At 41.2% G+C, this 121,787-nt stretch overlaps 10 protein-coding genes, 1 long non-coding RNA gene and 1 pseudogene across 13 annotated transcripts; 6 read left to right on the top strand and 6 right to left on the bottom strand.

The window, feature by feature from the left end:
* Nucleotides 1–344: 344 nt before the first annotated feature.
* LOC104428843 (receptor homology region, transmembrane domain- and RING domain-containing protein 1) lies at nt 345–4,882 on the bottom strand. The gene is given in 6 exon segments (XM_039303966.1): nt 345–1,112; nt 2,696–2,793; nt 3,225–3,380; nt 3,382–3,621; nt 4,117–4,374; nt 4,475–4,882. Coding segments are annotated over 6 exon segments (897 nt in total). The 5' UTR covers nt 4,596–4,882; the 3' UTR covers nt 345–1,088.
* A 4,868-nt stretch (nt 4,883–9,750) lies between these two features.
* On the top strand, nt 9,751–14,192 carry LOC104422770 (oligopeptide transporter 7-like). 2 transcript variants are annotated; one of them, XM_039303851.1, is made up of 7 exons: nt 9,751–9,909; nt 10,024–10,296; nt 10,445–10,772; nt 11,521–12,090; nt 12,617–12,872; nt 13,039–13,221; nt 13,415–14,192. In XM_039303851.1, exons 1-7 carry the CDS (start codon nt 9,864–9,866, stop codon nt 14,027–14,029), a joined length of 2,271 nt encoding a protein of 756 aa, XP_039159785.1. In that variant the 5' UTR covers nt 9,751–9,863; the 3' UTR covers nt 14,030–14,192. The 2 variants fall into 2 exon arrangements, with proteins under 2 accessions (XP_039159785.1, XP_039159786.1); XM_039303852.1 differs by having other exon boundaries at nt 13,437–13,551.
* Nucleotides 14,193–22,423: 8,231 nt separating this feature from the next.
* LOC104422771 (oligopeptide transporter 7-like) lies at nt 22,424–26,833 on the top strand. 2 transcript variants are annotated; one of them, XM_039303585.1, is made up of 7 exons: nt 22,424–22,556; nt 22,668–22,931; nt 23,080–23,407; nt 24,176–24,745; nt 25,269–25,524; nt 25,692–25,874; nt 26,072–26,833. In XM_039303585.1, the coding sequence occupies exons 1-7, from the start codon at nt 22,511–22,513 to the stop codon at nt 26,684–26,686; spliced, it is 2,262 nt and encodes a 753-aa protein (XP_039159519.1). In that variant the 5' UTR covers nt 22,424–22,510; the 3' UTR covers nt 26,687–26,833. The 2 variants fall into 2 exon arrangements, with proteins under 2 accessions (XP_039159519.1, XP_039159520.1); XM_039303586.1 differs by having other exon boundaries at nt 26,094–26,231.
* A 4,020-nt stretch (nt 26,834–30,853) lies between these two features.
* Nucleotides 30,854–35,472, top strand: LOC104428840 (oligopeptide transporter 7-like). The gene is made up of 7 exons (XM_010036396.3): nt 30,854–31,059; nt 31,167–31,436; nt 31,592–31,919; nt 32,631–33,200; nt 33,865–34,120; nt 34,288–34,470; nt 34,668–35,472. The coding sequence occupies exons 1-7, from the start codon at nt 31,032–31,034 to the stop codon at nt 35,280–35,282; spliced, it is 2,250 nt and encodes a 749-aa protein (XP_010034698.3). The 5' UTR covers nt 30,854–31,031; the 3' UTR covers nt 35,283–35,472.
* Nucleotides 35,473–36,216: 744 nt separating this feature from the next.
* LOC104422769 (protein NUCLEAR FUSION DEFECTIVE 4) lies at nt 36,217–39,111 on the top strand. Its single transcript, XM_010035197.3, has 3 exons — nt 36,217–37,042; nt 37,218–38,029; nt 38,165–39,111. Exons 1-3 carry the CDS (start codon nt 36,734–36,736, stop codon nt 38,655–38,657), a joined length of 1,614 nt encoding a protein of 537 aa, XP_010033499.2. The 5' UTR covers nt 36,217–36,733; the 3' UTR covers nt 38,658–39,111.
* A 1,704-nt stretch (nt 39,112–40,815) lies between these two features.
* On the bottom strand, nt 40,816–44,336 carry LOC104422768 (thaumatin-like protein 1). Its single transcript, XM_010035196.3, has 4 exons — nt 43,710–44,336; nt 43,221–43,601; nt 42,306–42,594; nt 40,816–41,783 (listed from the first exon to the last, which is right to left on the bottom strand). Exons 1-4 carry the CDS (start codon nt 43,780–43,782, stop codon nt 41,513–41,515), a joined length of 1,014 nt encoding a protein of 337 aa, XP_010033498.1. The 5' UTR covers nt 43,783–44,336; the 3' UTR covers nt 40,816–41,512.
* A 17,427-nt stretch (nt 44,337–61,763) lies between these two features.
* Nucleotides 61,764–63,569, bottom strand: LOC104428850. Its single transcript, XR_005546826.1, has 4 exons — nt 62,940–63,569; nt 62,685–62,846; nt 62,275–62,581; nt 61,764–62,139 (listed from the first exon to the last, which is right to left on the bottom strand). It is a non-coding gene; the product is annotated as an uncharacterized LOC104428850 (long non-coding RNA).
* A 19,915-nt stretch (nt 63,570–83,484) lies between these two features.
* LOC104423983 (thaumatin-like protein 1) lies at nt 83,485–85,514 on the top strand. The gene is given in 4 exon segments (XM_010036395.3): nt 83,485–83,658; nt 83,820–84,084; nt 84,086–84,523; nt 84,686–85,514. Coding segments are annotated over 4 exon segments (906 nt in total). The 5' UTR covers nt 83,485–83,597; the 3' UTR covers nt 84,828–85,514.
* A 10,298-nt stretch (nt 85,515–95,812) lies between these two features.
* Nucleotides 95,813–97,936, bottom strand: LOC104423982 (annotated as a pseudogene).
* Nucleotides 97,937–99,778: 1,842 nt separating this feature from the next.
* On the top strand, nt 99,779–101,234 carry LOC104423981 (pathogenesis-related thaumatin-like protein 3.5). The gene is given in 4 exon segments (XM_039302987.1): nt 99,779–99,839; nt 99,998–100,543; nt 100,546–100,654; nt 100,802–101,234. Coding segments are annotated over 4 exon segments (957 nt in total). The 3' UTR covers nt 101,043–101,234.
* A 696-nt stretch (nt 101,235–101,930) lies between these two features.
* Nucleotides 101,931–103,521, bottom strand: LOC104422765 (thaumatin-like protein 1). The gene is given in 6 exon segments (XM_010035195.3): nt 101,931–102,364; nt 102,367–102,436; nt 102,602–102,834; nt 102,837–102,898; nt 102,901–103,308; nt 103,461–103,521. Coding segments are annotated over 6 exon segments (903 nt in total). The 3' UTR covers nt 101,931–102,295.
* Nucleotides 103,522–104,765: 1,244 nt separating this feature from the next.
* LOC104422764 (serine/threonine-protein kinase/endoribonuclease IRE1b-like) lies at nt 104,766–106,509 on the bottom strand. Its single transcript, XM_039303168.1, has 4 exons — nt 105,888–106,509; nt 105,633–105,794; nt 105,223–105,529; nt 104,766–105,087 (listed from the first exon to the last, which is right to left on the bottom strand). The coding sequence occupies exons 1-4, from the start codon at nt 106,031–106,033 to the stop codon at nt 104,950–104,952; spliced, it is 753 nt and encodes a 250-aa protein (XP_039159102.1). The 5' UTR covers nt 106,034–106,509; the 3' UTR covers nt 104,766–104,949.
* Nucleotides 106,510–121,787: the final 15,278 nt, after the last annotated feature.

Below are 121,787 nucleotides of genomic sequence, written 5' to 3'. Positions count from 1 at the left end.
TTATGTGATGACTTAGGAACCGCATTTTGTTTTTCTAATTAAAACTTTAATTGGAATATAATAACCTAACTTCAATATTATTTTCTAGAAAAAAAAAACATTACTGTAACTATTTTAATGTGGATTACCAGTATCCAGCTTAACAAAGGATAAGGAGTTGGTGATCTTCCTAGCACAGGGAGAAAAACAGGGTGGCGCTGCAATGCTGAGTCACGTCCAGTCAAGGCTTTTCGTTTGACAACGATAATGTAATTATCTGTAAATTGTCGGATCGTCTATTGGTCCTTCCATCAAATTTCGCTCTGGCATCCACTTCATGTCAGCACGACAACGTTTCATTTTCGTGAATTAAAATTACGTGTCATAGATGTAATGCACTAAATCTTCATAAACATCCACTTTGCCAGTCGTAGGAGACTATAGTGATAGAAGATCTTTTGATTTTTCATTTGGGACCATCTATCTGATGATCAACGGCATGAACAAATATATACAAGGAACTAGGCATGACAAGGTCCTAACTTGAAGGGACAAGATCAACGTCTCAGCTAGAAGCTCAAAGGTCGTGAAGGGACTTTGCCGCCGCCGCCGCTACCAAGAGGATTGCCAAGCTTCAACTCAAAGCAGCATCTTCAAAGAGAAGACAGAGAAGATCCCATAAGTAGAGCGCACCGACTCATTTTGAGCCTGAATAAAGGGAACCTGGAGAAGAAAGGAAGTATGCGGGAAAAAAAAATTTGGAAATGATAGACGAGTAACACCATATCTGAATAACACGAGTTGGGCAAAGCATCACTTGTCAGGGATCAACTTGTAAATCCCGCCTGCTCTAACATAGTCTGAGAATTCGGGATCCACAAATCACAAATCAACTTGTTTCACAGTCAGATGCATCAAAAAGGCAACTTGCAAACTATGGGGGCCCTTAGTCATGGTGGGAGCTTTTGTGTTTTACCCAAGCTCCTGCATCTGACGGTGGAACGAATTCACTGCCATCCATGCACTTTAAACGACAAATATTTCTAAAGGATGCATCTCGTACCTGATATTTCCAATAGCAGAGCAAATCAACATTTTCCTTCTTGATTCTAAAGCCCGGTTTCTCGCTGTGTCTGCAAAACACGATTAACTTTAAACCTCGATAGACTTATGTGCCGGTCTTGAAAATTTTGAACAATTTTTGACCATGCGATCATTGAAAAAATTTCTCCATACATATTAATCCATCAAAATAACTATTCCCTCAATGCACAAGGGTGGCAAGCAGATACGTCTCAAACACCCCCCATCTCCATCCCCACCCCGCAACTCCACTCTAAAACCAAAGAAAAAAAAATCACTTTTAAACTTCCAAAGCCTATCAAAAAAGAATATAGAGAAGTATCTTTCTTTTAATTTCCTTGAATGTATCTTCTTTTTACTTGGCCCCTCGTTCAAAGAAACTTCCATCAGCAAGTAATCCTCTCTCCCTGTCTGAGAAGCTGTTTGGATGGAGAATATCCTATCACTTCTCTATGGCATAACTGTAATGCAGCCCATGGACTTTTGACAAATTACACAGGCACCCATCCATTTAAGAAAAACCCATGCGTTGCTCCCATTGATACTTCAGATTTCCATCTCTAATGCATATCATTCTGAAAAATTCCTACTGCATGTTGCGACAATTAGATTTGCCTTGCTTCATGATGTATCTATCTAACAAATGAAAGTTTTCCAAAAGCAGTTTGTAGTGGATTTAACTGCTCCCTGACACAAGTTTCTCATGTCTTCAACAGAAGACTGGTATTAGTCAACGACAAAATCAGCACAAGCAGAAGGGCTTATATTATATGCCACTATCACAGTGCCTACTAGTACAAAACTCACAATGTTCCACAATTTTCTTCAGCAGTAGTACTATCTAGCACCCAGCATAACTTTGTAAGTTACAAGGGTCTCCGTCTTCAGCAAGGAGTTGCTCGCATGGAATCTAATGACTAGAGGTCCTCTTTACTCCACAAGGACAAACTGTCAAATGCAGACAGAGATGCTTCAAGTAAACATCTTAAGTAGGTCAACTGCAGCTCTCAAATGCTTCTCGATTATCATAAACCTTGTACTATCAATAAACCCAGAGTACTTTGCTATACTAATAAGGTATGCCTCAGGCAAGATCGACCTCATGCAAACAATGATGCCAACTGGAAGAAGGCCCACCCATCATTAAAGCAAGCTAAGGATTGGTGTATTTAGCAATTATCTTAACTTCATCGTAAAGAATTGTCCATCACATGCAAGCATAATACCAAGTGCAAGTTTGCCCATCTTCATAACACATGTCTAAGTCTGTATTGGTACAGGAACTCCTCACGTACATGCAGATGTATCCACGGAAACATCCCCACTCAGGAAAAACTATGTAAGCAATTATGCGCCTCTATGACCATACTGAGCATCTTTTCAATTTTCACACATGATCCTAAACAACAACATAGTTTCGGCAAATGAATTAACCATAATGAGAATGGCCATAGAAGCAAGCTTCCAGTTGACTTATTCAAGACAATAAGATAGAAATATGCAATTGCAGATTGTGTAGTTGCTCAATCAGCATGAGGCCATCATAGCATTGTGAATCCTTCTATAAACATTGGAAAAACTGCAATGTTTATTCATCAAGATACAGCAACTAAAAGAGGCTCTAGAAAGTTACCTCTTGACATGCTCTCTTGGTCCTCACATCATGCTTGCACACAGGGCAGAACAATCCTCCCTTCTTCAGCCAAGACTCCACACAGCCCAAATGAAATTCTGGATGGAGCTCTCGAAGTTAGAGAAGATTATATATGCTGGTTATCTTACTGGGAAAGAAGCGCAGATAAAACAATGTTTCCCCAAAATGACATATACCAATGAAAACCTTTTCTGAACAATTTGGGCGTTGAATTGTAACAAAGAAACTGGTGATACCACTTCCATAAGGATGTCATATAACAGTACGAGTCTCAATCCTTTTCCTTAACCAATTTGTAATTACACGTAAAGCAAATCACCCAAGTATCCTAAAGCATGATAAATCCATGAGGGCTTAAGGCTTCTATTGTAATTTCAATTAAAATGAATGCAGGATGCTCAATGAAGAAATGGGAACTGTACTCTGACCGGGTTAAAATGTTAAACCATAAATTAAGTTTCTGCAGAAGGGGCACATAAAACAAGCAAGAAAGATAGCCATGTTGTACCGTGTTGGCAAGGAAGGGATTTAAGGATCTCTCCATCTTTGTAATCCTCGAGACAGATGGCACAAACTTCCCTAGTGTACTTGTCACTACTTTGAGCAGAATTGAAGGCAAAGCTGGGAAGTTCTGCCACGATTTTATCATCTACATGTTTTACATGATGCGTTCTTCCTTCGCCAGTACAGCAATCGTCTTGGAACAAACAAGGTCAAAGCCAATATGCCAAATATTACAATAAGGGAGATGAAAGATATAGCCAGCACTGTCCAGCCTGTTTCGACACGAGTTTCATAAATGCAGCATTCCCCAGTTCCAACTTGGGCATGCTCCTTTAGACTTTGACCGGCTTCATTCGAAACGAAAACTGCAGGAATCGTGATATCCTTGGGATCAACCATCACTGCACGTTAGAGAATGTACCATCAATCGATAATTTGAGTAACCATTTAATGCTTATAATGTTTCTAGATATTTATGCCCCTGGACTGTCCAGCATTTATGCAATAACATTAACCCAGAATGCCAATCTAAGCTCATGACACAGCACGAGGGACATATCTTTGCTCCTTATTCTCCCAACAACACAAGACAATGATCTTCTGACGGCACAATAAATCTTCCATTTAAGAGAACTGAAGGTACCAGGAAATCTAATCACGAACAGCAGATCAAATTCACCATCTTGGAGCTTTTAAGCCTTGTATGAACCAACCGAAAATGGAAAAAATGAAAAATTAATTGAGCTCAACTAGGCGAAATGATCCCACAAAGGACGGTCATGGTCAAGCATCAGCACATACACCAATCAACTCATACTAAATCATCATCGAGCAGTTGGCCGACAAATAAGCATAAACTGGTCATGGAAAAGCTCAAAAGGACAAATGCGACTCACTGTACACCAAATCGACCTTCTCGCGGTCATCGTAAACAATGACCGCGCGGAAGCCGGCAATCTGCGCGTTCACGATCTTGTCCTGGAACGAGCAATTGCCCCTCACGATCAACGCAAACCTCATCAAATCGGTCCCGTTCCCGTTCCCGTTCCCGTTCCCGCTCAATCGAACGCCGCGGCGGCGCAGCGCGGAGCAAGCGTCCGCGGGATCGGCAATCTCCAGCGCTCCGCATATCCCCTCCTCGCCCACATCTACGGCTGCGAAATTGCGATAGCAGATAGAGCTCAGGAAAAGGAAAAGGGCTCTCCATCGCCGAGTCAACCCTAGAGAGAGAGAGAGAGAGAGAGGAAGAGATACCGAATTTGGCGGGAAGGTCGTCGAAGGCGGAGGGCTTCAAGACGACGGTGGCCGACGACCTTCCGATCGCCGAGCAGCAGCAGCAGATGGCGAACGCGAGGCCGACCAACGCCTCCCTCATCTCTCTTCCCCGACTCTCTTGACACTCTCTCTCTCTCTCTCTCTCTCTCTCTCTCTCTAGCGTGCTATGTCGCTCGAGAAGACCACCACCCGGCGGCAGCGGAATCCGGTGCTGTCGCCGGTTCGGACGTGTCGTGCGCGAGAAGGAGCAGCGGCAGCATCAGCATTATCGATCCTCCGGAGGCGGTGGAGAGAGAGAGGCGGCGACCTCGACATCCTCGGCCGCCACGTGCCCCCGTGGGCCGGGGCTCCATCCTCGCGGTGACGTGGACGGCGGCGCCCCCCGAATTTGGGACTGGCTCCGGGTCCCGATTCCGTCGTTTCGGGCTGAATTACCAAAGTACAAGCTGGGACATTTTTTTTTTTTTCCTTTTTTTTTTTTTTTATGTTCCGTTGTATTATGTATTCGATACACGTATATCAAACACGAAAACCCAACTAATCTTGTTTTAAACTGACCTCAAACCAAAAGAGTACACTAGTTTGGGCCAATTCGACCCTGTTTGGTTTGACTTTCCCAAGAGTCTTTGGGAAAAATATTTTTTTGTTTGGTAAATATTTTTGAAAACTCATTTGCCAAATATGAGAACTGAATGTTGGGGAGGAGCTGCTTTGAACATTGGCATTTTGAAAATGCAATTTTCACTGTTCATTTTCTTCCTCGCCTGATAGACGGGCTTCTTTGGCAACCGCCGCTGCCGCTTGGGGGTCGTGTGTCCTCAGTGACCAACGATTGGGGTGGCGCAAACCACGACCTTAGGCAACATCACCTGGTGCACACAAACCAGGTGATGTTGCCAAATCTGACCTTAAGCTGCCAAATCTGGCCTCTGCAACCTTAGCCGACGGCGTCGCCTAAGGTCACTGTCATTTGAGGCCACGCCCCTAGGCGACCAAATCTGGCCGTCTGGCAGTTGGCCAGCGATTAGCCGACCGCCCGATTTGATTTTCATATTAAAAAATAAAATAAAATAGCAAAAGCCCATTACAAATATGGGTTTTGCCAAACAATGTAATATTTCAAAAAATCCCTTTACTTCAAAGATATTTGTATTCTCTCAAGGGCATTTCCCAAAGTCAAACTAAATGGGCCTACTCTTTATATAATTGACACAATCGTAGTCATTTAAATGTATAATGAGATCAACTTAACTAATGACGGTGATAGTAATATGACAGAAAAATACTTAATTTGTACACCGACAAAAATTGAAACAAACCACAAATTGGTCATTTGACATGAATTTCAATCACAATCGCATAGGCAAATTTCAAACACAAACCGTCGATTTTATGGTTTTTTTAGGATTAATTATGCACTTGCACTTTTTAGTGAAAAAAATGATGCGTGGGCCGATGATGATGGATGCATTATGATGCTTAATATTTGTTTATAATAGCTATCTGGAATTGCAATTATTGATGACGTAAGATTGAATCTAGACTTGTTCCAACAATAAATTGAAAAAAGCGTGGAGGAAACCGAAAAGGATGAACCCCGTTACACCAATTATCATGCCCACAGTAAATGCTCGGTTTTGCACATGTAATGCAAATGCGCATAATTGATATGCGACTTCTCGATATCACACCGATTAAATAATTTAACAATAATTTCTGTTGACCCTTAACATTCACTATTTCGAAATTTAGAAAAAAAAAAAGCCAAATTACATATTTCAAACAAATCATAAAGGGTTCTTTACCAAAAAAAAAAACAAATCATAAAGGGAGCAATTTAAATTTATAAAGGGATCGCATCAAAACCACAGGCACGTGACGAATAGGGCCTTAAGATCAGGTCTAAACCCTCACCTAAACTCACTCGTCATAAAAAAATTTTGTTCACAAATCTCGAAAATAAGGTTGGACTTTCTCACTAAATGCCATTATTCAAATCTCTCCAAAAATCTATTCGGCCTCGCAGGCTGCCCGTCATCAGGTTTAGCGGCGGCCATTGTCAATCTAGAACCTTTTCCGGCTTAATTTTGTAATTCAATCCGTGATCTCCAGTCCAGGGACGAACTAGCGGGACCATGGATCGAGCGGCACGTTCGGCCTTTCCAAGCCAACTTCGGCTCAAAAGGCAAAATGCACTGGGCTTAAAATCCCAGGGTGATATGGCTTGAAACGTTTCAATGATTTTTTTTTTAATTACACAAGACAAGCTTGGATAATAACTTAGATCCAATTTATATGGTTGTTTTCATTGATTATATAGCGAATCTATGCATGTAATGAACTTAGTTTGGATCATAAGATTAAAAGCATATGAGTCTGCTCGCTTTTGACAGGTCAAATTTTGCTTTGGTGCAAGTAGGTTAACTGAATTAGAGGACTTCTGACATTTTTATAAATAATTATTTCTTTGTTTTTCAAAGCAAAATATAGTTTCTTACGTGAAAATACAGATTAAACCGGCTACAGATAAAATCGGCTATTTAAAACAAATAAAGAACAATCTATTATCTCAAACGCAAGAAAGGGTTGTTTTTTTATAATTACAAAAGCGATTTCATCTATCGATAACTTTATGCTAATTAAGGAAAATTCTGATGCATCGTTTTTTTTCTTCACTGTGGAATTGAAAGAAATTCCCTAAAGCGATCTTGAAGATCACTTGGAAGAAAAGGTTGTTTAGATATTGTGCTTTCTTTAAACAAAGCTCGTCTTGTAAGTAATATTTACAAAATTATAAAAATACATGAATTTATCGATGTTCCAATTTTTTATGCTAAAATTCACGTAATTGTAGTACTTTTCCTTTTATGTTCTCCTTTTTATATCATCCTTTAAATATGTCTATGATGAAAATAATATATTGTGTGGTCATTCGACTTTTTTTTTTAAAAATAACAACATCAAAACATATTTATTTTATTCATGCCAATCCGTCAATATATTAAGTTTAACTATATATTTTACAGGTGAAAAATATTATAGAATAATAAAGTATAAAAAGTGTAATCTCGGACATGATAAATGTTATTCAAAGAAAATTATGTGATACCCGATCAAACGTCCCTTTAAATCAACAAATGTTCAAATAAATTGAAGGGTAGATGGCTCAAATGGTTAATGAATTTTATCTCAATGTGTAATGTGATAATTAAACTTTAAACTACCCAATTTGCAATGCCATTCCTGAATTTTTATTATGTTCAATGTATTATCTATAATTTTAATACATGTTTAATTTAGTTCAAAGATTATATTAAAATGATCAATGTTATTTCCGAATTTAAATTAATGAAAGGACAATATTAAGTTTTTCATAAAATTTGAAGACTAAATTGAACATAACCAAAAATTTTGGGGGTCACAATTAAAAAATTGAAAGCTTAGGATTACATTGCATCTTAAATCAACATTTATGGACTAGTTATGTTGTTATTCCTAAATCAAAAATATTAAAAAATATATATTTAGGGAAAATTCCAAATAAGGGAGCGAATTGCTCTCGTTTTTTTAAATAAATGTCTGAAGTGGATCATATCTCAAATAAGAGCTTGAAGTGCCTATGTTAGTCTCAAAGAAGAGCTTGAAGTGGTTGTCAGAATCGTTTCAAATAAGAGCCCAAAGATAGTCGATCGACAAAATATTCCCACCAATCGAGGACATTTTTGTCTAAATACAAGTTAAATTAAAATTAAATTAGATTAAAAAAAAAAGACGTGTGCTACTACCCTATCGCTAGTGGGGTGACGGCAAAGGCTAGTGGGGTTGCTAGCTCTTAAGCGAGGGTCTGTGAGCCTGAGAGTGGCGACCCTTTCCTAAATCTAGGCAAGGGAGAGGGTTGTCAGCCCTTGCCCAATGCCTCATACCTCTCCTCGAGTTTGGGTGCATTAGGTGAGCGCTGCTAGGCCTACCCAAGGGGATCTAAGAAAAGGTTGTTGCCCTCTCCCCCTTTCGGTGAGGGTTGTCGGCCTTCGCAACCACCCCATCGGTGATGTGGTGGTAGCCACAAGCGTGAGAGAACATCCTCCCACCTGTGTTATCCTTAATTTATTTTTTAATTTTTTTTAAAAGAAAAAAACATAACAAAGAAAGAAAAATTTTAAAAAATTTTAAATTTTAAAGACAAAATTGCCCTCCATAACCAGTGAGTTGAGGCCCTTTTTCAAGACTGATATAGACACTTCAGTCTACTTCACATTTTTATTTGAGAAAAAAGATAGCACTTCAAGCTTTTATTTGGAACAAGATCTATTTCAGATTTTTATTTAGGGTTAATACCCTAAAAAAACCTCAAACTGGTACATCTGTGACAAATTTACTCAAAACTATTTTTTTGACCGCCAAAAATCCAAAACTAGTATACTTTTGACAATTTTACCCCAAATTGGTACACTCGTGACAAATTTACCCTATGTTAGTTTTCGTTAAATTTTATTGTCAAATTATTAAGTTAAATAACATGTGACAATTGACTGAAAAACTAATTTGGGATTTTACGATTTGTTTGTCATAGTTTACATTTTTTGTGATTTTTTTTATGATATTAATCCAATTTAGCGAATGGTATATTTATCACAAATTTATCAATTTTGGGTTTTTTGCGGTCAAATAAATTAGTTTGGGATAAATTTGTCACAAATGTCTTAGTTTATGATTTTTTTGGTCAATAGGGTAAATTTATCACGTACGTATAAGTCAGGATTTTTTATGGTAAAAAAAATAGTTTGGGGATAAATTTGTCACAAATGTCTTAGTTTTGGATTTTTGGGGTATTAACCCTTTTATTTAAGAAAGTAATAGCATTTCGGGTTTTTATTTAAAACAAGATTTATCTCGAATTTTTATTTGAGAAAGTGAGAGTATTTTAGGCATTTATTTAGAATTTTTCATTTTATTTGCATCCAAAAGTCTTTTGATATGTGGCAGCTAAAGCCGACAGAATGTCCGACAATAAAAAAAGAAAAAATCCGACAAATGTATTTCGCACTCAAGAGCGGGAAAATACATTCCCTCTTCCGGAAACAGGCAAAATTCCAATCGGACTCTGGTGGGCCCCAGCCGTTGACCAGTTGCGAGCCGTTGATCGAAAGATCCGTATGCGGAGCGATACTTCACGCAACGGCCGCGATTCCACCTCCAGATCCCCCTTCATCCGGGCGCCCCCGCCGACGTCGCGAATCGAAGATCCAGCGGCCAGCACCAGAGGCGCCGGTCGTCGCGAGGTCAAATCGGAGCCGTTCACGATCAACACGGGACGGGTCCTTAAAATGGCGGAAATCTCGGAAGCACACTGGAGCGCCACCGACGAGCCATGGCCACGTCCGCGAGCCATGAAGAAGGCGCCTCGGCTCCGCTCAGTTAAGATTCGCTCTCGCATTTTCTCTTCTCTCTTTTCACTTTCCCTCCAACTTTCTCGCGTGATTTTCCCTGACCGGAAAGCCTCTTCTTCTTCTTCTCCTCCTCGTGAGCAGTCCGGAAGGAGATCGGAGCTCATGGCCCCTCCTCGTCGGCGGCGGCGGCGGCGGTGGGGCTTGCCGCCGGGGGCGGGAGCTCCCCGATCGAGCAGGTCGCCCTCACGGTCCCGGAGGAGGACGACCCGTCCCTCCCGGCCGTCACGTTCCGCACGTTCGTCCTCGGCACCCTGGCGTGCTCCCTCCTCTCCTTCCTCAACCAGTTCTTCTGGTACCGCCGCGAGCCTCTCTCCGTGACCTCCGTCTCCGCTCAGATCGCCGTCGTCCCTCTAGGTAGGCCTCGAGCTCGAGCGCCCGATAGTCTCCGAGCAGATCGAATTTGACCTCTCGAGACGGAGTTGCGATCGTATGTGATTTGCGTCTGTGATGTTTGCTGCGGAGTTTGGTTTGACATTGGACTGATGAGAGTGCCTGGCTCTAGGTCACCTTATGGCCGGAGTGATCACGAAGAGAGTGTTCTTCGAGGGGAGCAAGTGGCAATTCACGCTCAATCCGGGGCCGTTCAACGTCAAGGAGCATGTGCTGATCACGATCTTTGCCAACTCGGGTGCCGCCACCGTCTACGCCATTGACATCATCAGCGTGGTCAAGATCTTCTACCGGAAGGAGATGTCGTTTCTTGTGGCGCTGGTCGTCGTCCTCACGACGCAGGTCTTGGGGTTCGGCTGGGCCGGGATGTTCCGGCGGTACTTGGTGAAGCCCGCCGCCATGTGGTGGCCCCAGAATCTGGTGCAAGTCTCGTTGTTCAGGTGCGTCGATCGTGCGTTCATTGGCAAGTATGTTGTTTGCTGAGCATGTTTTGCCTCGAATTAAATTCACAATTTCTGGAATTTTCGTCAGGTCATCGTTGTTTGTCCCTCATCAGTTTTTGGCAAAAGTGAACTTGTTTCAGGCTACTTTTCTTCCATTTACATGTTGATGATGCTGTGCAAAGTAGTCTAAATCACTGAAAAGAAACAAGATGAAAGAAGACAGGCTGATATCTTGTCTTTTCTTTTCTGTTTCTGTTCTAATGAATTTATTCTCTACGATCTTTAACGTCATCTTTTCCCTTTCCCATGTCTTGATTCCTTCGGTCGATTTGTCTGCACCCGATTTTAGGGGGTACTACCATTTAAATGCAGTTGATAGCTATTGAAGTTTCAAACTCACCCAGTTTAGAGAGTTTTTTAAGTCTCAGTTTACTTCACTTCTCTTGCCATGCTGCACGAGTGTACATACAAATATAACCAGCAAATATGTCTATTGTGTTTGATTTATGGTGTCAAAGCTTCACGGTTGGGAACTGCAATCTCCAAAAAATCATTTATATATATAGTAGGCATGACTTTTTGCGCATGAAGATGACTACATCTTAAGTTTCTGCTGTCTTGGTAGACAAGGAGTCGGGCAATGACATTGCTTTGTTAGCCTTCAATATTTGTTTCGTTCTCTTTTCTTTTCATAGTTTCTCATACAACTCGATGTGATTATGGTTACAACTGTTTACAAATGCAGAGCACTGCACGAGAAAGAGCAGAGGCTTAAAGGCAGATTGACGCGGAACCATTTTTTCCTTATAGCCTTTGTCTGTAGCTTCAGTTACTATGTCTTTCCAGGTTACCTCTTTCCAATGTTGACCTCTCTTTCCTGGATCTGCTGGATATTCCCCGCTTCAGTTGTAGCTCACCAGTTGGGTTCTGGACTCCATGGTCTAGGGATTGGTGCAATCGGACTCGACTGGTCCAGCATCTCCTCTTATCTCGGTAGTCCACTGGCTAGCCCGTGGTTTGCTACTGCCAATATTGCTGTTGGTTTTGCCTTTGTCGTGTATGTCATCACACCATTTACTTACTGGCTCAACATATACAGATCCAGGACTTTCCCAATATTCTCAGATAGCCTGTTCACATCTTCGGGACAAAAGTACAACATCGAGACTATCATAGATGAACACTTTCATTTAGATGCCGAAGCATATGAAAGAGAGGGTCCTCTTTATCTGAGCACCTTCTTTGCTGTGTACTATGGCTTCGGCTTTGCCTGCCTTACTGCTACTGTTGTTCATGTGTTCCTCTTCCATGGAAAGTAAGTTGCATTCTTCTTTTACATCGTTATGTGCTGCACAATTGCTTGCTATTCATTGACTAAATGTGAGGAGAAGCATATGGTTTAACTTCTCTGATGTGGCTGCAATCATCTGCCTTGCCAAGTAAAACTCAATCATAAATTGTTGGCAGTGAGTTTTTGTTTTGTATCGCATGAACAGAAGGCAAGTTCTTTGTTCATGTATCGGCATTATTTTGGTCACTTCTATGTCCCATGTCTTATCAATGTAAGAACAATAAAAGAAGAAGCCAAGTCAACTAGTCAAGTCGTGCTTCAGTACTTTGGAGATCTGTGTTGAAGTTGTCTGGTCCCCAGACGCATGATTGGCCTTGTAGGAGTGTGTTCTTCCTTTGTTGGTTAAGTTCTGCTACGAATTACATTATTCTGATATGACACCACACCTTTTAATTGAACGGAGTTATATGGTTGTTGCCAATCCAGTTGAATTCCAATTTCTTATTTACCATGCTCAGATAGATGATCTAGTATTATGCTATTGTTTTAGAGAAATATGGCTGCTGAGCAAGTCTGCCTTTAGTGAGAAGAAAATGGATATACACACTAAGCTCATGAGAAGATACAAGCAAGTCCCTGAATGGTGGTTTACTTGTATTCTTTTGGTAAATATTGCGGCAACCATATTTACATGTCAGTATTTCAAGGATCAGCTTCAACTACCGTGGTGGGGTGTTCTGCTAGCATGTGCTCTTGCCTTATTTTTCACTCTTCCTGTTGGAGTCATCACTGCAACGACAAATCAGGTGCAGATCCATCATGTTTAAAGCATATGTTATATGAGTTGATTAGATTGTTTTTCTATACAGTAGAATACATAAACATGCAGGGCAGTGATTACTTTGTACTATCTGCTATTACTCTAAGCTTAATACTTTGCATATCCTCACAAGTTCAACGCCTGTTGGCCAGACACCGGGTTTGAACGTAATCACAGAATTTATCATTGGGTACATTTACCCAGGATATCCAGTTGCGAACATTCTATTTAAAGTCTATGGGTACGTCAGTATGAAGCAAGGGATCACATTCTTACAAGACTTCAAGCTTGGGCACTACATGAAAATTCCTCCTCGAGCGATGTTTATGGCACAGGTTAGTCTCTTGTCTTTCCTTGTCCGTGATAAGCGATAGAACTAAATATATTAGTTTGATGTGTTCCTGGTAAGGGGGGAAAATGTCCCAGAAACTAATCTCTGTACACTCGAAATCTGCCTGAAATTGTTGCAAGACCGGTCTTTTGTTCTTTTCCCTTTCTTGCTTAAGGCAAGAATTGATCTTCTATCAGGTGGTCGGTACCATTGTTGCAGCATTAGTGCATCTCGGAACAGCGTGGTGGCTTATGGATATGGTCCCTGACATTTGTAACCGGGAGCTGCTTCCGGCAGGCAGTCCGTGGACTTGCCCCAGTGACCATGTATTTTATGATGCTTCAGTCATCTGGGGTCTGATCGGGCCCCGCAGGATATTCGGAGATCTCGGCCACTACTCTGCCATCAACTGGTTCTTCTTGGTAGGGGCCATAGCTCCTTTCATTGTCTGGCTCGCGCACAAGGCCTTTCCGGACAAGGAGTGGATTAAACTCATCACAATGCCAGTGCTCCTTGGTGCTACCTCACACATGCCTCCAGCTACTGCTGTTAACTACACCAATTGGATCATCGCCGGATTTTTGTCGGGATTCATTGCCTACCGATACTATCGAGGCTGGTGGAGTCGCCGTAATTACGTACTGTCGGGTGCACTCGATGCCGGGTTAGCCTTCATGGCCGTCCTCCTGTACTTGTGTTTGGAAATGAAGCATGTCAGCCTCAGTTGGTGGGGTGAAGATCCGGATGGATGTCCATTAGCCTCTTGTCCTACGGCCAAGGGGGTCGTCGTAGAAGGCTGTCCGGTCTTTTGATGCGAAGAATCATTTCAGGTGTGGATTTATGTAGTTTGTGGAAATCCATTAGGTGCAATTCACGCGCGGGTCTGTTGTTTATCTTGTGGATAAGTGAAGCTGTGAAGTTTGTGACCGAGAAATCGTAAAATTCACAATCATCATCATGGCTACTCTTTCGCAACTCTCTTGTTTACTTACGGTGATGGATAAAACAGTTCGTCTCTAGGTTTTACCCTAGAAACGGGCTTCTAATTTCCCGGGTAAAACCAGCCGGTTCTTGGTGTAAACTAGGAAACCGAACCTGCCAAGACTCGTTTCTTATTTTTTAAATCGGGAGCTGGACCAGTCCCCGTAAACCAACCTTGAATCGATTGGGTAATGCCAGTTCGGGCCAGTTTCTGAGTTGAGCTGTCCTAATTGTTTGCCCTTACTCTCTGCATGACCAACCCAATCATAATCATATCCACATAATTGGTGATTATGATAAATGATTATGATAATACGTAAATTAAATATTTATAATAACTTCTCAATATCGACATCATGATATGATAGATAGAAAATGTTTAATTTGTATGACGACAAGAATTGTAACTAACCACAAAATGGTCACTTGACATAAATTTCAATTGTCGTCTTGAATATAGATTCATACATATCAACACGAAAGGTTGTGTTATGGTATTTTTAGATTTAATTAAGTACTTTTTAGGAAAAAAATGTTGCGTGTTAGTCCCTGGGATCTTGAAATACAATTGTTGATATTGAAAGGTTGAATTTGTGCTTGCTTAACCAATTAATTGAATATGGCGGTTTGTATGAGTGATGGGAATGCACGTAATTGACCCATGACTTCTCAACAGCCCCTGCTAAAACCATTCAGCAATAACTCCTTAGGCCCTATTATTCACTATTGTGAATTTTTATGCAATCAAATCACATGTTCCAAACGAATCATATGCTGCACAATTTACGAATCATATGCTGCACAATTTAGACTTTGTACGAAAAAATGATATCAAAACCTCGTGTCTATGATGAGTAGGGTGTTAAGGTCAAGTCTAAACTTTTGCCTGACCTGAATTGTCGTGAAATTTTTATTCACAAATCTCGAGATAGAGTTGGATTTTCTTGCTAAATGTCATTGTTCGGGTCCATCCAAAATTGTCTAAGTCTAGCAAACTACTTGTGCTTAGGTCCAGCGGCGGGCATTGCCAAGATCGATAGCGAATCTCGGACCTTTCAACATTTATATAAATAACCTTTTTTTTTATGAAAGCAAAACATAAATTTTCACATGAGAATACAGTTTAAATGGCTTTTGCAAAATCGGTTATTTAAGAAACTACAAAGAACATAATCCATTATCTCGAAAGCAAGAAAAACTTATTTTTATAATTAGAAAAGTGGTTTCGTCTATTGATAACTTTGAACTAATCGAGGAAAATTTTGATGCCAATGGAACGCTAATTTCTTCTATTTAAGATGATGTGTTATTTCCTTCTTGATAGTGGAATTGGAAAAGATTCTCTAAAGCCATCTCCAAGATCACTCGGAAGAAAAAATTGTCTCGATATTTTGCTCCTCTTTTTTTTTTTTTCAAAGTTCGTCCTGTAAGTAATACGTTTAAAATTATAAAAAAAATATATGAATTTATCAATATTTATACGAGTAGCTTGTTTTCACTCTTTGAAGTTCTCCTTCAGGTTCATATTCCATAACCTCCTAAACATTTAATGCACACAAGGAATTCCAGCAACAAGTTACGATGTATGACGGAGATGAAGTTAGACAATGCACCAGCTTAGGATTCTTAAGGATTCTAAAAAGGAGTATCTTTTAGCCAACAGAACACCTGCTAAGACACTGCAACCCCGTGGTTCACATTACGTAACGAAATCACTGTTTTCATCCCACGTCAATATTATAGACCTGGAAAAAGAATATCATGGCACTCGAGTATTGAGTAACAGCAATAAGTTATCTCACCAAGTTTATTTCGCATTTCCTCCACAATATCATAAATCTTTTTTCAACAGGTATTTGATAAATCATATTTATAGATAGCCTCTGCTTTCATCAATGCTTCTGGTATACCCTGCGATGCGCCAAAGAGAAGTGGCAACCTAAGCATGCAAAATCAGTTACGAGCAAAAACAATCATCTTCTTGCGCTCATAATTATATCCACTGTAGCTGACTTTTTTTATGGGAGGTAATTACATGAACTTTCCGCCCAGACTTTTTCAACATAGTTCTCGATCTAACTGTTACTTCATTTCTACTCTTAATAAGTCTTGACACGAATTATCGATCATGAAACCTGGAAATTCATCTTAATCTACAAAAGGTGAGACGGTGTTTAGCTTGCAATAAGCTTCAACCCATATAAGCTTTTCTCACACCATTATTGAATATTTTTTATGTATCTTCAAAAGAGGGAGAACGACCGAGAAAAGCTATGCGGATAAACGACGAAGGCCTTTGGAATTCCAAGTAGGTGATCATGTACTTCTTAAAGTGTTGCCAATGAGAGGAACATCGCATTTTGGTGAGAAATGAAAGCTGAGTTTCAGGTATGTTGGACCCTTTGAGATTTTGAAAAGAATAGGGACCTTGGCTTATCATTTAGCATTGCCGCCCAGTCTTGGTAGGTTCATAATGTGTTCCGCGTATTCATGCTAAGGAAGTATGAACTAGACCTGGCACACATACTCAGTTATGAGGAAATTAAGGTTGACGATAGAGTGTCATATGTTGAATAGCCGGTTTGAGTTGTTAACAAAAAGGAGGGAGTGCTGCGCAACAAGGTCATTTCCTTAGTCAAAGTCATATGGCAACACCATGGTACTAAGGGAGCAGCCTAGGAAAGTGAGGATGTAATGAGACGCTAGTATCCTCATCTGTTTGAAGAGACGAGTAATTTTGCAAATTTTTAGGATGTAATTTCTTTAAGGGGGAGGATTTGTGACATCCTTGATTTGAACCCTATCTATGGAGTGGAATTACGATGGTAATCGACAGACCATGGAAAAGCAAGTAAAGGCCACTTTAGAATGAAAACTCAATTTTTCATTAGTAAATCGCAAAATTTTGGAAAAGTGGAAACAGGTTGAGAGCGAGGAGCCACAAGAACTCAAGCCACGAATAGGCACACTAGGCCATCCAAGCGCACGAAGCCATCCAAAGAGGAAATGACCAAAATGCCCTTAGTCTAGCCAATAATTGAAGAGGCAAGAAGCAATCCTAGCCATTGATCTTGGATGAAGCACATGGCCTAATGGAGGGCCAAGATGTGTTCTTGCTCCTCAAGTTTGGAGCAATGATGGCTTTAGGACAATAATTCAAGGGGCATAAAATGTATTGGCCAACTTCACTTCCAAGTTTTCTTCTTTTTCCCACATTTCCCTCATTTCTCTCTCTCTCTCTCTCTCACCCCCCCGGCCAAACCTCTCCCTCCATCTCTCTCCTTCACCTCACAAAAATGATGCGTGGGCCGATGACGATGTATGCATTATGATGCTTAATATTTGTTTATAATAGCTATCTAGAACTGAAATTATTGATGATGTAAAATTGAATATGGGCTTGTTTCAACAAGAAATTGAAAAAGCGTGGAGAAAACTGAAAAGGATGCACCCTGCTATACAAATTATCATGCCCACAGTAAATGTTCGGTTTTGTACATGTAATGCAAGTGCACATGATTGATATGCGACTTCTTGATATTGCACCGATAATATAATTTAACAATAATTTCTGTTGACCCTAACAAATTTTACAACAAATTAAATTACATATTCCAAAAAAATCACAAACAGAGCAATTTAAATTTATGAAGGGATTGCATCAAAACCACAGGCATGTGACGAATAGGGCCTTAAGATGAGGTCTAAGCCCTTGCCTAAACTCACTCGTCAAAAAAAAAAGTTGTTCACAAATCTCGAAATAAGGTTGGACTTTCTCACTAAATACCATTTTTCAAATCTCTCCAAAAATTTATTCGGCCTCACAGGCTGCCCGTCATTAGGTTTAGCGGCGGCCATTGTCAATCTAGAACCTTTTCCGGCTAAATTTTGTAATTCAATCCGTGATCTCCAGTCAAGGGACGAACTAGCGGGACCTGGATCGAGCGGTACGTTCGGCCTTTCCAAGCCAACTTAGGCTCAAAAGGCAAATGCACTAGGCTTAAAATCCCAGCCGATCATAGTAGGCCATGGCCCAGGGTGATCTGGCTTGAAACGTTTCAATGATTTTTTTTTTTAATTACACAAGACAAGCTTGGATAATAACTTAGATCCAATTTATATGGTTGTTTTCATTGATTATATAGCGAATCTATGCATGTAATGAACTTAGTTTGGATTGTCAAATTAAAAGCATATGAGTCTGCTCGCTTTTGACAGGTCAAATTTTGCTTTGGTGCAAGTAGGTTAACTGAATTAGAGGACTTCGACATTTTTATAAATAATTATTTCTTTGTTTTTCAAAGAAAAATATAGTTTCTTACGTGAAAATACAGATTAAACCGGCTACAGATAAAATCGGCTATTTAAAACAAATAAAGAACAATCTATTATCTCAAACTAGGGGTGTGCATGGTCCGGGCGGGCGGTTTCCGACCTAGAACTGGGAACCGCCCGTTAAGGACCGGTTCCGAAAAATTGGAACCGGGATCCACCCTTTTGTTGCATGGATCCACCCGGGAATCGGACTGCCGGTTCGGTCTGGTTCCCGGGTGGATCCATGGAACCGATCTTAACACGAAACAATTTGGGTTTTCAACATAGAACGGTCGGGTCTATGAGTTGGGAAGGAGGGAAGGAGGTCTATGGTCGGGTTTTCAACATAGAACGGCTGCGAAACAATTTTGGTTTCCAAGTTTTGAGCTCTGAAATTCCAAGTTCCAATCTCCAAAAACTAAAACAATAATTAATAGATGATTGCTCAACATTAAATAACAGTCAGCTACACGTGAATGACAAAAAAAACTAAGTGTAGTGGGGAAAAAACCCTCAAGATGACTCATAGGGTACCTCTACTTCCAGCAAGCATGCCACCAGCAGCTGATATCCGCCTCAAGTATTCTTGTTGTCTGAGACTAGCTGGAGATGTTAGACAGGAAACAAGCTGCATTTGCTCTGGAGTAGACTCCCCCAAGTCCACATTCTCCACAGTCAACTCTTGAGTATCCAAATCACCCTCGGGAGTTAAACTCTCACTCTCCAAACCCCTCACATCACGTTCTGGTGCAGAGAATCTGCAAATGACTCCTTGAATCTCTCCGCTATCCATCATCGATAATGGATCTACCTCGTAATCTTCACCAACATCTGCCATTGTCGACTCAATTTCCATGACTTCCGGAGGTGCAACAATAGAAGTCGCAACATTTTGGGGGCCACATTTTCTGCCAGAAAATCTGTCCATTGAAAGAAATCACAAGCTCCATGTCCCTGTGTTCAAGCCAACACAAGTTAAATAAACAACATCCAAAAGTGCAATCTTGTGAGTACCACATTTTCCCACGACCCTGAGCATAGAATTTACCGATGATTAGACATACAAAAAAAAAAAAACACAGCAAAAGGGAAAAGCAACCCAGGATTCTGCAAATTCAAGCATGAGCACCGTTGAAGACAAAGCACCAAGATGAACAACGATCGATTCCCAAAACAAAGACTCGAACTTCACTACGTTCCAACCTATTGGGTAATCGAACCGAAGTACAAGTTTGCAAGCGGACGATGAATCGAGAGGCAAGTTGGAAGTCGATGATCGTACCTTATTGAGTGACGGAAAAGGGGGCTCGATCGAGATGGACAGCAGAGGTGGAGGAGCAGCAGCTGTGGCGGGTGGCGATCGGCGCGAGGGGGCGAATAGCAGTGGCGGAGGAGCAGCGGCGGCGGCGTCGATGCTTGGGGAGGAATCGAAGATGAAGAGCGAGCGAGGGGGGCGCAGCGGCGAGGGGGCGGATAGTGGAGGCGGAGGAGTAGCGGCTGTGGCGGGTGGCGACCGGCGCGAGGGGGCGGACAGCAGCGGAGGAGGAGCAGCGGTGGCGGCGTCGATGCTTAGGGAGGAATCGAAGACGAAGAGAAGAGGCGAGGAACCGAGAGAGAGAGAACCGAAGACGATGAAAGCGAAGACGAAGGGATGAGACGCAAATGTAGGGTTTCGTTTAGTATTTTTTTTTTTTAATATTAAAAGGTTCCGGTCTGGTCCGGCGGGCGGGCGGGCGGATCCGCCACGGAACCGGGAACCGGACCGGTTCCCAAAAATTGGAACCGTGAACCGGACCGGTTCCCTCAAGAACCGCTGGTTCCGAGCGGTTCCGGTTCGGTTCCGGGCGGTTCGGGCGATTCCGGGTATTTTGCACACCCCTATCTCAAACGCAAGAAAGGGTTATTTTTTATAATTACAAAAGCGATTTCATCTATCAATAACTTTATGCTAATTAAGGAAAATTCTGATGCATCGTTTTTTTTCTTCATAGTGGAATTGAAAGAAATTCCCTAAAGCCATCTTGAAGATCACTTGGAAGAAAAGGTTGTTTAGATATTGTGCTTTCTTTAAACAAAGCTCGTCTTGTAAGTAATATTTACAAAATTATAAAAATACATGAATTTATCGATGTTCCAATTTTTTATGCTAAAATTCACGTAATTGTAGTACTTTTCTGTTTATGTTCTCCTTTTTATATTAAGTTTAACTATATATTTTACAGGTGAAAAATATTATAGAATAATAAAGTATAAAAAGTGTAATCTCGGACATGATAAATGTTATTCAATGAAAATGATGTGATACCCGATCAAACGTCCCTTTAAATCAACAAATGTTCAAATAAATTGAAGGGTAGATGGCTCGAATGGTTAATGAATTTTATCTCAATGTGTAATGTGGTAATTAAACTTTAAATTACCCAATTTGCAATGTCATTCCTTAATTTTTATTATGTTCAATGTATTATCTAGAATTTTAATACATGTTCAATTTAGTTCAAAGATTATATTAAAATGATCAATGTTATTTCCGAATTTAAATTAATGAAAGGACAATATTAAGTTTTTCATAAAATTTGAAGACTAAATTGAACATAACCAAAAATTTTGGGGGTCACAATTAAAAAATTGAAAGCTTAGGAGTACATTGCATATTAAATCAACATTTATGGACCATTTATGTCGTTATTCCTAAATTGAAAATGTTAAAAAAAAAATTATTTAGGGAAAATTCCAAATAAGGGAGCGAAGTGCTCTCATTTTCTTATATAAATGTTTGAAGTGTATCGTGTTTTAAATAAGAGCTTGAAGTCTCAGAGAAGGGCTTGAAGTGGTTGTAACTATTTCCAATAAGAGCCTAGCGTAGTCGGTTGACAAAATGTTCCCATAAATTAAGGACATTTTTGTCTAAATACAAGTTAAATTAAAATTAAATTAGATTAAAAACCAAAAAAAGAAGGACATAGGCTACTACCTTATCGCCGGTGGGGCGACAACAAAGGCTAGTAGGGTTGCTAGCTCCTAAGCGAGGGTCTGTGAGCTTGAGGGTGGCGACCCTCTCCTAGATCTAGGCAAGGGAGAGGGTCATCGATCCTTGCTCAGTGCCTTAGACCTCTCCTCAGGTCTGGGGGCACTAGGTGAGGGTTGCTAGGCCTACCCGAGGGGATCTAAGAAAAGGTTGTTGCCCTCTCCCCCTTTCGATGAGGGTTGTCGGCCTTCACAGCCACCCCATTGGTGATGTGGTGGTGGCCACAAGCATGAGAGAGCACCCTCCCACCTATGTTTTTCTTTTATTTATTTTTTAATTTTTTTGAAAAGAAAAAAAAACATAACAAAGAAAGAAAGAAATTAAAAAATTAAAAATTTTAAAGACAAAATTGCCCTCCGCCTTTTTCAAGACTGATTCATACTTTTATTTGAGAAAAAAGATGACATTTTGAGTTTTTATTTGGAATAAGATCAATTTCAGATCTTCATTTTAAAAAGTAATAGTATTTTGGGCTTTTATTTAGAACAAGATCTATCTCGAATTCTTATTTGAAAAAGTGAGTATTTTAGGCATTTATTTGGAATTTTTTCTTTTATTTGTATCCGAAAGTCTTTTAATATGTGGGAGCAAAACCCGACAGAATGTCCGACAATAAAAAAAAAAGAAAAAATCTGACAAATGTATTTCGCACTCAAGAGCGGGAAAATACATTCCCTCTTCCGGAAAAGGCAAAGTTCCAATCGGACTCTGGTGGGCCCTCGCCGTTGACCAGTTGCCAGCCGTTGATCAACAGATCCGTATGCGGAGCGATACTTCACGCAACGGCCGCGATTCCACCTCCAGATCCCCCTTCATCCGGGCGCCCCCACCGACGTCGGGAATCGAAGATCCAGCGGCCAGTAACAGAGGCGCCGGTCGTCACGAGGTCAAATCGGAGCCGTTCACCATCAAGACGGGTCCTTAAAATGGCGGAATCTCGGAAGCACACGGGAGCGCCACCGAACGAGCCATGGCCACGTCCGCGAGCCATGAAGAAGGCGCCTCGGCTCCGCTCAGTTAAGATTCGCCCTCGCATTTTCTCTCCTCTCCTTTCACTTTCCCTCCAAGTTTCTCGCGTGATTTTCCCTGACCGGAAAGCCTCTTCTTCTTCTCCTCCTCGTGAGCAGTCCGGAAGGAGATCGGAGCTCATGGCCCCTCCTCGTCGGCGGCGGCGGGGCTTGCCGCCGGGGGCGGGAGCTCCCCGATCGAGCAGGTCGCGCTCACGGTCCCCGAGGAGGACGACCCGTCCCTCCCGGCCGTCACGTTCCGCACGTTCGTCCTCGGCACCCTGGCGTGCTCCCTCCTCTCCTTCCTCAACCAGTTCTTCTGGTACCGCCGCGAGCCCCTCTCCGTGACCTCCGTCTCCGCTCAGATCGCCGTCGTTCCTCTAGGTAGGCCTCGAGCTCGAGCGCCCGTTGGTCTCCGAGCAGATCGAATTCGACCTCTCGAGACGGAGTTGCGATCGAATGTGATTTGCGCCTGTGATGTTTGCTGCGGAGTTTGGTTTGATATTGGACTGATGAGCGTGCCTGGCTCTAGGTCACCTTATGGCCGGAGTGATCACGAAGAGAGTGTTCTTCGAGGGGAGCAAGTGGCAATTCACGCTCAATCCGGGGCCGTTCAACGTCAAGGAGCATGTGCTGATCACGATCTTTGCCAACTCGGGTGCCGCCACAGTCTACGCCATTCACATCATCAGCGTGGTCAAGATCTTCTACCGGAAGGAGATGTCGTTTCCTGTGGCGCTGGTCGTCGTCCTGACGACGCAGATCTTGGGGTTCGGCTGGGCCGGGATGTTCCGGCGGTACTTGGTGGAGCCCGCCGCCATGTGGTGGCCCCAGAATCTGGTGCAAGTCTCCTTGTTCAGGTGCGTCGATCGTGCGTTCATTGGCAAGTATGTTGTTTGATGAGCATGTTTTGCCTCGAATTAAATTCACAATTTCTGGAATTTTCGTTAGGTCAGCGTCGTTTGTCCCTCTTTTCATCTCTTTCTCATCAGTTTTTCGCTAAAGAGAACTTGTTTCAGGCTACTTTTCTTCCATTTACATGTGGATGATGCTGTGCAAAGTAGTCCATATCAATGAAAAGAAACAAGATGAAAGAAGACAAGCTAATATCTTGTCTATTCCTTTTTGTTTCTGTTCTCATGAATTTATTCTCTACGATCTTTAACATGATCTTTTCCCTTCCGCATGTCTTGATTTCATTGGTCGATTTGTCTGAACCCGATTTTAGGGGGTACTACCATTTAAACGCAGTTGATAGCTATAGAAGTTTCAAACTCACGCAGTCGAGAGAGTTTTTTAAGTCTCAGTTTACTTCACTTCTTTTCCCATGCTGCACGAGTGTACATACAAATATAACCAGCAAATTATGTCTATTGTGTTTGATTTATGGTGTCAAAGCTTCACAGTTGGGAACTGCAATCTCCAAAAGATCATATATATATATATAGTAGGCATGACATTTTGCGCATGAAGATGACTACTTGTTAAGTTTCTGCTGTCTTGGTGGACAAGGAGTCGGGCAATGACATTTTCTTTGTTATCCTTAAATATTTGTTTCGTTCTCTTTTCTTTTTATAGTTTCTCACACAACTCGATGTGATTATGGTTACAACTGTTTACAAATGCAGAGCACTGCACGAGAAAGAGCAGAGGCTTAAAGGCAGATTGACACGGAACCATTTTTTCCTTATAGCCTTTGTCTGTAGCTTCAGTTACTATGTCCTTCCAGGTTACATCTTTCCCATGTTGACCTCTCTTTCCTGGATCTGCTGGATATTCCCTGCTTCAGTTGTAGCTCACCAGTTGGGTTCTGGACTCCATGGTCTTGGGATAGGTGCAATCGGACTTGACTGGTCCAGCATCTCCTCTTATCTCGGTAGTCCACTGGCTAGCCCGTGGTTTGCTACTGCCAATATTGCTGTTGGTTTTGCCCTTGTCGTGTATGTCATCACACCATTTACTTACTGGCTCAACATATACAGAGCCAGGACTTTCCCAATATTCTCAGACAGCCTGTTCACATCTTTGGGACAAAAGTACAACATCGAGACTATCATAGATGAACACTTTCATTTAGATGCTGAGGCATATGAAAGAGAGGGTCCTCTTTATCTGAGCACCTTCTTTGCTGTGTACTATGGCATCAGCTTTGCCTGCCTTACTGCTACTGTTGTTCATGTGTTCCTCTTCCATGGAAAGTAAGTTGCATTCTTCTTTTATATCGTTATGTGCTGCACAATTGCTTTCTATTCGTTGACTAAATGTGAGGAGAAGAATATGATTTTTCTCTGATGTGGCTGCAATCATCTGCCTTGCCAAGTAAAACTCAATCATAAATTGTTGGCAGTGAGTTTTTGTTTTGTATTGCATGAACAGAAGGCAAGTTCTTTGTTCATGTATCAGCATTATTTTGGTCACTTCTATGTCCCATGTCTTATCAATTTAAGAACAATAAAAGGAGAATCCAAGGCAACTAGTCAAGTAGTGCTTCAGTACTTTGGAGATCTGTGTTGAAGTCGTCTGGTCCCCAGACACATGATTGGCCTTGTAGGAGTGTGTTCTTCCATCGTTGGTTAAGTTCTGCTATGAATTACATTATTCTGATATGACACCACACCTTTTAATTGAACGGAGTTATATGGTTGTTGCCAATCCAGTTGAATTCCAATTTCTTATTTACCATGCTCAGATAGATGATCTAGTATTATGCTATTGTTTTAGAGAAATATGGCTGCTGAGCAAGTCTGCCTTTAGTGAGAAGAAAATGGATATACACACTAAGCTCATGAGAAGATACAAGCAAGTCCCTGAATGGTGGTTTACTTGTATTCTTTTGGTAAATATTTCGGCAACCATATTTACATGTCAGTATTTCAAGGATCAACTTCAACTACCGTGGTGGGGTGTTCTGCTAGCATGTGCTCTTGCCTTGTTTTTCACTCTTCCTGTTGGGGTCATCACTGCAACGACAAATCAGGTGCAGATCCATCATGTTTAAAGCATATGTTATATGAGTTGATTTGGTCGTTTATTCTATACAGTAGAATACATAAACATGCGGGGCAGTGATTACTTTGTACCATTTGCTATTATTCTAAGCTTAATACTTTGCATATCCTCATGAGTTCAATGCCTGTTGGCCAGACACCGGCTTTGAACGTAATCACAGAATTTATCATTGGGTACATTTACCCTGGATATCCAGTTGCGAACATTCTGTTTAAAGTCTATGGGTACATCAGTATGAAGCAGGGGATCACATTCTTACAAGACTTCAAGCTTGGGCACTACATGAAAATTCCTCCTCGAGCGATGTTTATGGCACAGGTTAGTCTCTTGTCTTTCCTGGTCCATGATAAGCAATAGAACTGAATATATTAGTTTGATGTGTTCCTGGTGAGGGAGGGAAATGTCCCAGAAACTAATCTTTGTACACTCGAAATCTGCCCGAAATTGTTGCCAGACCAGTCTTTTGTTCTTTTGCCTTTCTTTCTTGCTTAAGGCAAGAATTGATCTTCTATCAGGTGATCGGCACCATTGTTGCAGCATTAGTGCATCTCGGAACGGCGTGGTGGCTTATGGATACGGTCCCTGACATTTGTAACCGGGAGCTGCTTCCGGCGGGCAGTCCGTGGACTTGCCCCGGTGACCATGTATTTTATGATGCTTCAGTCATCTGGGGTCTGATCGGGCCCCGCAGGATATTCGGAGATCTCGGCCACTACTCCGCCATCAACTGGTTCTTCTTGGTAGGGGCCATAGCTCCTTTCATTGTCTGGCTCGTGCACAAGGCCTTTCCGGACAAGGAGTGGATTAGACTCATCACGATGCCAGTGCTCCTTGGGGCTACTGTAAACATGCCTCCAGCTACTGCTGTTAACTACACCAGTTGGATCATCGCTGGATTTCTGTCGGGATTCATTGCCTACCGATACTATCGAGGCTGGTGGAGTCGCCATAATTACGTACTGTCGGGTGCACTCGATGCTGGGTTAGCCTTCATGGCCGTCCTCCTGTACTTGTGTTTGGGAATGAAGCATGTCAGCCTCAGTTGGTGGGGTGAAGATCCGGATGGATGTCCATTAGCCTCTTGTCCTACGGCCAAGGGGGTCGTCGTCGAAGGCTGTCCGGTCTTTTGATGTGAAGAATCATTTCAGGAGGTGTATTTGTGTAGTTCGTAGAAATCCATTAGGTGCAATTCGCGCGCGGGTCTGTTGTTTATCTTGTGGATAAGTGAAACTGTGAAGTTTGCGACCGAGAAATCGTAAAATTCACAATCATCATCATGGCTACTCTGTTGAAACTCTCTTGTTTACTTAGGTGAGGGATAAATCGGTTTGTCTAGAACCGGCCTTTTAGGGGCTGTTTGTTAAAATTGTTTTTTTTTTTTGGTAAGGCTGATGAATATTAAAATTTTTTTTTTCCCTGGAACAAAAATTTCTGTTTTTTTGTTCAGGAAAAAAAAAAAAAAAAAAACACATTTGTTTACATTTTTGTTCCGAGAATAAAAATCTATTTTTTGTTCCTAGGAACAGATTTGAAATGGAAATAAGAAATATAAAAGACTTGTTTCTTATTAAGAGAACTCTTCTGAGAAACGCTTCTTCTTTTTTATCTCCTTTTTCTTCTTCTTTTTTTTTCCTTCTTTTTTGATCTCATCGGAGCATTGCTGACTCCAGCGAGGTAAGGCCAAGCCTACCCAAGCCAAAAGGAAGAAAGAAAAAAAGAAAACAGAAAAAGAAATAAAAATATTAAAAAATTAAAAGAAACAAAAAAAAAAATTATACAAATTTATCAAATACATTTCTTGGAGTAGAAATTTTTGCAGTTATCAAACGCGTTTTTATACTCATAAATTATTCAAAAACAGAAATAAATAAAAAAAACTATTTCGTTAAAAAATTGTTTCCGGAACAAAAATATTACCAAACGCGTCATTAGGGTGTGCATGCTAACATTTATGTTTCTCTCACTTTCTATTCTTTTGTTCGTTAGAAAAAATAAAAATAAAAATAAAAATCCGTTTGGTAACATCAATTAATTTTTTTATTCCCTGAAATAGAAAAGTGGCCAAGAACATAAACGAGAAGTAAAAAAAAAAGTAGCTTTTTATTATTGAAAATAATTTTTAGAAATAAACATTTTTTTTTTTTTCTATTTTTCTTCTTTTCTTCTTCCTTGCTGTGGCAGTCTCCTTGGATTTGCCAATTGCTGCCGCCTGTGGCCACCATTGACCACTGGTCGCTTGCCCTCACCTGCCGCTAGTAGTTGTCGGCCCGCCCACGAGAGGTGGGCAACAACCTGTGGGTGGTGGTTCGGCGTCAGCTGTCAGCAGCTAGTGGGCTATGGTTGGGTGGCGAGGGTGGCCCACGACGGTTGGCATGGCAGTCGGTGAACAAGAAGAAAAACGAAAAATACAAAAAATTATAAATTATACCAAATGCATTTCTATTCTTTTTTTATTTCAAGAATAGAAATATTTACCAAATATGTTATTTTATTTAGAAATTATTTCTGGAGTAGAAAAAACTATTTTTCAAAAGAAATTGTTCTAGGAGCAATCTAAATCTTACCATTCACACCCCTAGTTTCCCAAGTAAAACCAGCCGGTTCTTGATATAAACTAGGAAACCAAACCCACCAAGACTTGTCCCTTTCCCTTATTTTTTAAATCGGAAGCTGGATGGTCCCTTGTGAACCAACCTCGAATCAATTGGGTAATGCTTGTTTGGGCTGGTTCACGAGTTGAGCCATCCTAATTATTCGCCATTACTCTCTACATGACAAACACAATCATAATCATATCCACATAATCGGTGATTATAATAATTACGTAAATTAAATATTTATAAAAACTTCTCAATATCGACATCATGATATGATACGATAGAAAATGTTTAATTTGTATAATGACAAGAATTGGAACTAACCACAAAATGGTCACTTGACATAAATTTCAACCGTCGTCTTGAATATAGATTCATACATATCAACATGAAAGGTTGGTTTTCCGGTATTTTTAGATTTAATTAAGTACTTTTTAGGAAAAAAAATGTTGCGTGTTAGTACGTGGGATCTTGAAATACAATTGTTGATAATGAAAGGTTGAATCCGTGCTTGCTTAACCAATTAATGTAATATGGCGGTTTGTATGTGTGATGGGAATGCACGTAATTGACCCATGACTTCTCAACAACCCCCCTCTAAAACCATTCAGCAATAACTCCTTAGGCCCTACAATTATTCACTATTTTGAATTTTTGTGCAATCAAATCACATATTCCAAACGAATCATATGCTGCACAATTTAGACTTTTTACGAAGAATGATATCGAAACCTCGGGTCTATGATGAGTAGGGCCTTAAGGTCAAGTCTAAACTTTTGCATGACCTGACTTCTCGTGAAATTTCAAGATAGAGTTGGATTTTCTTGCTAAATGTCATTATTCGAGTCCATCCAAAATTGTCTAAGTTAAGCAAACTACTTGTGCTCGGGTCTAGCGGCGGGCGTTGCCAAGAGCGATAGCGAATCTTGGACCTTTCAACATTTATACAAATGACCTTTCTTTTTTTGGAAAGAAAAACATAAATTTTCACATGACAATACAGTTTAAATGGCTTTTGCTAAATCGGTTATTTAACAAGCTACAAAGAACATAATCCATTATCTCGAAAGCAAGAAAAACTTATTTTTATAATTAGAAAAGTGGTTTCGTCTAGTGATAATTTTGGACTAATTAAAGAAAATTTTGATGCCAATGGAACGCTAATTTCTTCTATTTAAGATGATGTATTATTTCCTTCTTGACAGTGGAATGGAAAAGATTCTCTAAAGCCATCTCCAAGATCATTCGGAAGAAAAAAATATCTCGTTATTTTGCTCCTCTTTTTTCTTTTTCTTTTTCAAAGTTCGTCGTTTAAAATTATAATAATATATATGAATTTATCAATTTTTTAATTTTTTTGTCTAAAATTCAAGTGATTGTATTACTTCCTTTGATGTTCTCCTTTTTATATCATCCTTTCAATGTGTCCACCATGAAAAGTGTATCGTATGGTCATTGAACTTTTTTGTATTTAAATGTTAATGTCAAGACAGGTTTCTTTTATTTATATTAATTTGGCGATATTGAGGACGTGTTCATTTTGCAAAAAAATAAATAATTTTGAAGATAGTTTTTTGAAAATTAATTACTTGCATCGTTTACAAAAACGAATGAATAAAAAATATTTACATTATTCATGATATTGTTTAGGCAAAAATTTGTCATTTCGACAAATTTCACTAAGAAAGTTCATTTTGTCAACCACTCATTTGAATTCGGGCCCGAAAGCATCTTCCGTAGCACCTCATCTTGATAAAAGGCCAGGTACACAAATGCAGGAAGAGATAGATTTGGAATAAGAGATGGTAAATGGGTGGGGGCCAAGAATTCTTACTGAGAAGCCCTTTTTTCATACGCATGCTACGATATGGTTTGAAGTTCTTATCATAGGATAAGACAAACCAACACCTTTCTTCTTATCGAAAACTATCAATCTTCCATTTGAGTAAGGGCCCCGCTATTTTGATTCAGAAGGCGCTTTGCTTTCAACATCAGTGAATTGGTACTCTTTGAAATCGTTCTACCGACACTGCTCATTCAATTATCGAGATAATCGATGATGGAAGTATATTTAACTGATTAATCATTTTAAGTAATACAAGTAATCATTTCTAAGAAAATGCATTTTAGGTCATCCACTATTTGCAAAACAATTGCAACCTAATTTTACCTGTATAATTTACTAAGTGAAAAGTATTACGGAACAATGAAATATAAAAAAAAAAAAATGTAACTAGGAGCTTGACATGAAAAAAGCTGTTCAATAAAAAAAGTTTATACTTTTCCAATTAATTTGAAAATAAAAGTCTTCATTTGTGTTAGGGTTGAATCCGACAACTGTATCTCTCGCTTTGGATTGGGGAAGGTACATCCGTGGGGCCCATACGACCGATTCCAGGGAACTTCTCTATGGTACTCATGCCTGAGTAAACTACTTAAAAGTCAAAGTCAGATTCTGAATTATATAAAAGTATTTAATATTATCATTTCCTAAATTCAAATTCACGAATAATATTGGATATTTTTATATAAAGTAGGGATTAGATTGAACTTGTATTTAAAGTTCATAGATCACATTAAAATGATTGAAAGTGCATAGATTAAGTTATATATTATATAAAAATTTAAGGATCATGTTATATACTAGGTCACGGCACGAGGAGCATTTATTTCGTCTCCCTTAATTTTACGTAAGCTGTAACTTCACGCAACGGCCACGATTCAACGTCGAGAATCCTGGTTCACCCGTCAGTCGTCACCGCTTACTTCACAGATCGAATCTACAGTCAGGATCGACAGCGGACCGTCGCGCCGAAGTCAAACCAGAGCCGTTCATCATCATGATCAGCGGCCGAAAAATTTTATCCCACGATAACCGATGATGAATCCTGAAGACGTACCGCTCCGTAAGATTCGCTCTCGCATTTTCTCTTTCACTTTCCCTCCAACTTTCTCGCGTGAATTTCCTTGACCGGAAAGTCTCTTCTTCTTCTTCTCCATGATTCGTGCGCAGTCCAGAAAGAGGCCGGAGCTCATGGCTCCTCGGCGGCGGCGGCGGCGGCGACGGAAGAGTTCCACGGAGGTGAGAACTCCCAGGTCGAGCAGGTCGCGCTCACGGTCCCGACGGGGGACGACCATTCTCTCCCGGCCGTCACGTTCCGCACGTTCGTCCTCGGCGCCCTGGCGTGCTCCCTCCTCTCCTTCCTCAACCAGTTCTTCTGGTACCGCCGCGAGCCCCTCTCCGTGACCTCCGTCTCCGCTCAGATCGCCGTCGTCCCTCTAGGTAGGCCTCCAACTCGAGATCCCCCGTTCAGTTCGGTTCAGTGCAACGATCGAGTTTGACTTCTCGAGACGAAGTCTCGGTTGTACGTACTTTGCATCTGTGATGTTTCGTACGTCCACGTATTCGAACGGACTAATGAGCGTGCCTGGCTCCAGGTCACCTCATGGCCGGAGTGATCACGAGGAGAGTGTTCTTCGAGGGGCGGAGGTGGCAGTTCACGCTCAATCCGGGGCCATTCAACGTCAAGGAGCACGTCCTGATCACGATCTTCGCCAACTCCGGCGCGTCCAGCGTCTACGCCATTCACATCATCAGCGTCGTCAAGATCTTCTACCGGAAGGAGATGTCGTTTCCCGTGGCGCTGGTCATCGTCTTGACGACGCAGGTCTTGGGGTTCGGCTGGGCCGGGTTGTTCCGGCGGTACTTGGTGGAGCCCGCCGCCATGTGGTGGCCGCAGAATCTGGTGCAAGTCTCGTTGTTCAGGTGCGTCGGTCGGGCGTACGTTGGCAAGTGTGTTGATTGATGAGCATGTTTTAAAATCTTGTTTTTTGTCGGTTAGGGATTTTTGTTAGGTCCTTGTCGTTTGTCACTCTTTCATTTCTTTCTCATTAATCTTTGGCTAAATTTGGCTTGTTTCAGGCTACCCTTTTTTTTTCCCCTTTTTATTTACATGTGAATGATGCTGTGTAAAATAGTCTGTATTAATGAAAGAAAAACAAGATGCCAGAAGACAAACTGAAATCTTGTCTTTTCCTTTTTTGTTTCTGTTCTTATGAATGTATTTTCTAAGATCTTTAACATGATCTTTCCCCATTCCCATGTCTTGATTCCATTGATCGATTTGTTTAAATCCGATTTAAATGCAGTTAATAGCTATTGAAGTTCGAAAATTTCACTGTTCAGAGAGTTTTCTAAGTCTCAGTTTACTTCTCTTCCCATGCTGCGCTAGTGTACATACAAAGATTAGCAGCAAATTGTGTCTATCGTGTTGATCTAAAGTGTCAAAGCTTCACAGTTGAGAACTGCAATCTCCAGGCAATCATTTTTAGAATATATATGTATTAAGTTGCTTTTGTCCTGGTAAACAAGGAGTCAGGCGATGACATTTGCTTTTGTTAGCCTTCAAACATTTTGTATAGTTCATTTCTTTTTGTAGTTTATCATATAACTTGACGTTGTTATGGTCAAATGCAGAGCACTGCATGAGAAAGAGCAGAGGCCAAAAGGCGGATTGACGAGGAACCATTTTTTCCTTATAGCCTTCATCTGTAGCTTCAGTTACTATGTCTTTCCAGGTTACCTCTTTCCAATGTTGACCTCTCTTTCCTGGATCTGCTGGTTATTCCCTGCTTCAGTTTTAGCCCAACAGTTAGGTTCTGGACTCCATGGTCTTGGGATTGGTGCAGTCGGACTTGACTGGTCCAGCATCTCCGCTTATCTCGGTAGTCCACTGGCTAGCCCGTGGTTTGCTACTGCCAATATTGCTGTTGGTTTTGCCCTTGTCATGTATGTCATCACGCCTATAGCTTACTGGCTCAATATATACAGAGCCAAGACTTTTTCCTTATTCTCAGATAGCCTGTTCACATCTTCGGGACAAGAATACAATATTTCTGCCATCATAAATGAACACTTTCAATTGGATGCCGAGGCATATGAAAGGGAGGGTCCTCTCTATCTTTGTACTGTCTTTTCTGTGTACTATGGCATCAGCTTTGCCTGCCTCACCGCTACTGTTGTTCATGGGTTCCTCTTCCATGGAAAGTAAGTTGCATTTTTCTTTTGCGTTGTTATGTGCTGCACAATTGCTTGCTATTCATTAACTAAATTGTGATGAGAGGAATTTTGTTAACTTCTCTGATGTAACTGCACCACACCATCCTTGCTAAGTAAAATTCAATGAAATGTTATCAGTGAATTTGTTTGTGTTGTGTGAACAGAAGGTGAGTTTTACGTTCATGTATCAGCATTATTTTGGTCACTTCTATATCCCATGTCCTTTCAGTTAAAAAAAAGAAAAAAAGAATCCAAGTCAACTAGTCAAGTAGTGCTTCAGTACTTTGGAGATCTGTGTTATAGTTGTCTTGTTCCCAGACCCATAGTTGGCCTTGTGGGAGTGTGTTCTTCCCTTGTTGTTAAGTTCTGCTACAAATGACATTATTCTGATATAACACTGCACCTTTTAATTGGACAGAGTTATATGGTTGTTGCCAATCCGGTTGAATTACAATTTCTTATTAACCATGCTCAGATAGATGATCTAATGTTATGGTATTGTTGTTAAGTTCTGCTACAAATGACATTGTTCTGATATAACACCGCACCTTTTAATTGAACAGAGTTATATGGTCGTTGCCAATCCAGTTGAATTACAATTTCTTATTAACCATGCTCAGATAGATGATCTAATGTTATGGTATTGTTTTAGAGAAATATGGCTGCTGAGCAAGTCCGCCTTTAGTGAGAAGAAAATGGATATACACACTAAGCTCATGAGAAGATACAAGCAAGTTCCTGAATGGTGGTTTACTTGTATTCTTTTGGTAAATATTGTGGCAACCATATTTATATGTGAGTACTTCAAGGATCAGCTTCAACTGCCATGGTGGGGTGTTCTGCTAGCATGTGCTCTTGCCATATTTTTCACTCTTCCTGTTGGAGTCATCACTGCAACGACAAATCAGGTGCAGATCCATCATGTTTAAAGTATATGTTGTATGAGTCAATGAGATTGTTTATTCTCTACAATAGAATACATAAATATGCGGATCAGTGATTATTATGTACTCTTTGCTCTTACTCTAAGCTTAATACTTTGCATATTCTCATGAGTTCCATGTGTGTTGGTCAGACACCAGCTTTGAACGTAATCACTGAATTTATCATTGGGTACATTTACCCTGGATATCCAGTCGCGAACATTCTGTTTAAAGTCTATGGGTACGTCAGTATGAAGCAGGGGATCACATTCTTACAAGACTTCAAGCTTGGGCACTACATGAAAATTCCTCCTCGAGAGATGTTTATGGCGCAGGTTAGTCTCTTGTCTTTTCCCGTCTGTGCTGAGTGATGGAAGTAAATATATTAGTTTGATGGATTCCCGGTGAGGTGAAAAAATGATTTCCCCAAAATTAATCTCTGTACACTTGAAATCTGCCCGAAATTGTTGTAAAACCGGTCTTTCATTCTTTTCCCTTTCTTTGCTTACAGTAAGAATTGATCTTCTATCAGGTGGTCGGTACCATTGTTGCAGCATTAGTGCATCTCCGAACGGCATGGTGGCTTATGGATACAGTCCCTGACATTTGTAACCGGGCGCTGCTTCCAGCAGGCAGTCCATGGACTTGCCCTGGTGACACTGTATTTTTTGATGGTTCAGTCATTTGGGGTTTGATTGGGCCCCGCAGGATTTTTGGAGATCTCGGCTACTACTCTGCCATCAACTGGTTTTTCTTGGTAGGGGCCATTGCTCCTTTCATTGTTTGGCTTGCGCATAAGGCCTTTCCGGACAAGGAGTGGATTAGACTAATCACAATGCCCGTGCTGCTCGGTGCTACAGTAAGCATGCCTCCAGCTACTGCTGTTAACTACACCAGTTGGATCATCGCTGGATTTTTATCAGGATTCGTTGCTTACCGATACTATCGAGGCTGGTGGAGTCGCCACAATTATGCGCTATCGGGCGCACTTGATGCTGGGTTAGCGTTTATGGCCGTCCTTCTGTACTTGTGTTTGGGAATGAAGCATGTTAGCCTCAGTTGGTGGGGTGAAGATCCTGATGGATGTCCATTAGCCGCTTGCCCCACAGCTAAAGGGGTTGTCGTCGAAGGCTGTCCAGTCTTTTGATGCGAAGAATCATTTAAGTTGTGGATTATGTATAGTTTGTAAAAATCTATTGCGTGTAATTCACGGACCCTTATTTATTTTGTGGATATGTGATTCTATCAAATTTACCATCGAAAAATTGTAAAATTGACAATCATCATCATTTCACAAAATCTCTTCTTTACATGGAAATACATGCAGTTGCCTAGCAGATCTTGCAGTAGTGTTGGACTGGTGACCTCAATGCGTTGCTGTCAAAAATGATCAGACTCTTCTCGTCTCAAGGCAGCGATCAATGAGACGTACTCGCGTTAACTTGTCTTTCAATTCTCTGATACGGACTATGCACTTTCAATTCTGTTTACTCCATAATTTAGCACCTTTCGTTCCTTGTATTTTTCCTTGTTTCTTTTTACATGCAAATCTCTGTTTTAGGCACCGGATAGCATGTATACTTCAAATCCATTGTTCAAGCGTTGGCAAGCGGGCCTACATCTGAGTCATGAATGCAAACCGGGACACAAAGTGGTGGGCGTTTCCTTGGTAAAATTCAGGGGCTTTAGGCAGTTAGAGGAATCTGAATTTGCAAGCTCATGAATGCAAACAGGGACCCAAAGTGTCTTCATCTGCTTCCGTTCCATTAGTTTTTGACATTTATCATTTTCTTCTGATCCATAAAACCTCAAAAGGGACCACACCTTATCCTTAAAACAACTGCTAGCAGAAAACAAGATGCCGGTATCCTGTAATTATTGGAAAAATCAATTACTTTTATAGATGATATCCTTGTCCTGTTCTGATTAGAGGAAGCAAGCGAGTTCCGTGTCGCTCCACATGACTTTCGGAGTCAATCATGGTAAGCGGTAAGTAGGATTTGACTTCGAGAAAGGTTTCTCGAGTCAATTGCCAGACAAAAGTAAGATCTCGATTCTTGCTTATAATTGAACCACCAAGATCATTTGTTTAAAAATCGAGAATCGCATTTCCGATTATTTCCTTGACACATCTTTGCAAAAGTAAAGATCTCCAAAAGGGGCGAGGCCGCTTTCCATATCCTCTGTTCAAGGACTTGGTTTCTTTGAAGCTGTTTTGCTTAGCAATTCAAGCCATCAACTTCAAAAACCTCAGAAATATTAAAGAAAGACCAAGAGTGCCCACTTGTTGTTTGGACTTTCAGCATTACTTCATTTGGCTATTGCACTTATTTATTCATGCACTTGGTTCTTTAATCCAATTTCTCCACGAGTACATCACAAAATCCGGAAACTACAAAAACCATGTTCCACCCTTTGATCGCAAAACCTTCTTTCTTCCAATCCATTCAAAACCAGGCAAAACTAATCATTGTCTCATTAATGAATGCAGTGCCAAATGTATAAATAAGCTTGTCATCCTCCTTATGGCTCAAACCCAAAGAAGAAAAATCTATTTGTCCTCTTCAGTCTTCAGTGTATTTTCCTTCATTATCTCTGATGTCTCCTGCTGGAAAATGGCTAGGATTTGTGACTGCAATTTGGGTCCAGGCCATTGCAGGCAACAACTACACGTTCTCCAACTACTCTGATGCGCTCAAATCTCTCATGGCGCTCACGCAGCTCGAGCTCAACAATCTATCTGTGGCTAAAGATGTCGGCAAGGCATTTGGGCTCGTCTCTGGCCTCGCCTCGAATCGATTTCCTATGTGGATTATACTTCTGATTGGATCCTTAGAGGGTCTAATAGGGTATGGAGCTCAATGGCTTGTCGTGAGCCAGCGAATCAGTCCTCTTCCCTACTGGCAGGTAAGCTATGTTCCTACCATTCCTGCGTGGAAACCACAGGCTGCACCTTTTCAATAGTACTCTAAAATGTGTCCTTATTTTAGTTAGGTCTCACATTTTCTTCTGTTTAAAAGTGTGCATGCATTTATTGATTAACCTTTTCCTCAGAACTAAGTCCCTGCCAATGTCTATGCAGATGTGCATATTCCTGTGCATGGGCGGAAACAGCACGACATGGATGAACACAGCCGTCCTAGTGACTTGCATGAGGAACTTTCCAAAAAGCCGAGGACCAGTCTCAGGGATTCTCAAGGGATACGTGGGGCTAAGCACGGCGATATTCACTGACATTTGCGCCGCTCTCTTCTCCTCTGACCCTTCCACTTTCCTCCTCATGCTTGCCGTAGTTCCCACAGTAATCTGCCTGGTTGCCGCTGTTTTCCTCTGTGAAACTGCCCCTGAAGAAGAAAAGCGAGAGACACAGCTCTTGAATGCCTTTAATGTGATGGCCATCGTGCTGGCCTCCTATCTATTGGCCTTTGACATTAGTGGAAGTCATGGCCACGTTCTTTCCGTGGCATTTGCAATAGGACTAGTAGTCTTACTTGCTCTGCCATTAGGTGTTCCTTTTTACTTAGGTATGCCCGAGTCAAAACCAAATTCTGATATTGAACAAGCAATCAAACAGCCACTTATTGCCCCACCAACGAGGCTAGAAGATTCAGTGACTCTGACCGAAACTGTTGCTCAAGGATCTGTCCAGGAAAAGCGCCAGCCATTGATTGGGGAGGATCACACGGTTTTGGAAATGATGAAGACGGTCGATTTCTGGATACTTTTTGCATCATTCCTATGTGGGGTGGGCACGGGAATGTGCTTCATGAACAACATGGGACAGATGGGGCTCGCACTTGGCTACGTTGATGTATCAATCTTCGTCTCTCTCACCAGCATCTGGGGATTCTTTGGGAGGATCATCTCAGGATTGGTGTCAGAACACTACATTTGGTATGCCCAACTCTTTAGCTTTACAAGCGTTTGAAATTGCATAGAGACAGCTTTCGATATACTAATTGAGGACTCGACATTTTATTGAAGATGAGCTTTCTCTCAACATTTTCATCGTGTTTTGTTCGTCTGCAGGAAGTGTGGAACACCAAGGCCTATCTGGAATGCGGCTTCACAGATACTGATGACTCTAGGATACATCATCATGGCCTTGGCCTTGCCAGGATCTTTCTACATTGGCTCGATTCTGGTGGGCATATGCTACGGCGTCCGCCTCACTGTCACCGTTCCAATTGCATCAGAGCTGTTTGGCCTCAAGTATTATGGCCTTCTGTACAACATCCTAATCCTCAATCTTCCTCTAGGTTCTTTCCTTTTCTCTGGCCTGCTTGCCGGTCATCTTTACGATGTTCAAGCCACCATTAGTGACGGAGGCAGTAACACTTGCGTCGGGCCACAGTGTTATATGCTCGTGTACGTGATCATGGGCCTGGCTTGTGTGTTCGGTTTCGGGCTTGACGTGTTGCTCGTGATGAGGACAAAGAGCATATATTGCAGGATGTGCGCCAAGCACAAACTCAAGGCTAGAATGGCAGATGAAAATTATCCTGCATCAAGTAAATCCTGAGAAATCTTCTTCTCTTTTCCTTTTCACGGTAACTTTACTTCTTACTTTCCATGATTCGAGTATGTACATATGCTCTTCAATTCAGTGGCCTCAGATATAAGCATTGGTTGTGAAGAAAATCTAGTGAATCAAAATTTGAGCCTCATTCTTGATAGCTCATTGATTTCAGATGGCAAAAGAAAGACTTGTCCATTGTTCCATCCCCAGATTGCTCTTCGAATTTAATCTTAGATCACTCCAGAATTATTCATTGAAGCTACCCCAAATTTTCTTTTCTCTTTTCTTATTTCTGCTTTATCCATGACCCTGCAATGACTTCAAATTGACCTATTTCTGACCATGAGAGGAGGGTTCATGCTTGGCCAATCAAATTGCAGAGCACAGAGATCATATCATTTTCAGTCAATTACCCCTTTTTGAAGGTAGAGGCAGGACATGTGAGTGCACCTAAAACTTTGATGAAAGCTATGAGATATAATCTTTAATTAATTATAAACAAACCAGACCCTTCACTTCTAATACATCTGCTTATTTCTCCTTTTGGATGATGATTGCAAAACTACATACCATGTTTATGTTGTCGCAATCAAGGGTTATCACACACACAGTGGCAGTGCACTATTGCACACACACCATGACCTTGGATATCGACCTTCAAACCAAGTGCTTTATAGAGCCGAAGCACTTCATGTACGTTGCAGCGTCATGAGCCATTCTGTCAGCAGAGCTCCACAGTTTCAAGGGTAATAAGTATAATCTTGATGTGTCGAACATAGTCATCGAGCTATATATGTAGCGAGACCCTCAGATGCAGCGACGATGATGACGTTATACCAAGCTACTGATGAATTAGGTCATTAGATTCTGTTACTTCCTCTACACACTCGCGCTGAACAATAATGGTTCATTCTGCAGAGGTCCTACATATTGAAAAGGATCTCTCTTATCTCCGACAAGAAAAAGAAGTAGCCGTTGTCTTGATTGATTCTTTTTAGCTTGGTTCAGTTCAACCCCACAACTGTGTGGGTAACAAGGACTCTATTCTCTTGACGTCCATCAAACTGGAATCCAATGTCATGTCTTGGTGGTGCCTCCTTGCATCTGGCCTTTTCAGCTTTTTTCTATCGTCCTTTATCTTGTTTTTCCGCATATGTCCACGCTTGGTTCCTTGTCAAACCCACAACGATGCCTGATTGATCTCCAACCTTGTATAATCGACCGGCCATCATCATGCAGTTTTCAGAAAATTTTCTTGTGGATGAGAGCATGACAATGAAAGCCGTGTCCTCATACATTTTGTTCTTTCCCAGGTCAGAAAGATTCACGAGCATTAGCCATGATTGATTGAGGGAGTAAAAGCCTCGCATTTTTCGCTACCAGCACTGTCGTAATCCGAAGAAATTCTAACGACAAGTAGTGAAATCGCTGTTGTTCTTACCCCAGCCTGTCGCGGTTAAAGATAGTGAAAGGACAATAGAATGATGCTTAAGCGTGCGATGGCCCTTGCAACAATGTCAAGCCGACCTCCACTAAGCTCAGGACAGTAAGAACCAAGTTGAGATTTTCTTGAATTCTTCCCCTCAACTTTATGATGCAGTGCATGTTGCAGACATCATAATGTGATTTGGAATCTGGGAATGCCAGATTTCAACAAAGCATTTGAGAGGAATGGTTCGACCCTAGCGTGTATCAACATCTTAATGATTGCACCAAGAAGGAATAAGGTCAGTGCCCCATTATTTAACACCAAAACATCTTCCACCCACTCTTTATTATCTCTTGGTAGATAGTCCTTGGCATGAAAGAAGCCCAACCTGATCTTTTCTAAATTCGGTCCCCACCATGGGCCTTATCAACACTCAGTTGCAAGCATGCAACTTTAGGCTGAACATGCTGCCCAAGGTCTTGACCTTTTATTTCGTCCTACTGCAAACTTTGAGTAAGAACATTATCAGAGCCAGATTGGATCCTCTCGATTCAGGAAAACAATTTCGCCCTCCCGTTTTGGTTACTGTCATAATTCGAGTCCTACAGCTACGTGTCTAACGTATCTTTTGCGATAATTAAGGACCATAATCGTTGAATAAATTTCGAAAATTCTACTGCGGATACCAAGGTGAATGAACTGTTTTGAGTCAAAATAACACGAACTCCGTCAAAAGGGCGCTCTCTAGGCGTGCCTATATTGCTGAATTTCTACCCTATTCCACTTCATCTTGCAGAGCAAATCTTGAAGTAAAAGCAAAGGCATAGTCCCAAGTGCTTCTCCTCAGCTTAGAGAGAGACGGATCATATTATTTATTCACGAGGCTTGTAGCTCTCGCAAAGTGGACTTCCACCATCCTCCACTGCACCCACCCACTGAGATTCACCTCCAAAAGGCAGTCGCTTTCTCGTCCTCACATTCCCCTCCCACCAATTGAAAAAAGAAAAGGCAAAGAAAGAGCATAAAAAATTTCCAGGCATTTGTTTTCTTCTTTTCCTTTTTCTGGGTCCAAAATGTTTTGCTTTGCAGCTTGATTCCTTTGCTTTTACTCCAGCAGTTGCAGGCATAGTGGTTCAGTCACTCCCCATAGACAAGCTGAAACGAAAGGAGAGGGCTGCCAGAGAAACAAAAAGAGACATCTTTCTTTCCCTTTTCCAAAATGAATGCTTTATCTAATACTTTGTAAGATCACCATTAATTATGCAGAAATGGGAAGGTAGAGGTTTACAATCTCGATTGTGCCAACCTTTTTTTCCTCTCCAAGCAAATTCCCATCACATCGAAATCCTCTCCCTTGAGTTTTGGGCATCCTTTTTTATGTTATGGTTTTGCAAGGAAGTGGGAGGAAAGTGAAAGAAAGACAGAGGGACTACAAGTGTGAGATGGTAAGGAGGGTGAGAGAGACTGCTAGAGAAATTGCTAATTGAACGGCTGTGGGAGGCTGGGTTCTAGTAGAGTCACCATATGCCATATTGGCCAGCCATGAAGCGGCAAATGCAGTCTCCTGAACCGGCACAGGATCCGACACAGACCCAGACCCAGACTCAGACCCAGACTCAGACCCGGAATCTGATCCTGTATCTGGATTCTCTGTTGTTCCGTTTGTCTTCGGAGGAGAAGAATCTGCGGCGGATTTTTGGCTGCACAGGAATAAAATTCCAGATCAAATGATGACAGAGAAAAAACTAGTTTTGCAGGATACACTAACAGGGCATCATACGGATGTCACGGGGAAAAAATTAGATGAAACAACAAAGGTTCCTTCAATCTAGAAAAGATCCTGATGTCAATCATTCCACAATAACTATTGACAATCCATCTCCTCTTTCCGACTTCCCATTACGTTTAAGAAATAAAGTAGACACGACAGATAAACTATGCATTTATGCAACTTTTTCATTATTCTGCTCTCGTTGTTGCTTGAGATCAGTAAAGCATGGTAAACTCTCGTGAGCTTACAATCTCCACCCATTTTACTCAGATTCCGAAAGTATGTATAGAAATTGTGATTTTCCAGCTTTTGAGTAGAAAAAGAACTAGTTGTTAATATACATGACCACTCTCTGAACTAATTGAGTCAAAAACTGAAAACTTTCCTTCAGCCAGATGATTTGAGGAAAAAGATATTCGATCAAAGTGATAGAAGAACAAAAAAGACTTACCTTGGAGAGGTGGGACAAAAGGTAATGGTATAATCAGCATCACTGCAAGTGAAAGTACTAGTGGCATCATCATAAGCATAGCTATATGATTTGGGGCATGCCGTCTTGAATATCTGGGAGTACATTGAAGGTTTGCAGGTGGCAGGCGAGCTGTATGGGCCGCTGCAGCAGTACTCCGGGCTCCCGAATGCCTCACAGGCGCTCTTGCACCCCGTGCCATCCTCAGCCTTCAGCTCCTTTGGACACTGTAGGTTCAGGTCTGTCTGACATCCGGTGGTGGCACAAGCACCTACAGTTCACACGCAAGAATTGCCAATGAGTATGACTTGAGAAGGAAACTGTGATTCACATGTGAATTGGTCGAGAGAGGCACGGTGATTTGGAAGTGCTGTAAAACATCTTGAGTCCAATTCATCCGTTGATTTCGATTAGATAGTGTAACCATCACATCATGATGTAGATTTTAAAAGGCTCGTGACCCGGTGTTGGCAAACTGATTGAAGATGAAATAATTCAGAGCTACAAACAAAAATGGAATTCGTAATCAAAGGCGAAAAGCTGAAAATGAGATGACTCCTCAAATAGTTCAATCCACCATACTGATATGACCTTTCATCCCTAAGTTGAGTTAACAAGAACCTAACATCATCTCCTAAAGGCCCGTTAGGTTTAGCGACCCGTTAGGTTTAACGTTCTTAACTTTTCAGCTAGCAGTCTCAATCGCAGAGAAGTAAAGGTATCCAATTTTGCTGAACAAATTCTACACTTTTAAGAGGGGAGCTCTTCATGTATTCAGCTGATCTATTTTCTCACACTTAATCAAACACGAATGAAGAAATAAAAAGTTGTGACTCCCTGAAAATCAAGAAAACATATAAGTAGGACCTCAAAATCAAGAAACTTCACTACTTCTACCTGATTCGCTAGTGCCTTGAACAATCATTGGCAAATTGTACCCATCGACCAGGCTCACGTCATAGAAGTCCAGAGAGCCGGAGCCGAGCGTGAACTCTGCCAGAGTAGCCGGCGGCGTCGCGCCGGCTCCGTTGCATTCGACCTCACCGGAGCCGCAGTCCCCAGTGGCACATGAGCCACGGCCCGAGTCGTCGAAATCGCAGCCGCTACGCCCCCAGAAGCGGCCGGACCACCCTGTCGGCGCCTGGAAGGACCTCGAGCCGCCTTTAGACAACTCGAATCCGGTGCTGGCCAGCTTGGGACTGCCCGCACTAGATAGGATCCCTGGCCAGACTGAGAAGTCGCACTTGTTGACAAATGTGAAAGTTGCCCCAGAAGCACCTGGCCCAAAGCAGAGAAGGCGACAAAAAATTAGCAGAACTATGTAATGGAACGCAGCAAGCAAGCAAGCCCATAAGCGATAAGGTAGAGAAACCTATGTAAAAACACCTCTGGAAATGGAGAGGACGACAAGGCTGGAGAGCACAGTGAGGGAATTGGTGAAGAAGCAGAGCATGCCCATGCCTCCCTTTATTCTTACAGCAATGGAAATCCCACTACCCAATTAGGGATTGAGGCAAAAATGAGTGTAGATTTGCTCCACCAAGAAGTTGGAGTGGACCCTTTTGAGTAACCAAAGCAAACGAATGAAGATGAAGCACAATGTGTGTCGATGAAGAGGGCGAGACGGATCGATGGGTGACGAGGAAGGGAGAACTTTTAGGAGAAGCAACCAGAACAGAGGACAATACAGGACTTTTCGGAGTGGTAGATCGCAGAGAGAGAGAGAGGAATGAAGAGGAAGGGCTTCGAGATCTGCGCCCCCTAGAAAAGCTGAGCCCTCCACCGCCTCCCAGAGAATTTGCAGAGGAAAAAATCTGCGAACTGCACTTGATTTTTTCTCTGTTCGGACGTCCTGTTCTCTGAGAAAAGGGGTGGGGGCGGAGGGAGGCAGAGCTCAGTGGCTGGTGGTGCAGTTGCCTCAATCCTCTGCCGTTGCTCTGCACCCCTTATTTATGCACATGATGCATTCGTATTATAAAAACCAGCAATTTGCATGAGATTTCTGATGGGAAATGTAAGTTAAAGTTACACTACTGCCTGGCTCTGTTGCTGCTTTACCGTCAGTATCCACATATTTGTAGACTTATCTTTCTGGATGATTTAGTGTATAAAAATATAACTAGTGACATGCTTTGTAAGAAAATTGAGATTGTTTAGATTCTCAAAGTAGGGTCCAGTAGGTGAAGTGTAATAGTTTTGGCTCAACAAAGTGAGTCTAGTCAATATCAAGATGACAATGATCGCATCAATGGGTAATTTCTTGAAAGATCATTAATTTTAGGTCTAGTATCATTCAACCTCTAATTTCTTTTTGTATCGTTAAAAATCCATCCCAAATTTGTTCGGGCATCCAGAAATCACTTATGATTGCTTAAATATTATTAACATTATGAGGTCACTATTGTTCCTTACAAAATAAGAGTGTTGATGAAAACGCGAGTTCAAATAATGAACTTCTAAAACTGGTTTTAATGTCGATAATTTTTTATTAAATTAGTGTCATTTTTGGATATGTTGCATATTTATTTTTTATGAGGATAAAATCCAAATAAAATGCTAAAAGTTTGGGTCTTTCTTGAAAATTGGCTCCCACGTCAAAAACGAGCATCTCCTTCTTCAACAAGGCTCTTTCTCCACTTATGATAATTTGTTAACTCTTTTTAACTTTTTGACAGCTGCACAAAGCGCAAATATCTTTGTAATCCCGAAAGAAAAATATCTTGTCCAAAAGTGAAAAATATCACCGAGGAATCTTACTTATTCACTATGGTGGTTCATGATTTATCTCAATCATACACTAGAACTGGAAATGTGTCACCTGGTTCTTGGTTGCAATTAATTATGGAGAAGCATATTTCCAATTTCATTTCCAATTTTATAAAGCAAGATTGGTGTTATCATCTTAGGGTTCAATTTGTCTTTATTAGTTTAATCGAGGGAAAATGATACAAATAGTTTTGAATTTTGATTTAATGAGCAACGTATCTTTGAACTTATAATTTGCTTAACTTTGTCCATGAACTAAATACGAAAATAAAATTTAATATACTCATTCCATTAATTCAAGTTCCGAGACAATATTAAACATTTTTATGTAATTCTACGTTAAACATATATCAAAACTAAGCATTAAACAAATTATAAATTCAAAGATTATATTGGATCACATTAAACAAATTGAAAGTTAGAAACCACATTATATATTGAGTAAAAATTCAGTGATTATTTATGTCATTATCCTTTTAAAAGACAAAGCAATGAAATTCAAATCTGCTTCGATTAATGAAATCCATAACTAAAACTCAACTGCGCTAGACAAATTCCATGCATTGAAATTGACGTTTGAAGCTCGAGATTGAAACTCAAATTCCTTTTATTGCCTTGAGCGCTTTCCGGCTCGTGATCACACGGATTGGCGCAACCTCAGATCAAGGTCAATACGAAGTCCACAAGGTCAATTCGAAGTCCACGGCCATAGATTGACCATTGACTCATAAAGTGACGGTCTAATGAGGGGAGGAGGAAGTCAAGGCGGGAGAGGAGGCCACGGCAATCGGCATTGTGGTGGCGGACGGACTGAGCGCTAAAGATAGCGGTCGACAGTGACGGCGGGATGTGCATGGGGGCGAAGTGCAAGGGGATTGAGTCGATTGAAATAATAAATCAATTTGACTTTATCTCAATATGTAATGTGATCTTAAACTTTAACTCAATATATAAATATTATTCTTGAACTTTTAATTTGTTTATTATGGTTCATAAAAGTTTTGATATATGTTTAATGTAGTTAAAACTATATGAAAATATTAAATGTAGTACTTCCATTAATTAAAATTGACAAAATATTCTAATTTGGCTTCTAATTTGATACATTTAAATGATGGACAAGAAACTAATGTTACATGTAGATCATCCACGTAGGATGTCCAACTTAATTCAACATATAATAATTACTTTAATTTGTTTAATTTGGAAAAAAATCGATTATTAATGTTATCTACATAGATTATTTTATCCCTATGAAGATTAAATATCTTAGATTGGATATTGGAAAGTCGGTAAATTCCATCAACAGATCAAATTAATTATATACCAAAAATTTCAATGATTACATTATATAAATTAAAAATTTAATAATGGTATTGCATATCAAGCCAAAACTCGGAGACCATTTGTATGGTTTTGCCAAAATTTTCTATGCAAATTCTGGTTGGTGTTTTTTTAATTAATTAATTAATTAATTAATCATTGGGTTGAGGAAATATATATTTTGTTTGATTGGCAATATTGGTGAAATATATATATATATATATATATATATATAAAAAAATATATATTTTTCTGGAATAAAAAATGTAAATACGTTTGGTAAATTTTTTTTTTTGTTTCTTTTAATTTTTTAATATTTTATTTTATTTTAATTGGCGATATCGGGCAACTCCGTCAAGGGATGCCAAAAAAACTTTCCCCTATGTGATCCGATGACGTCACGGATTCGCCATTGAGTCGTCATTTTCCGTAACCGTCATCGAACGAACTGACGGGAAAACGAATTTGATAAAGTTCCGATAGAAACTGTGAAACAGTAAACATTCATTTAGGAATAAAGAAGAAATTTTTCATAAACAGAAAAAGGCAATTACTTTCCCCAATGCGATGACGAGATCACATCGCGGAAAACGACGTCCAGAGGGAATCGAGTGGGGCCCACCTCGTGCCGGCTCACATTTATTTGATGTGAGATTCGCTTCGAGGCGCCACGTGTCCGATCGTACGTCCCCTGGCGGCCCAGCGCATTCTCGTGATCCCCTCATAATTGCACGGCGAAGCGTGAAAATCGTGACCGTTGGTCAGCGCCAGATTTGCACCGCCTCCGAGCCCCGACCCGCCGATATGCGGGGCAACCCGCTCCTTCTGGTTTGACCTGGGGAACTTTTTTTCTGCTTAAAAATGAAAGTTATTGTATCTAACACAGAATTGTACAAAATAAAAGACGAAAATTGTTTAACTATGCTAAAGCGGTTGTATCATAAAACCTAAATATATCGACTACTTTGGCAAGAATCTACTCACATATAACTTAAAAGCTTAGTTTGTAGGACCGTTTTTTTTTTTTAAATTATTAACACATTAACTTTATCAAGAGGAGCATAAAAAAAGGATGAATTATGAAAATAAATAAATAAATAAATAAATAACTATTGGAGGGCGGGCAAGGTGTAGGATCAAGGAAGTTCCCATTTGAGCCCCACGCCCCACTCGGGGGGGACTTTCTCCTCATCCCTATCCCACGCCTCGTAGTAGGAAAAATTGTCAAAAAGTTTAAAATTTATTGCATATTTACCAATTCAGTTTTAAACTTTTAAATTTTATCAATTCGGTTTTAAACCTCTTTACTTTCTACCAATTAAGTCAATTCGACTAATTTTGGTTAGAAATCGTTAACGTAAATACGGCGTGCCATATATGTCAACTGGCACTAAAGTGTACAATTTTTAATAATATGTTTTTGAATTTTTTCTGATTTTTTCTCTCTCTTCTTTTTGGCTTCTTATCCCTTTTGTCGATGGTTGGCCATAGGCCATGCCGAGACGGTTGTCCTTGTCCCCACAAGCAAGAACCAACTAGGCGAGGGCAAGCCTTAGCTAGGGGTGGCCTCACCAAGCATCGCATGCATGAGGGCTGGCCTTGCCAAATCTAATGAGGGAGCCCTTGCTAGGGTTCACCCTCACCCAAACGCCAAATCTAGCAAGGCCGGCCCTCACTCGGCATAGCCTTTGGCTGACGCCCGTGAGGCCATCTTGGCTTGGGCAGGGCCGGTCTCGCTTGGTCAGGTTGTGGATCTGGATTTTTCATTTCAACAAAATAGTGAGCTCGCCATCAGACTATGTTGTTTGCATCCTCTCGTGACATCACCGATTCGTCGCTGTTACCTTATTGTCAATAAACTATGTTGATCCAAACTTCCCAAGCTCAAGAATTTCGAAGTGTTGGCCTTTAAAAAATAGCTTTATTTATTTTTATTTTTATTATTATTATTATTATTATTATTATTATTATTATTATTATTATTATTATTTTATCAAGACTCTTGAATCTTCTCTAAGACACTCTACGTTCCAGCTAGCATGAATTGAGGCAGGAACGTCAACAAGTGCTACGCAAATTGAAGACCGGTATGGCGGTGGAAAAAAAGATAAGAGAGAGAAGCGGCCACTCATTGTCTCGGTTGGATCGCCCAAAACCATCTCCTTTTTCCCTATCTCACTTCAGCCATATGCCCAGCAAGGCATAGAAGCCAGCGGTAGAAAGTTCCTCTTCAAGCAAGAAGATCGGCCCTTTTTCTTTCAAGCCAGCATCGCGTCGCCGCCACCATAGTTTATCGAGAAACCGAGGCAAGTGGATATCCTCTGTTCTATCCTATGTTGATCATTTGTCGTGCAACAAGAATAGTTCAGTAGAACTCCAAAAATGTTGTTGAGATTTTTATTTAATCGAAATTTCGACTACGTTACTTATTTAATCAAAAGTTTCGCTACGTTACCTAGCTACGTTGTCGAATTCAAACTAGTTGAGCTCATGGTTAGGTTGTAGAGGCATGGATAGTCAATATTTGGCACGTGCGAGGCCGGAATGGCAGAAACTTTGAAGGAAAGTCGTCACTAGGCTGAGGGTAGGTTCGGCTCTAGCCCGCCCTAAAAGTTTGCTAATTTTGTACCAACTTATGTGGTGAAAATTTCATGTGGGTGTTCCCACAAGAATCGTCCCTTATTGACTGTTCTACTACATACTTTAATTTCATAATTTTTGGATTTCATATGATGAAAATATATTTGAAAAACTTTGAGATTCAAAATCTGTTTTTGGGTTCACTAGAATGACCTCTTTCTGCTTTTCATTTTCTACAGATTTCTCGGTCCAGAATTCTAAAATATGTTCTTCATAAAAGTTGTAGAGCACATCCCAAAATACCACATATTAAATTTTCATGATTTTTCAGTCTCATTTGGTCAATGGAATATTTATTTTTCTACTCAATTTCGTCTTGAAGATCTTGACTGTTTTGAGCCCTGCTTGCAAAAAATTATTTAGAATTGTATGAACTGAACCATATTTTGAGTTCTTCACGAAGGATGTTCCTTTAGGTCTTATCAACCTCATACTAAATTTTCATAATTTTTGAAGACCGATTACCCAGACAATAGCCATCGACTCTAAAGGCGTGTAGGATGCCTTATGAGGCTAGTTTAGGCCTGGAATGTGGGACCTTCCCAGGGCACCTCACTTGTCATCAGATATATATATATATATATATATATATATATATATATATATATATATATATATATATATATATCTGATGACAAGTGAGGTGCCCTGGGAAGGTCAACCCTTATTGGGCCTCATCTGGGCAAGGGCTCCCCTTGTTGGGGCTTGCCCTCACCTAATCAGGCCTCGCTTGGCTTGACATGGTTGGTGGTTGACCATTGCCGCCTGTGGTTGAAGGCTAGCCACCGGCAAAAGATAGAAGAAGCAAAAAAGAGAAAAATGAAAAAAAATGAAAAAAAATTACTAAGAATTCAAACAAAAATATCAAAATATTTGTCTATTTCAATGCCGTCTATCCTATATAACAACCGCTAGCATCCACATCAGCATTTTCTAATCAAAATTGGTCAAATAGACTAAATTAAGAAGAAATGAAAATATTTAGGACTGAATTGGTAAAAATATAATAAATTTAGAATTTTTTGGACAATCTTTCTGTGACGATCTCTTATCCCACATGGCCTAGGGAGGGAGTCCTGGACTAACTTATAAAGCTTGGGTCCCTCTAAACTGTATATACGCATTTTTTGGGGATAATATGAGCTGCTTTGAGAGGAACAAAACCGTGAGGACTTAGTGTCTAAAGCGGACAATATGTGTACAGTGGAGACCCAGGATGCTACAAATAGTATCAGAGTCGACTCCTGATCGCATGTGGGGGCCACAGCAAGGGCGCTGTGCCTTAAGGGGGGAGAATGTGACGACCCAGACCCAACCGCATGTGGGGGCCACAGTGAGGGCGCTGTGCCTTAAGGGGAGAATGTGGCGACTAAGACCCGAGACAGTACGGAGGGATGGACTGAGATCGCTTTGGTAGTACACGGGTGAGGTTAATGGCATGTCTCCCATCCCACATTGCTTAGGGGGAGTCCTGGGGCTAGTTTATAAAGGCTTTGGTCTCTTTAATCTGTATAACGCGTTTCACGTACGCTTTCGCTACGCTGAAAACAAAGTCGTGAGGGAGGGTGGGCCGGTGGGCCACGCCTCCAAAGCGGACAATATGTGTACAATGGAGAACTCGGGATGTTACAAGTGGTATTAGAGCCGACTCCCGATCGCATGTGGGGCCACAACAAGAATGCTGTTCTGACTCCCGACCTCGTGTTGGGCCACAACGAGGATGCTATTCTGTTAAGAGGTGAAGAGTGTGACGGTCTCTTGTCCCACATCGCCTAGGGAGGGAGTCATTGACTAACTTATAAGGCTTTGGTCCCTCTAAACTGTACATACGCATTTTCTTGGGGTAGTATGGGTTGCCTTGAGAGAAACAAAGCCGTGAGGACTTAGTGTCCAAAGCGGACAATATTATACAGTCGTATGATCAGAATGAATGAGACTTTCTTCAAGAATGCTTAATCAAGATGGGTTTCCGTGATAAGTGGGTACAATCTGGCTGACATTTCCTTCTTTAATTCTTCGTTTTTAGGAACACAGAGTCGTCCCTGGCATCTTACCAGTCCATCTTCAGAGACTTGAAATTCTGGTCTTTTTCCTAAAGACTATACTGCTTCTTTAGTTTGTTTACTCTATTTTTCAACTGAATTACATTAAAATGGAGTTCTGTTTGTTTATTGAATTCGGCATGTATGTTATTTCACCCTACTTTGTTGTAGGTACAAGTGAGGCGATTTCCCTTTTTCACCTCTTCTACCAAACTTTGTGCATTGCTATAAACATGGCAGTAACGTCTAGAACTCCACATTATAATCTATAATATAGATCAAACTTTGCATAGATTAGTATGGTCATAGAAGATAACCCACATTTTATCATTGCTAGTATAACTTACTAGCAAGTGTTTTTGTGTTTTTCTTGTTCTACAATTTTGCAGTATTTCATGGCGTTCGATTAAGAGTATATAATCTAAAACCACTGGTTTGAGCTTTCATTTTATTATTGAAAGGTAACCCATTGTTCTTGATACAGTTCTGTCCAACGAATGGAATGGAAGACAATCCTCTAAAGATTGTCCAATGACTAGTTTGGAAAAGGAGGAGTACATAAAAAGATCAAGGTGCTGAGGAGCATAAAGAGACAAGGCTAAAATTTAAAATTCCAAAGTTTGGACGATCTTCAAATCATACCCTTGTCTTTTGAAAAATAAAATACTATGATTGTGAGAGATATACAAAAAGAATGACTTACTGAGAAAGTGTGGTCCATCATGCGATTTCAGACCTCCAGATTGCGGATGGAATGGGGTGGTTATGGTTCTGAACATTTCACAGCAAGTGTTGACCCTCATAGTAACGTCTCGGTTTGATTACAACCATTGATCCTCTTTTCTTGCACTTCTGCCAACTATATGGTGAATGCGTTTGATTGAAGCAAACCTCATCTTTCAAGTTTATATGCGATGCATTATGAAGAGTGAAGACTTGTATTTTTGTGTACATATCGGAACGTGAGAAAAAAACAATATTATACAATGGGGCCTTGGTCGTTACAAAGTCCTCACGACTTTAAAACGCGTTGTGCAGGGCAGAGGGCCATCCTGCGGGCCTTCCCTCTCCCAAGCTATAATATTGTCCGCTTTGGAGGCGTGGCCCATCGGCCCACCCTCCCTCATGGCTTTGTTTTTAGCGTAGCGAAAGTGTACGTAAAACGCGTTATACAGATTAAAGGGACCCAAGCAAACTAGCCCTAGGATTCCCCCTAAGCGATGTGAGACAGGAGACATGCCCTTAACCTTACCAGCGTACTGCCAAGGCGATCTCAGTCCATCCCTCTGTATTGCCTCGAGTCTGGATCGTCACATTCTCCCCCCTTAAGGCACAGCGCCCTCGCTATGGCCCCCACATGCGGTTGGGAGTCAGCCCTCACGGCTTTAAAACGCGTTATGCAGGGGCAGAGGACCATCCTGTGGGCCTTTCCTTTCCCAAGCCATAATATTGTCCACTTTGAAGGCATGGCCCACCGGCTCACCCTCCCTCACGGTTTTGTTTTCAGCACAATGGAAGCGTACATGAAACGCGTTATACGGATTAAAGAGACCCAAGCCTTTATAAACTAAGCCCCATGACTCCCCCTAAGCGATGTGGGATGGGAGACATGCCCTTAACCTCACCCGCGTACTGCCAAGGCGATCTCAGTCCATCCCTCCGTACTACCCCGGGTCTAGATTGTCATACTTTCACAACTTTCCGGCTCTTTGTAACGATAGTGACGTGGTCCTCCAACGACAGGTCTTTAATGTTTACGCTTCTGACTACGGAGGATGGGCATCACGTGGCAATCCAATCATGGAGGAATACGACACAAGAAGTAATAAGTAACCCAAGCAAAATGCACAAAGGTTCAGGGACACGATCGAATAAAACAAATGACTCAAAAAAACAACATTCCCAGAGGACCACTGATATCATCCTATACGAGAAATATAGTCACTTCATATGCCAGCTTTTTCTTGGTACTTTTTATGCCTTGAGCGGGCCGCCCGGGCGTCCATTCGATCGTCCATTGACTCGAGCGGAAGAAGCTTTGTCTACAAGTTGAATTTTTTTTGGGGAGAGGGGGATAGGGGAGGAGAATCGCCTCCATGCCGCTCCTTTTTGACACTGAAAGACCCGAAAGAGGAGGAGGTGCACGTGAATTGATTCCCCCACGGACGGCGTCTTCAAAGCAGTCTATGATCTCTTCCCAATTTCACCCCCAATCTTTTTCCCCATTCTTTAGTTAGACGTACAACATTCCATGCAAAGTCCGTTGGGTTCTCCTTGCTCCCACCACCACTTGGATCGATCCATGCTTGTCTTCCTTTTAGCTTTGCAAGTGGAACATCTAAGGTTTGTCTTATTTTGTGAAAGACACTACCTTTCTCTTGTTTTTCTCTTCTTTATTGATGGATTTTTTTATTTGATAAGCCAAGTTAAACCCGTCCGCCCATGTTGGACAAAACCTAGCCTATAAAAGAATGGCCCGTAAGAGGAAAGTGTAGTTATTTTCTAAATGAAAATAAATGTAATATATAAAATAAAAAGTAAAATGGATAACAATACCTATAGCGTTTCAAAAAGAAAATACGCTTCTCCATTTTTCTTTCCTTTGAAACAGTATACTCCCTCTTGAAGAACGGAACTCCAGGATTTCAAAGGATTCATTTGAGGCTATGACTTAATTTAATCAACAAACAAGGTATGTCATCCATGATATACCTTCAATTGGTATTATATGTTTTCGGGTTCATTTCCGCATTTGTTTTTCAGTATTTGATAGTTCGAGTATCGATTTGATTCTTAGGAATTTGTTTCTAACATTTATGTTAGAGAGGCTGTTCTCCCATGTGCTAAAGAAGTCAATTGACTTGTCCCGAGATTACAAATAGACCAGACAAATTCTTTAATATCAGTTACAGTTTAGAGAAATATAACCTTGACAAGAAAAAAATCAAGAGATTTTATGATTGAATGTCTCGGGAACGGATTGGCCATGGTTAAAAGCAAGAGAAAAGCTAGAATTGCATCAGCAAATTTTTTTCATATGTACCTTGAAATAGACTCGTGAATTATTTTGAATAGAATGTAAAATGTGATGCACATGGATTATGAATTTGAAAAGAGCAATCCTAATTAATACTCAAAAAGCATACTACGTCATAAAAGGTTCAGTGTACTAAGGACATCCAATTACAAGAAAGCCTTCGACATGAAGTTTTTAAAATTTTTATTTTTTTCTTTTCGCATCTCTTAGAAATGGAGTCCGATGTCGATTTCGAAAGGGTTCACTTATAATTGGATGGTAGCAAAGACCATTTAACTTTTCTTTTTCTAACCCGAAGCTTTTCCAATAATCGGGAATTGAGCTATGTCTATTCACACCACGACATACGTCATACGGCTGCATACCCACCACTTGTATACTTATCTTTACTTCCACACAAGTACTCATTTTGCTCAAACATCACAATCCCGCCCCCCACTTTACACCCCCGTGTGGGAGATTGGAGAATTGAGCTTTCCATGATCTCAATCTTCACATTTTTCGCATAAGCAGGATAGGTTGGCCACTGCTTATCAAATAAGAACACTGCCCGACGCCTTATTTTGTGCATTGTTTGGAAAACCTTACATATAATACTCCTCGTGTCGACATCGATGGAGGGGGGCTTCAACTTGATGCGCTACATGCCATGCACAGTCCGTGGATAAGATTTTCACCTTTCTTTTTTCCCCTTGTTCACTTTTTCCACAAAAGGAATCCTTCCCTTTTTTTTTCTTTTCTTACATGTTCTTTCATATTCTTTTTCCCTTCATCCCGTTGTATTTTTTTTAATAAAGAATTGCGTCGCCCCACTACAGCCAAATCTGATACCCCAGGAACATCCTTTTTCTTGAGAAAAAATGGGCGTTTCGGAGGAGGCCTGAGGAAGGTCGTCGAAAGAACGAGGAGGTAACGAGGGAGTTGCTTTGTTTAAGCAAAGAAAAAGTGGAAAAAAGATTATGGGGCAAAAAAAAAAAAAAAAAATGTGAAAGGAAGAGAGCATGTTGACGATAAGGTGTGGAAGCGACCCTTGGAGATGGCAAAGGTGAATTAAATGTGTGTGAAGTAGGGGGTGGCTCTTATCACTGCCTTATCAAGATATGGTTCTGTCCCTGTGTCTCAAAGTAGCACTTTATCAACCTCCTTTCTTTTCGTTGCTGATTTCCTTCTTTCGTGTGCCATGGGTTCATCCCGGGACATGAATGTCGCGCGTCCTTTCTCGTTCATCGGGAAAGCGCATGGTACTTTGGTCCTCATTGATCAGGGATTGTCGCTTTAGGATACTTTGTGGCTTGTGAAAAGAAGTTAGATTTTAGCTACTGCATGATAGCCGGCTCTTAGCTAATCATGCCGTAGTAAGTAAGCCTCGAAGTCATATCTTTTCGAGCTGTCCCTCTCCTCATAGTAGCATCGCTCGTCAGAAAAAAAGAACCTACAACATCATTATGCATAACGTGGGAATTTAATGGCATGAACCTTTCTCTCCTTAAATGTTAACTCGCTTTCAACCAATTCGGCGAAATAATTATCCAAAAAGTCCTTAATCTATTAAATTTTTGCCAATTCAGTCCAAAACCTTATAATTTATCTTTTTTTTATTGGACTTTATTCTCATTCTCGACTTTTTTTCCTACTTTATCGCAAGGTGTGAGAGTTGAAACTTATCTCTATTCAAACCTCCCACCTTTCTTTTTTCATGTAAGAGCAGTGGCCATTGATAATTTTTGTCAATTGAGCCTAAACATTTCTACACTTTGCCAACTGGATCAATCTTATCCAATTTTGGCCGAAAATCACTAATGTGAATGCTGGCTGTCTTAAGTGAACAATCTTTAATATATTTTACTATTTTTTTGAATTTTTTTTTATAATTTTTTCCTTTCTTCTTCCTTTTGTTGATGGTTGGGCAACAGTTGGCCTCACCCTGGGCCAGGGCGGCCCGCCGGTTGCTACTAATTGTCACTTTCCTGCAATTTGCCTTGCAAGAAGACAAGTGAAAGTTCTGGCCCACTCAAGAAATGGAAGTTGACGAACTCAAGCTGTCATCGCTGAGCAATGTCAGGAGCTTGTCGTGTCCCAGACCTTAGACTTCAATACCGACTACGCCTTCCAACTCCAAATGCAGGAAGCCATGAGTGCTAGTGAGGCTAGTGAGACCACCTTGGCCTTGGCGTTGCCTAGACGAAGGCAACACTCGAAGAAGTTGCCTTGGCTTGGGGAAGGGTTCGCCTCGGCAGATCTAGCGAGGGGAACCCTCACCCTCGCTCTCGCCTAGGCGCCAACCCGCCCCGTCATCACCTATGGTTGGCCATTGACAAAAGGAAAAAAGAAAGGAAAAAAAAAAGAGGAAAAAGAAAAAAATATTAAAATAGAAAAGTATTATAAAAAATTATCTGCGTTAGCGCCCATTATGCCACGTAAGATGGTTAATGTTCATATAAGTGATTTTCGGCTAAAATTGACCGAATGGACTCAATTGGAAAAATATGAAAATGTTTAAGACTCGGTTATTAATTTGAAAGGTTTATGATTGAATTGACAAAAGTATAATAGATTTATGACTTTTTGGATAATTTTCCTTCAATTCGGCTATTCAAGAACATGAAAGTAGGGTTTTACGGGGGTACACAACAATGATCCTTTTCCATGTGCGATTTGCTCGTGGACTATACTTAGTTAACTCGATTGCTCCTAGCAGCTAGAGAGAAAGAGTCCCGTGATTTCAGTGATGAATGAAGTCAAAAAATCATCAATCGGAATCATTTCCTTATCACGACTTTGCGAAACCTAATCTCATTAAAGTATCTTGCATTATGATAGTCTTGAGGGCCGAAAGCTGGTGTGAACATTATGACATTGAGAGATGAAATTGTCGTAGAGCTGCGCCAGTACATAGCCTCGTAGATCGACAACCCTTTTGGCCACGAGAGTTCACAATCGTTGGACCAAAGAGAATCTCTCGACTGCAAGGCAAGCAACTTGTGGAAATTCTCGTCTCTTTCGATGTTGGTTTCTGAGTTGATGATTGACGATGATGGTGTAATTCCATCTAGCCGCAAAAGGAAAAGAAAACTTTAGACGTCACGACACTGCTCGTGGAAAGGAACATACGATAACCCCTACGAGTATTTTCCATTATGGCAAGAGGAAAAAAGAAGTCAAGCCTTAAATCGTAAGTTTGTGAAAGTCATGGCGGGAGTTGCACATTGAGCTTTTATCCCCCAAGTCGACGAGAAAATATTGGGTGGTCCGAGAGCACTATGTCAGCGTGGTCTCCGATATTTTCTCCAAGTTGATGTAGAGTCTTGTCGGATACTTTGCGCGTAATCAATCATACGCAGAAGATAAGGAAAAAGTAGAAAAGAGAGAAAGAAAAGGACTTATGTGCTTTAAATCAACACCTTGTTTCGCAACATCAATAAGCCATATACTTCTTTGAATTTAGAAGACGAGGGGGTGGCTAGATTATATATAAACACTTCGGCAAAGCCGTCCTTCGACTAGATAGAATGCACTCTCGATCTCTTTTGAATTGTTTGATTAGAAAGAAGTCTCGTCGACATATTTGCAAGGGTTTTGCTCGTATATCATCTCCATGCATTGTTGTAACGATAGAACAAGTTGCCGGCAATTTGCGATGAAAAAGGATCAACTTACGTAACCGAACAAAAACACAAGTTGTCAACAATTTCTGCTTAACTAAAGTGTTTTTTCTAGGACTGACGTTATCAGAGAAGTGCATACATGCACCGCCAAAAGGAAGGGATCAAAAGTGAAGGATAGAATCCAATTAAAATGCTTATCCATGCAGGCTCGGCTATTATAATAATCCGTGTCATGCACAAGTTGGACTTCGCGGCGTAAGTGATCGACTCAAGTTGCGGACAAGTTGGACTTGGCGGTGTAAGAGATCGACGCAAGTTGTGGAAACCTGAGTGTTTTGCTGACTACTTTTTACCATACGAGGTAAGAAACGATGGATGCTACGACGATTTTGCTGACCTGCTCGGGTCCTTCACGACTCTTATTTATTGGACACAAATTGCGCAACCCCAAGATCTCCATAACCAGAACATGAACATGCATAATTGAGTAGAAAGATTAACGCACCTGTTTTGGGATCCATCGAATATAAAGCGGAAGTAGAAAAAGGATTACTCACATATATCAAGGGGATCCACGCATCAAGTCCTTCTCCTCTATTGCCCTCCGTATCACTGGCTTAATGAGGCGGCCCTCTCACGTTTAGCGTTAGGTAAACGCCCCTTAGGTGTGGATACATGTGAGAATTAGGGTTAGAGGCCGGTTATTAGCCTTGTGCATATATCTTGTGATACATAAAGAAATGTTAACCATAAGGACAAGACATATGTGGGTTCATTGGAACCATAAAGCATTCTCTAGTGGCATAAGTTTTTGTGACACCTAAGGTAAGAGAATGGTGACTGACAAATGGGATCTCTCTTGAGAGATGTTATCCATTTGACACTTGATTGAGAATAAAAAACGACATTTATAAATATGTCATTACATCAACCATATAGTGGATATTGTAATCATGCTCTCACAAATAGACTATATAGTTTGATGGTATAACTGATCGTCTTTCTTTAACAAATCTTCTTAATAAAGCTGCAACCACTTCATTCTGCACTTGAGAGGTTTAAGAAATTTCATTATAAACTATATCAAGAATAGTACCCTGAACCTCAACAAGTTTAGTTTATGGTACAGGAGATTCCACAATTGTCTGTATCACAATTATCTATTTAGGCAAAGACAAAGACACATTGATTTTCCATCGTGCTATTATCCTTAATAGTCTGAGAGCAGCTATCCTCGTTAGAAACTTTACAGTATGTGATATCATAATTCTTGTATCTTCTTTAGGGTCATAAAATCAAAACCCCTTTAACAATCTTTGCAGATGTGTACTAATTTCAATATCAGACAAGACATAATTTCAAGCAACTAAGGCTTCCATCATCTTATAGCAGTGCAGTCCGCAGACAAACCTCTTTTCAAGTGTTCCAGAATGGAACGTTTCATGGACAGTAAGCAAATTCAATTGCTCTTTTCTCAAGCAACAAATCATATGTCCACAACTTAAAATTTGAAACAGTAAAAACTTCAATAATAATGAAGTTATTAATTACAGAAAATGTGACTGAAAATCAAGCAATGTATATAATTAGCATCATGTGAGCACTGTGTAACTTGACATACAAGTACACATCCAGAGAGTTACATGCATAATCATATAATCACATTTGGGCAGAATACATGACATGCAGTTGTACACTCTCCACATGATAGTGATTATGAGAATATATTCCAATTAATTGAGTCCACATTAGGAAAACTCTTACATTATCTACTACTTGATATGGGAAATATTAATGCTGCCGAATCGGCAAGCTGGAAGAAAGGTGCTAAGTTGCTATCCTTCTTTTTCCCGGATGGAAAGATCGGGCAAAAGAGTGGGAAAGCGAGTGCTTTCATGACCTTGTTTAGTCCCAGACCGAAGAGGAAAGAGCCTCCCCAAAAGGTCTTCGTCTCCTCACCTTCTTCTTGCTTTTAGGCGCTGGCACGTGATCATCTCCGGGAGCAAAGTGGGACACTGGCCCTGCGCTTTTCTTGGATGATCTCTCCGTGACTTTTAACTCTGAATGACATTCACGTCATAGCAGGAAACCCTAGTGGCCGAATGGAGAGGTGATGGGAAGAGACGTTCGTGCAGCCGTGCGTGGAGCTTGTCATTAGTTTCAGTCTGATAACACATGTTTAGCTTTGAACCAGCAATCTCGTAAATGATCCTGTAACCACATCAAATGCTTTGATTTCTTTCTTCAACTGCCTCTTTTCTTCACACTTGCCTCATGACCGTGTCGATCAGGCTCTTACTGGGAAAATTCTTTCTAAAAAAGTCTTAAGCCTAATCGTACATATATCAACTTGATTCTAAACTTTTTAATTTAGTCTTAAATCTTTGCACAATTTGCCAACTTGGTCCATTCCGACTAATTTGCCCGAAAATCACCGACGAGGATATCGTCCGTTTTACGTGGCATGACCGGTGACGACTTGGATAATTTTTGCATTCAATATATTTTCCTTCTTTTTGTTTTTTTATTGTGGGATGCTGTCTAACCAGTAACCACTAGCCCAATGACCAAGCGAGGATCACCAAGGGGCTTGCCATCCACAATAAAATAAAATAAAATAAAATAATTTAGAAGTTTCTCTAAATTATTGCAAAAATTGTTCATATTAATGTCGATTGTATTAAGTAAAATGATTGGTGTCAACATTAGCAATTTCCACCCAAAATTGACTGAAAAGACCTTATTGGGCAATCGTCATTTATGGTTAAATTGAAAATTTTAAAACTGAATTGTTATTCATATGATAGATTTAAGAATTTCTTTGCTAATTATTTTGCTAGTCACTAGGTTTCAACTTGGTTGAGAGAGAGAGAGAGAGAGAGAGAGAGAGAGAGAGTTGCACTCTTAGTTGTGCTAGTGACTGCACCATTATCTTAATAAAGACAATCTTCCAACCGATGCCAACCGTTGGCACGAACGAAGAGAAAGAAATACCAAGTTGCAGCAGACAAAGGTGGCAGCTCAAAAAAGGAAGTATAGTCACATCGCAAACTAATCTACTTTGTCAAACACTAAGAAGCAACAGGTCATAACACTACTTCATCTTCCAACGAAATTCCATTGCTCTTCTACATTCTAATGCTAACTCTAAAATATAATCTAAACATCGAATCACATTCTAGCGTCGAAAACTAATGGAAATAAAATAGGATTGATTGGGATCTATCGAGTCTCGGATAGTTGACCGACAGCTGACTTAAAGCCTTTCCATCGTCATTGCCCTCGGAGAAAATCTTGAATCTACAATTTTGCGAGCTGTCACCCTCGATTTCCATCATCATCACCCTCGAATCGACAAAAGATTATCGTCATTGTCTGTCTCCTTCCCCCTATTTTTTTTTTTTTTTATCCTTCATCTCCCTTCATCAAAATTGAATGCGAGCCAATTCAGGGGCCCCTGTTCTGATACCAAAAACCGAAGCTGCGTGTCGTCTGTAGACTTGAAGCCGACCTTTCCTGCACCCGACTCCTCAAACCATGCGGACGACTTTCTTTTTTCTGCTTCGTCTTTTGTTTCTGCCTTCGGGAACCGATTTCTCACGGCGCACGCAGAATCCCGATGCCCCTCCCTCTGCTCTGCCATGCAGCCTTCCGAAACTCGGAAAGACTTTCTCCCCACCATGGGTTTGCATCGGCATTTTGTTAATGGGGTGACAACACCTCTCCTCTTCACTCGCTCGCGGACAGAATATATATTTTATAGTAGATTTAACATTTATTTTATAACAAAGAAAGTTACCAGCTCTGTCGAGATCTAGCGAGCCTAAACATGTATCTTTAGATATTGAGATTTCCATATGAAAAATTAACATAGATGGGCGGAGAAGTTGCTAAACTGCCACGAAAAGCTGCTACTGGGGCTGATCACCGGGGCCTTTTTGGTTTTGAGGTCTAAAAGTCACATGTTTGGAATAAAACACCCCAAAATTATATTCAAGAATTGCGACTTTAAAAAAAAAAACCGCTCTGAATTGAATTTTAAATTTTATTTTTATGCAACATCAAGAACAACACACTATACATATAAAACAATTCAGTATCGCAACCGTGCTATACATACATCCAAAACAATACATTTATACACTAGAAGAGTCGAATAGATATAACAAAAAGCGTGGAATGCACAACCGACTGGATTGAAGAAGGAATCATGGAAAGTAGCCAATCAATAGCGCATCACTTGTACTCCGGGAATGGTTTTCACTTCAACGGAACTGCGCAAACGATTTATCTCTTCTGCAGATTCGGTACGCCACTCCGTACGACACCATCAAGAGATCCAGAAATCGTTCATGTAAGTACTTGTAGAACTGGCGGCCGCCATCCCCTCCAGTATATTGCTCCTGTTGGAACCAGAAAAGCAAAATAACAGATGAGTCACGAGTTCATACAATCCGAGATACACAGTTACTAAAGAAGCCTGCATTCTGCTACAGAAATCATCAGAATTCCACAGAAAGATCACCTCAAATTCTTACCGGAAGTTCCAGGCGGCAGCGCCACTTGTTTCGCACAAAGCGTAATAAATCCTCGACAGATTCATCATTGTACTTGGATCCCTGCCTAAGGTTATGATCTATGTAGTCAATCCATTTCCCATTAAAAATCTGTTGCTTCTTGCTCTTTAATTTCTTTTGAAGCGATGTGCGACGTTCTTCTTGCACGTTATACTGTGGACTGCGCTGATGTCTCACTGATAGTCTGTCGCTGAGGAAACACAAAAAATCCAGACTCTTTTCTGAATTCCAACAAATGGGAGGATAATAGTCCTTCAATTCCTCTGAGCTGCAAACAATGCCAAGAAGATTCAACTCCCCGAATTCATAATCATCGCAAATATGACATTGAAAATGGCAATGATGCAAATTAAAGATGACAGGACTCACACCTAAATTTGGGATTAGTCAGCAAACATCAAAGATTCATGTGCACGTCGTTCTTTTTTTGGTTTAGTTGAGCGGTGAATGATGGATCATTCATCAAGACATCTTTAAGATCAAACTCTGCAAAGATTTGGTCCACGTTATCCTCATAGACATGACCTCGCTGCCTGTATCATAAAATAAGGTAGACATTATCACCTAAATAATCAATAAGCAAGATTTTACTTTGTCCAGGTCAAAACATAACAATTTAAAGTTACCTCAGCCGTTGCTTTATAACAGATTCAAGACAATCGTCAAGGTCAGCAGGGGCTCTGCTCTGATCATTGAGCGACCAACGGCCACGCCACCTAGTTGAATCAACGAAGGATAACAAACTCTGGGGATCTTGGGGGTTGGAAGACATCGGTGACCAGACGAACACAAGAGCTCTAACACCCTCAGGATCTCTGGAAACTCTCAGAGCTTTAACGAAAACAACGACACCGAAGTTGGAGTGGACCCTTTTCAGTAGCCAAAGCAACGAATAAAGATGAAGCACAATGTGCGTCGATGAAGAGGGCGAGATGGATCGACGGGTGACGAGAAAGGGAGAACTTCCAAGAGAAGCAACAAGAACAGGGGACGAGGCAGGGCTTTTCGGAGTGGTTGGTGGGAGAGAGAGAGAGAGAGAGAGGAAAGAAGAGGAGGGGCTCCGAGATCTGCACACCCTAAAAAACGCTAAGCCCTCCACCGCCTCCCAGAGAATTGGCAGAGGAAAACTCTGCGAACTGCACTTGATTTTTTTCTCTGTTTTGACGTCCTGTTTCCTGAGAAAAGGGGTGGGACGGAAGGAGGCAGAGCTCAGTTGGTGGTGGCGCAGTTGCCTCAATCCTCTGCCCTTGCTTTGAATCCCCTTATTTATGCGTGGGATACACTTATATGTGCGCATGATGCATTCATATTAAAAAACCAGCAAATTGCATGAGATTTGTGATGGGAAATGTAAGCTCAAGTTACACCGCCAGACTCTGTTTTTTTTTTTTTTTTTGGTCAGGAACTGGTAATATATTATATAATAGTAGCATTACAACCAGAACTAGAAATATCAACTGCTAAAATATCGAGCAAAGGAGCCGGAGGAAAGGAAGCCCAAGAAGGCATCAAAAAACCATTGTCATGGGCCTTTGCAGCCCAATCCGCAGCAGCATTGGCCGTTCTAGGGCAAAACGAAAATCGCGACTGGACGAGGCGAGAAAGAAGAAACGCAGCTTCGGCTATGAAGGGGCGAACCTCCCATGGCGACAGAAGAGGATCGTGCACGGCGTCCACCAAAACTAGGCAGTCAGATTCAATGAGCACGGGATCAGAGGTTCGGTTTGAGTTGATCAAATGATTGAGAGCAAAACACAAAGCTTGAGCTTCCACCTGCAAAGCAGACGACGCGGTTACGATCTTGGTAAGTCCTTCAATGATTTTTCCTTTATGATCTCGGCAAACAAAGGCGGCGATCCCCGATCATTGCCTCGGCTTGAAAGCCCCATCTACATTCAACTTAAGAACTCTGAATCGGGCGGACGCCATAAGCTGTCCAGATCCGGATGCGGTCGATCCACGAAGCGAAGAGATGGCAGCAATACTGACTGATTTGTGAGCTTCAGCTATAACAAAGGATGGAGCAGGACTCTGATGACGAAATATAAACCGATTGCGGGACTTCCAGATATTCCACAGAAGCGTGGCGATGAGCGTAGATCCAGGTAACTGTTTTTTATTAGCAAGTATGGTAGCTAGCCAGTCTTCAATACGTGTAATTTCTGCTGGTTGTATGGGACAGTTGATTTGTGGGTTAGACCAGATGTGGGAAGTCCAAGGACACAATAAAAATAGATGCTCTGAGGTTTCAGGTTGTTTAGCTGAACATAGGGTGCAAATGGGATCGGGGCAGAGATTTCGCCGAAACAAGTTAACCTTAGTGGGAAGGGCATTTTGGCATAATGACCAGATGAAAATTTTAACTTTGGGTGGGATTTGGAGTTTCCATATTTGCCTCCATAAGATGTTAGGAGGCTGATAAGAAGAAGATGGTTTAGATATAGGAGTGCAGAGGCTCTCCTGGCTAAGAATAGTGTAAGCACTTTTAACAGTGTAATTTCCTTTAGATGTACTCGGCCAAATAAGCTGGTCTGATGCGAAGCCTGGTCTAAGAGGAATCTTAATAATTTCTGCAATAGTAGTGCTATCATACCAACAATTCAGTAAATTCAGATTCCAGAGGTTAGTAGTAGAATCAATCAGTTCAGATACCTTTTTAGGTTCCTGTGCAGCAGCATAACCTCCTATTTTCCCTTTCGGTAGCCACCTGTCTTCTCTAATCCGGATACTAGATCCATCTCCGACCGACCATTGAGTTGAAGGTAATATGGATTCCCTGCCCATAATGATACTCGCCATCCCAGGAAGAGCGAGTTCCTTTTGATGCGATAGAAAATCTCCGAACGAAAATACAGCCCTTTAAACAGATGCGCCCATAATGAGGTAGGCTGAGTTAGGAGACGCCAAGCTTGTTTACCCAACATAGCTTTATTAAACGCCACAAGGTCACGAAACCCGAGGCCACCCATCTGTTTTTCAGCTTTTAAAACATCCCAGCTTTTCCAATGGATTCCAGATTTTCGACTGTCATTTTGCCACCAAAATCTTGCTATCTTTTTTTCAATAGACTTACACAGCGAGACAGGGATCTTGAATATTGACATAGCAAACTGAGGTATTGCCTGCACAACACTTTTAATGAGAACTTCTTTACCACCCTTCGAAATAAGACTCTCTTTCCATCCATCTAGCTTAGTATTGACTTTCCTAGTATCCAAGCAAACATTTCTCTTTTAGATTTGCCCCAATCCGACGGAATCCCAAGGTATCTTCCTGTTTTAGTTAAGATTGGGATTCAAGTTCGCGCTAAGTTATCTTGAAGCGGGGGCATCCTTTGCTGCAGAAAATGCCAGATTTGTTTCGATTTATCATCTGTCCCGTAGCCATACAGTACTGGTTAAGAATATTAGCTAACTCATGACATTCTTGCCGTGTCCCTTCTACAAAGAATATAGCATCGTCGGCAAAAACAAGTGAGTTAACGTAGGGAAAGAATCGTTAAATTGGATACCTTTCGGATTACCCATATTGAGAGCTTGATGGATGAGAGTACTTAACATATTTGCCATTAGAATAAAGATATAAGGTGATAAAGGATCCCCCTGTCGAATCCCCCTTGATGGTTGGAAATATTGTAACTGAGTGCCATTAAATTTGACACCGAAGGAAACAGAGTAATGCACTTTGCATAGTCCATTGAACCCACATTGGATGAAAACCTAACCTGGATAGATAGTCTTTGAGAAAGTCCCACTCAACACGGTCGTAGGCTTTAGACATGTCCATCTTGACCACAGCCTGGAATTTTTCTTTCGGTTCGTGTCTTAAGCGATGTAGAGTCTCCTGCACAATTAAAATGTTGTCCTGTATTTGACGGCCACTGACAAATGCACTTTGTTCCATAGAGATGATGTCAGGCAGGAAAGGCTTTAGTCTGTTGGCTAACACCTTAGAAATAATCTTATAGGCGAAATTACAGAGACTAATTGGTCGGTACTGATCCAAACTTTCTGGATTAGGGACTTTCGGTATGAGAGTTATGATAGTTTTGTTGAGATCAGGGGGTAATAAACCAGAATGAAAAAACTGCTGCACCGAGGAAAATATATCGTCTTTTAAAATATGCCAATATTGTTGGTAAAATAATCCACTAAAACCATCGGGGCCAGGGGCCCGGGATTTCCCTAGTTGAAAAACAGCAGTGCGAACTTCCTCTCGGGTAACATCAAGAAATGAGTTGCTGGTTCATAGCCTCAGTCACAACACACTCACATCGTTGTAGAATAGGCCCATAGGCACGAGTGCCTTTAGATGTATAGATTGTAGAAAAAAATTCCAGAGTCATGTCTTTAAGCATTTGATCATCTCTAACCCATCTCTGTTGTGCATCCATGAGCATTCTGATTCGATTTCTGTTTCGCCTTTGAATAGTAGTGGCATGAAAAAACTTTGTATTTTTATCACCCCACCGAAGCCATTTAATCCGTGATCTCATTGCCCAACACGCTCTTCCGCTGCCATGCACTATGGAGTAAACCTTTAAGCTCGATAATTTCGTTGATCCATTGTAGTGGTAGTCGATTAGTTAAGAACTGAATTTTGTTGTAGGAGTTAATCTGCTCGTTTGCCTTTGAAAACGTGTTTTTACTCCACCTCCGGAGAGCCCCACTGACTTGTTGAAGCATCTTTGGTAGGTGATAGCCTTTTGCTCCAGCGGAAGCCCAAGCTCTGTCTATGACTCCTTGACATTCTGGATGCCGCAACCAATATTCTTCAAAGTAGAAGGTCCTCCCGTTTCTATATTTGGTAGCTTCGGTTGAAAGAAGCAGCGGACTATGATCCGAACCAGCTGCAGGTAAAGCATATACTTCTGCCTCAGAAAACACAATTCTCCAGGTCTAATTACAAAGAACCCTGTCCAGTCTCTCTTTAACCAGCTCAGTCCTGTCACGGTAATTCATCCAAGTAAAAGCGCATCCCTTACTATCGATATCCATTAATGCACAGTCATGTAGTACCTCTCCAAAACTTTGCATTCGACAAAAATCAGGGGGGCGTTTACCTACTTTCTCCCAAGGATAGGCAATTTCATTGAAGTCTCCGATGCAGATCCAAGGTAATGAGTTGATGGATGCTAATCGTCGGAGAACCGTCCAAAAAGCCTTACGAGATTGAGGAATTGCTGGAGCATGTACACAGGTGAGTCTCATAGTAGTGTCTTTCCCATATTCATGCATGATAGTATCAATAAAGTCAACTGTGTAGAGAGTTCCACCGAAGAGAAATGTGGGTTTGCCAAAAGATAGCCAATCCTCTGCGACGCCAACCGGGTTAACTATATAAGAGAAAGGGAATTTAAGTTGACGCTGTATCTTAGAAACAAAAGCCTCGCGATTCTTGGTTTCCATTAAAAAAAGAACATCGGCTTTGTCTTTGGCCACTAGGGCCTTTAGTGCATGAACTGTCGGGGAAGAGGCCGAGTCTTGATGTTCAACATAAAAGTTTCATTGGTCAACCGGTGGCTTTTTAGGGCAAGCCACCTCACCCGAATTGAACTTCATCTTCCAATAAAACAGGGGTATCCAATAACTTGCTATCATCAATGGAATCCATTCCCTGGGAACCAGTATCATATGGATTATATCGTTTCTGTTTCTTAGATGATCCTGTTTTGGTGGCAACACGAGATGGTTTATTCTTCTTAACATTCACAGGCCGTTGAACCATGTGTTGTTGGACAGTGGACAGCACAGATGTTGGAACAGGACTCGTGATGACAACACCTCTGTTGGACTCCATATAGGGAGGAGGGATAACAGAAGGCTCCTGAGAATTCGTCACAACATTCCCTGAGTCAATAAACGGTAAGTCATGGAACCTTGATTCAACCCGGCCTTAGTAAAGTGTGGATGACTGAAGTCATTCTGGTTATATTCTGTTTGGATGCCTTTCTGTTTGGATGAGCACGGAATCAGATCAGTAGTGAGTTGCTTGCGGCGTTCATAAACGACCTGATTGTCAACCTTTGATGTAATGTCGTCCGGTGGGGGTAGAGCATGAACCTGTGAAGTGACGACTGGAGGAGTTTCAGGCACAACATCATCCGTGTCATTAGAAAGAGGCCCGCCTTCATAGAATGTATGCCAATACTGGATTTGTATTGATTAACTTGACTCTCAACCGGTGACCGAAGGCCATTTCTCTTTACCTTCCATTTTAGCTTCGGTAAAAGGAATTGTCGGACAAGTACATGGCATAATGTCCCATGATGCCACATGAATAACAAAAGTGGGGAAGTCGTTCGTAACGGAAATCGAGCGAGTGCTTTGCCACCCAATCCGAATCGGTTGGCCAGGTTTTAAAGGTTCACTTAAGGTAAGTTCGACCCTAACCCGTCCAAATTTGGAAGTATTTCCATCTCTGGTATCGAACTGACCTTCCAACATTCTTCCGATACTCCTAACTGCTCTGCTTAACATCTGGGTTGTGCACCATTCTAGGGGAAGGCCAAAGACTTGAACCCAAAATGCACATTTAGAAAAATCGTAACGGTGAAGAGGCGTGTTCGGCTGCCAGGGTTGAAAAAGCACCAAATTGTTGGAGAAACGCCAAGGTCCGCCCACTTCTATTCGTTTTTATCACTTTCCAACTTAAATTTCGCAATATATATATCCATTCCTTGTTGGGTGATTTGGACAGATTCGTGCGCCATGCACGATGCATTGCACTCGAAAAGCTGGTAGATGAATAGAGGAGTTAGATAAAACCTTACCGACTAACATCCGACGACATTCTTCAATCTTTTCAAGGGGAGGCGCCTCATCCCATGTGTCGATGTCTGTTCAGCCCATGCCGACCCAATCGGTTACAAAGAGCAAGCAATCCGAGCTAACTCTTCCTTTTCGGGGAGTTCCATGATGGTAGTCGGAAGTCAGAATTTTGAGGAGGGACAAGCCGAATTCCACATTTGATAGGGTAACATAAGAAATGGGAACAGTGTCGATTTGAAACAGAAAGCTAATGTGCCTATAAATGCAGAAAAGAGGACATGAAGTGAACGGAATTGAGAGCGGAGAAGAGCTCCAGCAGCGAGACCAGCATCTTCACCATGATCAAGAAGAATCGGCAACATGCAAGTAGATGGGGAAAGGGGAATGGGTCGAACAGTGCATGGTTGGATAGAGAGGAAACGGCCAAAGAAGTCCAGACACGAGAAGTAGTGCGAATAGCAAATGAAGGCGATGACTTTCAAAGAGACATAGAGTAGAGGTGGAAAATGGAAAGGAAGGTTAGGGTTCGGAGGTTAATTGATGGGGAAACTACCATTAAAGGTAGAAGAAACTCTGCATTACGAGAGAGAAACTCTGCATTACGAGAGAGGACTTGATCCGTACTTTCTTGGCCCACCGCCAGACTCTGTTGCTCCTATACTGTAGGCTTACTTTTTTGGGATAATTTAGTGTATAAATATATAACTTTTCACACTTTTTGTATGAAAATTGAGATTTTTTGGATTCCCAAATTAGGGTCTAATAGATGAAGTGTAATAGTTTTGGCACAACAAAATGAGTCTAGTCAATATCAAGATGACAACGACTGCATCAAGGGGTAATAGTGTGTACGAAAATTGAGAATTTTCGGATTCCCAAATTAGGGTCTACACTGTGTACGAAAATTGAGATTTTTCGGATTTCCAAATTAGGGTCTAGTAGATGAAGTGTAATAGTTTTGGCACAACAAAATGAGTCTAATCACTATCAGGATGACAACAACTACATTAAGAGGTAATTTCTTAAAAGATCATTAATTTTAGATCTAGTCTCAATTCAACCTTTAACTTGTTTCTGTATCGTTAAAAATCCGTCCCAAATTTGCTCGGGCGTCCATAAATCGCCTCTAATTGCTTCAATATTATTAACATTACGAGGTTGCTATTCTTCTTTACAAAGTAGGGGTGTTGATGAAAACATGGGTTCAAATAATGAACTTCTAAAACTAGTTTTAATATCGATACTTTTTATTAAATTAGTGTCAATTTTTGGATATGTTGGTATATTTAGAATTAGAGTGAAAATTAAGAGTTTTTTTTTTTTTTTTTTATGATACAAAAAAAAAGTTTGGGATAAAATTAAAATTAAATCTAAAATTTTGGGTCTTTCCGGAAATTGAGTCCCGCTTCAAAAAAGTGAATCTCTTTTTTTTTTCTTTGTTGGTCTTACTCTATTCCTACTCTAACACTTACTCTCAACTTTTGCCCTGCCGCCTTACAGGTGTGGGAGTCAAAACCCACTCCTAAAATATAATTGTCCCCTACCCCAACTCCTGAGAAAGTAAGAATTCGAACCCCACCTCCTCCTTTCATATTGGAAGCTGGACTTATGATGCCATTAGTTGTGAAAAAGGAAAAAATGGCTATAAGAAACTTTAGAGAATTTGCAACAAAAAACAAAAAAAAAAAAAAAGAAAGAGAAAAATCTGGTGACATGGAATATGATAATTTGTTAACTCTTTTTTACTTTTTGACAGCTGCATAAATTGCAAATATCTTTGTAAACCCGAGAGAAAAATATCTTGTCCAAAAGTGAAAAATATCACCGAGGAAAATATCACTGGTGAAAAATATCACCGAGAAAATATCATGGTTCATGATTGATCTCAATCATACACTAGAACTGGAAATGTGTCACCTGGTTCTTGGTTGCAATTAATTATTATTTCCAATTTCATTTCCAATTTTATAGAGCAAGATTGGTGTTATCACCTTAGGGTTCAATTTGTCTTTATTAGTTTAATTGAGGGGAAATGGTACAAATAGTTCTTAAATTTTGATCTAATGTGCGATGTATTTCTAAACTTATAATTTATTTAACTTAGTTCATGAACAATATGAAAATAAAATTTAATATACTCATTCCATTCATTCAAGTTATGAGACAATATTAAATATTTTCATGTAATTCAAGGATTAAGGGTCCGTTCGTTTCGTGGAAAATGACTTTCAGGAAAATATTTTCCGGATTTTCCGGTATTCGTTTCACGGAAAATGAACTAGTCAAGGAAATTGTTTTCCATCATTAGAAAAAACAACCTTTAAAGTGAGGAAAACATTAAAACGTTTTCCATGACTTCTTTCCTCTTACTTCTTTTATCAATACATTTTCGTTTTAATTTTATGCTTTCTTTTTCTTTTTTTTTTTTTTCTTTTTTTAAATCAAGTTTTTAATTTCTTTTCTTTTCTTTTTTTCTTTCCTTTCATCTTATTCTTTGGCGGTGGTCGGTGACCGGCCATGGCGGCGTCCGGGCCGGGCTGCGGAGCGGCGGCCGGCGACCTGCCTCACCCAGTCGGCGAGGTGGAGCTCGCGGCTCGCCGATCCGGAGTGGGCGGGGCTTGGGCCTCGCCCGAGCTCGTCGCGAGCGCACCGGATTTGGCGGCGGAGCTCGCAGCTCCCGCATCAGTGAGTTGGACGGGTCTCAGCCTCGCCCGAGCTCGCCGGATCTAGCGGTAGAGCTCGAGCTCCCGATCTAGGCGAGCCCGAGCTCCGCCGCGATCCGGCGAGCTCGTGGCTCGTGAGGGCCCGGCGAAGCTCGCGGTGAGCTTGGGCGAGATCGGCCAAGCCTCAAGCTTGCCAAATCTAGCCACCGAGTCTTGGTCGGCCGCGGGCGGCCCGCCATCGTCGGGGGGGGAAGGAGGCGCGCGGCGGAAGGAGGAGGAAGAAGGAGGAGGAAGGAGGCGGCGGTGGAGGAAGGAGGAAGGAAAAGAAAAAGAAAAAGAAAGAAAAATAAAAAATCATAAAAATTTCTATTTTTAAAAAATATAAATAATTAAAAAATAATTTTTTTAAAAAATATATAAAATTAAATTAATTTTTGGTCAATTAAAAATATTAAAATTCAATTTTTAATAATTTTTCCCAAACAATTAAATGAGCTAACGAACGGTGGAAAATATTTTCCACTCAAATTTTAGGTTTTGACCGAACACCAGGAAAATAGAGTCATTTCCTAGAAAATAACTTTTAAGAAAATATTTTCCAGAAACATGATATTTTTCGCGAAACATGATATTTTTCGCGAAACGAACGAACCCTTGAACATATATCAAAATTCTAGGGACCACATTGAACAAAATGAAAGTTTAAAGATTACATTGGATCACGTTAAACAAATTAAAAGTTCAAAAACGACATTATATATTGAGCCAAAGTTTGGTGACTAGTTATGTCATTATCCCTTTAAAAGACAAACCAGTGAAATTTATATCTCCGCCAATTAATGAAATCCATAACTCAAACTCGACTTTGCTAGACAAAATCCACGTGTTGAAATCGACGTTTGAAGCTCAAGATTGAAACTCAAGTTCCTTTTGTTGCCTTGAGCTCTCCCTGGCTTGTGATCGCACGCATAGCGCGACCTCAGATCAAGGTTAATACCAAGTCCACAACCATAGATTGACCTTGACTCATAAAGCGATGCTCTAACGAGAGGAGGAGGAAGGCGAGAAGGGAGAGGAGGCCGCAGCAATCAGCATTATGGTGGCGAACGGACTAAGCACTAAAGATAGCGGTTGACATATGGGGGCGAAGAGAGGAGTTGATTGGTCTTCCTTCCCTTTTGGAATAATGATATAAATAATTCATAAATTCTATTTTAATATGCAATGTGGTCCTTAAACTTTAACCTAACATACAAATATTATTCTTGAACTTTTAATTTGTCTATTGTGGTACATAAAATTTTAATATATACTTAATGTAGTTATAAATTATATGAAAATATTCAATGTAGTACTTTAATTAATTAAAATTGACAGAATATTCTAATTTGGCTTCTGATTTGATACATTTAAACGGTGGACAAGAAACTAATGTTACACGGAGATCATCCACGTAGGATGTCCGACTTAAATCAACATATAATAATTACTTTAATTCATTTAATTTGGAAAAAATCGATTATTAATGTTATATGATGATATAGATTATTTTATCCCTGTGCATATTAAATATCTTAGGTTGATAATTCACGTTTATCAATTTTTTTTTGTTCACCGTTGAAACTTGCCAAATTGGAAACGGAGTCAATAAATTCCATCAACGGATCAAATTGATCATATATAAAAAAAATTCAAGAATTTTATTAAATAAATTAAAATTTTAAGAATGGTATTGCACATCAAGCCAAAACTCGGAGACCGTTTGTACGGTTTTTCCAAAATTTTCAATGCAAATCTGATTGGTGTTTTCTTTAATTAGTTAATTAATTATTGGGTTGAGCGAAATATATATTTTGTTTAATTGGCCATATCGGTCAACTCCATGAGAACATAGAAGGAAACTTCTCTCAAGGGAGTCGAACTAAGGCATTCTCTCATTCATGTTGAAAAGCGCTTATTGGATGCTAAAAACTCTCCCTCATGTGATCCGATGACGTCACGGATTCGCCAGAGAGTCGTCATTTTCCGTAACCGTCCTCGAACGACCTGACAGGAAAACGAATTTGATGAAGTTCCGTGAGAAACAGTAAAAATTCAGAGGAAGGCAAAGGCAATTATTACGAGGAGATCACATCGCAGACAACGACGTGGGGGAGGGAATCGAGTGGGCCCACTCGTGCCGGACACAATTATTTGGTGCGAAGTTCGCTACGAGGCGCCACGTGTCCGATCGTACGTCCCCTGGCGACACAGCACGTTCTCGTGATCCCCCTCATAATTGCATGGAAAGGCGTGAAAATCGTGACCGTTGCTCAGCGCTAGGATTGCACCGCCTCCGTCCCGCGCGTTATCGGCGTCGCCTCCGAGCCCCGACCCGCCGTATGCGGGGCACCCCGCTCCTTCCGGTTCGACCCGGGGAATTTTTTTCTCCTTAAAAATGATATTTATTGTATCTAACAAAATAAAAGACGAAAATTGTTTAACTATGCTAATGTGGTTGTATCATAAAACCTAAATATATCGACTACCTTGGCAAGAATATACTCACGAATGACGTAAAAGCTTAGTTTGTAGGACATTCTTTTTTTTTTTAATTAATAACATAGTAACTTTTTCAAAAGGAGCATAAAAAGAAAGGATATATTATGAAAATAAATCAATAAATAAATATGGAGGGCGGGGAGGGTGTAGGGTTGAGGAAGTCTCCAATTGAGCCTCATGTCCCACCCGGTGAGTGTGGGGGGACTCCATCCTCATCCTCGTCCCACACCTCATAATAGGGAAAATTGTCAAAAAAATCAAAATTTATTAGAATTGTACTAATTCATTTAAATATTTAAATTTTGTTAATTCGGTTTTGAACATTTTCACTTTTTATCAATTGAATCCATTCAACTAACTTTTAACAGAAATTATTGACATGAATAATGGCAATGCCACGTAGGTCGACTAGCACTAAAGTGAATAATTTTTAATAATATTTTTTTCGATTTTTTCTAATTTTTTACTCTCTCTTCTTTCTTTACTTCTTCCTTTTATCGATGGCTGGCCATGGGCCATGCCAAGATGGTTGTCCTTGTCGCTGCCATAAGCGAGGCATAGCCGGGCGAGGGCAAGCCCTAGCTAAGGGTAGTCTTGCCAGGTGTCACCTGCATGAGGGTTGGCCTTGTTAGATCTAGTGAGGGGATCCCTTGCCAGGACTCACCCTTGCCCAAGCGCCAAATCTAGCAAGGTCAACCCTTACTTGGCGTAGCCTTCGCTTGGCTGACGCCCAATGAAGCCACCTTGGTTTGGATGAGGTCGGCCTCACCTGGTCTAAGCAATTGACCTAGCCTGGCCTAGGCGAGGTCAACCCTCGCCGGGCCTCACATGGGCAAGGGCTCCTCTTGTCGCGCCTCGCCCTCACCTGGTCGGGCCTCGCTTGGCCTTACATGGTTGGTGGTTGGGCATTGCCTATGGCCAAAGGCCAGCCATCGGCAAAAGGTAGAAGAAGCAAAAAAAGAAAAGAAAGGAAAAAAATCAAAAAAATAATAAGAATTCAGACAAAAATATCAAAATATTTGTCTACTTCAACGCTACCAAAAAAAAAAAAAAAAAAACGCTGGCAATTTTACGTGACATCGTTAACATCCACATCAGTATTTTCTAGCCAAAGTTGGTTAAATGGACTCAATTAGAAAGAAATAAAAAAGGTTAAGAATTGAATTGACAAAATTAAAAGGTTTATGATTGAATTGGTAAAAATATAATAAGTTTATGATTTTTTGGATAATTTTTTCTAACTTTTGGGCTCTTTGTAACGATAGCAACGTGGTCCTGCAATGACAGGTCTTTAATGTTTATGCTTCTGACTACGGAAGATGAGCATAACGTGGCAATCCAATCGTGGAGGGATACAATACAAGAAGTAAGTAACCCAAGCAAAATGCACAAAAGTTCAGGGACACGATATAAAACAAATGACTCAAAAAAACAACATTCCCAAGGACCACTAATATCATCCTTTACGAGAAATATAGTCACTTCATATGCCAGCTTTTTCTTGGTACTTTTTTATGCCTTGAGCGGCCCGCCCGGGCGTCCATTCGATCGTCCATTGACTCGAGCGGAAGAAGCTTTGTCTACAAGTTGAATTTTTTTTGGGGAGAGGGGGATAGGGGAGGAGAATCGTCTCCATGCCGCTCCTTTTTGACACTGAAAGACCCGAAAGAGGAGGAGGTGCACGTGAATTGATTCCCCCACGGATGGAGTCTCCAAAGCAGTCTATGATCTCTTCCCAATTTCACCCCAATCTTTTTCCCCATTCTTTATTTAGACGTACAACGTTCCATGCAAAGTCCGTTGGGTTCTCCTTGCTCCCACCACCACTTCAATCGATCCATGCTCGTCTTCCTTTCAGCTTTGCAAGTGGAACATCTAAGGTTTGTCTTATTTTGTGAAAGACACTTCCTTTCTCTTGTTTTTTTTTTTTCCTTATTTATTGATGGATTTTTTAGTTGATTGGCCAAGTCAAACTCATCGGCCCATGTTGGGCAAAACCCAGCCTATAAAAGAATGGCCCATAGAGGAAAGTGTAATTATTTTCTAAATGAAAATAAGTGAAATATATAAAATAAAAAGTAAAAGGGATAATGATACTTGTAGCATTTCAAAAAGAAAATACGTTTCTCCATTTTTCTTTCCTTTGAAATAGTATACTTCCTCTTGAAGAACGAAACTCTAGGGTTTCAAATGATTCCTTTAAGATTGCAATGATACTTAATTTGTGGCAAACAAGGTATGTCTATCTCCACGATATACCTTCAATTGGTATTAAATGTTTTCCGAGCTCATTTTCGCATTCGTTTTTCAGTATTTGATAATTCGAGTATCGATTTGATTTTTAGGAGTTTGTTTCTAACATTTATATTAGAGAGGCTGTCCTCCCATGTGCTAAAGAAGTCAATCAACTTCTCCCGAGATTACTAATAGACTAGACAAAGTCTGTAATATCGATTACGGTTTAGAGAAATATAACCTTGACAAGAAAAGAATCAAGAGATTTATGAGTGAATGTTTCGGGAACAGATTGGCCATGGTTAAAAGCAAGAGAAAAGCTAGAATTGCATCGGCAACAATTTTCCATATGTACCTTGAAATAGACTCGTGAATTATTTTGAACAGAACATAATGTAAAATGTGAAGCGCGTGGATTATGAATTTGAAAAGAGCAATCCTAATTAATACTCAAAAAGCATAGTACGTCATAAAAGGTTCAATGTACTAAGGACATCCAATTACAACAAAGCCTTCGACATGAAGTTTTAATTTATTTTTTGTTTTTCTCCTTTCGCATCTCTTAGAAATGGAGTCCGATGTCGATTTCGAACGAAGGGTTCACTTATAATTGGATGGTAGCAAAGACCATTTAACTTTTCTTTTTCTAACCCGAAGCTTTTCCAATAATCGGGAATTGATCTATGTCTATTCACAACATACGTCATAGGGCTGCATACCCACCACCTGCATACTTATATTTACTTCCACAAAAGTACTCATTTTGCTCAAACATCACAATCTCGCCCCCACTTTACACCCCCATGTGGGAGATTGGAGATTTGAGCTTTCCATAACCTCAATTTTCACATTTTTCGCATAAGCAGGATAGGTTGGCCACTGCTTATCAAATAAGAACACTGCCCGACGCCTTATTCATTGTTTGGAAAACCTTACATATAATACTCCTCGTGTCGACATCGATGGAGGGGGGCTTCAACTTGATGCGCTACACGCCATGCACAGCCCGTGGATAAGATTTTCACCTTTCCTTTTTTTCCCTTGTCCACTTTTTCCACAAAAGGAATCCTTCCCTTTTTTTTCTTTTCTTACATGTTCTTTCATATTCTTTTTCCCTTCATCCCGTTGTATTTTTTTTTTTTTTTAATAAAGAATTGCATCGCCCCACTACACCCAAATTTGATACCCCAGAAACACCCTTTTTCTTGAGAAAAAAGGGCGTTCTGGAGGAGGCCGGAGGAAGGTCGTCGAAAGAACGAGGAGGTACCGGGGGAGTTGCTTTGTTTAAGCGAAGAAAAAGTGGAAAAAAGATTATGGGGCAAAAACAAATGTGAAAGGAAGACAGCAAGTTGATGATAAGGTGTGGAAGCGACCCATGGAGATGGCAAAGGTGAATTAAATGTGCGTGTAGTAGGGGGTGGCTCTTATCACTGCCTTATCAAGATATGGTTCTGTCCCTGTGTCTCAAAGTAGCACTTTATCTACTTCCTTTCTTTTTCGTTGCTGATTTCCTTCTTTCGTGTGCCATGGGTTCATCCCGGGACATGAATGTCGCGCGTTCTTTCTCATTCATCGGGAAAGCGCAAGGCACTTTGGTCCTCATTGATCAGGGATTATCGCTTTGGGATACTTTGTGGCTTGTGAAAAGAAGTTAGATTTTAGCTGCTGCATGATAGCCGGCTCTTAGCTAATCATATGCCGTAGTGGGTAGGCCTCGAATTCATATCTTTTCGCGCTGTCCCTCTCCTCATAATAGCATCGCTCGTCAGAAAAACGAACCTACAACATCATTATGCGTGTAGTTATATATAAGGAACGTGGGAATTTAATGACATGAGCCTTCCTCTCGTTAAATGTTAACTTGCTTTCAACCAATTCGTCAGATTAATTGTCTAGAAAGTCCTTAATCTATTAAACTTTTACTAATTTAGATTGAAATATTTTACTTACTTTAATTCTCATTCTCAGACTTTTATTCTATCTTATCATATGGTGTGAGAGTTGAAACTTATACTTGAAACTAGATCATCTCCATTGAATGTGATGATTGAAACCCCACACCTCCCTCTTTCCTTATAAGAAGGGTGGCCAGTGAAAATTTTTGTCAATTGAGTCTAAACATTTCTAAACTTTGCCAACTTGATCAATCTACCCAATTTTGGCCGAAAATCACTAATGTGAATACCGACTATCTTAAGTGGACAATCTTTAATATATTTTAATATTTTTATCTAATTTTTTATAATTTTTTCCTTTCTTCTTTCTTTTATTGATGGTTGGGCAAGGATTGGCCTCACCCTGGCCCAGGGCGGCCCTCCCGTTGCTACTAATCCTCACTTTCCTGCAATTGGCCTTGCAAGAAGACAAGGGAGAGTTCTGGCCCACTCAAGAAATGGAAGTTGACGAGCTCGATGCTGTCATCGCTGAGCAACGTCAGGAGCTTGTCATGTCCCAGACCTTAAACTTCAACACCGACTACGCCTTCCAACTCCAAATGCAGGAAGCCATGAGTGCTAGTGAGGCTAGTGAGACCACCTTGGCCTTGGCATTGCCTAGACGAAGGCAATGCTTGAGGAAGTTACCTTGGCTTGGGGAAGGGTTAGCCTCGGCAAATCTAGTGAGGGGAACCCTCGCCTTTGCCCTCGCCTAGGTGCCAACCTGCCGCATCATCACCTATGGTTGGCCATTGACAAAAGGAAAAAGAAAGGAAAAAAAATGAGTAAAAAGAAAAAAATATTTAAATATAAAATTATTATAAAAAATTATCCACGTTAACACCAATTATGTCACGTAAGATGGTTAATGTTTACATAAGTGATTTTCGGCTAAAATTGGCCGAATGGACTCAATTGGAAAAATATAAAAATGTTTAAGACTCGGTTATTACTTTGAAAGGTTTATGGTTGAATTGACAAAAGTATAATAGATTTATGATTTTTTGGACAATTTTCCTGCAATTTGGCTATTCAAAAACATGAAAGTAGGGTTTTACGGGGGTACACAACAATGATCCTTTTCCATGTACGATTTGCTCGTGGATTATACTTAGTTAATTCGATTGCTCCTAGCAGCTAGAGAGAAAGTGTCCCGTGATTTCAGTGATGAATGAAGTCTAAAAATCATCAATCGGAATCATTTCCTTATCACGACTTTGCGAAACCTAATCTCATTAAAGTATCTTGCTAACGTTAGCGTTGTCCTCACCTTTGTCTCTTTATGATAGTCTTGAGGGCCGAAAGCTGGTGTGTATTATGACATTGAGACATGAAATTGTCGTAGAGCTGCGCCAGTACATAGCCTCGTAGATCGACAACCCTTTTGGCCACGAGAGTACACAATCGTTGGACCAAAGAGAATCTCTCGACGGCAAGGCAAGCAACTTGTGGAAATTCTCGTCTCTTTCGATGTTGGTTTCTGAGTCGATGATTGACGATGATGGTGTAATTCCATCCAGCCGCAAAAGGAAAAGAAAACTTTAGACGTCACGACACTGCTCGTGGAAAGGAACATACGATGACGCCTACGAGTATTTTCCACTATGGCAAGAGGAAAAAGAAGTCGAGCCTTAAATCGTAAGTTCGCAAAAGTCACGGTGGGAGTTGCCCATTGAGCTTTTATCTCCCAAGTCGACGAGAAAATATTGGGTGGTTCGGGAGCGCTGGTCTCCGATATTTTCTCCAAGTCGACGCAGAGTCTCGTCGGATACTTTACGCGTAGTCCATCCTACGCAGAAGATAAGGAAAAAATAGAAAAGAGAGAAAGAAAAGGACTTATGTGCTTTAAATCAACACCTTGTTTCGCAACATCAATAAGCCATATACTTCTTTGAACTTAGAAGACGAGGGAGTAGCTAGATTATATATAAACAGTTCGGCAAAACCGTCCTTCGACTAGATAGAATGCACTCTTGATCTCTGCTGAATTGTTCGATTAAAAAGAACTCTCGTCGACATATTTGCAAGGGTTTCGCTCGTACATCATCTCCATGCATTGTTGTAACGATAGAACAAGTTGCGGACAATTTGCGATGAAAAAGGATCAACTTACGTAACCGAACAAGAACACAAGTTGTCAACAATTTCTGCTTAACTAAAGTGTTTCTCTAGGACCGACGTTATCAGAGGAAGCGCATACATACACTGGCAAAAGGAAAGGATCAAAAGTGAAGGATAGAATCTAATTAAAATGCTTATCCATGCAGGCTCAGCTATTATAATAATCCGTGTCATGAACAAGTTGGACTTCGCGGCGTAAGTGATCGACTCGAGTTGTGGAAACCTAAGTGTTTTGCTGACAAGTTGGACTTGGCGGCGTAAGTGATCGACTCAAGTTGTGGAAACCTGAGTGTTTTGCTGACTACTTTTTACCATACGAGGTAAGAAACGATGGATGCTACGACGATTTTGATGACCTGCTCGGGCCCTTCACGACTCTTATCTACTACTCGATATGGGAAATATTAATGCCGCCGAATCGCCGAATCGGCAAGCTGGAAGAAAGGCGCTAAGTCGCTATCCTTCTTTTTCCCGGATGGAAAGATCGGGCAAAGGCGTGGGAAAGGGAGTTGCTTTGCTGATGCGGGATTTTATCTTGATGAGTGGGCGAGTGCTTTCATGACCTGGTTTAGTCCCAGACCGTAGAGGAAAGAGCCTCCCCAAAAGGTCTTCGCCTCCTCACCTTCTTCTTGCTTTTAGGCGTTTGCACGTAGACATCTCCGGGAGCAAAGTGGGACACTGGCCCTGCGCTTTTCATGGATGATCTCTCCTTGACTTTTAACTCCGAATGACATTGGCGTCATAGCAGGAAACCCTAGTGGCCGAATGGAGAGGTGATGGGAAGAGACATTCGTGCAGCCGTGCGTGGAGCTTGTCATTAGTTTCAGTCTGATAACACATGTTTAGCTTTGAACCAGCAATCTCGTAAATGATCCTGTAACCACATCAAATGCTTTGACTTCTTTCTTCAACTGCCTCTTTTCTTCACACTTGCCTCATGACCGTGTCGATCAGCCGCTTACTGGGAAAATTCTTCCCATAAAAGTCCTAAACCTAATTGTACATATATCAACTTGATTCTAAACTTTTTAATTTAATCCTAAATTTATGGACAATTTGCCAACTTAGTCTGTTCCAATTAATTTACTTGAAAATTACCGATGAGAATATTGTCCATTTTATGTGGCATGACCGGTGTCGACGTGGATAATTTTTGCATACAATATATTTTTCTTCTTTTTTTTTTCATATTGTGGGATGTTGTCTGACCACTTGCCTACAAACCCTCACCTGGCCGACGAGGGCTTGTAGGGCCTTGCCCAATGACCAAGCGAGGATCACCAAGGGGCTTGCCATCCACAATTAAATAAAAGAAAAAAAAATTAGAAGTTTCTCTAAAATATTGCAAAAATTGTTCAAATTAGCGTCGATTGTATAAAGTAAAACGATCGGTGTCCACATTAGCAATTTTCACTCAAAATTGGCTAGAAAGACCTTATTAGGCAATCATCATTTATGGTTAAATTGAAAAATTTAAAATTGAATTACTATTCATATGATAGATTTAGTAATTTCTTTGCTAATTATTTTGCTAATCACTAAGTTTCAACTTGGTTGATTGAGAGAGAGAGAGAGAGAGAGAGGAATTTCTTTGCTAATTATTTTGCTAATCACTAGGTTTCAACTTGGTTGATTGAGAGAGAGAAAGAGAGAGAGAGAGTCAGTTGCACTCTTACCTATGCTAGTGATTGCACCATAATCTTAATAAAGACAAACTTCCCACTGACGCCAATCGTTGGTATGAACAAGAAGAGAGAGAAATATCAAGTTGCAGCAGATAATGGTGGCAACTCAAAAAAGGAAGTTTAGTCACATCACAAACTCATCTACTCTATCAAACACTAAGAAGCAACAAGTTGTAACACTACCTCATCTTTCAAAGGAAGTTTAGTCACGTCACAAACTCATCTACTCTATCAAACACTAAGAAGCAGTAAGTCGTAACACTACTTCATCTTTCAACGAAATTCCATCTTTCTTCAAGATTCTAATTCGAACTCTAAAATATAATCTAAACATCTAATCACATTCTAGCGTCGAAAACTAATGAAAATAAAACAGGATTGATTAGGATCCATCGAGTCCCGGAGAACTAACTAACAGCTGACTTAAAGCCTTTCCATGGTCACTGAAAAAATCTTGAATCTACAATTTGCGAGCCGTCACCCTCGATTTCCACCATCATCACCATCGAATCTCCAAAAGATTATCATCACTGTCCGTCTCCTTCCCCCTATTTTTTATTTTATTTTTATCCTTTCATCTCCCTTCGTCAAAATTGAGTGCGAGCCAATTCAGGGGCCCCTGTTCTTATACCAAAAACCGAAGCTGCGTGTCGTCTGTAAACTTGAAGCCGACCTTTCCTGTACCCGACTCCCCAAACCATGCGGACGAGTTTCCTTTTTCTGCTTCGTCTTTTGTTTCTGCCCTCGGGAACCGATTTCTCATGACCCAAGCAGAATCCCGATGCCCCTCCCTCTGCTCTGCCATGCAGCCTTCCGTAACTCGGAAATGCTTCCCCACTCCACTGGTTTTCATCGGCATTTTGTTAATGGGATGACAACACCTGTCTCCTCTTCACTCGCTCGCTTACAGAATCTAAGAAAAAAGAAAGAAACAGAGAAAAATTTTAAGAAGAGGACAAATTATTACAATTAAAAAAGAGGGAGGATATCAGCCGATTTAAGTACGCAGAAAATCGCCGACTCAACGGGTGTCCCCGCGCTCTCGCGAAATGTCGTCTGAGGTAATATGGAAAACTGTGATGAGAATTTTAGCATTGGGGGTCCCACCTCCCCTCCTTCTCAGAAGGCCCACCATCTGAGCACATGACCGCCATTTGCTTCCGCCCGGACCTATAAATAGTTCCTCCCCCTCTCATTCCCTCCTCCATCTGCGCTTCCAGCTTCTTTTCACACACAGAAATGAAGTGAGTCTACATCTCTCGGAGACATTCATTCTTTTACACCATTGTTTCTCGAATTTACAGTCGGCTGCTCATTCTTAAGATTTGAAACTCAATGGCTTCGCTCGGAATCGCAGTTGCTCTGTTCTTCCACGTTTTGGTCTTCTTGGTCACTGGTAAGTTCCAGTGTCAAAAGGGAGTCTTTTGTCATGGCCCTTTCGTTTTTCCTCTTGAAATCACGTAAATGGTCACTCGCTTTGGGTTTTAAGTTTCGGACTTTCGGTGCTTTCGGCGCGGATTCTGACCTCATGCTCTGTTTCTTGAATTTGCGTTGCAGGTGCGGATTCGGCGACATTCACCATAGTCAACTCGTGCAGCTTCAAGGTCTGGCCGGGGATCCTCTCCGGGGCCGGAACCGCGCCGCTCTCCACCACCGGCCTCGCCCTCGACCCCGGCGCGACCACCTCGGTGACCGTCCCTGCCTCCTGGTCCGGCCGCCTCTGGGGCCGCACCCTCTGTTCCCAGGACCCTGCCACCGGCAAGTTCGCCTGCCTCACCGGCGACTGCGGCTCCTCCACCCTCGAGTGCTCCGGCAGCGGCGCCCCCTCCGGCCACCCTCGCGGAGTTCACGCTCAACGGCGCCGGCGGGCTCGACTTCTACGACGTCAGCCTGGTCGACGGGTACAACCTCCCGATGCTGGTTGTGCCGCGGGGCGGCTCCGCCTCCGGGGCAGGGAACTGCACCGCGACGGGGTGCGCGGCGGACCTGAACGTCGGGTGCCCGCAGGAGCTGAAGGTGACGAGCGCCGCGAGCGAGGGCGGGGTGGCATGCAAGAGCGCGTGCGACGCGTTCGGGGACCCGCAGTACTGCTGCAGCGGCGCCTACGGATCGCCGAGCACGTGCAGGCCGAGCCAGTACTCGGAGTTCTTCAAGAGGGCGTGCCCGAAGGCCTACAGCTACGCCTACGACGACGGCACCAGCACCTTCACCTGCGCCTCGGCGGATTACGAGATCACATTCTGCCCGACGCCTTCCACGAGGTAAGAATTCACCTTGAACTTCAGCATTTTGCGGGAACCACCGCCATACGAATGCAGTCATAATTCAAATATTCGACTCTGTTTTTGGGGGAAAGGACTGTTGATTTTTTTCGCTTGTGGTGGCGACTGAGGGTTGTTCTTGGTTTCTCTTCGTGGCTGCAGTGTCAAGGCGGCGGGCGGTGAGTACGCGATGTTGGCGGCGGAGGTCTCAGGCGGCGTTGCCTCGTCGTCGTGGACGCCGCCACTCTCGGCCGTCGCTGTCGCCGTTTCAGCGACAGTATGGCAATTGCGGCAGCTGCTCTGATTTGGAAAGAAAGAAAAAATCTTCGTCGCCTCGCCTAGCTCCTCGCGAGAAAATATTACACAGTGGGCCCACCTCTTTTTCTCTCTATCTCAACTGGGTAGGGCCCATGCGCTTTATAAGATCAAGTGGATTATTTTCGGGAAAAGTGATATTTCCGGGGAGAGAATTCGAGAACAGAGGTCAATGCGTCGCTCCCTCTAATGACGCGAATCTCTGGACCAAAATATTCCGGGAAAAATGATATTTTCTCGGGAAGATTTTTTCGGAGGGCGATGATGATGGAAATTGAGGGTGATGGCACGAAGTCAACCGCCGGCAGGCTCTCCAGCGCTTGATGGATTCCGATTGATCCCGACTTTTGTTGCATTTCCAGTAGTTTTTCGACATGTAGGATGCGATTTGATGTTTAGATTATATTTTAGAGTTACAATTAGAATGCAGAAGAGCGATGGAATTTCCTTGGAAGATGAAGTAGTGTTACGACCTATTACTTCTTAGTATTTGATAGAGCAGATTAGTTTGCGAGGTGACTAAACTTCCTTTTTTGAGCTGCCACCCTTGTCTACTGCAACTTGGTATTTCTTTCTATCTTCGTTCGTTCGCGCCAACCATTGGCATCAGTTGGAAGTTTGTCTTTATTAAGATAATGGTGCAATCACTAGCACAGATAAGAGTGCAACACAAACACTCTCTCGAGTTGTAATCTACTAGCAAGAAAACCAAAACAATCTTAAGTTTATTGTACGGATGACAATTCAATTTTGTACTTTTTGTTGTAATTAATTAAATTATAAACCTTTTGTTTAAATTAATTATCAAAAGGATCCTAAATATTTTTGCTCAGAGATTCGCATCCGCCATGAAGCAATGCGTTGACCTCTTGAGATTTTCTTCTCTCCATGCCAGGTTGCTCATTGAGTCTATAATCCACTTGATCTTGTAAAGCGCACGGGGCCCTACACCCACTTGAGAGAGAGAGAGAGATGTAAGAATTATTGTGACCCACATGATATGATTTATTATATGATTTAATAATAATTGAAATGCTATAAAATAAATAACGTATTGATTATGAGAAGTTGCAACTCTAATAAAACGAAGATGTACGACTTTTATGGAAGTTGAAAATGCGCTTTGATGGAAGACACTTATTGAAAGAACGTATAAATAGAGTTCAGTCATCTCTCCATCTACATGAACAAGAAAATAACATAAAGAACTTGGTATTCTCTCCTCTATCGATAGAATATATTAAAGTATAGTGGGTTAAGGGAGAGAAATCGAATTTCTTCATTGGTTTGAGTTATTTGGTTTTCCACAATGATTATTATCAAGAGCAACACTATGGCTAAAGGTATGTCTTAATTTATTTGTGAAAATCATGAAGATCAAAGATTATTGTATTCTTTTGAATTTTCGCATCAAAGAATTATATGTATCTTCTAACATTTGGTATCAGAGCGTGATTTACAATCTCATGATTTTTCCGTTTATAGAAATATTATGATTTATGTATGATGATTCGTTATTATTGAAATGTTTTCGGAGGGTTTTGTCGAAGAAAATCTGAATGAAGGAACGTTTTCATAAATAAATAAAAAATGGAGGAATTCGGAATTTTAAGGCCAAGAAAGAAACTCGTTGATTCCGGGCAAAATCCGGCGACCCACTGCTTGATTTCGGACCCATACAGTCGCACTGCCATGAGGAGCATTAGCCATGAGTTTTTCCGATATATTGGTGTTTGCCGGAGGCTAATAGGGCGGCGGAAGTCGCAGTGGTTAAGGATTTGCATTTTGGGAAATTTTTGTTTCATTTGAGGCCAATTTCTTGGTCATTTTCGCCGAAACTTGAACCCATGTGGTCGTGCCGGCATACTCTTCAAAACCCATTATTTATTTGTGTTTGGGATGAGTTGTCGGAGAAGAGACGGCGGCAAAATCGCAGCTGAAAACGGCAAAAACCGGCAGAAAATGGCTTATGTGCGTGAGGGAGAAGGCGCGTAGGCTCCACATGTGTGCTGCAGTTGCAGGCGCGTCGAACCCACGCTCCACGCGCCGTCGCACGCGCGCGGGGGATCCACGCGCACAGGACTGCCCGTGTAGTTGCCAGGTGCGTGCGTTGTAGGCACCTGCGTGTTGGATGCCCTCGTGCAGGCCACGCACCTGACGTTCCGCGCGGCCTTTTATGCTTTTGTCCCTCTCTTTTCATGTTTTTACAATCATGCCATTGGCCAATTTATTTACTGTTCTGCCCTTTTTTATTTATAATTACAATTCTGCCATTGCTAATTATTTACCATTTTGCCCTAGATTTTAAATTTATGATTCTGCCCTTATGGATTTATGATTTTACGATTTTGCCCTTATGCTTTGATTACGTTTTGTCCTTGTGTGCATTTGGTAAATATTTTTATTTTACAATATTAAAAAAATTCATATTATGAATGGTTCATTAGTCACCAAAGTGGTCAAACCTTGAAGTCTTTTGAATTTTTTGATATTATAAATTATTTTATTCAATTACCCATGGTTAATTGATGCTATATATGAAATTAATATGTTTCATATCATTATTGGAATTATGGGTATATATTGAAGTTCATTTATTATAAGAACTTAGGTTAATTATTTTCTTATAATTCATGAACATGATAGTTGGTAATTAATATGACTTGTTAAATTTGTTTGTATATCCAAAGATAGCAAATAAATTACAATTACCAAATAAAAGTTATTAGTATCATTATGGTTTATATATATTTGTATATCATAGGATCGCCCAAAGGAGAACTATGATGGGCATGTGTAGTTTAGTTTGAATCTGATTACATGATATTCGTAAGGCATTAATGTATGAGTATTTTCTTGCACATTTGTAGTATCTGTACCTGTTTCACTCCATTCGCATGTCTAGTCTATTCCCTTATTCAATGAGATGAATTTTCCTAATTGGAGTGAACATGTGACATCCAGATTTTCGGGTCCTGATTTCGATTTAATAAATTGGGCATTTCATCGACGCGACTACAGTGTTTTTCTCTGAGTTGGCCACTTACGAGATAACTAGACTAACTGGGTAAGCTATTAAGGACTATAATGTAGATAGACTTGAGAATTCGACTAATGACCGAGTTCTCGACCATGACTATTTTAGAGGCCATTGCGACATAGTATAAAATTGAATTAAAATTAGAGATAGGTCGGTTTGACTGAGATGAGTGACCGATCGTGGGTGACTCCACTAAATTGGAAAACTCTCGTCGACCGGCACTAATTTGATTTTACTGTCATTTTGATACCCTGTGTCCGTATTTGAATCATCGAAATGTTCACGACAATCGAGAGTCGCCATTGGGTCGAGTGGGTTCATTGTGGCTCGAAGAAAATCGACCACGGGTTATTTGTCCTAAAAAGTTCTGAAAACTACCTGGTAGCCTAGGTCACGCTAAAAACGTGTCGGAGTGAAATTAATCATGAAATCGAACCCGAATTCAGAAATTGGAAGTTCTGTCAAGTCACAATTCATTTTAGGAACGTCGACTCATCCTCGGAAGATTTTTCTACAAACCGAGATTTCCGCGAAAAGCAAAGTAAGGTCGTTTTTGTTCGGGATTGTCAGAGGGCCATTTTTAATTGAATCATTGGGATGCAAGTTGGATAATTTGATGGCGAAAAGTCATAAGAAGGTTGAGGACACATGGGTTAATTTAATTGAGCTTCAATTGGATGGAATTGATTGAGAATTGATTGAATTAAGTGTACGAGATTTTATGCCACGGCGAAAAAAGGAATTGGACCCATTGGACTAAGGTTGTGGGAGATTGGAGATAGTGGACTATGACATCATCAACTACCAAGTTGGAGTACGGTAGGGCAGAGGAAATTTCCGGTGGAGCGGTGAAATGCGTAGAGATCGGAAAGAACACCAACGGCGAAAGCACTCGCTAGGGCCGACACCGACACCGAGAGGCGAAAGCTAGGGAGCGAATGGGATTAGATACCCCGGTAGTCCTAGCCGTAAACGATGGATACTAGGCGCTGTGCGTATCGACCCGTGCAGTTCATGGTGGGCCATTTTTGGGGGATTAAATAAAGAGAAAAAGAAAAGGGATGCCTCCCCCTCCCTTCTCTCTCCTCCCTCTCCCTCTCCCAATCGTGCGACCCCTTCGGCCCCTCTCCATCTTCTTCATCTTCTTCTTCTTTGAAAACCCAGCAAGCCGAAGAAGCCGCAAAGTAGCAACCAGCAGCCGCCGGAACGCCGCCGTAAGCCCACCGGAGGCCGTCGCACGTCCAACCGCACCTCCGCCTCCCTCTCTTCCCTCCTGCTGCCGGTCGACCAGCTCTTTTCTTCCTCCTGGTTGTGCCTTTCAAACCCAGAAATCGCAGAGAAGAAGCCGGAGTAGCCCCCCCCCACCCCCCCGCCGTCGCGCCGGACCGCCGTGTGCCGCCTCTCTTCGCGTGTGCTGCCCCGCGCGTCTCCGCCTCCAGCCACGTCGTTCTGGCTTGGCCAGCGACCGCAGCTGCTGTCCAACACCGTGAGCCACCGCGAGCTCCCTCCGGCACTTGTACGCCTCCGCCTCAACCCGCCGAGACTCCTCGGCCCCCTCGGCCCTTGCATGCCCCAACCGAACTCGGATCTACCCTTTCTTGGCCTTAAACCGCAGCGGACAGCAGCAACCAAAAATGGGTATGGCAGCGGCTTCGTGGCCCGTTTTGGCCGGCTTCCCGACCTCGAAAGCTAGGCCCGCCTTGGAGACTATCGATTCTTGCGTCGTCCTCGTCGATTTGAGCCGCTCAGATCGTTAATAGGGTGAGTTTAACTCACTAATCCCTGCTTAGTAGGTTAATCACGTTTAAGGGTTGCTTAGTTTTAATTAGTTAGGTTTATGTGGTTAGATTAGTATGGATTAGTGTTTATTAGTCAATTGTGATGTAAATTAGACAAATTGATTGTGCAATTAGCAAGTAAACGTAGTCTACTATTTATTGAAAGCATCTCGGGATTTTTCCCAACCCTTAGTGGGCTTCAATTAGGCTTTTCGGGCATAAGTGGAATTTTTGGTATTTAAATATTATTTTTCGGAATTAAATTAATTAATTAATTATTTTCCAAAAATTCAATTGAGATGGCTAGTGACCGGAATATTATTCTGATGACTGTGGTGAACTCTGTTTATTTAATTGGGCTTTATTTTGAGCTAAGTTGAATTTTTAATATTAATTATTTAATTTTCGAAATTAATTAATTAATTATTTATTTATTTTCCGAAAATTCAATTGAGATGGCTAGTGACCGGAATATTATGCTGATGACCGTGGTGAACTCCGTTTATTTAATTGAGCTTCGATTTGAGCTAAATTGAATTTATTGTAATTAATTATTAATTTTCGAAATTAATTAATTAATTAATTAATTAATTAAATTTCGGAAATTGAGATTGAGATGGCCGTCGACCGAAATTCCGTGCTGATTATCGTGGTGCAGCCCATTTATTTATTTGAGCGTTAATTTGTGCTAAATTGAATTAATTGGGAATTTAGGATTTATTCCTAAATTATCTGATTTTGGTTATTAACGGAAAAATAACCGGGCGTCGGTCTACAGCGCCAAAAATATGTAATGGGCTGTTGAAATTGGTGGGTTATTTGCAAGTAAAATTATTATATTTTGGCTAAGGCCAACTGTGTACCCACACATGGCTATTTATCGAGAATGATAAAAGATGGAATTGATTGTATGAGAAAGTGGTATACTATATCGGCCTACGGGCGATATGTCAGCTTTGGGTGAGCAGTATACCGGTATACTATATCAGCCTACGGGCGATATGTCAGCTTTGGGTGAGCAGTATACCTTATTATCAGCTTTGGGCGAGTACACATATATAGTATACTAAATTGGCCTGAGGGCTCTAATCTATCAGCTTTGGGCGAGCATATATAGTATACTGGAATTTGGCCTATGGGCCTTAATCTATCAACTTTGGGCGAGCATATACATAGTATACTATATCTATTAGCTTTGGGCGAGCTATGCTATCTATTATCGGCTTTGGGTGAGCGAGTCTAGACTATGGTCGGACTTTATAGATAGTATTGAATGTACCGAAACCGGGGAAAGGTCATGGTGACATGTAATCGATTAAGTCGATTGATCGCTGAGTCGATCTGATTGGTGGAATGTGATTGTTTCCTGTAGTTATAAATATTATTAATTGAACTGATGTGCAGGAAGGAACTGATGCCAAGGTAAGCCCCTTTGACCTGTGTTGTGCTTAGGCAGCCCTTATGGCGTATTGGCTTCCTAATTGGGTCTTAGTGGGGTAGAACTTGCTGAGACATAGTCTCATCCCGGTTTGGGGAAAAACATTTCAGGACCCTGATTAAGAACCTGAGGAGAAAGAACTCGAAGAGGAGTATCTGAAGGAGAACCTCGAGGATGATTCGAAGTAGGATCCTGATGACTGTTGCTGTAGAATCTAATTGAGTAGAAACCAACATTTTTAGCATGGTTTGTATATGTACATGTATGACTGAGTCATTATAGATGTACATAAGGGTGTTAGTTTTCAGATTCAATTTTTTTAGTCCTACTTATATATCCCATTGCTCGACTGTCTGGGGATTTTATTAAACTTCCGCATGCATATATAAATGAATGGGTCGGCGACCTTCCTGGGACGTCGCAAATAAATCGACCAAGTAAAGGATGGGCGCGCGCCCGAGGATCGGGGTGTAACAAAACCAATCCAATTTCATTTAGGTGTCATGGATTTTGATTTAGCGCTTTAAGTTGAGAAACCAGCTACTATTACTGATGAAAGTAACGATGATGAAAAGTCTTTCAAATTGGGAAAGATCGAATAGACTGAGTTTAATGTTCATGCGAATGACAGTTACAAACAACTTAAAGACTTCTCTTCCCAAGACCGACAATGCTAAAGAATTTATGAAATTTATGGAAGGGCGTTCTTAAATTGCTGATAAGTCACTTGCTAGTACATTGATGAGCACACTGACCACCATGAAATATGATGGTTCACATACCATGCATGAGCATATAATTGAGATGATGAATTTGACAGCAAAGTTAAGGACTTTAGGACTGAACGTGAATGGGTATTTTTTTGTACAATTTATACTTAATTCCTTACCTCATGAGCAATATGGGTCATTTCAATTGAATTACAACACTATAAAAGATAAGTGGAATGTGAATGAATTGGTCAGTATGCTAGTTCAAGAGAAAACAAGAATAAAGAATCAAAATACTCATTTTGTTCATCTATCAAGTCATCAAGAAGTTCAAAAGAATTTAAAAAAGAAAGGTGGAATGAGCAAGAAGAAAGGATTACACGTCATGAATGACTTTTCAAAAGCTTCTCAAATCCACAAGAAGAAATACAATCTTATTAAGTGTCATTTTTGCAACAAAATTGGACACTTGAAGAAAGATTGTCTAAAACGTAAGGCTTGGTTCGAAAAGAAATGTAAGTCTTGTATTTTAGTATGTTTTGAATCAAACTTTACTGAAATTTCTCATAATACTTGGTGGATTGATTTTGGTGCCACTACTCATGTGTCAAATATGATACAGGGATTTTTTTCGATCCAAACCATAATGTCAAATGAAAGTTATGTGATTACAGGGAACAAAAACAAAGCTCCAGTTGAAGGCATTGGCACTTACCGTTTGATCTTAAATACTAGGCATTATTTAGATTTGTTTCGAACCCTTTATGTACCTACATCTTCTCGCAATTTAGTTTCTTTGCCAATACTTGATGTAGCGGGATTTTATTGTAAGTTTGATTCTGAATCTTTCAGTTTATTTAAGAGTGATACTCTTATTAGAACTGAAACTTTATGTGATGGTCTCTACAAATTTAAACTTGATAATACTTTTGTTGAGACATTAATGACCTTGTATCATAATGTTGGCACTAAATGAAGTTTGGTGAATGAGAATTCTGTTTACTTATGGCATAAACGTTTGGGTCATATATCCAAGGAAAGAATGCAAAGATTAGTGAATAATGAAATTATTCCAAATTTGGATTTTACTGACATTGGGTTGTATATTGATTGTATTAAAGGTAAACAAACAAAGCACACTAAAAAATGTGTCACGAGAAGAACAGAACTTCTTGAAATTATACATACTGACATATATGGTTCTTTCGATATTCCATCTTTTGGCAATGAAAGCTATTTCATCACTTTTATTGATGATTTTTCATGTTATGGTTACATTTATCTATTGTATGATAAGTCTCAATTAGTGAATGCACCTAAAATGTATATTAAAGAGGTTGAGAGACAATTAGATAGAAATGTGAAAATAGTAAAATCGGATAGATGCAGTAAATATTATGAAAAGTATGATGAATTTGGATAATGTCCAGGTCCATTAGCTAAATTCCTTGAAAGACATGGCATTTGTGCTCAATACACAATGTCAGGTACACCACAACAAAATGGTGTAGCAGAAAGACGTAATCGTACTTTAATGGAAATGGTTAAGAGTATGATGAGTCATTCATCTTTTACCATTGTCTTTTTGGATGTATGCTTTAAAAACTTCTATGTATTTATTAAATAGGGTTCCTAGTAAGGCAATTCCAAATACTTCTTTTGAACTATGGACGAGAAGGAAACCTAATTTACGACACTTGCATATTTGGGGTTGTTAAGCAGAAGTAATAATTTACAATTCACATGAAAGGAAATTGGATTTAAGAACGACCAATGGTTATTTCATTAGTTATGCAGATAAATCCAAATTGTATAAATTTTATTGTCCTAATCATAGTATAAGAATTGTTGAATCCGGAAATGCTAGGTTCATTGAAAATGGTTTTAATTAGTGGGAGTGAAAGAGTGCGTGATACTTGCATTTAAGAAGTAAGGGTAGAAGTTCCTATATTCAAAATTTTTAAAGTTGTTATTCTTGATATTATAGTACAAGCTAACACATCACTTTTTGGACATTGTAAGGGTAGAAGTTCTTACTGAAGTTGTTATTGAGACAAACTTTAGAAGTTCCCACTATTCCTTATGCATTCAAGAAGTAAGGGTAGAAATTTTTATCGAGACAAACTTTAGAAGTTCCCGCTATTCCTTGTACATCTATTATGATGAGGTTTTGCTATCGGAATGCTGGGCAGGTATCAAAGTAATCCTAGAATGGATTATTGGAAACTGCAAAGAAAGTTCTTAGATACTTGCAATGAACGAAGAATTATATGCTCACTTATAAAAGATCTGATCATCTCGAAGTGATTAGATATTCAGATTCAGACTTAGCCAGATGTGCCGATACAAGAAAATTAACGTTTGGTTACTTATTTCTTCTAGCTGGAGGGGCAATTTCATGGAAGAGTGCAAAGCAGTCAATTATTGCTGCATTAACTATGGAAGCTGAATTTGTGGCATGCTTTGAGGCCACCATTCATGGATTATGGTTGCGGAATTTTATTTAAGGGCTTGTGATTGTCGACAGTACTGCTAAGCCGCTGAAAATTTATTGTGATAACTCTGCAGCAGTTTTCTTCTCTAAGTACAATAAGTATTCTAAGGGTGCTAAGCATATAGAGATCAAATACTTGTTTATTAAAGAAGAAGTTTAGAAATGAAGAGTGTCAATTGAGCATATTAGCACCAATCTTATGATAGCAGATCCATTAACAAAAGAACTACCGCCCAAAACATTTAATGAGCATGTTGAAAAGATGGGCATTATTGGACGACATTAATTTTTGTATTATGATTGTATTAAGTTTATGTATTTGACACTTTGAGCTCATTTATGTGTTTATGATATTTCCTGTTTTCTATTTAGTATACATTATGGAAATAGATAAATGTTAAACATGATAGTTTCTAAAGAGACATTATAGTTAGACTATTACTATACTTCTCATTTATGGATCATGTTAAGTAAAGTGCTATAATTGTAGTGCATAGAAGGGACTATGTCGATTAATAACATACAACCGCTATGAATCGCATTAGTTTTCTTTACCGAATTGTGATTATTATGTGTTTGCTAATTTAATGAAAATTTTATAGCATAATGTTATTGTGTCCATTACAGTTTTTATTAAACCATAAAAGGAAAATCATATGAACCAAGTGGGAGAATGTAAGAATTATTGTGGCCCACATGATATGATTTATTATATGGTTTAATAATAGTTGAAATGCTATATAAAATAAATAACGTATTGGTTATGAAAAGTTGCGACTCTAATAAAACAAAAAGGTGCGACTTTTATGAAAGTTGAAAAGACGCTTTGATGGAATGCACTTATTGAAGGAACATATAAATAGAGTTCGGTCCTTTCTCCACCTACATGGATAAGAAAATAACATAAAGAACTTGATATTCTCTCCTCCATCAGTAGAATACATTAAAGTATATTGGATTAAGGAAGAGAAATCGATTTCTTCATTTAGTTTGAGTTCTTTGATTTTCCATAACAATTATTATCAAGAGTAACCCTATGGCTAAAGATACATCTTCATTTATTTGTGAAAATCATGAAGATCAAAGATTATTGTATTTTTTTGAATTTTCGTATTAAAGAATTATATGTATCTTCTAACAAGAGAGAGAGGGGGCACGTCCATTGTGCACAGCCAGCTACGGAGGCGACCAAGATTTTTTTTTTTTTTTTCCTCCAGATTAGAGCAGCTGCCACAACTGCCATACTGTCACCAAAACGGGGACAGCGACTGTCCAGAGTGGCGGCGTCCACGATGATGAGGCGACGCGGTTGGAGACCGCCGCCACCATCGCGCACTCACCACCCGCCACCTTGACACTGCAGCCACGAAGAGAAACCAAGAACAACCCTCGGTCATCACCACAAGCGAAAAAATCAACAGTCCTTTCCCCCAAAAACAGAGTCGAATATTTGAATTATAACTGCATTCTTATGGCGGTGGTTCCTGGAAAATGCCGAAGTTCAAGGTGGATTCTTACCTCGTGGAAGGTGTCGGACAGAATCTAATCTCGTAATCCGCCGAAGCGCAGGTGAAGGTGCCGGTGCCGTCGTCGTAGGCGTAGCTGTAGGCCTTCGGGCACGCCCTCTTGAAGAACTCCGAGTACTGGCTCGGCCTGCACGTGCTCGGCGATCCGTAGGCGCCGCTGCAGCAGTACTGCGTGTCCCCGAACGCGTCGCACGCGCTCTTGCACGCCACCCCGTCCTCGCTCCCGGCGCTCGTCACCTTCAGCTCCTGCGGGCACCCCACGTTCAGGTCCGCCGCGCACCTCGTCGCGGTGCAGTTCCCCGCCTCGGAGACGGCGCCGCCCTGCGGCACTACCATCATCGGGAGGTTGTACCCGTCGACAAGGCTCACGTCATAGAAGTCGAGCCCGCTGGCGCCGTTGAGCGTGAACTCCGCGAGGATGGCGGGAGGGGTGGCGCCGCCGCCGGAGCACTCGAGGGCGGAGGAGCCGCAGTCGCCGGTGAGGCAGGCGAACTTGCCGGTGGCGCGGTCCTGGGAGCAGAGGGTGCGGCCCTAGAGGCGGCCGGACCAAGTGGCAGGGACGGTCACCGAGGTGGACGCGCCGGGGTCGAGAGCGAAGCCGGTGGTGGAGAGCGGAGCGGTTCCGGCGCCGGAGAGGATCCCCGGCCAGACCGTGAAGCTGCATGAGTTGACTATGGTGAATGTCTCCGAATCAGCACCTGCAACGCAAATTAAAGAAACAGAGCATGAGGTCAGAACCCGAGCCGAAAGCACCGAAAGTCCGAAACTGAAAACCAAAAGCGAGTGACCATTTACGTGATTTCGAGAGGGAAAACAAAAGGGCCATGGCAAAAGGCTCCCTTTTGACACTGGAAATAACCGGTGACCGAGAAGACCAAAACGTGGAAGAACAGAGCAACTGCGATTCCGAGCGAGGCCATTGAGTGTCAACTCTTAAGAATGAGCAGCCGACTGTAAATTCGAGAAACAATGGTGTAAAAGAATGAATGTCTCCGAGAGATGTAGACTCACTTCATTTCTGCGTGTCAAAGGAGCTCGAAGCGCAGATGGAGGAGGGCAGGAGAGGGAGGAATTTATAGGCCCGGGAGGGGAGGTGGGATCATCACTGCTAAAAATCTTATCAGAGTTCTTCATATCTTCTCAGACGTCATTTCGCGAGAGCGCGGAGACACCGTTGAAGTTGAAGTCGGCGATTTTCTGCGAAATTAAAGCGGGTGATACCCTCTTTTTTTTTTTTTTTTAAAGGGGTGCTGGGGACCTTAGGGCAATGTTTGTTTGTGTTTTTTTTTTTTTTTTTCTCGGAACACAATTTCTGTTTTTATTATTCTAGAAAACAAAAAAAAAAAGAACATAAACGTGTTGGTTTATACTTTTATTCCGGAAATAAAAAATCTATTTTTTGTTCTCAAGAACAAATTTGGATAAGAAACAAGATATAAAAAAAACTTATTTCTTGTTTCCGGGGAACACTTTCGATAAACAATTTTTCTCTCTCCTATTTTTTTATTCTCCTTCTTTTCTTCTTCTTTTTCTTTGGCCGGTCGCGGCCTCGGCCATGGTGGCGACCGACCGTCCCTTGGCAAGGCTTGGCCTCACCTTGGCTGGGCGAGCTCGGCCTCGACGGGAGTCGGCGAGCCTCGTCGTGGCTGGGCTAGGCCGTTAGCCCTCGTTGGCCGGTCGTCGGCCATGGCCAAGGCCGGCGACCGGCCAAAAGGAAGAAAAAAAAAATAAAATAAAAAAGGAAAAAATAAAAAATAAAAATTAAAAAATTAAAAGAAACAAAAAAATTATACAAGTTTATTAAACGTGTTTATATTCTTTTTTTATTTCAGAAGCAGAAATTTTGTGCAGTTACCAAACGCGTTCTTCTGTTCAAAAATTGTTTTCCAGAACAAAAATAGTTCTGAAACAATTTTTGAATAGAAACATTACCAACGCACCCTTAGATTATGTACGCGACAAGCGAAGAGGAGACTAGTGTCCTCAACCTATTCACAAAATGTGCATGGCAAAGCAGAGGAAGGGACGTCGGGATTCTGCGTGCGCCATGAGAAATCGGTTCCCCGAAGGCAAAAACAAAAGACGAAGCAGAAAAAAGAAACTCATCCACATGGTTTGAGGAGTCGGGTACAGGAAAGGTCGACTTCAAGTTTACGGACGACGCGCAGCTTCGGTTTTGGTAAAAGAACAGGGGCTGTGAATTGGCTCGCATTCGGGAGGCCTACCGTAAGATCTGACCGCTGGTTACCACCACCTCCCCATCAGCTGAAGGTAAACTTCGACGCCTCTTTTGCCGAGCCCCACGCTATGGAAACAGGGACCAGAGGACTACCACAAAACAGAGCAGCTGTGGCGTGCATCTGTAGGGACTCTCGAGGATGCTTGGTGGACGGTTTTGCCAGAGCGGTGGAGGCGCAATCGGCGGAGCAGGCAGAAACTTTGGCCCTGCTTCAAACCCTAGATTTGCTGGCATCCCGTGCGGAACTCTCTTTGGAAGTACACTCTGACTGCTCCTCACTCGTGCAAGCTCTTACCACTTCGACGGATGTGAACTGGAGACTTCAGCCTCTCTTGGACCGGGCCCGAACAAAATTGCAGGGCTTCCGAGACCTCTCTCTGGCCCATTGTGATCGAGCAACTAACCGGCCCACCGATTGGCTTGCAAAGGCCTGCCGGTCTAATTTTCTCCCCCCCAATTGGTTGTCCCAACCCCCGCCTGCTTTTCTAGATCTATTATGCTATGACGCTCTTGATGTAACTCGCCTAAACAGTGGCTAAGTTTTTAATCGTATATCATATTTCTTGTTCAAAAAAAGAATTGGCTCGCATTCAATTTTGATGAAGGGAGATGAAGGATAAAAAAAAAAATGGGGGGAAGGAGACGGACAATGATGATAATCTTTTGTAGATTTGAGGGTGATGATGATGGAAATCGAGGGTGACAGCTCGCAAATTGTAATTCAAGATTTTTTCCATGACGATGAAAAGGCTTTAAGTCAGTTGTCGGCCAGCTCTTCAAGACTCGATGGATCTTGATCAATTCTGTTTTATTTCCATTAGTTTTTTATGCTAGAATGTGATTTGATGTTTAGATTATATTTTAGAGTTCGAATTAGAATGTAGAAGAAAGATGAAATTTCGTTGGAAAATGAAGTAGTGTAACGACTTGTTGCTTCTTAGTGTTTGATAGATTAGATGAGTTTGTGATGTGACTAAACTTCCTTTTTTGAGCTGCCAACCTTGTCTGTTGCAACTTGGTATTTCTCTCTCTTCTCGTTCGTGCCAACGGTTGGCATCGATCGAAAGTTTGTCTTTATTTAGATAAATGGTGCAGTCACTAGCACAGCTAAGAACCGACTCTCTCTCTCTCTCCCTCCCTCTCTCTCAACCAAGTTGAAACCTAGTGACTAGCAAGATAATTAGCAAAGAAATTCCTAAATCTATCGTATGAATAGCAATTCAGTTTTAAATTTTTCAATTTAACCATAAATGATGATTGTCCAATAAGGTTTTTTCGGCCAATTGTGGGTGGAAATTGCTAATGTTGACACCAATCGTTTTAATTAATACATCGACGTTAATATAAATAATTTTGCAATAATTTAGAGAAACTTCTAAATTTTTATTTTATTTTATTTTATTGTGGATGGCAAGCCCCTTGGGGAACCTTAGATTCTGTACGCGAGCGAGTGAAGAGGAGACAGGTGTTGTCACCCCATTTAACAAAATGCTGATGAAAACCAATGGGACAAAACACGGACCGAGCACATGACCGCCATCTTCTCCGGGCCGCTCCTATAAATTCCTCCCTCTCCTGCCCTCCTCCATCTGCGCTTCGAGCTCCTTTGACACACAGAAATGAAGTGAGTCTACATCTCTCGGAGACATTCATTCTTTTACACCATTGTTTCTCGAATTTACAGTCGGCTGCTCATTCTTAAGATTTGAAACTCAATGGCCTCGCTCGGAATCGTAGTTGCTCTGTTCTGCTACGTTTGGGTCTTCTCGGTCACTGGTAAGTTCCAGTTTAAAGGGAGTCTTTTGTCATGGCCCTTTGTTTTCCCTCTCGAAATCACGTAAATGGTGACTCGCTTTGGGTTTTAAGTTTCGGACTTTCGGTGCTTTCGGCTCGGGTTCTGACCTCATGCTCTGTTTCTTGAATTTGCGTTGCAGGTGCCGATTCGGCGACATTCACTATAGTCAACTCGTGCAGCTTCACGGTCTGACCGGGGATCCTCTCCAGCGCCGGAACCGCGCCGCTCTCCACCACCGGCTTCGCCCTCGACCCCGGCGCATCCACCTCGGTGACCGTCCCTGCCTCCTGGTCCGGCCGCATCTGGGGCCCCACCCTCTGCTCCCAGGACCCCGCCACCGGCAAGTTCGCCTGCCTCACCGGCGACTGCGGCTCCTCCGCCCTCGAGTGCTCCGGCGCCGGCGGGCTCGACTTCTATGACGTCAGCCTTGTCGACAGGTACAACCTCCCGATGCTGGTTGTGCCGCACGGCGGCGCCGCCTCCAGGGCGGGAAACTGCACCGCGATGGGGTGCGCGGCGAACCTGAACGTGGCGTGCCCGCAGGAGATGAAGGTGACAAGCGCCGGGAGCGAGGGCGGGGTGGCGTGCAAGAGCGCGTGCGACGCGTTCGGGGACCCGCAGTACTGCTGCAGCGGCGCCTACGGATCGCCGAACACGTGCAATCCGAGCCAGTACTCGGAGTTCTTCAGAGGGCGTGCCCGAAGGCCTACAGCTACGCCTACGACGACGGCACCAGCACCTTCACCTGCGCCTCGGCGGATTACGAGATCACATTCTGCCCGAAGCCTTCCACGAGGTAAGAATCCACCTTGAACTTCGGCATTTTCCGGGAACCACCGCCATACGAATGCAGTCATAATTCAAATATTCGACTCTGCTTTTGGGGGAAAGGACTGTTGATAGGTGACTGAGGGTTGTTCTTGGTTTCTCTTCGTGGCTGCAGTGTCAAGGCGGCGGGCGGTGAGTACGCGATGTTGGCGGCGGAGGTCTCAGGCGGCGTTGCCTCGTCGTCGTGGACGCCGCCACTCGGCCGTCGCTGTCGCCGTTTCGGCGACGGTTTGGCAGTTGCGGCGGCTGTTCTGAACTGGAAAAAAACTAAGAAAAATATCTTCGTCGCATCGCTCCTCGGGAGAAAATATTACGCAGTGGGCCCACCTCTCTTTCTCTCTATCTCAACTGGGTAGGGCCCACGAGCTTTGCAAAGATCAAGTAATTTTTTTCCGGGAAAAGTGATATTTCCGGGAGAGAATTCGAGAGCAGAATATTTCCGGGAAAGGTGATATTTTCTCGGGAAGATTTTTTCGGGGGGCGATGACGATGGAAATTGAGGGTGACGGCACGAAGTCAACCGCCGGCGGGCTCTCCAGCGCTTGATGGATTCCAATTGATCCTGACTTTTGTTGCATTTCCAATAGTTTTTCGACGTGTAGTGTGCGATTCGATATTTAGATTATATTTTAGAATTAGAATTAGAATGTAGAAGAGAGATATAATTTCGTTGGAAGATGAAGTAGTGTTATGACCCGTTGCTCCTTAGTATTTAATAGAGTAGATGAGTTTGCAATGTGACTCCTACTTTATTTTTATTCTAATGCTCACTTTTAGATATAAAGAGGAGGAGTCGAAATTCATTCCCGAAACTAAATCGTTTCATAACTTTCTTGGGAGTCAAAACCATGTATTCTTAGGAATCAACACCTCTTGAAATTAAATCGTTTCCATCCCAATTCCTTAAAATGTGGAGATTCGAACCTTCCACCTCCTCCTTCCATGTTAGAAGGATAGTTATTGGGGTTTGCCCCAATGATTAAGTTGTCACTCTTTTTTGCTGCAATTTGGTATTTCTTTCTCTCTTCCTTCGTGCTAGCAGTTGGCGTCAGTTGGAAGTTTGTCTTTATTAAAATATTGGTGCAGTCACTAGCACAAGTAAAAGTGCAACACAGACTCTCTTATAAGTTGTAATCTAATAATAGGCGAGAAGATTACCAAAATAATCCTAAGTTTATCGTACGAATGACAATTCAATTTTAAACTTTTCGTTGTATTAAATTAATTACCAAAACAATCCTAAGTTTATTGCCCAATTTAAAATTTTCCGGCTAACGCTGGTCGTTGTACAAAGGCCCTGCAATCCCTTGCCAGCCGGCAGCTGACTTCGACCCTCCGAAAAATTTCCCGAGAAAACATCACTTTTCCCGGAAATATTTTTGCTCAGAGATTCGCGTCCCTCGTGAAGCAACGCGTTGACCTCCTGAGATTTTCTTCTCTCCATTCCGGGCCGCTCGTTGAGTCTATAATCCACTTGATCATGTAAAGCGCACGGAGCCCTACACCCACTTGAGATATAGAGAGAGAGAGAGAGAGAGAGAGAGAGAGAGGTGCGCCCACTGTCAACAGCCAGCGCTGGAGGCGACGAAGATTTTCCTTTCTTTCCAAATCAGAACAGCTGCCCCAACTGCCATACTGTCGCCGAAACGCCGACAGCGACGGCCGATAGCGACGGCGTCCACAACGACGAGCGCCGCTGCCCGACACCTCCGCCGCCAACATCGCGTACTCACCGCCCGCCGCCTTGACACTGCACCCTCGAAGAGAAACCAGGAAAAAACCCTCAGTCACCACCACAAGCGCAAAAAATCAACGGTCCTTTCCCCAAAGAAAACAGAATCGAATATTTGAATTATGGCTGCATTCGTATGGCGGTGGTTCTAGAAAATGCCAAAGTTCCGAGGTGGATTCTTACCTCGTGGACGGTGTCGGGCAAAATGTGATCTCGTAATCCGCCGAAGCGCAGGTGAAGGTGCTGGTGCCGTCGTCGTCGTAGGCGTAGCTGTAGGCCTTCGGGCACGCCCTCTTGAAGAACTCCGAGTACTGGCTCGGCCTGCACGTGTCCGGCGACCCGTAGGCGCCGCTGCAGCAGTACTGCGGGTCCCCGAACGCGTCGCACGCGCTCTTGCATGCCACCCGCCCTCGCTCCCGGCGCTCGTCACCTTCAGCTCCTGCGGGCACCCCACGTTCAGGTCCGCCGCGCACCCGTCGCGGTGCAGTTCCCCGCCCCGGAGGCGGCGCCGCCCTGCGGTACTACCATCATCGGGAGGTTGTACCCGTCGACCAGGCTCACGTCGTAGAAGTCGAGCCCGCCGGCGCCATTGAGGGTGAACTCCGCGAGGGTGGCGGGAGGGGTGGCGCCGCTGCCGGAGCACTCGAGGGCGGAGGAGCCGCAGTCGCCGGTGAGGCAGGCGAACTTGCCGTTGGCGGGGTCCTGGGAGCAGAGGGTGCGGCCCCAGAGGCGGCCGGACCAGGAGGCAGGGACGGTCACCGAGGTGGACGCGCCGGGGTCGAGGGCAAAGCCGGTGGTGGAGAGCGGAGCGGTTCCGGCGCCAGAGAGGATCCCCGGCCAGACCGTGAAGCTGCACGAGTTGACTATGGTGAATGTCGCCGAATCAGCACCTGCAACGCAAATTCAAGAAACAGAGCATGAGGTCACAACCCGAGCCGAAAGTCCCAAACTGAAAACACAAAGACGAATCACCATTTACGTGATTTCGAGAGGGAAAACAAAGGGCCATGACAAAAGACTCCTTTCTAGCACTCGAACATACCAGTGACCGAGAAGATCAAAACGTGGAAGAACAGAGCAACTGCGATTCCGAGCGAAGCCATTGAGTGTCAACTCTTAAGAATGAGCAGCCGACTCTAAATTCAAGAAACAATGGTGTAAAAGAATGAATGTATCCGAGAGACGTAGATTTAGGAATTTCATTGCGGCCAACCATTGGCATGAATGAAGAGAGAAAGAAATACCAAGTTACAGCAGACAAGGGTGGCAGCTCAAAAAAGGAAGTATAGTCACATTGCAAACTAATCTACTTTGTCAAACACTAAGAAGCAATAGGTCGTAACACTGGTTCATCTTCCCACAAAATTCCATCGTTCTTCTACATTCTAATTCTAACTCTAAAATATAATCTAAACATCGAATCACATTCTAGCGTCGAAAACTAATGGAAATAAAACAGGATTGATTGGGATCCATCGAGTCCCGTAGAGCCGGCCGACAGCTGACTTAAAGCCTTTCCATCGTCATCGCCCCTGGAAAAAATCTTGAATCTACAATTTGCGAGCCATCACCCTTGATTTCCATCATCATCACCCTCGAATTGACAAAAGATTATCGTCATTGTCCGTCTCCTTGCCCCTATTTTTTTTTTCATCCTTCATCTCCCTTCAGCAAAATTGAATGCGAGCCAATTCAGGGGCCCCTGTTCTTATACCAAAAACCGAAGCTGCGTGTCGTCTGTAAACTTGAAGCCGACCTTTCCTGCACCCGACTCCTCAAACCATGCGGACGACTTTCTTTTTTTCTGCTTCGTCTTTTGTTTCTGCCTTCGGGAACCGATTTCTCACGGCGCACGCAGAATCCTGATGCCCCTCCCTCTGCTCTGCCATGCAGCCTTACGAAACTCGGATCCCCACCATGGGTTTGCATCGGCATTTTGTTAATGGGGGTGACAACACCTGTCTCCTCTTCACTCGCTCGCGGACAGAATATATATTTTATAGGTAAACCACTTGCTAGCTAGTAGATTTAACATTTATTTTATAACAAAGAAAGTTACCAGCTCTGTCGAGATCTAGAAAGCCTAAACATGTATCTTTAGATGTTGAGATTTCCATATGAAAAATTAACATAGATGGGCGGAGAAGTTGCTAAACTGCCACGAAAAGCTGCTACTGGGGCTGATCACCGGGGCCTTTTTGCTTTTGAGGTCTAAAAGTCACATGTTTGGAATAAAACACCCCAAAATTATATTCAAGAATTGCGACTTTAAAAAAAAAAAAAACTGCTCTGAATTGAATTTTATATTTTATTTTTATGCAACATCAAGAACAACACACTATACATATAAAACAATTCAGTATCGCAACCGTGCTATACATACATCCAACAGAATACATTTATACAATAAAAGAGTCGAATAGATATAACAAAAAGCGTGGAATGCACAATTGACTGGATTGAAGAGGGAATCATGGAAAGTAGCCAGTCATTAGCGCATCACTTAAAGTACTCCGGGAATGGTTTTCACTTCAACGGAACTGCGCAAACGATTTCTCTCTTCTCCAGATTCTGTACGCCACTCCGTACGACACCATCAAGAGATCCGGAAATCGTTCATGTAAGTACTTGTAGAACTGGCGGGCGCCATCCCCTCCAGTATATTGCTCCTGTTGGAACCAGAAAAGCAAAATAACAGATGAGTCACGAGTTCATACAATCCGAGATACACAGTTACTGAAGAAGCCTGCATTCTGCTACAGAAATCATCAGAATTCCACAGAAAGATCACCTCAAATTCTTACCGGAAGTTCCAGGCGGTGGTGCCACTTGTTTCGCACGAAGCGTAATAAATCCTCGACAGATTCATCATTGTACACGGATCCCTGCCTAAGGTTATGATCTATGTAGTCAATCCATTTCCCATTAAAAATCTGTTGCTTCTTGCTCTTTAATTTCTTTTGAACCGATGTGCGACGTTCTTCTTGCACGTTATACTGTGGACTGCGCTGATGTCTCACTGATAGTCTGTCGCTGAGGAAACACAAGAAATCCAGACTCTTTTCTGAATTCCAACAAATGGGAGGATAATAGTCCTTCAATTCCTCTGAGCTGCACACAATGCCAAGAAGATTCAACTCCCCGAATTCATAATCATCGCAAATATGACATTGAAAATGGCAATGATGCAAATTAAAGATGACAGGACTCACACCTAAATTTGGGATTAGTCAGCAAACATCGAAGATTCATGCGCACGTCGTTCTTTTTTTGGTTTAGTTGAGCGGTTAATGATGGATCATTCATCAAGGCATCTTTAAGATCAAACTCTGCAAAGATTTGGTCCACGTTATCCTCATAGACATGACCTCGCTGCCTGTATCATAAAATAAGGTAGACATTATCACCTAAATAATCAATAAGCAAGATTTTACTTTGTCCAGGTCAAAACATAACAATTTAAAGTTACCTCAGCCGTTGCTTTATAACAGATTCAAGACCATCGTCAAGGTCAGCACGGGCTCTGCTCTGATCATTGAGCGACCGACGGCCGCGCCACCTAGTTGAATCAACGAAGGATAACAAACTCTGGGGATCTTGGGGGTTGGAAGACATCGATGACCCAGACAAACACAAGAACTCTAACACCCTCGGGATCTCTGGAAACTCTCAGAGCTTTAACGAAAACAACGACACCGAAGTTGGAGTGGACCCTTTTAAGTAGCCAAAGCAACGAATAAAGATGAAGCACAATGTGCGTCGATGAAGAGGGCGAGATGGATCGACGGGTGACGAGAAAGGGAGAACTTTCAAGAGAAGCAACAAGAACAGGGGACGAGGCAGGGCTTTTCGGAGTGGTTGGTGGGAGAGAGAGAGAGAGAGAGAGAGAGAGAGAGAGAGGAATGAAGAGGAGGGGCTCCGAGATCTGCACACCCTAAAAAACACTAAGCCCTCCACCGCCTCCCAGAGAATTGGCAGAGGAAAACTCTGCGAACTCCACTTGATTTTTTTTCTCAGTTTTGACGTCCTGTTTCCTGAGAAAAGGGGTGGGACGGAAGGAGGCAGAGCTCAGTAGGTGGTGGCGCAGTTGCCTCAATCCTCTGCCCTTGCTTTGAATCCCCTTATTTATGCGTGGGATCCACTTATATGTGCGCATGATGTATTCATATTAAAAAACCAGCAAATTGCATGAGATTTGTGATGGGAAATGTAAGCTCAAGTTACACCGCCTGACTCTGTTGCTCCTATACTGTAGGCTTACTTTTTTGGGATAATTTAGTGTATAAATATATAACTTTTCACACTTTTTGTACGAAAATTGAGATTTTTCGGATTCCCAAATTAGGGTTTAATAGATGAAGTGTAATAGTTTTGGCACGACAAAATGAGTCTAGTCAATATTAGGATGACAACGACTGCATCAAGGGGTAATAGTGTGTATGAAAATTGAGATTTTTCGGATTCCCTAATTAGGGTCTAGTAGATGAAGTGTAATAGTTTTGGCACAACAAAATGAGTCTAGTCAATATCAGGATGACTACGACTGCATCAAGGGGTAATAGTGTGTACAAAAATTGAGATTTTTCGGATTCCCAAATTAGGGTCTAGTAGATGAAGTGTATGTTGAAGCTAGTGTTGCCTATAATTGATCATAATTGATTCTTATTGATCTACTTTGTATATTTAGGGAAAATTAGAATTTTGTATATTTGGGAAATTATTCTTGTATATTTATTTTCTCTAATTAGATCAAGCTTGCGCGTTATTAATAGGGCTGTAAACTGTACAATTGAATTGCAGAGAAAGAAAAACACTTTTCCCAATTCTCGATTCTCGGTTTGTTTCCATCTAATATTCTGACATGGTATCAGAGCGTGTCTTCTAGCTTCCGTTCCTTCTTTACATCTTTCTCTACCATTTTTGCTCATTCTCTTCTCTGCAATTTCCGCTCCTTCTCTACATCTTCTCTGCTTCTTCTAGCCCTCGAAGCTTTCTCTGTTCCCCTGTTTCCTTGCCTTTCTACATTAAGCCTGCATTTTTTTTTCTTCTGTACTAAAATAGCAAGGAAACAAAAATGCCGAGAAACCAAACATTGAAATCAGGAAATTCCCAAGATCCAGAAATTTCTTCTAACATCCAAGGTTTAGGCGACTCACCTTTGGATGAACAGACAGATCGGGTGACGGAAAATCAAACACAGGAACAGAATCAAGTGCCGACTCTTGAGGCGCGACAAGGTTATGTTCATCCCAATACAGGGCAATTTCTTTCGGGTCCATATGTTCAATGGGTTCCTATCCAGGTTCAACTCCTTCCAGGCCAGACGAGTCAGTTGAATCCTGCCCAAAGTTCCACCGGCTTTCCCGAGAGAGCCAATGACGGACCAAGGGGAGAAGATCCGCAGCTTAATAATCGGTCCAACTCGGTGGGATGGGATGGCCATTCTTGAATCAAATCGATTCGGGTTCATCAGGATTTGGGGCGAGTCCGTACCCGACCTATGGACCAGGTTTTCTTCCTTTCGCAGGCTTCACCGGAGCTTGACCCGAACCAGGAGACCCTCTCTACACCTCCAACGCAGACGGACCGGAGCTCCGCCTCATCACACAGCAGTTGTCGGGGCTTGATAATTACTCCATCTGGTCCCGCGAGTTTCGTCAGGCCCTAATCACAAAAGACAAAGAGGGGTTTATAGATGGCACGATTCCGGCTCCGAGTGACGAATGACTTGCACGCCACTAGAGAAAATGTAATCAGCTTGTCCGGACATGGATTGTCAACTGCCTCACCCCGGAGGTTGCCGCCGGACTACCCCTGACCGAAGATGCTAAAGGAATATGGGAAAATATATGGGAAATGTATGGCAAACTTGATTGAGCCAAAATTTCAGCATAACTCGAGCACTATCCGAGCTAAGACAGGGAAATCTCTCAATCTCTACCGTTTTTAACAAGTTATCAGCATTGTGGAACGAATTGGAGATGGTCGAAGAAAAATTGGAGGGACCTGAAGCAACCCTAGCGCAATACCGAGTGATAAGGGAGAGGGAGAAGGTAACTCAGTTCCTACTCATCCTAAATGAAAGTTACTTACCGTTTCGTAGCCAAATCCTTGCCATGGAACCCGTACCCTCACTCGGCCGGATTTACCAGCTCGCGGTCCAGGAAGAGTCGCAGCGCCTGGCTTCCTCAGAGTACCTAAAAGTCGAAGATCGTGTTATTCTTGCGACCAAGGCGACGCCGGAGCAGAAGCTGGCCAGAGCGAAGTCCGGCCATGGGAGTCATGGCGGATTGGGAGCTATGATTGCAGCCTTAGGGTTAGCGAATGGAGAAGATAATGCCTTTTAACCATCTAGAATGAGCGGCCATGATTTAATCGGCCGATCGGACGGTCCAGGGCTCTTGCGGGCTCCTTTTCCAGCGAACGGCAAAGATCTCATCTCTGGATCCGACGGCTACAGCTGGCCCGGACGATTTGACGGTCTAGGATACATCTTGGCGGCGCCCAGATCTAATGGCCCACAACAGGCCACGTTTGGACCGGCGTGGAGAGGATCTAACGGCCATAATTCAGCAAATTTCTCAAATAAATATCATGGCGGAAATTCCAACAAAGGAAAAGGCAAATTCTGTAATTATTGTAAACGTCCCAATCATACACAGGATAATTGTTGGAAATTGCATGGGAAGCAGGCAGATAAGGAAAGGAAGGAAAAGGAAATTTCCATCACAGCAAATGCTAAAGCTCACCAACTCGTTAGTAATGATCAGTTCCAGCAAATCATAAGAGCTTTAAGCCAATTGGGATCATAGGATAAAGCAGCGAGTTATACAGGTACTTCTGATTGCTTAAGCTCTATTTCAACTGAAGTATGGATTATTGACTCAGGTGCTAGTGATCACATAGTTTGCGATAAACGTTTCCTTTCTGATGTTAAAGAATCCTCTCATGTTACTTCCGTCTGTCTTCCAAATGGGAATGATACCTCGGTCACCAAAATTGGAGCAGTTAATCTCGAGTCATCCATTACCTTGAAAAATGTCCTGTTTATTCCTGAATTTCAATTCAACCTAATCTCTATCTCAAAACTTTGTGAGGACAATTTCCGTAGTCATCTTTGATTCTAATATATGCTTATTTCAGGCCCTTTTGACTGGGAAACTGATGGGCTGGGGTAAAATTCAAGAGGGACTCTATTTTTGGGCCACACTTCCCAAAAATCTTAATGTTTCGTTTCTTTTAAATAAGGGCATCTTATGTAACGCCAATTCCAATAAAAATATTTTGTTCCATCTACGTCTAGGCCATAGTGCCTCATTTCCTCATTCAAAATGTCATATTTGTCCAATAGTTAAACAATCTCGATTGCCTTTTTTGCAAAGTACCGCACGAAACAAAACAACTTTCTCTCTTCTACACATGGACATTTGGGGACCATATCATACGCCACATTGGGATGGATCTCATTTTTTTCCTTACAATTGTGGATGATTATACACGAGCTACCTGGCTTTTCTTGATGCAATCTAAGGCACAAGTATTTTCTCATGTTAGAAATTTCCTTGCATTAATTAAAGATCAGTTTTATAAATCCGTACAACGGATTCGTACTGATAATGCTCATGAATTTTTTAATCATGAGTGTTCTTCTTTGTTTACATCAAATGGCATCATTCATGAGAGTTCATGTATCTATACACCTCAACAAAATGGGGTGGTTGAACGAAAACATCGTCATCTCTTAGAAGTTGCTCGTGCTCTTAAGTATCAAGCCTCAATTCCGGAAACTTTTTGGGGTGACTGTGTGATCACAGCAGCTTATTTGATCAATCGAATGCCATCCCGAATCCTAAATGGGAAGACTCCATTTGAATTACTTTTTGGGAAACAGCCGAATATTAGTCATCTTCATGTCTTTGGATGCTTGTGTTATGTCTCAACAGTGGGCCATCGGGACAAATTAGGTCCCCACGCTATTAAAGGTGTGTTTATGGGATATCCTGTTTCTCAAAAGGGATACTCGATCTATGATCTATCTACTGGTTGCTTCATCGTTAGCAGAGATGTTATCTTTCATGAGGACATTTTTCCCTTCCAAGAAGAACTTCTTTTAGATCAAGATTCGGGATCAGTGGCACATCATCGTCTATTCCTCCATGAAGAAGATTTTTCGCCTTCACAGCAAGTCCTGCTTCCTCATGTATCATATTCTACACTTGGAAGTAATCCGCAATCCTATGCGGAGAATGTCGCACCCGGGGAACCACAAGCAGTGGTATCGGAGGGTTCCGCTTCACCAACAAATCCAAATGAGAACTCTGCTCTGCCACTTGTAACTGCACCAGATCAACCTCGACGATTAAGGCGTAGTACACACCCGCCCACATGGACAGCAGATTATCTTTGTCCCACTTTAGGGTTATATGGTACACATCATCCTATCTCATCTTATGTTAGTTTTGCTCGTCTTTCCCCGGAACATATGTGTTGTATTAGTAGAATCTCTAAGGGACAGGAACCATCTACATATGAGGAAGCTGTCAAAGATCCTCATTGGCAACAAGCAATGAAGGATGAATTACAGGCCTTGGTAGAAAATGAGACTTGGGATGTCGTTACCTCGCCTCCTCATCGACGACCTATCGGTTACAAGTGGGTATATAAGATCAAGTACAAGGCAGATGGATCCATCGAACGATATAAAGCAAGACTAGTGGCCAAAGGGTTTACGCAGCGGGAAGGATTCGATTATACAGAAACATTCTCTCCAGTAGTCAAGGAAGTCACTGTTCGTTCCTTTCTCTCTATTGTCGCTTTGCGTGATTGGCCTCTTCACCAGATGGATGTTCATAATGCTTTCCTCCATGGAGATCTCGAAGAAGAGATTTACATGGATCTTCCACCAGGTTTATGCGAGACAGGGGGAGAATCAAGCATGTCGTCTTTGTAAATCCTTGTATGGACTCAAGCAGGCTTCTCGCCAGTGGTATGCTAAGTTCACTATTGCACTTACAGCTACAAGATTCCGACAATCCAAACATGATTATGCCCTCTTCACATGGAGTCAAGGTACGTCATCAATTTACTTACTTATATATGTTGATGATATCCTCATTATGGGAAACAATGAATTTGCCATTCAACGTTTCAAGAAGTACCTACACTCCACATTTCGGATTAAGGATTTGGGACCTTCCAAATATTTTCTCGGAATAGAGATTGCACAATCGGATAAAGGGATTTGCCTCAGTCAACGCAAATTTATCCTAGAAATCATATCAAAAGCGAGATTATCAGGATCCAAGCCAGCTGTCATCCCAATTGAACAAAACGTCAAGTTAACCACGGCTGAGTACGATAAGGAACTTTCACCCCTAAATGAAGATCCTCTACTGAAAGATCCTTCCTTTTATCAGAGACTTGTAGGGAAGCTCATTTATCTCACAATTACTAGACCTGACATATGTTATGCGGTGCAAATTCTCGGTCGGTTTATGCATAATCCGAAAGCAGTCTCGCATGAATCTTTTGTTTTAAAGGTCGTGAAGTACTTGAAAGGATGTCCAGGTTTGGGAATATTGTTGTCTCGAGATAATAACATGGAAATGACAGCGTTGTGTGACACATATTATGCTACTTGCCCCATGAGTAGAAAATTTGTTACGGGATTCTGTATAAAACTGGGGGATTCGTTGCTCTCATGGAAAACTAAAAAACAGTCGACTGTGTCATTATCGTCTGTTGAAGCGGAATATCGGGCAATGGCAAAGACTAGCTGCGAAATAGTCGGATAAGAGGCATGCTTCAAGATCTTGGTGTTTGGGTAAAAGAACCAACTGTCTTGTTTTGTGATAATGAAGCTGCACTTAAACTAGCAATGAATCCGGTTTTTCATGAAAGAACGAAACATATAGAAGTTGATTGTCATTTTGTCAGAGACAAGATCCAAGCTGGAGTGATCAAGACAAGAGGAATAAGTACAACATAATAGCCTGCAGACATATTTACCAAGCCCTTATGTCAAAGGCAACACACGCATCTACTAAGCAAGCTTGGTGTCTTTGATGTGTACAGACCACAAGTTTGAGGGGGAGTGTTGAAGATAGTGTTGCCTATAATTGATCATAATTGATTCTTATTGATCTATTTTGTATATTTAGGGAAAATTAGAATTTTGTATATTTGGGAAATTATTCTTGTATATTTATTTTCTCTAATTAGATCAAGCTTGCACATTATTAATAGGGCTGTAAACTGTACAACTGAATTGCAGAGAAAGAAAAACACTTTTCCCAATTCTCGATTCTCGGTTTGTTTCCATCTAATATTCTGACAGTGTAATAGTTTTGGCACAACAAAATGAGTCTAGTCACTTTCAGGATGACAACGACTACATCAAGGGGTAATTTCTTAAAAGATCATTAATTTTAGATCTAGTCTCAATTCAACCTTTAACTTGTTTTTGTATCGTTAAAAATCCGTCCCAAATTTGCTCGGGCGTCCATAAATCGCCTCTAGTTGCTTCAATATTATTAACATTACGAGGTTGCTATTCTTCTTTACAAAGTAGGGGTGTTGATGAAAACATGGGTTCAAATAATGAACTTCTAAAACTAGTTTTAATATTGATAATTTTTACTAAATTAGTGTCAATTTTTGGATATGTTGGTATATTTGGAATTAGAGTGAAAATTAAGATTTTTTTTTTATGATACAAAAAAAAAAAGTTAGGGATAAAATTAAAATTAAATCTAAAATATTGGGTCTTTCCTAGAAATTGGGTCCCACGTCAAAAAAGTGCATCTCCTTCTTTTTTTTTGTTGGTCTTATTCTATTCCTACTCTAACACTCACTCTCAACTTTTGCTCTGCTGCCTTGCAAAGTGTGGGAGTCAAAACTCACTCCTGAAACATAATTGTCCCTATCCCAACTCCTCCCCGAGAAAGTGAGAATTCGAACCCCCCACCTCCTTTCCATATTGGAAGCCGGACTTATGATGCCGTAAGTTGTGAAAAAGGAAAAATGGCTATAAGAAACTTTAGAGAATTTGCGACAAAAAACAAAATTAAAAAAAAAAGAAAGAAAAAATTTGGTGACGTGGAATATGATAATTTGTTAACTCTTTTTACTTTTTGACAGCTGCATAAATCACAAATATTTTGGTAATCCCAAGAGAAAAATATATTGTCCAAAACTGAAAAAATATCACCGAGGAATCTTACTTACTTATCATGGTTCATGATTGATCTCAATCATACACAAGAACTGGAAATGTGTCACCTGGTTCTTGGTTGCAATTAATTATGGAGAAGCATATTTCCAATTTCATTTCCAATTTTATAGAGCAAGATTGGTGTTATCACCTTAGGGTTCAATTTGTCTTTATTAGTTTAATTGAGGGGAAATGATACAAATAGTCCTTAAATTTTGATCTAATGTGTGATGTATCTCTGAACTTATAATTTATTTAACTTAGTCCATGAACAATATGAAAATAAAATTTAATATACTCATTTCATTCATTCAAGTTCTGAGACAATATTGCACATTTTCATGTAATTCAAGGACTAAGTTGAACATATATCAAAATTCTAGGAATCACATTGAACAAACTGAAAGTTTAAAGATCACATTGGACTATGTTGAACAAATTAAAAGTTCAAAAATCATATTATATATTGAGTCAAATTTTGGTGACTATTTATGTCATTATCCCTTTAAAAGACAAAGCAATGAAATCCAAATCTGCTCCAATTAATGAAATCCATAACTCAAACTCGACTTTGCTAGTCAAAATCCACGTGTTGAAATTGACGTTGGAAGCTCTGAGATTGAAACTCAAGTTCCTTTTGTTGCCTTGAGCTCTCCCTGGCTTGTGATCGCACGCATTGCGCGACCTCAGATCAAGGTTAATACCAAGTCCACAACCATAGATTGACCTTGACTCATAAAGCGAAGCTCTATCGAGGGGAGGAGGAAGGCGAGAAGGGAGAGGAGGCCGCAGCAATCAGCATTATGGTGGCGAATGGACTAAGCACTAAAGATAGTGGTTGACATATGGGGCGAAGAGAGGAGTTGATTGGTCTTCCTTCCCTTTTGGGATAATGATATAAATAATTCATGAACTTTATTTTAATATACAATGTGGTCTTAAACTTTAACCTAACATACAAATATTATTCTTGAACTTTTAATTTGTCTATTGTGGTACATAAATTTTTTAATATATACTTAATGTAGTTATAAATTATATAAAAATATTCAATGTAATACTTTAATTAATTAAAATTGACAGAATATTATAATTTGGCTTCTAATTTGATACATTTAAACGGTGGACAAGAAACTAATGTTACATGGAGATCATCCACGTAGGATGTCCAACTTAAATCAACATATAATAATTACTTTAATTCGTTTAATTTGGAAAAAAACGATTATTAATGTTATCGATGATATAGATTATTTTATCCTTGTGCAGATTAAATATCTTAGGTTGATAATTCACATGTATCATTTTTTTTTTTGTTCACCATTGAAACTTGTCAGATTGGAAACCGAGTCAGTAAATTCCATCAACGGATCAAATTGATCATATATCGAAAATTCAAGAATTTTATTAAATAAATTAAAATTTTAAGAATGGTATTGCACATCAAGCCAAAACTCGGAGACCGTTTGTATGGTTTTTCCAAAATTTTCAATGCAAATCTGATCGGTGTTTTCTTTAATTAATTAATTAATTATTGGGTTGAGCGAAATATATATTTTGTTTAATTGGCCATATCGGTCAACTCCATGAATGGATGCTAAAAAACTCTCCCTCATGAGATTGGATGACGTCACGGATTCGCCAGAGAGTCGTCATTTCCCGTAACCGTCGTCGAACGAACTGACGGGAAAACGAATTTGATAAAGTTCCGAGAGAAACAGTAAACATTCAGGAGGAAGCCGAAAGGCAATTATTTCGAGGAGATCACATCGCAGACAACGACGTGGGGGAGGGAATCGAGTGGGCCACTCGTGGCGGCACATTTATTTGGTGCGAAGGTTCGCTACGAGGCGCCACGTGTCCGATCGTACGTCCCCTGGCGACACAGCACGTTCTCGTGATCCCCCTCATAATTGCATGGAAAGGCGTGAAAATCGTGACCGTTGCTCAGCGCTAGGATTGCACCGCCTCCGTCCCGCGCGTTATCGGCGTCGCCTCCGAGCCCCGACCCGCCGTACGCGGGGCACCCCGCTCCTTCCGGTTCGACCCGGGGAATTTTTTTCTCCTCAAAAATGATATTTATTGTATCTAACACAAAATTGTACAAAATAAAAGACGAAAATTGTTTAACTATGCTAATGCGGTTGTATCATAAAATATAAATATATCGACTACCTTGGCAAAAATATACTCACATATGACGTAAAAACTTAGTTTGTAGGACATTTTTTTTTTTTAATTAATAACATAGTAACTTCTTCAAAAGGAGCATAAAAAGAAAGGATGTATTATGAAATTAAATCAATAAATAAATATGGAGGGCGGGGAGGGTGTACGGTTGAGGAAGTCCCCAATTGAGCCTCGCGTCCCACCCAGTGGGGGTGTGGGGGAGACTCCATCCTCATCCCCATCCCGCAGCTCATAGTAGGGAAAATTGTCAAAAAAATTCAAAACTTATTGAAACATTTTTACCAATTCAGTTTTAAATATTTAAATTTTGTTAATTCGGTTTTAAACATCTTCACTTTTTATTAATTGAGTCCATTCAACTAACTTTTAACGAAAATTATTGACAAGAATACTGGTAATGTCACGTAGGTCGACTAGCACTAAAGTAGACAATTTTTAATAATATTTTTTAACTTTTTTCTAATTTTTTTTACTCTCTCTTCTTTCTTTACTTCTTCTTCCTTTTATCGATGGTTGGCCATGGGCCATGCCAAGATGGTTGTCCTTGTCTGCCATAAGCAAGGCATAGCCGGGCGAGGGCAAGCCCTAGCTAAGGGTAGTCTTGCCAAGTGTCACCTACATGAGGGTTGGCCTTGCCAAATCTAGTGAGGGGAGCCCTTGCCAGGACTCACCCTTGCCCAAGCGCCAAATCTAGCAAGGTCAACCCTTGCTTGGTGTAGCCTTTGCTTGGCTAACGCCCGATGAAGCCACCTTGGTTTGGGTGAGGTCGGCCTCACTTGGTCTAGGCAATTGACCTAGCCTGGCCTAGGTGAGGTCAACCCTCGCCGGGCCTCACATGGGCAAGGGCTCCTCTTGTCGTGCCTCGCCCTCACCTAGTCGGGCCTCGCTTGGCCTTACATGGTTGGTGGTTGGGCATTGCCTATGGTCGAAGGCTAGCCACTGGCAAAAGGTAGAAGAAGTAAAAAATAAAGAAAAGAAAGAAAGAAAATTTAAAAAATAATAAGAATTCAAACAAAAATATCAAAATATTTGTCTATTTCAACGTCGGCAATTCTACGTGACATTGTTAGCATCCACATCAGTATTTTCTGGCCAAAGTTGGTCAAATGAACTCAATTAGTAAAAAATAAAAAATGTTAAGGATTGAATTGACAAAATTAAAGGTTTATGATTGAATTGGTAAAAATATAATAAGTTTATGATTTTTTTGGATAATTTTTAACTTTTGGGCTCTTTGTAACGATAGTAACGTGGTCTTGCAATGACAGGTCTTTAATGTTTATGCTTCTGACTACGGAAGATGAGCATCAGGTGGCAATCAATCGTGGAGGATACAATACAAGTAAGTAACCCAAGCAAAATGCACAAAAGTTCAGGGACACGATATAAAACAAATGACTCAAAAAAACAACATTCCCAGAGGACCACTAATATCATCCTATACGAGAAATATAGTCACTTCATATGCCAGCTTTTTCTTGGTACTTTTTATGCCTTGAGCGGGCCGCCCGGGCGTCCATTCGATCGTCCATTGACTCGAGCGGAAGAAGCTTTGTCTACAAGTTGAATTTTTTTTGGGGAGGAGAATCGCCTCCATGCCGCTCCTTTTTGACACTGAAAGACCCGAAAGAGGAGGAGGTGCACGTGAATTGATTCCCCCACGGATGGCGTCTCCACAGCAGTCTATGATCTCTTCCCAATTTCACCCCCAATCTTTTTCCCCATTCTTTATTTAGACGTACGACGTTCCATGCAAAGTCCGTTGGATTCTCCTTGCTCCCACCACCACTTCATCCGATCCATGCTCGTCTTCCTTTCAGCTTTGCAAGTGGAACATCTAAGGTTTGTCTTATTTTGTGAAAGACACTTCTTTTCTCTTGTTTTTTACTTCTTTATTGATGGATTTTTTTATTTGATAGGCCAAATTAAACCCGTCCGCTCATGTTGGGCAAAACCCAGCCTATAAAAGAATTGCCCATAAGAGGAAAGTGTAATTATTTTCTAAATGAAGATAACTGCAATATATAAAATAAAAAGTAAAAGGGATAATGATACTTGTAGCATTTCAAAAAGAAAATACGTTTCTCATTGGTGGATTATTCTCATGATTGCTAATCATGGATTAAGGGGATATAAAAGGGATTACTAACTTGCTTGTTCATCTTTAAGGGCAAGTAGAAAAACGAGTGGTGGTTGTTTTTCCGTGTGACTGTTCTTGTTCGGTTTGTGGAGAGTCAGTGGCTTTGTTCGAAGTGATTTTGGCTTCGGTGTCTTCATGAAAGTTGAAGCTAACATCTTTAGTATGACATACTGGTAGAAAACGATGGAGATTTGAGGGGTCAAAAAGTTCTTTACGGAAACCCTAGATCTGCAGAAATCTTCACTGACCTCTTGTTGATTTCTTGACTGCATTTGATTTCTGTTGGAGATCTCACTTCGTTGTCTTCATCTTGAAATATACTAAATTTTAAAGAGAAATGAACGAGTATAGCCTATGAATCGGCTAGATCTTGGAGATGATTGATTCTGGTGGTGTGTTCCGAGACAAATCAAAGGTTTATACTTTGGTTATTTGACCTAGATCTCTTCATGAAACTTGTAAAGGACACCTTGGTACATAACATACTAAAATTTCAGAGGAACGAAAAAGAATAGATGGGTGTGAAATCTAAAATTTCGAGAAGTGTATTCTGGACGACGGTAGTGGTTCCAGAAGTTTCGTGGGGTTGTATAAATTAATATAAAAATAATTTGATTAGAGTTCTGCATGAAAAGTAGAAAATATTTTATTTGGAAACCTATGAAATTGTGATCCTATTGATTTAGTGATTGATTTGTGTGGCATATGTGTGATGAGGTCTTTGCACATGTCTTTGGCAGAGATATATATGTGATAAAATGTATGAAGTACATGTATTGAATTGAGATGTGTATGGGATAAAGTTTTCAACATATGAATTGATGATGTTCCATGTCCAATTGCCAATTGTTAAATTGAGATAAAGAAATGGTAAAATGAGAAGTGGTTGTGGTGGATGATGATGATGATATGTGATGAGATATGATCTAAAGATATGCATGATGATGATGATGATAGATGAGATATTGATCACCCATGATATTATGCATATGATGATCACCATGATGATATGCATGATGATATGCATGATGATGATGATGATGATGATGATATACGTGATGATCACCCATGGCATGATATGCATGATGAGACTCACGATGGCAGCCGATGATGTGTGATGTGACGATGTTGGGGATCAGCAAATGCCGCCCGCCTGTCTGGGGTTCTATAGTCTGGCCGTATGATGTAGAGGTTGAGTGTGCGGAGATATGTCTATCTCCATAAGAGTTTATTTACGTTCGACGGGATGGAGCTATGCGAGGGGATTCGAGATGCACCGGGTTGGGGTGAGACTCCGCGCGATGAGTAGGAGGCGGATCTCTTTTTGATGTAGATAAATACGTGGCTGAGTTCTAAGAGAATCCCCGGTGTGTATTTGTTTGGATTGGTAGGGGGATAGATGGTGATGTTTAAGGAGTGACGTTTGCTTTCAAAAAAAAAAAAATGTGTCTAACAGCTTGTTCGAAAGAAAAAGAAAGGTATTGACGACTGCGAAGGGTTCGGGGTGTCATAAGCTTAATAAAGTCAATCAGATTTTATAAACAAACTTTGCTTACTACATATATAGCAAGATGGGAAGAAACAGCCTAAACCTCAAAAGAAACTCAACATCATGAGCAAGAAACCCCCATCGAAAGTGTCAACTATCTACATCAAAAGATTCACACCCAACCCGTGCATTAAGACCGCATTCCCGAACGTGCACGTAACAACTTTCTTGTATGACAGCCTCACCAGCGATATCATACATCACTAATAGCACACTCCAACCTCTACATCATACTAGATAGAATAACAGCGCAGAGTTTTTATACCGGCTCGAAATGTTATCCCCAAAGGGGTCTACAATCAATCATGCATCATCGTGCCTATCATCATGCAGGCTATCATTAAATACGTCATCACTATAATCATCATGGCATCGGTCACCCTATCATGCTCAGCGTGCATATCATCATGCATATCATCATATCACATCGTATCATCATCATCATCATCATCATCATCATGCATATCATCATGGGTGATCATATCACATCACATATCATCTTCATCATCATCATATATCATTATCATGCATATCATCATGATACATATCATGCCAGGATCATCATCATCATCATCATATCATCATCATCATGCATATCATCATGTCATGGTTTAATTTTCATCTTTATCTTTCAATTTTGATCACCACTCACCCATTCATTCTCATTTAGAGTAAACTCGGCCAGGCTGCCCCCACATTCATCTCATCTCAACTAGCATCACGAGGAGGCCCCGCCTTAAGCCGGGCATCCCGCACCCATTTTCTTTCTTTTGAAATAGTATACTTCCTCTTGTATCAAAGAATCACACTTGACATGGAACTCTAGGGTTTCAAAGGATTCCTTTAAGACCGCAATGGTACTTAATTTGTAGGCAAACAAGTAGAACATGTCTATCTCCATGATATACCTTCAATTGGTATTAAATGTTTTCCGGGCTCATTTTTTTTCGCTGAAATTTGAGTATGTTATGTCAAGGTGTTTTTCATGAAGAGCATTTGATACCATTTAAAGTCATGAAGCTTCGGGTGTATCGATTTGATTTTTAGGAGTTTGTTTCTAACATTTATATTAGATCTGTGGGTTTCATAAGGCTGTCCTCCCATGTGCTAAAGAAAGACTTACTAATAGACTAACAAAGTCTGAACATAATATCGATTACAGTTTACGAAGAAAATATAACCTTGACAAGAAAGAATCAAGAGATTTATGAGTGAATGTTTCGGGAACATATTGGCATTTTCTAAATGAAAATAAGTGAAATATATAAAATAAAAAGTAAAAGGGATAATGATACTTGTAGCATTTCAAAAGAAAATACGTTTCTCCATTTTCTTTCTTTTGAAATAGTATACTTCCTCTTGAAGAACGGAACTCTAGGGTTTCAAGGATTCCTTTAAGACCATGGCAATGGTACTTAATTTGTGGCAAACAAGGTATGTCTATCTCCATGATATACCTTCAATTGGTATTAAATGTTTTCCGGGCTCATTTTCGCATTCGTTTTTCAGCATTTGATAATTCGAGTATCGATTTGATTTTTAGGAGTTTGTTTCTAACATTTATATTAGAGAGGCTGTCCTCCCATGTGCTAAAGAAGTCAATCAACTTCTCCGAGATTACTAATAGACTAGACAAAGTCTAACTAAAGAAGCAATATCGATTACAGTTTAGAGAAATATAGCCTTGACAAGAAAAGAATCAAGAGATTTATGATTGAATGTTTCGGGAACATATTGGCCATGGTTAAAAGCAAGAGAAAAGCTAGAATTGCATCGGCAACAATTTTCCATATGTACCTTGAAATAGACTCGTGAATTATTTTGAACAGAATGTAAAATGTGAAGTGCGTGGATTATGAATTTAAAAAGAGCAAACCTAATTAATACTCAAAAAGCATACTACGTCATAAAAGGTTCAATGTACTAAGGACATCCAATTACAACACAGCCTTCGACATGAAGTTTTAATTTATTTTTTGTTTTTCTCCTTTCGCATCTCTTAGAAATGGAGTCCGATGTCGATTTCGAACGAAGGGTTCACTTATAATTGGATGGTAGCAAAGACCATTTAACTTTTCTTTTTCTAACCCGAAGCTTTTCCAATAATCAGGAATTGATCTATGTCTATTCACACCACGACATACGTCATAGGGCTGCATATCCACCACCTGCATACTTATATTTACTTCCACAGAAGTACTCATTTTGCTCAAACATCACAAACTCGCCCCCACTTTACACCCCCATGTGGGAGATTGGAGATTTGAGCTTTCCATAA

This window comes from Eucalyptus grandis, chromosome 10 (assembly GCF_016545825.1).
Source record: "Eucalyptus grandis isolate ANBG69807.140 chromosome 10, ASM1654582v1, whole genome shotgun sequence".
Taxonomy (NCBI): domain Eukaryota; kingdom Viridiplantae; phylum Streptophyta; class Magnoliopsida; order Myrtales; family Myrtaceae; genus Eucalyptus; species Eucalyptus grandis.
The sequence above is the reverse complement of the archived record's forward strand: the minus strand, read 5'-3'. Positions and strand labels throughout refer to the sequence as shown.

What these genes read in the sequence shown, in the direction of transcription:
- LOC104422770 (XM_039303851.1), top strand. Translation starts at nt 9,864, where the DNA reads ATGGCCACGTCCGCGAGCCATGAAGAAGGCGCCTCGGCTCCGCTCA. An exon ending in GTGCAAGTCTCGTTGTTCAG is followed by an intron (nt 10,773 to 11,520) that starts GTGCGTCGATCG and finishes TTACAAATGCAG; the next exon opens with AGCACTGCACGAGAAAGAGC. An exon ending in GTGTTCCTCTTCCATGGAAA is followed by an intron (nt 12,091 to 12,616) that starts GTAAGTTGCATT and finishes CTATTGTTTTAG; the next exon opens with AGAAATATGGCTGCTGAGCA.
- LOC104422768 (XM_010035196.3), bottom strand. Translation starts at nt 43,782, where the DNA reads ATGGGCATGCTCTGCTTCTTCACCAATTCCCTCACTGTGCTCTCCAGC. An exon ending in TCAAGGCACTAGCGAATCAG is followed by an intron (nt 42,595 to 43,220) that starts GTAGAAGTAGTG and finishes TGTGAACTGTAG; the next exon opens with GTGCTTGTGCCACCACCGGA. An exon ending in TTTTGTCCCACCTCTCCAAG is followed by an intron (nt 41,784 to 42,305) that starts GTAAGTCTTTTT and finishes ATTCCTGTGCAG; the next exon opens with CCAAAAATCCGCCGCAGATT.
- LOC104422769 (XM_010035197.3), top strand. Translation starts at nt 36,734, where the DNA reads ATGTCTCCTGCTGGAAAATGGCTAGGATTTGTGACTGCAATTTGGGTC. An exon ending in GTCCTCTTCCCTACTGGCAG is followed by an intron (nt 37,043 to 37,217) that starts GTAAGCTATGTT and finishes ATGTCTATGCAG; the next exon opens with ATGTGCATATTCCTGTGCAT. An exon ending in GTGTCAGAACACTACATTTG is followed by an intron (nt 38,030 to 38,164) that starts GTATGCCCAACT and finishes GTTCGTCTGCAG; the next exon opens with GAAGTGTGGAACACCAAGGC.
- LOC104422771 (XM_039303585.1), top strand. Translation starts at nt 22,511, where the DNA reads ATGGCCACGTCCGCGAGCCATGAAGAAGGCGCCTCGGCTCCGCTCA. An exon ending in GTGCAAGTCTCCTTGTTCAG is followed by an intron (nt 23,408 to 24,175) that starts GTGCGTCGATCG and finishes TTACAAATGCAG; the next exon opens with AGCACTGCACGAGAAAGAGC. An exon ending in GAGCGATGTTTATGGCACAG is followed by an intron (nt 25,875 to 26,071) that starts GTTAGTCTCTTG and finishes ATCTTCTATCAG; the next exon opens with GTGATCGGCACCATTGTTGC.
- LOC104422764 (XM_039303168.1), bottom strand. Translation starts at nt 106,033, where the DNA reads ATGTCTTCCAACCCCCAAGATCCCCAGAGTTTGTTATCCTTCGTTGAT. An exon ending in GTTATAAAGCAACGGCTGAG is followed by an intron (nt 105,795 to 105,887) that starts GTAACTTTAAAT and finishes TTTATGATACAG; the next exon opens with GCAGCGAGGTCATGTCTATG. An exon ending in ACCACCGCCTGGAACTTCCG is followed by an intron (nt 105,088 to 105,222) that starts GTAAGAATTTGA and finishes TGGTTCCAACAG; the next exon opens with GAGCAATATACTGGAGGGGA.
- LOC104428840 (XM_010036396.3), top strand. Translation starts at nt 31,032, where the DNA reads ATGATGAATCCTGAAGACGTACCGCTCC. An exon ending in GTGCAAGTCTCGTTGTTCAG is followed by an intron (nt 31,920 to 32,630) that starts GTGCGTCGGTCG and finishes GGTCAAATGCAG; the next exon opens with AGCACTGCATGAGAAAGAGC. An exon ending in TCACTGCAACGACAAATCAG is followed by an intron (nt 34,121 to 34,287) that starts GTGCAGATCCAT and finishes TGTGTTGGTCAG; the next exon opens with ACACCAGCTTTGAACGTAAT.